This window comes from Pleuronectes platessa, chromosome 17 (genome assembly GCF_947347685.1).
Source record: "Pleuronectes platessa chromosome 17, fPlePla1.1, whole genome shotgun sequence".
Lineage (NCBI taxonomy): Eukaryota > Metazoa > Chordata > Actinopteri > Pleuronectiformes > Pleuronectidae > Pleuronectes > Pleuronectes platessa.
This window is the reverse complement of record NC_070642.1, coordinates 17,890,958-18,008,457: the sequence shown is the minus strand read 5'-3', so window position 1 is coordinate 18,008,457 and position 117,500 is coordinate 17,890,958. Positions and strand designations below refer to the sequence as shown.

Here is a 117,500-nt window from a genome sequence, read left to right as displayed (position 1 = left end):
AATATTGATATAATCAGCTGTAGGATTATAGGATTTCTAAGGACGTGATGAGATCCCCCACTAGACACAGAGAATAAAGTCCCTTCTCTCAGGAAACTCCTCTGGAAATCCAATAAAAAAATGATGATTCATTGGAAATTATGAATTAATGAGCATTTGATGAGGAAAACCTTTGAGTTGTGCTTGAAAGCTCCAGAAAATGACACCAAGTTGAAGTCAAAGACCAAATCAGTCTCTTGGTTACAACTAAAGTTAAGGACTATAACCATAATGTCTTTTAGAGTTATGGACCTCTAGGATCTATAAGGACTTCCTGCTCCAGCGCTGATCATCATCATCATCGTCGTCGGCGAGCGGGTTAACATTCCAGCCCTCCTAAGCTCTCTTTGAGACGGACAGGTTCTTTTGAGGGTACAAACTGCCATGTGGTCAGATTAAAGCTTCTGCGAGGACTGTGGGACAGGACACAGATTATCAAGAGATTCTCTTCACTTTCCCTCTGAGACGAAATAGGTTGGACCTCCCTGTTTGTTAACAGCGTGCTCGTCTAACTCCTGCATCAGATCTCCGTCCTCTGTGTGTAGAACATCGCTGCTGACCAGAAGAAGTGGGAAGGATACTTACCTTACTGCTTTAATTGTGTTTTGCATGTGTTAAAGTAAGAGCAAAACACAATAACGCAATAAGCTACTATGTTATCAGAGTAGTACTCCAGTTATTCTTGTGGAGACACTACACAGATATTTCAAGAGCTATTGGATGCATTATCTTTACATTTTCATTCGTGGCATCATCATTATCTATGGCACCCTAATAAATTTGTCATTTTTGTTTTTTCAAAGGTAACCCAGGAACTAATATATAATGTAACATTTCTAAACCCTTCTATCTGATGTCTTGTTATCGTTGCTCCACCAGGGTCAGTGCTCTTGACTTTATCCGCTCTCAATAATGAAGATACTTCTAACACATTATTTCTATTGGGTTAGGGTAAATGAACCTTTAAACACAGATATAACAGTGAATTAATGCAACCTTTAGGAACTACAGTTAAAGACAAAAGGGAAAGATTAGAAGAGGTGGTTCTAAATGAGCAGAAAAATCCCCCCACAACCCAAATCTGGTAAAGGAAATAAGTGAGACACTGTCAAATAGAGGAAGTAAATCCATCCAACCTGAGTCATCAGTTCGTCTTTTCAGCCGGTGACCGACAAACACAGAACCATGTTGTTCTGTGTCAAATGAGTCGAAGGGCCAAAGTCGCTTTTTGGCCCATGTGTCAGGGTTTCAGTTCCATATTTCTTCACAACTTCACTGATAGAATCTACACATTTATGAAAACAACACCAGAAAGATTTACAAAGATAGAATACAAAACACACAAAATCATCTTTACAGGGGAAATACTAGTGTGGCAAAGAAATGTGGACATATATTAGTATAACAGAAAAAAGAGAAGGAATATGTATCTTATTTACAGTTTAAATAACAGCATATGACTTTTGGCTCATTTCACTTTCAGTTCAATACGTGCACCATCATTAACATCAGGCGCTTTAGAGAATCTTCTTCTGTAAATGTTCAGTTCAGTCCAGCTCCTGAACTGATCGTATTGATTGTATTGACTTTGTATTGACGCCGGCAGCAGTGACGCCCCAGTCTTTGTTCTACAGACGTGAAACACTGAGTCCTTCTGTAAACAGAGCTCAGAGGTCACCGATCGCTTTGAAAGACACTTTCACTGTTACTTTCAATCTCCCTTTTTTCCATGAACAGGACAGAGAGTCTCAAATTGCCTCCTAATCGTCACATGTCTCTATTTCCATACATTTTATTTTGGCGTCAAATATATTGGGACATACCTTCAAATGTCTCTCCAGTGGAACAAAGTATGTTCAGTGCTGAGGCTAATATAAATAAGATTTATGTCTAAATTAAAAAAAAAAAATGTAAAGAAATTAACATCATGTTCTTATGTTTAATTTTAGTGTCGTTTACTCAAATTAACAAATGGCCCAAATGATGTCGGAGATTAATTCTAAATATAAACAAATCTATGAGCTGCCATTTTTTTTCTTATAGCACAATTTTATTTTATCTCTCAAGTTCTCCAATAAATAATTCAACAACAACTTCTAAATCACATTGAGTGTTTAACACTGAAAAAGATGTCCAGCTCTTGTATACCTCAGTATAACGGTGACACGTGAGAGGCCGACTGGGGCTAGAAGGGTTTATCAGGACGCTTCTCATGCTGCATTGTGTTCTTTGTTTTGTGCGACTGCAGAGTTTTAGCTTACGCATGTGGCTGCGCCTGCTGCTAACGCTGTGCTGGCAAAGGTGAATCTATTATAACGCCAGCGTGACCTTTCACCCTCGAGTCCCACACCCAGCCCCACGGCCTGTTCACCCAGAGACAAAGCTAGAGGCAGATGGCCTGCTGCAACCTCACACACACACACAGACACACACACACACACACACACAATATATATATATATATATATACAACTTAGCGTAACACTAACACATCAGCTGGATACAGGACTGTCAGTTATGTGATCTTTTGGTGTTACAGATCATTGTCCTGTATGAATAAACCAGTAATTACACTTTTTTGAATCGCCTTAATTAGCAGTTTGTCAAGTTTGACAAGGTCATAAAGATAGCCAGCGAACTCAAAAGAGTTTATTGGCATTCTGGGAAATCTGTATATTCCCTCTCTGGTGGAGTTTGATAAGAAACTTTATAACACTGATAAAGTTTCTGTAGGTTAACATGAATCTACAGCCAGGAGACAGCTAGCATGAAAAGTGGAAACAGCTAGCTTAGCCTTGTAGAGTCCGATAAGACGCCGTACTACACTGATAGAGTTTCTGTATGTTCATAAAGTACAGCCGGGAGACGATAGCATAAAGTCAAGAAAAGTGGTTTACACTTCTTTCAACGCCTAAATCTAAATCTAAAACTGAACAAACGTCATAGGGATATATCCACATTCTGGGAAATATGCATATTCCTTTCCTGGTAGAGTTTAAAAAGAATAATACACCAATTAAGTTTCTGTAGGTTCTTGAAAGCTAAAGTCGCGAAACAGCTAGCTTAGCATAGCATACGAGAAAAGAGGGAAACATCTCGCTTAGCTCTGTCCACAGGTGAAAACATCAACCTACAAGCATTTCAATTGGGGAAAGTTCACCGAAAAATGAAACGTCACTCATTATCTACACACCACTCTGCTGATGGGGGTTTGTGTGTGTGTGTGTGGGGGGGGGGGGGGGGGGGGGGGGGGGGGGTGCCTGGAGCCATGTTGACGTTCGCACACACACACACACACGCATCGCACACATCGCACACATCGCAAAAGCACATGACTAGCTCAGCAAGAACTCGCAAAGGCTGCAGTAACGTTGACATTTTACTTAAATTTATCCTCATTAAACTTTTAATAGCTTGTCATTATATGCATTTGCCGGGCCATTCACATCACCTGATAATTTGGGGGTTTTACAAGCCTAAAAAAATAAACCAACTTGTATGTAACTTTAATGCTTTTAATAAATAAAGCAAAATATGTCCAGGATAGATTAGACTATTCTAAAAAGGAAATGATGCACTCAGGCATGAGAGCATCATGTCATTAAGCCATAAACATTATTAGTATGAGATGATGTTGATGATAAATGAGGCCCAACCTGGTGCATGAAATGAAGATATGAGCTGTGGTTGCCTACAGACCCATTTCCCTGGTGTTGAAGCTCTCCGTCCCCAATCAGAGGGACATGGGGTGAGCTGACCCGCAGCCCTGAGGAATGCTGGGTAGAGCCCCGTGCTTGTGGTCTTTGGAATGCCCCCGGGCCTCTTACATAAGTCCCCTCAGACTGGCTGCTGCGACATTCTGCAGCCTCACCAGACTTCCACTGGAGCTCAGCCTCAGACCTGAGCCAGCATCCCTGTCCTCACACTGCAGAGAGCAGCTGTGAAATGCTGTTATTATGGATTTATGGAGCTGCTGCTTGAGTCATTCAGGCTTTGTCCCTCAGATTTACTTCAAACCATCATCACTGTTTAGACGGTTTAGAGGTTTTGTAGCTGGACGGACAACAGGAGCCGCAGCAGATATCCTGTACTTTCACACCACATCAACGCCATGAGGCTATTGTGGTTTTCAGTGACACACGATTATCTAAACTCCTAATGCAATTGTATGAGACAGACAATTTATGATATTGGGATTTTAAATGTATCTTTTTTAAAATTTGTATGGATCCTTCTAATTACTTAGTTCTCTCAATACACATTTCTTAACCTCATTTCCCTTTATTTAAAATATAGAAAGAGTGCATTGCGACAGAGTTGTGGAAATATTTCAACTTGTTAAAAACAACAGATAAAACAGTTTGTTTAAACTAAGCTTTAAGTTAAAATATTCTTACTGCACAAGGATTTTAGAACTAATAAGTGATGTAAGTGCAGATATAAAAGCCCAAAACAACTTCTCATACATTGATACTTCAGTGATAATAATCTAATTCAGTGTATAGTAGAAAATATTGCCACTTAAAGTGCATTTTGCTGATAATACATAAGTACATTTATAATTAGAGTATATTTACATAAAGGTAGAACTACTGAATTAAAGGATTTAAATACCGGCTTCGAGTTCTCATACTTTGTGTCTAAAGTTTATATATTCAAACTGTGATGAGTTCAGTCTCTTTAAATAATATATAATAGATGTAGAAATAGTGTAAAATTGACTCATTAACCCACTAAAAAAGTAGATTGTGCTACACGACCATGTACACAGCTCCTTATATCTCCTTTACAGTTCTATGGGTAAAGTGGATTTAATAGGCAAAGGTCACAAACCGAGACGGCTTTGTTGACACAAAGCAGTTTAAGTTCAACTGTAGCTCTGTCCAAATCTGACACGTTCTCCGGAAACCAAGTAGGAATAATACAAATGACATTTTTAGGTTCATAAACTGTACCAAACAGTCATATTTTTTATTTCACAATGACACATTGGACAGGTACTAATATACATATACATGTATATGTATATATATATATATCAAAAACACATCAGCTGATATGTCATATCTAAAATAAAAAACAATTATTTTGTTTTCAATTTGCACATCTTAAAGAGTCTTAAAAGACAAAGAATAAAAGTGAACAAACATTACAAATGAAGAACACATCCAAATACATTTTCCAGCACATATTTCTATATTGCATACACATTTAAATCGGGAGTGGAAATTGGAAATGCATCAATGGATTATCTTTAATGATATCTGTGTAGACGAGGGAAAATTCATACTATGTTAAAGGCCACTAATGGACTTTACTTCAGCAAAAAATAGCCTGCTCCGCTGTTCAACACAGAGGGCAGATAACCAGTATGATGATTCATTCCCTACAGTAATGAATAATGTCGGAGGATACCAGCAGGTACTGGTAAGCAGCCACAGGAGCTCTGAGTGGAGCTCTAAAAAAGTCGAACACCAGGTCCCAGTTTGGTCATGCACACTTAGCAGATCGTTATGGAAATATAAAACGCCCTCAGCGTGGATTGTGACGAGGTGCCGCACACATTCATGAGAATCTTCGAACAACAAAATCAAAAGCCATCATCTGTAAGTGTCCAGTACAGATTCACCCAGAGAGTAGTGTCTCACTAATGGCATACAGTGCTCACGTATTCACAACAGACCCGACCCTCTGGCTTGCAGTACAGCAAATTCACGATTGACCATGTAGTTACGCGACAGTGCCATTGCGAGAAGTTCAGTTACAATGCATCTACTATACTTGATGCTATACCACAGCAGATCTGTATCTAAAAGGCAAGGTGTTGATACGGCTCCTGTATCCAACTCATTACTCTAATTAAATCTCAGTCAAGGCCAGAGAAAAAGTCTGAAAAAACAAGATTATAAAAATGTCATATTTGTAAAACTGACTACAGCATAGATGATCAGTCAAAAACCTGACAGAAAATTAGCTAAAATGTTTCTATCAACCAAACTAAATATTACAAACAGCCTCGACAGAGAGAAATAGATTCTTTCTAATAACTTAAATACTTAAATTATTATGCAATACAATACTCTTCCATTTGGGGCCAGAGGGTAAGAAAATAGATCTACTCAAAGCCGACGCAAAAAACAAGACGATAGGCTCTTTGCTGACAGGTCCATAGGCTAAAAGAAACCACCTAGTGATGTGTGCTCTGACTTGCATGTATTGTGTGGGTCCGTTTGGTGGAGAGGTTGTCTCTCCTTCGGTCCAGCAGTGAGAAGCTTTGGCACAGAAACACCATGAGACGAGGTGACGCATTACAACTAGGTGTTAATGAGGAACACTCATGCAGGACTCGCTCCAGTCCTGGAGGAGATAAGGTCAGTGAACCCCGACATGCATTGCCACCACAGTACCAGGGCGACAGACAACAAGAGTAGGGCCAAGTGGCTGGGAGGGAGGGGAGGGTTTGGACATAAGTGGGAGGAAGAGGATAAAAAGAATGAGGCTGTAATGCATAAACAGAAGGTTTTGGGAGGCTTTTACAAGGAGCGATAACAGAGGATAAAAGGTGATGGAATTTCTTTTCTGTATCAGGGCGACTCTAGAGCAAAGAGATAACCACATCCTGCAAATGACAATGATGATGATATTTGCTCAAAGTGGTCGTTTCACAGCCTTTCCTCCATTTCTCTCTGTCCCCTCCATCTCAAAGAGATGACTCCACCTCTCTGGTGATGATAACCTCGGGCTCTGACAGGGGGCACACCTGAAGGCTTGCAGCCTGCTCTGTGGTCTCACTGATCACCTCCAAGGCAGAAGCAGCACCTGGCTTATAGTCACTGTTGGTCTTCTTGTCAGAGCCTGGGGTCTGTTTGTCGTTAGAGCCGCAGCAAAGCTTGGGAGCACACTGAGTCCGACAGGAGAGCTCACAGAGGGAGTCCCGAGACTCAGAGTTGAACGTGACGAACTCTGGTTGGATGGTGGTAGCGTGGATACCCTCATTGTGAAAGAAGTCCTTGATCCGTTTGGCAACCTCCATGTAAGATGTGGGGTCGTGGCACTTGATGTGCGCTGTGGCGATGATGCGGCTGCCGGCCAGCTGCCAGATGTGCAGCTCGTGGATGGCGAGCACACCATCCAGACCCAGCAGGCGCTCGTTGAGCCGGTGCATGTTGATCTGCTTGGGCACGGTCTGCAGCAGGATGAGGGCCGACTCTTTGAGAAGCGGGAAGGTAGTGTACAGCAGGATGCACACCATGATGATGCAGAGAACGGGATCCAGGTAGAGGACCCAGCAGGGGCCGGCAGTCTTCATGGAGGCCATTGTTTGATTGAAATGGTTGTCGATATGGCGGACACATGGGTTGTAACACTCTACATCATCTTCGCAGGGCTGCCACACAAATATGAAGATTACAGAATTAACAACCACGATGACAGAGCCCAGGGCGTCGCCCAACACGTGCAGGAAGACCCCGCGCATGTTCAGCTGCGATGACGGGACGTGGTCCATGTCCTCGAAGTTGGGGTTGCCATTCATCTGCACATCGGTGTTGTCTTTACAGCTGACTTCTGCAGATATAAAAAGCGGGAGGTTAGCTGAGTTTACGGTGACGGTTAAATAATCAACTGAACTTTGACTCTTAAGATACTAATGAAGCATTCACAATGGATTAACATGCATCACCAGGAGTGTAACATAAACAGATGTGAGATATTAGAGAAAAAACAAACAACAACAATCACTTTGTGGAGCCGAATCAGCCGTCTATGAGGATGATGTCAGCAGCACTGGTCCGTTTGAATCAGCAGAGCCAAAACGCAGCTCGTGGTGTTATCAAGTGACCCATTGAGGAGGCGAGTTACCACAGACTATTTACTAAGAAATACACTCTGTTAAGGTGTGTTTTTCTATTTGCCGATAGTGTTCTAGCTTTTACTGTGGAGCCACAGCCTTGTGACCGATTCTGTGCTGCAACTGCTTGGGGCCACAAACAGGAGAAACATGCCAGGGAGCCACGGAGAACCCCCAACACACGGGATCGTAAATGCTGGACAACAACAACACACTATAATATTTCACATAAAGAAGATTCAGTTATCACTGAGTTAGCACACACAGCCCAGGGGGGGGGGGGGGCACCTGAGCAATGGCCGCTCACTTCCATCCGGGGACTCTACGGGTCATTCATCAGCAGCTAATGGTGCTGCTGGGGCTGTCAGCTCCATGGTTACACAGATGTCTGACCCAGTAACAGTGATCAGTGCATGGGGTGGGGGGTGCAGTCTCCATTTATTGGGTGGGGGTGTTAACCCTTCAGTGAGCGAGGACGATCATGCAGGGATGCTTTTGTGGGGACGGTCTCTCGTTGATGTATTAAACTTTTCCGTCACTGTCACCAGGAAGAGTTGTCTCTGTGCGCTACTGTGGTAACCACATACCACAACACGACTGGGAAACACTGCGTTATAGATATCCAATTCTCTCAGAGTGAGTTCAAGCACAATGTGAGGAGTAACACAAAAAAGAAAACAAGATCCAGGATTAAAACGCTTTCACAAAAACAAGTTTCAACTTGTCAAAAGCTGTTCCTCGGCTGAGTCACACAGGATCCTCTGCATATCTACATTTAGAAAGATAGCTGATCGGTGGTCAGTCTTTACAAAGCCTGAGTCTGCTACAAAGGATAGTGTGACACAACAAATTAATGACAGAAGACAAATGTTGTTTATAGAGTAAACACTAAGGCCTGGACACTGAGGTTGGGTGTCCTGGGGGATACGCAGGGAGATGTCAAGTATCTGTGGACTGTTGTGCAATCTGGACAACCGACAATGGAGATAAAGTCTGGGACATTCTGTCAGAGTCTCTGTGGGACACAATGGACTTCAGGGGATTGGCCTGGGCTGCACATGTGAATCATGATTCAACACAAAGAGGGCAAACACAGCGAATTGACATCATGATTGTAAAACACACAGTGAATTGAAGTGAGCTTTAAAGTTTCCATCCTTACCATTCCTCAGTCGCACGTCCCCAGGGCTGTTGTGGTTTGCCACCAGGTTGTTGGTCTCCTCTCCTGGAGACCCGTTCCCAGCCTTATGGTCACTTTTAACCTTCTTGCTCCCGTGGCTGTGGCCGTGGCCACCACCACCACCGTGGCTGTGGCCGTGGCCTCCGCCGGCGTGTTCGCGGAACAAGCAGAGCCCGAGCAGGTTGACCAGGAGCCCCGCGGCGCCGACCCAGGCGACCACCTCCGGTCTCGTGATCTCGTGGGGCTCGGTGAGGCGCTCGATCACCTCCAGCACGATGGTGAAGCACAGCGCCGTGAGGAAGACGGCGTTCACCAGAGCCCCCATCACCTCCGCCCGGATCCAGCCGAAGGTGTTCTTGTTTGTGGCGTGGGTCTTCTCGGCGAACCGCACCGCGACCAGCGCCACCACCAGCGCGATCACGTCCGACAGCATGTGAAAGGAGTCGGAGAGCATGGACAGGGATGAGGTGAACCGGCTCACCACCACCTCCACGATGAAAAACCCGAAAGTCAGCGAGAGCATGCAGAGCAGCCGGACTCGGTTCGGTTCGCAAGCCATCTTTCGCCCGGTCTGGAGTTCAAGTTTGATACGGTTCCTTTCTTCCGAGAACACCCGGAGCCCAGCTAGCTAGCTATCCGGCTCGACTCCAAGCTAACGGGGGTATGCTAGCTGGCTGCCTGAGACAATACGCTCGGTGTAAACAGGGTCTTCATTCACTGCTGCTCTCCAGCGACGGTAGCATCCCTCGTCCTGTGCCGTGGACAACCTCGGGGGAGGGGGGGCGAATTAATCCGTGAGTCGGTGTTGGGCAGCGGGTCGGTTCACCTCCGTCGTCACCAGCACATTCCAGAAACGTTTTGCCGACGAGCTGGTGTTTGCAGACGGTTGAAACTTTGCACCCGAGCCGGTAAACTTTCCACACGAAACCATAGACTGTATATAAAGATGGACGTAGGGTCCGTGACGTAACACGTACCCATACATAGGCAAAGAGGAGGAGCGAGAGTGGTGTCGATGCCCCGCCCACATAGCTAAACATCAAAGGGTTAGCTCAGGGCTAAGGGGCTAGGCTACATGCTAGTAGCCCCGAGTGGTTCCTATTGGTGGAGAGGTTACGGGCAGGCATCCTGATTGGCGGATTTTTGCAACTCTCGTCAGTGGGCGGGGCAAGCGAGAGAGACAACGGCGGTTGCTAAGTACGCCGACGGCAACTGATCTGTCCTCTATTCTGTAAACTTCGTCTTAATTCGTTTGCACATCTAACAGACACATTTTTATTGTTCTTAAATGTTATATTTAATACATATATATATTTTCTAATAAATTGAATTTGTTTTATTTAGGAAAACATTTCTAATAAGAGTGTCAATGTATCATAAAGTAGCATACATGTATGAATCTGCCAGTTATTGCTGACAACAGTTAGTAAGTACCTTCACCTACTCAGAGGTTATTACTACATATTAGCCCAATATTTTAAATAAAGACAAAACAAATATAAGATAACTTGGCCTTTCATTGTGTGAAACGTCTTTTCTAATGAAGTGTCCTCTCTATTTAATTTTAAACGACATCTTAATACAACAAAGTGTGTTGATCTGTTTTTAATCAAGAACAAATGAGTTGTGAGGTCTGATGGCAGTAATCACACTGTGTGGTAATGACGGTTAAAGACCCAGTAGAGGGGGAAACTGATGACCCCTTGTGGAAACTATCAGATTTGATTAAAGTGTCAGCGTGGTGTGATTGAGATGTAAATTCATTACTTTTTTAAGAGTGAATGTTTTAATACAAGTTTTTTCTTTAAATCCCAACCTCAGTTTAAATAGCTTAATCTTCCTATATTTTATAAATTACATCAGACTGACTCAAAAGCTGCATTTTATAAACTTGTATTTATTATCTATTATTTCACTTTGAACATAGAAAGTATATATCTCTGTAGGACGTCTTAAGTCCTTTTGGGTAATTTGTAGATTTAAATCAGGAAATGCAGCGAAAAACAATTGAATTCACAATCTTTTTTTTTTTCATAGTTCACAGGTTCATTTCTTCAAAGGTTCAATTATTGTTTTCACTTATAAGAAACTTGGTCATAACAAAAAGAAAACTTCACATGTTTAAAAATATACAGCAAGAATAATCTGAACATTTCACAATCCCTATAGCTGCCTATAACATTAAAACACACACACGACAATAAACTGGCTTGAAATGTTGTCATCACTCTTTGCATAGCAACTAAATAATCATAAATAAATATTTATTTACATCCAGTTATCCTGACTCAGAGCCTTCCATCGCACAACAAACAGTGACATCCCATGTGGTCAGCGGAAGCCGAGGATCTGTCGGCTCTTGAACTGACACGCCATCTCCACTTCTTTCAGCGTGAGGCCGCGCACGTTGGCCGCCTGCAGCCTCCTCAGTATCAGCTCCTGGGACGCCGTGCTCCGACGGCCGTGGGGACGCTGGTTCTCTTTGCTCTCACCCGCAAAGTGGACCTTCCTCTTTCCCGGGGAGAGGCCATCCTCATCTAGGACCAAACAGCACGGAGTGACTGATTAATAAAGATTGATTGACTATTGTCAGGCAAAGAGTTTAAAATGCAGGTTCAGTATAATCACTTTTTTATTGGTGTATAAAATTTTTATTAGCAAGATAAAAAAATAAATAATAAATATACATTGATAACAGAAGGACAAACACAAAGCTGCTCAGTTCTTGTCTCGGGTTAGTAAGTCCAGAGCTCTTCTCCTCAGTCCCATACCTATGTCTTTGCCATATAACGGTGAGAGGTCCCTCTGCTGCTGGAGACGGGTATAATTCTTCAGTAAACGCTCGGCCCTGAAACGGTAAATGAGAATAAACCAATTGTACCAGTATGCAGAAAGAAAGATTGAGATGAAAGGGTGAAATGGGGAGATTGTTTCATGAGCAGTGTGTGGCCTTGTTTAAGAAGTTTTACCGTGCAATCTTCTCGTTTGACAGCTGTTCACGAACACACAGCTCCTGCTCCCTTTCTGCCATGAAACATGAGAGGAAAACTTAGCTTTCATGTGTCAATGTTTTACCTGTTTGTTCTTTTTAAACAAATGTGGAGCCAGTGGCTGTTGGTGTTGAAGTTAGTTGGGTAAGGCAAACAGTAGGTCACAGCATTTGTGTTTCAAAAGCAACATGCGTCAACCAGTTCCAAGCGTTTCTACGAGGTCAGGATGACTTACTCTTGCCCATAATTGAAGATAAGGTGAAGTAGTGGAGTAGAGATAACCCTCTACACATCACGTTATCTATCAAACTATCTGTTATCAGTTCCATGTTGGTCTTGTTTGTAGATTTATGACAGCGAGCAAATATCGGTATCGCTGAGCCAGAAGAACACAGAGACATTACAAACTATGTATGACGCCAAAACAATAGCTTTTATCAAACCATATGTCAATAGCTAGGACCAACAAGCGCTTCCATACACAGATATCAATGCACCATTTAAACTGATTGTTCAATGATACAGATACTTCATAGAATCCACAGCTATTTTACTCTTCCATTGTAAGCACCTCTGAATACAGAATAGGAATCAGGCTGTGAAATGTGAGTGCAGCTGCCGGTCATCACACTTTATGCGGTAGTAGAGATCAAATTCTTACGCTCCAGCCTCTCTTCACGTTCCTTCAAAGCCCTCTCTCGGTCCCTCAGCGCCTGTTCCCTGAGCTGGAGCTCAGCAGCGGAGGCGGGAGCTGGTTCCACCGGCTTCGGAAGAGGTCGGTCAGGGTCCGCCGACTTCCTCCGGGCCCGCGCCTCGGCCCTCCTCTGCTCCTCAGCAACCGCATCCGCCAACAGGCTGCTCTGGAGAATGGACTCCACCGAGGGCCTCATGTAGTCCTGGTGACAGAGAGGAGTCACTACGGTTTCCTTTAGTTTTCCTACACTACTGTTCAATTCATTTCTAACCTTTAAGTGGAGCATTTTGCTGAGTAAGCTGTTCAGTTCCTCAGAGTAGCGGTACGGGATTCTCCTGAACTTTCCCTCCCGGATCCTCTCTGCCAGCTCCTTTTGGTTGTACGCAGTGAACGGAGGCCTGAACAGGAGAAATCCTGAGTAAGTTTCAGATTTGTTATGGACAACCAGCTGCTGGAGGAAAAAATTAAAAGCTGGAAAACTTACGATAATGCGCATAGTTCATACAGCAAACACCCCAGTGACCAAATATCCGACTTCTCGTTGTATGACAACTGGTTTATTTGCTCCTGCAAGAAAAAGGATGAGGGATTGTTGCAGGATTAGGCTTCAATCAGGAGGATTAAGAAACACACACAGCGGGATTAGACAACTCACTGGAGACATGTAGTACGGTGTCCCGACAAACGTCTTTGCAAAACTGGTGTCATGATTCAGGATCCTGGCAAGGCCAAAGTCTCCGAGCTTGACGTTCTGCCTGATGTCGAGGAAGATGTTGGCTGGTTTCAGGTCTCGATGAAGAACGGTGGCCCGGCCGTCGCTGCGCCGGTGGCACTCCTTCAGGGCCGACGTGAGCTGCGCCATGACTCGCAGGACGAACTCCTCCTCCAGGTAGCGCCTGCAAAAAGGTCAATGAAAAGATAAAGCAATGCCGATTATGCAGATACTATCAGGAAGCTCAGATTTAATGAGGATGGAATTTTATATAAATGCACATGGTCACCTTTCCTTGATGCAGCGGTCAATGATGCTGGACAGGTCTCCGCCCTCGCAGTACTCCATGATAATATACAGGGTTGTGTTGGTGCGGTCTATGATGCGGTCGTAGTACCTTACAATGTTCGGGTGCTTGAGCTCCCGCAGGAGGTTCACCTCTGACACCAGCATCTGCTTTTCACTCTCCGCCATGGTGCCATAGTCCAGCTCCTTCCACACCAGGATCTTTAACACGAAGAAGAAGAGTTAATTAACGACAAAAGGATGAAGGTGACAATCAAGAACTGGGACTGGGAAGCACAAGACTGAATTTAAAGATGGACGAGGCACATCCGCTTCATCCCACAAGAAATGATACCAAAATAACTTGGATACGAACGCTGCCATAATAATAAGATCTGCCTCCAGTAAAATTACAGAAACCACCTTTGAGAAGCGGGTAACCCCCATATTCAGAAAACACAAGTTAAACATGACACACAGTTCGTTTGGGATCCAGCTCGTTAAACAGATCTTCAGGTGTGGCTCCCCTGGCTCAGTGACATGGCTTCAGATATCAGAGCGACACAGGATATTTACCTGGAACAAGTTAAAATGGCTGCTTTGGCCTGTAGGTAGTGAAAGTGAGCAGGTGTGATGCCATTTTACAAATCACCACTAATCACCACTAAAGTAAAGTACGTTTTAAGTATAACAGCAACAAAGAGGAGAGTCAAGATCGAAAGATTTATACAGATATTTGAAAAAAAACAAAAATATAATATGTGTGATGTGTATTTTATATGTATTACTGTACAAAGTGTGTGCAAATAAACAGTTTAACAATATTGCGCAGTGGACATTGAAGTGCACAGATAGAAACAATGTATAATAATTAAATAATATAATAATGTCTCACAGGGTACGGTTTAAATCCGTATAGTTTGTGTACCTGCAGGTAAACTGCTTGGTTCGTGCACCCAAGGTCAAACTGTGTAGTTTGTGTACATGCAGATAAACCGTGTAGTTTGTGTACCTGCAGGACAACAGCTTGGTTTGTGTAACTGCAGGTAAACTGTGTAGTTTGTGTACATGCAGATAAACGGCTTGGTTCGTGCACCCAAGGTCAAACTGTGTAGTTTGCGTACCTGCAGGTAAACTGTGTAGTTTGTGTACATGCAGATAAACCGTGTAGTTTGTGTACCTGCAGGACAACAGCTTGGTTTGTGTAACTGCAGGTAAACTGTGTAGTTTGTGTATCTGCAGGTATATTGTGTAGTTCACTCACTTTTCCATCGGCTTTCCGGGTGATTTTCTGGCACTTTCCATAAGAACCGGAGCCGATAGTGTTCAACAGCTCGTAGTCGTCCACCCGGGACGGCATGTTTAAACCTCGAGTTACCAGTTCACCAGTCCACCAGGCCGCTAAACCTGCTAACGTCCGGAGGACCTAGTTAAACACGATCTCAAACCAGCGCTGAGTTGACCTTTAGCCTCGACGCAGATGTTTTGAGATGTTTGTTTTCCTTCTCTTCCGGATTTGCTCGCGTGCAGCAACCGTTTCCTCTTCGTTTAAATCGGTGCCCGAATCCTCACCGCCGATTGGCCCCGCGCTCCTGGCATCGTGACTCCTGATTGGTCGGCGGGGAGTCGCGAGTTGTGAGGTTGCTAGGCGCCGCAAGCCCCGCGAGAGTTGCGCGGGTGGAGGAGGCGTGTCCACAAGATGGCGCCAAAAACACACGTTCTACCCAAAAGCCAGTGTGTGTTTGGATGAGAACAAAAAGAAGAGACGCGATAAGATAAGATAATATAAAATAATATAAAATTAGATAAGATAAGATAATATAAAATAATAAAAAATAAGATAATATAAGATAAAATAAAATAAGATAAGATGAGATAACTAAGACAAGATAAGATAACGATGAGACAAAATAAGATTACGTGTTTCAATAAAATGTATCTACGAACATTATTCAAGGTTATATGAACAAACCAACCAGCAAACAAATAGATAATTATTCTATGGTGCGCTCCAGTCTCCAGTCGCCTGAACTCTCTGTGTCCTTGTTTCAGAAATGCTTTGTTAGTCGTCGACTCTTTTCCAATCAACAGCTGCACCATTTGAATCTCCTCCATGTTAACCGTTGTTTCAGTGTTTTACTGCTCATTTATAGCGCCACCTGCTGGAGGTCGTTCATCAGGCTAATTTCACATCTCCCCTGGAAACACAGGAGGACAACAGGACTCTGCAGGAACTATTTGGCTTCATGAATAAAAAGTTCCTGGGACTTAAAGGTTCCAGGTGATTTGGGTGAAGGTCAAGTTATTATACGTGAGATGCAAACTTATAACCTTAAAAAAAAAAGTCTTCTTCTCTGATGATTAAATGCAATTTAAATGACCGTTGGAGAAGACTCCCGCCATTTGTTTTCTCAGGAACAATAAAAGCAGATGTCTAGAAGCAAAGGTGAGAAAAAACTATAAAGCAGTTTTAAACAGGGACACTGTCAAATAAGTGAAGCAGAATGGAAACATTACAGATGCATCTGAAAATATAGCTTTTTAAAATTGGTATTTTCTGTCATTGATTTGGATTGACATGATCCTCAGGCCTCTGTTCAGCTTCCTTGAGGAGTGTCCATCTGAGAGCGGTGACACGCCGCGACCTCTCACTCTGACTCTTATTACTGGGCCTCACACTCAGTAGGACTTCACTATAAACACTCTGATGAAGTTCTCAACTGTTGTAGTCGATTGGTCACTTGATAGAAAATCACTCATGAAAATTTAAAATCTATTTTAAAGGCCTTGTTTGTTCTGACGTCCTCAATGTCAAGATTTGTTGATTCTTTTCATCACATAATTTAATAATTATAATATAAACTTTAATCATATAGCATCTTTCACGTTTAAAGGATCCTCTTCAAGTCTTTAAGAGTTGCATTTCATTGCCACATAAGGATCTTACATTTTAATCACACAGATTTAATCTTGTTATAGGCTGCGGTCATATCTTGCACATGTAATCCCATTTCTGACGCTATGACTCACATCTAAGAAGAGCGGTGGAGCAGTGGTATCAGATTAAGCATTTATAACTAAAGCCTGACTCGGGTAAATCCCACGTGTGACACATAGAAGATTGTTTTCCTCTTTGCAGGTGGACGCTGACGTGTGATTCCCGGAGATAAACGCAGACTCGGGGGTTTCCCGCTCAGCTAACGGGCCTCTGGGCGGGACGGGCCTAAAAACAGTTGAGTTCAAATCCTCCTCTCAGCCAGCGCCACACACTGACACGGCTCACACCACCGAGAGAGAGAGAGCAGCCGAGCCGCTCTGTCAGTCTGCCTCGGCAAAGGTCACTCCTACAAAGAGCTGGAGGAGTTTGGACATCAGCCAGAAACGGTCGGGGGGGCCGAGCGGAAAACTGACAGCTAAAAACAACAGAGACAGTCGGGTGCCCGAGGCCGAGCCGACGTCAGCCGCCCCTGCTTCAAAGGCCAGGAGTTGAGAGGGAGCGACAGGCAGGACAGACAGACAGACAGACAGGTCCCATAGTGACCTCCTCACCTCTGCTGGGGTGCCTGCAGCCCTGTGGTGGGAGGGGCTAGAGGGGGATTGTGGTTCTCACGTCACCACTGACTCCGCCTGTTTTAGGGGTGGAGCATTAATCAAAGACGCCTCTCACACACACAAGGTGACATAAATGAAAAGTGAAGCCATCGACTCTCGACTGCCCCCTGGTGGTGAGCCTCAGTATAGGTCATAAGGATTTAATTAGCTTATTTTATACTTCAAAAATGGGTTGAAATGTCATGATTGACAGCTGAGACCGACTCGTGATTGGTCGAATTGTGTATCTGTGGGACTTTGATACTGCGGTGGCAGCTGTCACTCCCATCATGCTCTCCTGCAAATCACAGGAAGGCCCAACGAGACTCTGCGATGCCGGCGGCCGCTGCAGTGACATTCAACCCCGGCCTCCTCTCCACAGCTGGATGTGATAGTGCTCACGAGGGAGCTGGCATCAACGCGTGACATCGAGGACCTCGGGCGGCGGGCGTGCTGTGATGGAGCTCCTTGCAGATGTCGGTGGAGGAACACTGGGAGGATGAAGTTCCTCTGGAAGCTGATTTGTCTGTGTGATGAGGGCGACACTTGGAGAGAGATTTTGAGCTTGACCGGAGGCGTGAAAGGATTCCCGGTGCTACACCTTCTCCACGTGGACACCAGGCGGAGCTGCAGCCACCCGGTTGGCTCCTGACTGTTTAGCCCTTCGGTGAGCTGGTGACGCTTGGTGCATATTTAATCCCATTTCGCAGCTCACTTCCCACTGTTTCCCCCCCTCGATTCTCATTGGCTGCCTGGAGCGCGTGGCTCTCCTGCAGACCTTGGCCTCCACACATCACTCCGGCTGCTGTAGAAATGGAGTTGATGGCATGCCACGCTGCCCTTTGTCTCCATCCGTCCCGAGAATCCCAAAAATGTCACGGAACATATCAACCGTGACAGCAGCCGATACAGGCGGCGTCATGTGACTCCACCATCTCTCAATCTGCAGCACAGTGATAATCAGTGAATGGGCAGAGGTGTCAGTGGAAGCTCATTGTACTCGTAGTATATGCTACTTTAGTACTTAAATACATTATTGAATATTTAGGGAATTTATCTCCTCTTTTCATAACCTCTAACCACATCTGTCCATTTAGCTTAAAGGGATTGTTCACCCAAAAATAAAAATGCCCTCATTATCTCCTCAGCACTATGCCAAGGGAGGTGGGGGGGTGGGGGGTGAAGTGTTTGAGTCCACTAAACACTTTTGGAGATTCAGGGTCAAACAGCGTTGCAGCCAAATCCAAGTTGATTGGAGTAGAGATGACCAATTTGTCAATTTTGGTAAAGCAACAGAATAAAACATAAAATGCAGACTTCATTCACACCTGAGCTCAGGAACTCTTTCCTCACACATGTAAACCTGTCGGTCTCGGTGACTGACGCAGCCGTTACCTCCAGCTGAAGTAAAGAGATCCGTGCAGTTTTCATCAGCTCGAGATCAGAGCCCCGATGTCATGTGAAATCTGAGCTCTGCAACACAAACCAGGGACTTTCAACAGGCCAGCGACCGACACCACAGTTAAACAACGGGCACAGAACCGAGCAACAGGGTTCAGTTACCTGCAGGTTGTTTCTCAGCACCGGGTCATGAGTGAGGAGAGAAGAGGAGCGGTGGCGGTGACAGGAGCTTAACCTTAAAACCAGAGGGTATCTAGGACTTTATAGAAACGTCTCTGCAGGACATACAGTCTAATCCTCACTAAGACAGTTAGTGTATTACATCTGTGGAATTAATACTAATTAACCTGATAGGAGCATATTCATTTCTTTAAATCTAATATAATCTGTTCATACACTGATCCAGGCCTCTGTCTAATCCACCATGAGTTTGTAACCAGTCTATGGATGCAACATTAACATTTGGTATCTCAGCTGGAAAAACATAAATATTACATACTATGCATTTTATATAAAATGTCACATTAGTTGCCAATTTCCTTTTTAATTGATCAACTAAACGTCCGATGGCCGCAGCTCAAAACCAATCTCGAGGCAAGAACTAGTTTGTGCGATGGAATCCATTCTTATTGACGTGTAAATCTCCATTTAGTAGAACAGACTCGGAAGGTTTGAGCCTTCCTAGTTCATCAATAGAAGCAAAGCTGCCTCAGAGGAAGAAAAAAAAGGTGAGCATAAAACGGACGATAGATTATTGTGTTTAACAAAGTTCTTCAATTTTAAAGACATAAAAGTACAATTTTATTGCAATTGTGAGCTTCAAGCATTTCGATACCTCAAATCCTGATTTTGTTTACAGAGGTAATGAAATCTCTGTGAGGGTCCTGCACCGTGATGCTGCTGTGTCGGACGCAGAAACACATGAAAGAGAAGCAGCACGCGAGTTAGGATCTTTATGATGTTTTATTCCAGCACAAGTTTTTTGTGTTGTAAAATGGCTGTGTAGCTAGGAATTAAAGGAGTACAAAATGGAAAATTACAGACAGTTCTAGTATAATTTGTTTAAATCCCTATTGTGTTTATTTCCTAAAGCCACATCTAGGAAAACATTATTTCCCTGCCTTCTTTGGAAACATGGTCATAAAACAAAATAAAATAAAAATAAAAAAAAAAATTGAGAAAAAAAAAAAGAAAGAAAAAGCAATGAAGCTTCATTTGCAGTCACTCTCACGTTGGAGGGGAATCTGAAAGGGCCGCTGGATGAAACACATCTACAGCCTCTAATTTAAAATGTTATCCACCTACCCGATCAGGTAGCCCTTATGATGAATCTCACACGGTTTCGACCGACAGTGGTGCACGGAGGGAGCAGCAGCTACTGAGATGCACCTTGTTCCTTCTTCTCTCATTTGATCACTGCTGCTGCTCCTCCACACTTTTTCCTCGTTAAAGCAGGCTAAGCAAATTACAGAGTTGACCTCGACACCACAACACAAGTACATTCGAGAGAGAACAGCTGCGTGGTTGCGGGGGCCCTGCCGGAGTTTCCCTTGTAGCCGAGGAGCGACCTCGTCCTCGCTGACCCAGTTTGAGCTCGACTCCTCGAAACTGTCTTTACATCAAACGTTTGTCAGGAGAGAGAGAGAGAGAGAGAGAGAGAGAGAGAGAGGGGAACCGGCTTCTTCTGAGGGATTTGGGGGTCGACCAGGACATCTGGGGGTTAGTCCTGATAGACGCGGCCTTTCCACCGATTTTAAAATGTACAATTGTATAAGTTTGAAGCTGTGCAAACGGCCAGAACATACAGTAGCTGTAATGACTTGAAATTCTACTTCCTACTCAGGAGCATTGGAATTAAAAGAAAGAAAACATACAGGATAACACTGAGAAGTGAAGGGAAAAATCCTTGCTCTCTTCTTCTTCTTCTTCTTCTTCTTCTTCTTCTTTTAAAAACATTCAGGACCATTGAAACTAAAAATTCTCTGAAATTATCGCGGAACCAAAAGAGAGAAAAACGCTGCAGTCATCTTCATCGTCTCAACATGGAAAACTCTTCCTCAGCTTCGTTATGTACAAGATTAGAACATACAGTGACATGAAGACCAAAGTTCATGTAATTTAAAAAGAAATAAAAACTTTTGACCACTTGTGGTGAAGTTGCCGCCGCGCTCTGACGTCACAGAGCGACACGACATAATTCATATATATCAAAAACTGGGGGCGGGGGGGCGGGGGGGGGGGGACAACAACCACACACACTCAGTTAGGCAGGTTATGCTGTAAATTTACAGTAATGACACCTATAGTTCTGTAAGCCAAAAATGTCTATCGTAGAATGCTGAACATTTGGGTAGCTTCCTATAAAAACAAATAATTATATTTTTCTTTCCCCACCCCCCCATGTCTTTTCCCCCCACCTCCAAAAACACTAAGCATATGGCTTAAATATTTGTAAAACTATTCAGTCCAACGGGGGAGTAAGAGTCTTCTCCGTCCTCATCAGTCGGACTCGTTGAGATGATCCTGGACACACACGTCTACTCCGCTGTGTAGACGTGTGTGGTCTGGTCACACACGTGACCAGACCACACACGTCTGACAGGTTGTGAGTCTGACAGTGTGTGTGTGTGTGTGTGTCGGAGAGCAGAGGGTGAAAAAGAGAATCCACCGAAGAGGGAGTTAGTCTGTAGGTGATCAGATCGCAATCCTTGCAACCAGGTTTTTTTTTTTTCTTTGTCTGTTTGTTTTGTTTTCGAGATGGCCTTCCTCATCCTCCCTTCACATACGAAACAGGAAGAAAAGATCCTTAAATCAAGCGCTGCATCATAGCCACCGTCTCTTTAGGCTTTCAGCAGGGCCGCCAGTGTAAACATGATCCCCCCCCCCCTCCCTTTTCTCAGTGAGCTCAGAATACTGCCTCCACAAACAGGCGGACACAGGAAAAAGAAGTCGCGATGACAAAAAAAAAGAGAAAACAAGTAACGATGGCTGTAGCTGTGGTGATATGCGGGTTTTAAAGGGAAGAAAACAAACGACAACAAAACATCCACAGCTACCGTTCAGGAGCGTCTTCCTGGGGCAGGGAGCAGTCAGGGCAGTATGGATTCCTTAGTGCAATGAAGGCCAGAGGAGCGGCCGGCGGCGCAGCCTCAAAGTTCAAACAGCCGCTCGCTCCGGAAAGGTGCGGCAAGAGACGTCCAGTGGGCTTCATCAACTCTTGCCAGGAGGAAGAATAAGGGCAGACATTACGCTTCTAAATCACATGTATTCACTCACACACACGCACGCGTCCATACACACAATTTACACTCTGTAAAACTACCACGGCTAAAGCCTGGGAGGGGGGGGGCTGGAGAGAGAGAGAGAGTCTGGTCCAGAGCGTCTTCTGGAGGAGTCCTGAGCCTCGTTTCGTTAACTCTGAATAAAAAGTCATGTCCGTGTCAGCGTCTACGTGTAAACATCAAAATGTGAGTTGTGACGAGTGTGAGAGATTATTCTGCGAGGCCGCAGGGGCGAGTGTGTGTGTGGCGTTAGGGTTGTGTGTTCGTTAACTATGCCAGTGACCTGTTTCATACTGTATGGGTTTCTTTAATCTGTGTGTGTGTGAGTGTGTGTGTACTTCATATGCTTATTGTTTCCTGGTAAGTCGCTCCGCTGTTGGAAATGTACATTCATCCATCGTAGGGGGCGAGCGCGACGCTGGGCCACACACCAAACGATCCTGAGGCTTTTCCATTGGTCCGATTAAGACTCTCAGCTCATCAGCGCACTCAGAATAAACAGCAGTAGAGGTACAGGAAGACGCTGTACCACATGTAGCCCGAGGCAAACGCAAACGACTGGATGATGCACAGCCACACGGGGTCCAGGGTCATGTCCCGGGAGACTGCCACCTTGTGTCCGTCCAGAGTCGGGAAGGATCCTGTTGAGAGACAAACACAAATCAGTATTTTGCTCTCAGGCCGATTTCTTTGCATTTCTTCAACCGGGATGATCGCGGCTTGGCTGCAGCTCAAAGACACATCTAAGATTTTTATTATCACGTCTATTCCTTTATGTTTTTGGGGCATTTTTCTGCCTTTGTTGACAGACACAAGCGTGAAATAGGGAGACAGTGGAGGAAGAGACGCAGCACTGAATTCACACCGACAATGGGAACGCTGGCTTAAGTGATGCAAGCCCGCCATTGTGTTTGGTAGAGCAACATGACGACATACAGACGTTTATATGACAACAACAACAAGATGGAGGAGTAAGTTGACGAAGCCGTGTCTTTGTCGTCTGTTTCATTTTGACAATCTGAGCCTGCACTTCCCTGTTGGGCCACATGTCCGTGTATTGATCCATTTCTCATGAGGTGAGAGTCTTCATGAGACGTCGTTCTAGACTAACTTCTTACACAGGCGTATATCTAAGTTGCGTCCGGCAGGTGATTCACAGACTCGTGTGTTCACTTGCTTCACTCAAAGTTGCTCTTGTGTTGGGAGGATCTCTGAGCTCCATCACATGAACGACGGCTGTTTTGAGTTCTTACACGATTAAGAAGAAAAACAAACATGTACCGCTGCTTTTGAATGAGCTGAATCAACAGTTCTATCCTGATGTGAAGGTTTATATTGACTCAGACGGATTAAGATGGCTGATTTTAGCTAAACCACCCGAGACGACACCGAGAGACTCAGCAGGTGATGCAACAACAGGACCAGTGGAAGATTCAGTTACTGTTTTTGAGAGACGAATGACGGAGGATTCAACTGTGAGCGGTTTACAGCTAAAACCCACTTCCTGATTGTCTGATTAAACAACCACCATTAAGTTATGCCCAGTGAACGCACCATGGACGTTGACAGCCTGTTTCCTAGGAGCAGCCCCGCTCTAATGTTAGTCAAACATCACCGTAGGAAACAAACGCCCAGAGGCTCGGAGCTCGAACACCGAGTCTGAATCACTCTCTGTTTACTATAGAGTTCAGCTCAGTTACTCTGCGGCTGCAAATCTATCCGAGGCATAATGTGAAAAAAAAAAAAGACACCGGTGCACAACCAGACAGAAAATAATGACGATGATAAATAAGTAATTACTCACTACTGAGTAAAACATCTATTACAGACGTGAAGGGAGCAGCTGGAGTCAGTTATGAATGGAAATGTGTGTTCCACAATCAGTACAGTGAGACTTCAGCAAAGTGACATGGCGAGACAGACCTTTGTCGTAGAAGTAGGTCAGCAACGCTTCTTTCTCCACAAATCTCTGATAGAGCCAGTCAGTCAGGGCCTCTGCCTCCACGGGAACCTCTTTTATCGGGTACATCCTGAAGGAAGAGAGAGAGAGAGAGAGACAGTGGAGATGAGACAGGGTAAAGGACGTCTCTCTCAGCAGAAACTGTCGACATCGATCCGACGAGGAAGCTGTCGTCGAGAACGCAGTGTGTCAGCGGCGGTCCCCCCCCCGAGCAGAGAGAGTCTATTTCAAACCTGGAGTCTATTACAGCAGCGTGTGTGTGTGTGTGTGTGTGTGTTTGTGGCGGCTGCAGCTTGCTTTGGGAGATTCATTAGCTGGCGAAGCTCGTCAGAGTGTCACGGGGAGACAGGAGAGCTGAGGGGGGGGGGGGGCAACAGGAGACACTGTGTAGCTCCACAAAACGGCTGTTAGAGGCGAGTCGGAGAAAAAAATCTGACGGACAAAAAAAGGTGAATTCCGTTTTGCTGTCAGAACTCGGAGGCAGCCGTGTCCTCTGGGAGCAGAGACACCATTAGACCCTGACAAGGGGAGAAGGGTGTTAGCACTTTCTGATGTGTGTTGGGCTGCGGTGGTACAGGTAGTATCTGTACTTTCCTGTTCAACAGAGCGCCAGGAAATAGCAAGAATACCCATCATGACAGAGCTTATAGCGACGTCTTCAAATATTTTGTATTACCTTCCTGAATCCGATATGACTGTGTACGGCTCATACCGACAAACTATATCTAAATAGATATGTGGTAAGTCATGTTTGATATTTACGTCGTCATGTTCCAAATTCCTATTGTCCTACAAAATGTGTGTTTCCAAGTTAAATTAGTCTTTGGTTGGAGAGGACTTTCTGCTTCGGCTTTAAAATGCTGTACAAAGAATTTGTATAATTCTCATTACTTATGGGGTGAGATTAATTGATGATTGCACATATGAATGTGAGCGTGCATGGGTGTATCTGTATGTTGGATCTGCAATAAGCTGATGACCAGGAAGTAGCCGGCCTCTCGTCCAATGTGAGCTGGGATTGGTTCCAGCTCCGACCCTCAAAGGATAAGCGTGTATTTTTATCCACTGAAGGTACTGATCAATGGGGGAAAAGGTATTGTTTAATTAAGACAAGCAGGACGATAAAGATGTTTGGTATACATATATAAATATTACAATGAGAAACAGGAAGACGGCTGCGCTGGTCGACATTGTGAAATCGGCAGGAGGCTGTTAACAGGGTCCCTGCTACAAGCAGAGGAAGTCTTGTTAGTAGCCAGAAGGGGTCTCTAGTAGGCTGCACTCCCACACAGGCAGCCACTGGTCACCTTCAAATAGAGGTTACCGTCTCCTCCCTCAGACAAAGCATTTCCTCTGCACTCAACATTTGCTCAATGTTTCCCGACCGGAAAACATCCAGCAGTAAAAGTACATCTGTGCCTGTGAGGGAGGCTTCTGCAAGAGGGCAGTAATAAGTGATACCGTATTGATTGGTAAATGGTTCGATATGTATTAAAAAGCAATCTCTGGGAAGGCAACAGTTCTGCTGTCAGGATGATGTCTGTACTTTTAGGTGCTGCTTGAAAAGACAGACGTGTTTCCTCTGCTATGCTGCAGGTATGAAGGTTCGGTGACGACTTAAAGCCTCGTGACTGCGGCAGCTACATGAGTCAGTATTTACATGAATCACCCAAATAGGATGTCATTCATACCGGGGTTAGAAGTATTCAGACATTTTAAGTAAGGTTGTGAATGAGTCTAAATGTTGATTCTTAGAGGCAACAAATTGATCTGAAAGAACAAGTTTAAACATAAAATCAATCAACAAATCAAATGTCAATATTTGCCAATTATCCTTGTTGTCATATTTTATTGGTTTGATGATAACTGGATTTCAAAATGTCCACTTGGGCTCTGGAAGAACGTATGAGACTTCTTTTTATGTACAAAATGATTTCAGCTATCCATCAAGATAGTATTTAGCAGGATAATAAATAATTAAGTTTAGAGCTTCAATGATTAGTTGAGAAACAGAAAATCAATTTGCTTTGAGGCAAAAATGGGAAATTTGTTGATGCTTCAAACTTTATGTCTATGTTTATATAAATATAAGCAGAATATTTGGGTTTTGGACGGTTGGCTGAACAAAAGTATGTCCAGGATCCTGTAAATATAATTATCAACATAATGAAAACACTAAAGCACTCACATGGCAAATTTTCTCACCTTTAACCATTTGATAATTAAGATCCATGGAATAAACCGGTGCTTTCTGATTTACAGGTTTACTTGATTCCCGTCACAGAGGACACAGACACTATCTCTATAGTAAAACATTTGCTCTCTGAACTGAAGCGGTCTCTATGACCAAATCAGGAAAAGGCCGGGCCCCCTTGTTCCACCGCCCAGAAGTGAAGGAGCTGATGATTCAACACAAACATCCGCTTGGTTGGAGAATTTGAAGTGCACATCTTCTTTGGAAACTTCTCATTATCCAGCGGTTCTCTGTGTGGGTGTAACTCTACAACAAGGTCCTGTTTAAGTAAAGCAACTTTAATGTCCCCGGTGGCATTTAACTGTTAAATTCAAGATAAAACCAACTAAAATCTGCTGCTTTCATCCGTCAAAGGTTTGAGTTAAGCAGATTTTTCAAGATAAAACAGCTTCTTTTTTTTCTCCACTCGAGTGGCTCAGGCTGCCTGAAAAAACTGGAACCAGTGTTCTGCAGCCACCTGATCAGGTGATTAGAGGTCAAAGCGAGACACTCAACCAAAGCTTCTCCTCATGGGTCTGTGAATATCAGGTTTCTTTTGTGTTACTGTGCCACAGGAACCAACAACCAGCCCTGACGCATCTCTGAGGAAAGAGGAAGTTCAGAGACAGGCTGAGAATAACCGACACATCCGTCACCTCCAGTAATGACACCGATGTTATAACACATGGACAGAAAGACGCAATTAAAGCAAAGGAGAAATAAAGCAAGTCGCCGGTACAGCAATAGAAGCAGTGTTTTCCTGTTAGCTGCTTTCTGGTCGCAGTGACAGGTGGTAATTTGCAGTTTGGGATTTATTTTCAATGTGGAGAATAGAGCCATATTTCTTCCACAGCAGTGATCAGTGACGGTGGTATCCTTTAATATATGACTGATCAAATATAAGATTTACTGTCACAAACCTCCGGAGTGTGTTTCACAGGTGATCTCAGAAAAAGTGAACCGATAGCTCTGTAAAAATGGGCGGAGGGAAACAGGAACTTGCCTTCACCACTTATCTACGTTTTCCTGCAGCTGAAATATTCATGCAGCAATGAGGATGTTCCGGTTTCGACATTCAAGTTTGGATGAGGCAACGCTACATGCAACACGCTAACATGGGAAACAGTATCCTGGCTTGGGTGGTGTCTTTGCTCTGGTTACTCTAGAGCCTCCCACAGTCCCAGCAGGGTTAGGTTGATGGGGAGACTCTAAATTGAGCGTAGGTGTGAATGTGAGAGTGAATACCAGTTTGTGTGTGTGTTGGCCCTGTACGCTGGCGCCTTGGATAAATGGATTGAAAAGTATTTACTTTTTAATATGTTGCCAATTAGCAGAAGCATTAAATCCACAACTAGTACCAGACGACGTTCTGCATTTTTTTAAAATAAATGAATGATCTTAAACATAATTCAAACAATCTTTTTCTCAGTGTACAGTAAATCACATAGTGTAATGAGATTAAATGATTGCAGCATGAATTACTAGCTCGATGGAGACGTTACAGGTGTGACAGGTTGTTCTCCAGTTGATCGGTGATCTTGTTCCGACTCAGAGAAAACAAACGGGCTGATTGATCGACTCGGCAGCGACTTGCAGCAGCATCACAATGAGCGACGCCAGCGAGCCAAACAGCTGCTGGCAGCGCTCCTGCCCTTAGTGGGAAAAATGGAAATGTCGCTCTACAGTGTCCTTATTGTGCTGAGGGAGAATGGATGGTGGCTTGTGTGAGACGGTACAGTAGTGATGGTGCTGGGGAGGAACTGGTGGCGACATGTTGGCGCGGGGCCACGGCAGCGCACTCGTTTCCACCCTACCCCACTTGGCACCGACCTGCTTCTTAACCTGACACCCTGGCGCAGAGACAGACAGCTGGGGGGGGGGGGGGGGGGGGAGAGAGAGAGAGAGAGAGAGAGAGAGAGAGCTGCAGCTTCTCCAGTTGATTCCCAGCATCCAACTTTTACCAAGTCTTCACCGACTTCATCCTGACTGCATCTTCTCTGACTCCTTCCTACAGAGGCAGTGCGAATCAGAAGCTACTTGCGGCCTCATTTGAACCATTCAGCTCCCGGGGACCTTATTCTTGAGATATTGTTTTTCCTCCGAACTGGGCTGACAGGCTAATTGAGTTTGGACTGCGGCTGAGAAAAGTCTGTCCACCCAACAAGCCTCCTTGGAGGGCAGCCAGTCATTGTGCAGCCCTGAAAAACCAAGCAGCGCCCTGGGAGGCCGGCGCTCGTCATCAATCTCCAGTCCGTCTCTTTCTAGTTAAGATAAGGCTCATCGTCCAAATCCCAAACTGATGCCTTTAAGGTCCTTCTCTAGATTTTCCTCAGGACCGAAAACACAGATCAAACAGAGAGTATGTTTTTTAAGTTATACTGACCTTTTATAATCAAACTTTTTTTGGTCAATGGGGATTCTAAGTAAGCCACACACACTGCACATCACTCATAAGGGCTCTTCCTCATGGAGGGCTAAGAAGTGCTTATCTACAGCCGGAGAGAAGTCTAGGGATGGTCGGACTCCACTCGTTAATTGCTCCATTTAGTCCTTAACCTGCTTCCTCTCCGACTAGAGGCCGTCTGTGTTCCAGGAAATGGTTTCCAAGCAGAACGACGGACATGGCAGACTCTCCAACCTAACCAATGTGAAAAAGGCTCAGCCAGACGGAGGAGAGCTGAGAAACCCCCCCGACGTGTTGATTCACAAGACTAATTTCAGTTCAAATTTTAAAAAGGGAAAAAGTATTCAAACCTGAAGCTTCACGGCTAAAACCTTAAGGAGGATTTGCTCCTGTTTTGTCAACACGATCACGGAGCCGCTGCAACTGATGATGTTCTTACATCAGTGACTTATAAATAACTGCACATGCTTTAGACTAGCCAAGTATTAAAGACCATACCAGAGCCAGTTATCACGTTCTTGTTCCAATGAGCAGCCAGATTATCACTCGGTATTATTGTTCAGGGTGAATCCATTAAATGATTTTGTTGATTTAAAATTAGAATTGACTGATAGACGCAGGGAAACATGTGAGATCTTGTCCTGGTAATGATCTGTCTTTTGAGTTATGTTTGTAAACACAATATGGGAAACCTGAGTAAAGGCTTTATTCTGGTTTTATAGCTGGATCTCCTCTGAGGCTACATCCACACTCTTAGATAGGCGGTGGACTAGTGGCAGAAACTTGGACTATGGGCAGAAAAGGTCTCTGGTTCGACTCCACGGAGAACCAACAAAAAGACGAACCTGGATTGATCTGTCCAAGAGGATTCTCCCTACCCTGTCTAGTGCCCCTGAGCAAGGCACCTTACTCCCCCAACATCTGCTCCCCGGGCGCCGTACATGGCTGCTCACTGCTCTGTGTGTCCTGCACCAGATGGGTCAAAAGCAGAGGTTAAAATTCCCTGCAATTGCAAGAGTGTGCCTGTGCGTGTCTGTGCATGTGTTTGGGACAAATAAATTTATCTTAATCTTAACACGTTTTGAGTTTGAACTTTGAACATGACCCTGATGTTGTCCTCTTTGACCCCACATCGATTTGTGTGTGTCTACGTGGCAGCGGTGCACTTTCACCTCGTCACATGACCACATGCCCATGACAGGGTGCTGTAACGAGAGGGATGACGGCTGTGGGCGGAGCCGTTTGGAGGTTATTAACAGACTGGTGCTGGCGTGTCGGCCTGTTATCAGTTCAGAGGTCACAAGGAAGGAGCCATAAAAAAGCACTGTCACTAGTGCGTATGGACGACCGATAGCTCACCCTCATGAAAGTTCATTAATCAATGAAGAAGGAGAATGTTCTGTTCTTACATGTTATCATTTCAATACAAGCAGATATTTCGTATTTGTACATGATACCTTCATGTATCACTGCAAAATTTACAGAACAAACATCTTACATACTTAATTTATACGCTTCATTATAGTTCTATAATGGGATATACCTTTTACTTCACCACATTGACCTGACAGGTTTTATATCTATGATTTTACTTCTCCTTATTCAATTTCATTTGTTGATTTCGATTTTTATATTTTACTGCATTTATTCTATACTTCATTATTGCAATTGGCCAGTTGATAAATCATTCGGACTCTAAACATCTGCAAAGCACTTTACATTCCACCGACCTGTATGAAGGCCGACATTACATACTTGTAATTTCACATTGATGTATTTCTACTTTCAGAGCTGATGATCTGATAACTTCTTCCTTTGCTAATGGGCCTGAGCTTTAACAACTCCTGAGGAGGATTCTCCGTGGAATGAATTCAGTGTGTGGGGGTGATTCCTGTAACGTGTTTCTATGGTGACACATGTACTCTGAAGATCCTGAGCTTCGAAAAAAAAAAAAAAACCTCAACAACCTTCTCCTCATTCATTATCCCCAGGCACCATCTCTAATTACCAAGGCCACTAATTATGCTCAGAGGTAAACACCAGTGTGAGGGATATCGATCCAGGTGACCAGTTGAGGGGACCTCAATAAACACAAATTGGTTTAAGAAAGAAAAAAAAGGCCGTTGGAAATGTAGCGTCTGATTTACAGTAAGAACAGACGCCACTGCTTCTTTAACAAAGTGTTAAGATAAAAAAAATCTCAAAAAACGACATTTACCGCTGTGAGCTCAACAACTGTGTGTGTGTGTGTGTGTGTCCTGTCTCGGAGAGAAAAGCCAGGTGTGCAAACGTGCATGTGACGAACGGGCAAGACGGCGACTCCATTAATCACGTGACCTTTCAGATGATTTCAAACCAGAACACACAGAGCAGCACACGGAAAAAATACAGAGGAGAATGTGCATTATAAAAGAAAAAGATTTCAACATATTTAACACCCACTACTGCCCTCGCTTGGCCTGTGTACACCCACCTAGCTCTCCCATCTGCCATTCACAGAGGGCTTATGATGCTGCAGCCTGGGAGGCTGAGATTATATGGAGAGAGGGCAGGAGACAGTGAGGGAGGAGGGTGGAGCTGAGGGGTGAGAACAAGCGGCAGGGGCAGAAAGGGATTTTTTATGAAAAAGTGCTCCGTGTGGATTCATCCAGAATATTACTCAATACTCAGCTGACTGTTTTGAAACTGAGGCTGAGGAGCGGCAGTGATCTACACAGTCCCATAAAATGTGAGCCGAGGACGAGAATGGCAGTTTGTGATCAAGGGCAGATATAAAACCAGCCGGGCTGAGGCCGTCGCATCGAAGGCTCCAAGGTGACTTATCGAGGACGGATCAAATTGTTCAACAAAACAAAGGCTGCAGATCACGACCAGCTCACATGCACCTATGCTCAACTCCTGTGAGGGATGAAATGAATAACTAGGTCAGCAGTCTGTATTTATAATCCAAAAAATAAAAAACCAGGGTTAGGGTTAGGAAACAAAAACAAACTGTCCGTGCATTTCCCTGCTCAGCTGGTGCTTAGTGGTCTCTGCTCCTGCTTGTAGAAGAAAAAAAATAAGGTGACGCCACACTAAACGGGTGAAATCTGTGATTTGCTAAGCTGAGCAGACGGTCAGAAAGCTCTCTCTCTCTCTCTCGCCCGCTGCCTCCACTGCAGATTCAATATGCTGAATCACCGATAAAGGCCGACAGCTGACACTCTGCTTGATGTCATAGCCATTACACTGCCTGACAGTCCTCTATTCTGACTGTTCTCTGATAACACTATTCATTTCATGACTTTTAGCATAATTATTTTGAACTGTATTCAAACCAATATCAGTCAGGCAGTTTTTTTTTTACTTCACTTTGTGTCTTTCAACACTTTTAGAATGTTAACGTTTCAAATTGACTCTTATTCAAAACAAAGAACATCCTTCCACTTCAATTTTGCACAAGACCACATTGCAACACAGTTGCTAACAACAATCTGATGCAACACACTCAAACCACAGAGTGGGAAAGTCCCTGAACTTTCACATCGAACTTGACCCATGAGATGGTTTCAGTTATATGTACCGGATGGAAAAATGAAAAAACAAACAAAAAAGAGAGCAGATGTCTCCCGGTGAAAAAGCGGCACACACATAGATGCCAAGACAGTTTGTGGTGATAAAAACTGATGATGGTGTCGGGCTGGTGCTAACAGACGTGATCTATGCATTGGAGTTAATAATTCACATCCTGTCTCTGACTTGATGCTGTTGCGAACGCGTCTGTGCAGAAAACCTCCCGCTGCGTTGTGCATGTATACAAGGTGAATTCTGGGTAAACTCTGTAACCAGATTTTCCCGGGAGGTCATGTCTGTAAGCTGTGTTTGTGTGTGTCCTGGACTGACACAGTAGAAACACAGTCGCCTGGTGGCACACTCGTCTAGCCACCTCTCCTATCAGCATCATATCGCTGACTCCCCCACAGTGTTCCCTTGATCAGCGGGCAGAGTAATCCTCTTGTTGACGCTGCACCTGCATCTTACTTCTCTGTGATCTCTGCCGTCGACTCGGTGAGCAGGGAGTGTGCACACGTAGCTGGAACAGCTGTGGCCTCAGCTTGGTCGGGTGCCTCCCCTGCCTGTCCCCAGGAAGCAGCGCTGCTGACCGAGCGAGGGAAGCGGATTGTGTCGATGGCTGATTAGAGAGTCCCCAAGGTGGGAGTGGGACAAGTGCATCCTCTGCTCGTATAATTACAGACTTAATGAGTCCTTTGCTTCAGTCCAAGCGGGCAGAGGAGCCTCTTGAGAGAGGCCCCGGCAAGCCAGGGTTCATAAATCACCTTTTACCTTCCCCTATCCCACCAGTAGAGGAGTGCACAACTACGGGAGCAGTGTCAGGAAGTTGTTGAGGGGTGCAAGGGGACACTAAGGTTCAACATGACTTCTACTTGATGACTCCTGCCTGAGCCTGGATACATCGCTAATGATCTGCCCTGTTGAGACAATGCACAGAGGACCTTGGACTGAGTCTGGTCCTCGTCCACCTCGATCATATCCTCAAGTGGAGGGATTAGCAACAGAGGGGAAGCTGGAAGGCAGTGAGAGCAGGACAGGGGGCAGAGCCTTTACTCTGCAGTAGAGCAGAGATTTGTTTTAGCCACAGAATGTGGGATATTGATTGTAAATACGATAGTTTAGTTTGTATCCTGTCCTGAATTTTCTCTATTGTGTATGAAATGTCCTGTTGTCCATCTACTATGTCAGCATTTCTTTTTAAAGTCATTGATGTTGTGCAGCAATAACATTAACCTGAATATCTTTCTACTAGTACAACAACAGCAGAACTCTAGTCATAGCTAGAAAAACCTCAACTATAGATTATTTTTAATCCACTAAAACATGTGACGTATGAAAAATGGAAATCACAATCTCAAAGGGCCTTCACTTCAACTCTGCTCCTTTTGTACAGCACGAAAAAAAAAAAAAAAATATATATAAAGTGACTAATTTATTTAAAGATAATAAACTAATATTTTGTTAACGCATCATAGCAGGGAATGGAAATCACTGAGGCCTTGTAGATGCTTAAAAATGTCATTATTTTTATGCAGAGTCAGCCCTGAAGTAAACACTCTTTTTCTCTGAATTCTAATTTTTACGAGTTATGTTTTCTAAGCTGCGATAAAAAACCCTCATTGAAAGCGAAGTCCAATCGAGGACACAGACAAGCAAGGCAGCGCGAACAGGGACTGGAATGTTCCACGCATTCAGCAGAAGATGCGTCTCATGTGAAGGTCCATTGTAAGTCCTCGTCCTCGCCCTTGTTCTGCTGAGGTATGCCAGGTGGAATTGGCTGCAGTGAACCTGTGTTATTCGAGGGTGGACTTGGAAATCAGTGATAAGTCAAACCTCTGGAGGTGAGTGCTTGTAAAGTGAGTCACAGGTATGGTATGATGTCTCAAAGTCTGAGCACTAAATATATAAGAGAGGTGTAACTCTATCATTGATCTGTGATGTGACGCCCTGGTAACGAGATTCCTCTCATGAGGTGGATTTCTACTTCTCTCTGGTCGGTGGAGAGGACATAGACATGGACATGGGTGGATGTATGAGAGCCTGAGTGTGACATGAGCAGAGTCACTGGTTGTGTCTGAGACCACACACTCATTCTCCCTGAGCTCCATGAAGAGAACGTTATAGTGCACATGTGAACAAATAGAAAATAGCCTCCAACTTGAGTTATTTTGAAATCAAGACTTTTCTTTTTGCCGCTGTCGTCTATTGAGTAACATCTAAAGCGTTTCATTCAGACACAACACAATTTAGTTTTCATATTATACAATTTGTCCTTACCTGTAATGTACATGTGTGACTGTAGGAGACCTGTAGCCAAAGATCCAGGTCTGGATGTCCATGGGTCTTGCTTTAGGGTACGCTATGGTCACATCTATTACCCACTGCAGGCCTCGACGCTTGTTACCTGTCATGGAAGAAACACAGAAAGTGAGATGGCAGGACGAGAAGACACACAGGGATAAATAACTAAAACATGTCCACACGTCCAGTAGGAACAGTCTCCCTGTTTGTGTCCAATCACATGTCAAGATCGGTATACAGCTCGTACAGATTCAGTGACATTTCACTCCTCCATCTTCAAGACTGAGTATGTAACCATTACATGTCCCTGGAGATTATTATATCACAGCAGTGCAGCCAAATGAAGGCTGGTTATGAGCCAGTGACTGGTGGAAAACCAGCTGAAGCCCCAACCAGACTGAATTTGGCTGGAAGCTACGTCTGTGAGTCACAGCAAAATGGTTCTTTTCCTCTCAAAAGCTTCTTGGCCTACATGGTATTTTACCAATAAATTACTATGAAAACACACATTCTGGTATTTTGTAATTTCCTTACAATCTATAGAAGGATTAGAGGGAGAACGGGTGATGAAAGTATTGAGACAGGAAGGCAAGAGGGAAGGCTGAACTGGTTTGTAGCTGCAGGGTGCAAGTGTACAATTGTTTATGTTCAGTATTTTGGGTCAGCTCTGCTCTTGCCTGTGCATTAACAAAAGATAATAAATGAAAAGAGGCATTAAAAGGCTAATGTTTGTACTCTACTACATAAACTCAGCTATTTATTGGACTATCATGGCCTCAAGCATGATCTGTGGGTTGCTTTTGTAGTGTGTGAAAAGTTGTGGCTGAAATAAATTAGAAGCATGAACATTAAAATGAGTTTCAGGCAGTTTTTTTAAAGATGTCGACAGAAGACTTGTTTATAATAAGAAGCGCGAGAGCATTTTGAATTATGTATTGGAGACTGTAATTACCTCCCTGCCTTGTTAACTTCCTGGACGCACAGAGATGAAACTGATTACAATCATAACATCTGCCCGAGGGTTTTGATAGAAAACAAGCACATTAGCTAAATGTGGAGTGAGTGTTGCTCTAAGCACAAACGTGTCAAAGCAGCAGCAGCCTCGGCCAGTGAGGACAAATGCAAACTGAGGCTGATGTGAAGCTGTGCATCATTTGACTGCTTGACTAATGTCACAGTCCGTACACTCTGAAAATGACTGTGTAGCGAGCACTTCCCCCACAGAGCACACACACACACAGAGACACACACACACAGGCTTCTTCATGCAAAGCAAAAATGCCATGGCTACGTGATGCAGTAGAGAAATGTTTTCCAGCTGATCAGCCCTGTGAGGTTACACCGTGTCGGGGTCGGGAAAACCAGAAATCTTGTTCACGAGACCGAACAGGGGGGGGGCAGTGAGATGGAGATGTCACAAACAATAGTGGAGAACAGACAGCTGTAGCTCGCACACACACACACAGAGAGACACACATCCTTTGATTTAGGTGCACAACATGAACAGCGGTTGGAGCAGATCGCGCCTGACGCCTTGTCAGTTTGAGTTCCTGCCTACAAACAGTGTCACCCATAACAACCAGCAACGCCACAATCCTGCAGACCAGCAGCTATTTATAATACCTTGATTATGGAGGTTGGCAGCCATTATAGATTTATCCGGGCTGTTTATACTGTGATAGATGCCACTGTCTAATGTCTGGGTTCATTAAGCTATCGATGGCGATGCTGCAACGCTTTACTGCTGTATAGATTTGTATATAATGTTTGAGTCAATGTGTTGAAGTACATTAAATTGACAGGTATTTAAAAGGGACATTGAACACTGGTGACATCTCCCACTGCATGACAATATACAACTCTATCAAAATGTAAAGTTATGTGTAGCCGTCTCCCTTATTTGAACCATAATTAACACATAGTATATATGCTGATCCTGTGTTTGCATACCTCCGGTTTAACCAGTACACCAACCTCTTTAAAGGTCATACATGTGAAGCTTGGCCTCTGTTTACAGGCTTTATCTTTCTCAATATTTGTTTTATTATTCAGTAACAGTTAAATATAAAACTTAATCATATCAAGCACAGTAAATATCGTCATTATTAGCTTCCTACCAAGTGTTTTAATGAGCAATTTCACACTTTTAGATTTTAAAAACATCTTTATTTCTGGGCATACAATGAATTGAACAGCAGAGCTGGTAAAATCTTTTCTGTTGGTGTTTATATATATATATATATATATATATATATATATATATATTATTTTTTTAAAGGGAGGAATTGCTGTCTTTATTGCTCCAACACAGTTTTTCTGATCTACTTCAAACTTGGCAGATGGTTTGCTGAGGATCTAAGGAAGCGCATTGGAGAATTTGAACTCATGCAATTTATGTACAATTTTGTATAAACCGGTGAAAAGCTCTTTGTTGCAGCAGAGCTGAGACTAAAAGTACGACTAATTTTTCCCTTCCGTGTTCTGAGTCCAGCTTTGAATAACCAGGTGAACCATAACCACGGGCCAAGTGAATAGCCCAGTCCAACAGGCATGTTTACAACAGATACAGCACTTTAACAAATAGAGGAATATGAGGTGTTTCATAAGGATTATCAGGTGTAATGACTAATCGTTTAATTTACTTTGCGTAATTTATTTGTCTAACTCCATTACCAGGAGACATTTACCTGTGGGTCTTACAAAGCCTCACCCTACCTGACTCACGGCTGTGGCCTTTGCTTACCTGCCAACTGTTTTATAACACACAAACCGTATCGGCCTGAGCTGCAGACTGGGAGCTACAATGGCAACCAGTGACCCCTGTGCTTTGTATCCGCACTGAGCAGTGCATTTAGCTCGGGTGACATTGCATGGCCGACACACTACAGCACACACATTTACATCAAATCCTATTTTCTCCAAGTGGCCCATTTGTCTCCGAGTGAGTCAGCAAGCTCTGAGCACCTCTGCAGAGCATCATGGAGGGTCACAGGGAGACAGAGCTGTGTCTTTGAAAACACACACACTCAGAGTATGTGGTTTTTTTGTCTAGCCCTAGGTTTTAATGCCATTAGCTAGACTCGAGTGGAAGGACAAGCACTACTGCAGCAACCAGATTCCCCTTCTGATGCTGGAACAGAGGAAAGGACACAAGAATGTATAAATAAAAAACAAACTGGAACATGAACTGGAAGTGCAGCACACACACAAACGCAGGGGAAAGCAAAGCGTGCAATTGGATATCACAAAGACTGATGTGTCTAAAAGGTCCCTCTTCCTGCCAGAGGCTACAAACTTAAACTCTGTTGTTATATGTTGACACTGAAGAAAAGGCCAAAGACTGTAAATAAGCAGGAAAAGCTAAAAAACTGCACAAAAGGGCACAAAATCCAGCAAACGATTGACACTGCTCACTGTTGAAAACAGCTAATTAAGAGAACCCCCTTCAGTCCATCCTGCAGAAGGGTAAACAGACAGCATCTTGCCATTAGTGCTGAGGCTGATGAACACAGAGCTGTGTTTGCAAACTCCACGGAGGCTGAGCTCTCTGGACCATGTTCTCAATAACGCTGGCCCAAAGTCTCAGAATTACTATTAACACGCTGCATCATTAAAATGGATTTTGAAGCGGAGCCAGCAGAGTCCGCTGGGTAAACAGAGTACGCAGCGTGCACAGGCATCGGGATCTCAGTGCGTCTGTGTTTATGACGCTGTGCTTTCTGATGAGTTAACTCAGAAAGCATGGGATGGACTAGCAACCATCCCATATATTGTGGTCATGTGATTAACATATTTTGGGCCAATATACAGTTAATCCTGAGCAGCGTTTTAGCATTTGATAGTTTATCCGTACAAACTGGAATTAAATAAACAGGCATAACCAGGGATGTATTTAAGTTTTCAGACCTTTCCCAGAAAATGACAGAAACTGATCAGCTGCACAACCAGACGCAAGCGGGATATCAACACTTGAATCTTGCTAAACTGTTTTCAAAGACATAGACATAAAGACTGTGGATTTAGAAACGTACACCTCACTTGGTTTTCAAGCTTTGTTGATGTTTGTTTTCTGTTGTTGTTGTTAAAAAGTGAAAAAGATGACATTTTCCCTCTCAGAGCTTGTTAATTGCAGAGTTATCTCCCTCCTCAGTGGCTGTATTTAGGACTGGTCCCTAGTCAGGGAAAACAGACTCCTGCAAATCAACACTGAGGGGGCTAGAAAAAAAAGACATGACTATTTAAGTAATTGTGCTGTTTCAACCTTCTCTTAATACGACTGCCCTGCACTCCGACTCCATGATTTGGTTTCTTTGATATTTTACTCATCCATTAATTTTTTATGACTAATATTTTATTGATTCTCCTTTTATAAAAGGCAGAACTAACAAGGGGGGTGGGGGGGGATCTAAGACACAAAAGCTGTATATATTCCTGGAGGAGTGGACTTCCTTGTTCTCCCTTTTTATAAACCGGTTCTTTTTCTTTATTTTTTTTAAACACAGCTTTCAGTGAAATTAAAACCTGGTCTGTTTTCCATCCTTGTCACATACTTAACAATAAGCTGAGCCAAACACAGAGCAGATATATATCTATATAAGAGCAGAACCTCTGGCCACAGTCTTAGGAGAAGAGGGGTTTTCTTTGCGGTGTCACCGTATAAATGTGTTTAACTTTCAATTTTGCCACATTTTAAACTCAATATTGGAAAAATAATACAAATTTGAATGTTAATGTGTTAGTTACCTATCTGGTTGGCGGTCACAGCCTCGATGCCCACGCTGCCATTCTCTTGCTGGGCGGAGAGGGTTTTCAGGATAACCTGCGTGGCCCCGAGGCGAGGCAACGTGACGTGGTTCAGGTGGGGGAGCGAGTGCTTCTTGGCAAATAACTGGCTGGTTTCCCGCCGCTTGCGCAGGAAGCCGCCCTCTGGGAACAGCACTATCCACTTCCTGTCGCGGCTGTGGTAATATTGGTCTAGGTGATCCTTCAGGTAGATCAGCTGCTTGTCTCTGTAGGCTTTACCCTGGAGGAACAACAGAGAAATAACATTCAAACAACATAATCCTCAGAGGTTGTTGGTCGAGTTACAGATGCAAGCTACAATTACTCTTGTAAAAAGGTAAGACAGAACATACAGTGATTATCTTTGAGAGTGGGTGAGCATTTAATTAACAGAAACAGTAGAAGCTAAATTCATCAACTTAATAAGCAAATGAAAAACACTAAACCTATAGTTAGCTGCAGCAACACAGTCAGAGCAGCATTACTGGCACAACCCAAACGGATGCAAAACACGATGGCCTTGACAGCATTAAGAGCATTAGCATGGACGGGACCAGAAGGAGCAGGATTGATTTTTAGTTAGGTCTGGTCAAAAGCCATTTTAAATGCATTAGCAAAGCCGGGCTGGCCTCTGTGTGCGTCATGTGAGCACACGTGGGATTTATCTGCACGGCTGCTGGTAGTAGAACCGCCTGCGACACGACAGAACGTGTGATCATTTTGCCAAAACACAAAAAAAACTACGATGTGCTATTCTTAGCTGCAGCGACACAGTCTGATTCACACATGATAAACGTATTCCTGACCCTGGAACAGTTGCTCTGGTTGGACTGAGGCTTCTGAGAGCCAAGAGTACTGAAGGAAATGTACCCAACACTATTTCTTTACAAATCAATAGAGTCTGGTATTGGGAACTGGGGCTGGATTTGACAGCGTGTGCATTCAGCAGCCACTGGGGTCAAGGGAGTAGCCATACTCTATTAGACACTGGTTGTAAATATAAGGGGTGCCAAGGTGTGGACGTTCTCCCCAGCAGGCAATGACAAAACCAGTGTTACAGATTACACTGGACATTTTAAAAGAAAATAGACTATGTGGAGTCAGTGTTAACCAAGATCTGTAATGTCGCTGCAGGCTACCTCACTCTTCCATTTATTACCCAGACTGCAGCGGTCGACTTCTCATAATAAAACATCTCTAACTTGGTGTGTTGCACTGTTGTGTAGTCCTCTGCATCGCCCTCTCTCTCTCTTTCTTTCTCTCTTACACACTGACCACACTTTGTCGCTGTGTCACCAAAACATCCGCAACGTTTTGAGGATCCTCCGACACCGAATCCTCACCCTCCTCAGGGGCGTTGCAACGGAGGAGGCAAAGCAGGCAGTTGATCCAGAGTTACAACCATTTTGTAAGAACCTCCTAATATCCTATGACAGACTAGGAACAGGACTGTCCAACAACACCGTGTTTGGAAACCCCCCTGATGAGGAAATGAGCTACTGGCTCTCCACCAACAGCCTTGGTTGAAGACTGCTTTGCCCGGGGCTACCAACGTCCCTTGAAACACTTCAGATCATCCTTGTCGGTCAACTCTCCTCTTATCACGTGATCTAATAAAGTCTCCTTTATTTAATCTGTGATGGGCCTCTGCTGCTGCTCAGAACACACACTGTCACTTTCAAACTGCAGCGCCAGACTTAAGTGTCAAAAAGTAGTATTTTTTGTTGTTGAGTTTTTTTCATATGCTGGAGAATACATCAATAATAATCAAATCGTTTTTTACGCCCATAAAAATAATGTAACAGAAAATAATGGTGACTGCCATCACAGTGTGCCGTGTCGTGCTGTCCACAATGAGACATGTCTGCCAGCTTCAGTGGACAGCAGATGCTTTGCAGACCGGGCAGATGTTTGTGCCGTGTGGAAGTGTGAAGTATTCTGGGGATGGGTTTCAGGGATGCACACAACGTGAATGTCAGAGGGGATCACACAGAGGCGAAGAGGACACAGCTGACCGAGCCCGGCCCCGTGGTGAATAACCCTCGGCACAGGGCCTGGTGCGAGTCCATGACCCCGAAAAAATGTAATTCCCTCTTGCCAACAAGTTGTTCTGCAGCTCAGAAAGTCAGACAGGAATGTGTGGGCCATTTCATTTTTCTTCTGACAAAAAAACAAAAGTGGACAAACACAGAAACAACCCATCAGTCACTTAACACGATATGTTCAGGCTGTTGTCCTGGTTCCAGCCCGCCCTGCCTATAGCCCCACAGAGAAAACAAGACCCCGGAGATAACGGATTAGCCCTTCATGACATTTACAGCTTCAAATGATAAAACTGATGTAATCTGTCAGTCACTCGTAAGGATGAGAGATACAGATAATTCAATTTTTTGCTTTGGAACAGGAAATAAAAGGCCAGGATTGTGAAAATGAAGGTTTCTTAACATGCACAAAAGGTTGCCTGTGACATGAATATTCATATATCTGCTCCTGCTGCCTTTTATGGGACTTTAGTGAACTATTACAATTAAAAGACTAGGGAATATAGAAGATACAAATTATCTTATTGTGAGCAACCAGTTCTCTGGTCTTCTGTAAACTATTAGCCAAAAAGGAAGCTCAACCACCAGCATGTAAGTCCAGGCATTCCCCAGCCCTGTAGGCTCCATGTGCAGGCCTGTGAGGGCAGGCTGCTCCGGCCAGCTGCCCTCACAACAAAGGGTCAGTCTGACCCAGCGGGCGGAGCAGCCCTCCCACACTACTGTCCAACACTATTATCCTACTTCAGAGGCCACCATGGCTGTAAGAAGCCTGCTGACATATCTGCTGTCCAGCTGGGACAGCAGATATCGCAGATGGGGAGTGACTCCACGCTTGCAGAGCGCTGTAAAAACAAGCCAACAGTTTCCAGGAGTCAGATTCTGACCTCATGGCTTGTATTTTAATCCTCAGACCTTCAGGGGCAAAACCAAGGTGTTGACACGTGAGGGAAATAGACTTTGTCTTGCGGGGACAACTGGTCATTGTAGCCCTGAGGCTAATTAACCAGCTAAAAAAAGCAGCTCCCCGGACGTAAACACGTGTAGAGCATGCAGCAGTGCCTGTAGCATGTTAGAAAAAGGTTGCTGCAACAACAACAAATGCAAATCAATGCAAAGGATTTAACCTGCTGTGGGAACCGTGGACATCTTACCTGTCTGATGAAGAAGTCCCCATGGATCAAGGAAACCAGGCCAAAGTTGGTGTATTTAAACACATGGTCCATCAACCACATCATTTTTTGTACCACCTGAAACAGAGGGCAGAAACACAATGCACATGTGAAACAAACCCCTTGTAATTCTACTAAAGTCCCACATTCTCCTGTAAGCAATAGCACAGGATTTTGGCTTTGGTACCACTGCCCCCTACCCCCCCCAAAAATGATACAGCCCCTTCCAAAGCACTTGCAGCCTCATGACATGCACCGATGCAGCTTTGGCTTACTGTTCTCTCAGTGCTAAGAGGATAAACTGGGCCAGGGATGCAGTTGTTGAGGCGGATCATGTCATCATGTTTGTGCAGTGTAGGTCGGCAGCTCCAGTGCAGGGCCGGCCCCCAGCCAAAAAAAGAAAACGCACATAATCACAGCTGCTGCCCCCGCCCCCCCCATCCAAAAAACAAAAACAAAAAATCTCACAGCCAATCTCCAGGATGATATGTTCAGGGGAGCAGGACAGCAGGCTGCATGTTCTGGATCCAAGCTACAAGCTCCACTTGTGCACAACCAAATTAATAACATCAGTAATAAAAAGGACTTGTTTCATTCACCAAAGAGGTTTGGTTCTCACCCCTGTTTGTTTGCCTGGTGGTTTATTTGTTAGCAGAATTATGCAAAAACCACTTAAGTGATTTCTTTAAAATTATTTGTTTGAAACTATTGTTAAAAGTTGTTAAACTGGAAACTTTCTAGTTGACATATGTAACATTGGTTTCCATATCCATCGTTTAGCACCATGTTTTGTGACAAATAAATATTTTAAGTTCCTTTTTTCTTTATAATTTGACTGTAAAGACGATTGTGTATAGGATTGTTGGAGGGATGTGCTCTACTAGGGGTCAGTCGAAGTTAACGCTGTTACTTTCCAATCACACTTCAAGTTGAAACTAAAGGACATGACTCAAATGTTACCTATTCTCCCTCATAACAAAACCAAGCTTAACTTTTCAAAATGCCATAAATTTGAGAATGGCCATAGTAGACGGGAATGAGGTAAATGTAATGCATATAAAAACCTTGTGACACCTATGACATATCCCTTCATGGACACAATCAAGTACACTGAAAGCTTTTGCAGCTCCTCTCTCTCATCATCAGTGTCATGTCTAAATATGTCTTGTCTAATCCAGAGGTTATTGTTGATCTATGTTTCTTCAAGTTGCCAGATAACAACACTAAGCATCACACATTTTTTCCCATGTCAACTTGTATCCTGCACTAATACATACTGAGTAAATGAATACCCTGTATAAACAGATTCGGGGGTGTGTGCACTGTTGTGTAGACATGTTTCTCTTCTCTACCTGTTGACAATAAAAAGTGTGAAAGAATGCAAACCAGTCACTGGTTCAGTTTTCGCACATTTGTTGTTGGCTGCCTGACAAACGGGAAACTCACATTTTGTAATTTGAATGCAGCAAACCACAGCTCTGCCTCAGGTCCACGAAAACAAACAGCAAAATAAGATCACACACACATCCAGTGAACAAATAGGATGGCTGCTTTTGAAAAAGTTACCATATGAGCGCCAAACATCACTACGACGAATAAAATCCTTTAATGGGCTTAGTTTGTGGGCTTTACTCCTTTTTCAACTATTCCGTAATTCTGTCTGCTCACTTAGTTGTTGTAAGTAGTTTCACATCAGGATTGTATTGACATCGTGCCGACTGTGGTCACAATGCATCCCTGACCACATGTCCGGAGGTGGTTTGGCTGATCGAATCACAATCTGTCCTCGTGGAGTCTTGTGCATTAACACTTGCACTTCCATGTAGTCAAGCTCTATATCTGAGCCCAGTCTCACAAAAGTTATTGAATGGAGGTGTAACTGGGGTAATATAAACATGCTCAGACGGCAGCCTACACTACCCATGTGTGCAGAAATACGCTGCAGGCCACAAACTTCTCCATGGCTTTTATTTACATTGATACCACATTAACTCTGCTGTATTCTTGGATTGTCCAAAAACAGAACAAGACGATAGAATTACGAATGACAGAGTTCTTCTTCTTACCGTGCCCTTGTCCTGCAGGCACATCATGAGGGTGCACACGTCCCCTGTGGACTGGTGGTTGACGATGACCATAGCTTCCTCTTCTGTAATGGGCCGCACGTCGTCGCCCCACTCTGTTACTGCAAGACAAAATAGAGAATGTGTTGTTTAACAGCCAGTTTAAATAGATTTTTATTAATTTCATTTAAAAGGTGCCTTGTAATGTTTCTTATTTTAAATCATAATTCAAGTCACTAACATCTAAAAGCCCATATTCAACAAGGGATATTTCTGTTAATAAACCAATTTTGTCTTGAATTTTCTCAAAGAAAAGAAACCATTTAATATGGTAAATTATAAAAATACTACTGTTTACATTAAGAATTTACCCCATAGGCAAGTACTGAAAAAAAAACAGGTAAAGTAAACAAGTCCGATATAATGACCATGCACACTTATTTCATTGTATTAGAAATAACAACTTGAGTTTTTAATGCATAGCAATACTACTGGTCAAATACTAGTTGTCCCTCATTCTTAAACGACAAGTATCCTGACACAGAATATCAAGCCCCTACCAACTGTGTGATCCACATGATCTCTCTGCCTGGATCAGAAAGCTAAAAATGATCTCCATGTATACATATCCGACTATTTGTGGGTTGCAAAAACATTTCCACTTTAACACCCTTTCCAAATAAGTGTCATTCTTCCTCCACACATGACTTGGCTGATTCCAAACCTTTTTTAAGAATTATCCAGTACTGAATTAGTCATCACTTAATATGCTTATTAAATTAAGGGAAAAGGAAAGTGAGAAGAAGAAAAAACGCTGGTGATGTTTTGAAGTAAGAAAGGAGAAGCAAGTTTCAGGAAATGGTATCACGATGAGTTTCACTATTGACCACTGAGCAGTGCAGAAGAAACTGTCAAAAAGAAAGCTCTGTAATTTGATTGCATAACAGTTGAATCCCTGCTTCCACTCTCACTGAACTCTCACATGTGGTTTCTGGTGCAGCCCGAAGGTGTAGAAGTGCAAAATGATTTCAAAACAAATGTATGGACTGAATATCTACGATGTACTCGCTACAATTCATATTTCTAATAATTAGGTTTATTATTATTAGCCTTTATCGTACAATGTCAAAGAAATAAAATGCATTCAAACTGTAGCTATTTCCAGGGTCACACTGGTATAATTATTCGACAAGGACTAAGTTGAACGAAAGATGCAAAACATTAGTCAAATCATCTATACCTAGTATCTGACGTTGAACATTTGCATTTGTTTCTTTTCTTAGTTAGTGTATTTTTAGAAGAGGACACAGCAGCTACTTGACAAAGATTAAAGCCAGAAAAGCCTCAGGTAGAAGACGTAATCATCAGGCTGTGTGGCAGCACGTTACCATAACAGAAAGCTTGTTGGTTTGGGAGCTCCCTGGCTGAAATAATACTTTGGATAACATCACGTTAAGTCTACATCCTCTTCCAACAGGAGACCAGGCTCATTTGCATGTCTGCAAACCATTAATAATGCTTCCTTCTTCCTAGTCAAAAAGCACAAGGTGTGGATGTGCGGCTGAGAACAGAACCGGGGCCTTGTTCACTGTCAAAGTGATAGAAATAATACAAAGCTGCAAGCTGGAGTTCTTCAGGCCAAGAAGAGGCACATCACGCACATAGGTACATGGAAGTCTCATCTACCCACAGAAAGGTTCTGATGTTGTGGAGATATGACTCATCTGCTCCGATTGTGACCTTAAAAGGTGGCTTCATGCAAATGTCACACCCGAGCCGTTTAGATTAATATTAAATAATAATTATTGCTCGGTCAACTGTGCTAGTCAAAGCTATAATACAATCTCTGTCCACGGCATAGAGAGGGACGTTAGGGTGAGTCAGGGTAAACAAGCAAAAGCTTCTAATCACTGCTAAGTGGTGGTGGATCTGTTTCAATGGCGTTTTGGTTGCTCCTCAAATGTGAGCATCATTTGTGACAATGACCATGAACAATGTGTAAAGATATCCAATCATTTGAACAGGAAAGATTCACTTGAAGAATGGGGAATATTGAAAAACTGCCTTGCCATGAAAAGCTAATCAGTGAACTCTTGCTTACATTGAAACGCTCTGTGTTTTCTACCCGAAAATGACAAGTGTCCCTATCAGCACCTACATGAGTAGATCGCCAGTGGTCTCCTTACATCGTCAGGCCTCTAAAAGCCCCTTTGACCTCCTGATCAAGGTCGTTATTCTCCCTTGACATTCAGGAGTAGATTGGGGAACTGATGAACCATCTTCAAAATGGCAGATCAGGTAGTGCTCGTGTAAACAGGGAGTATCAACTGGGCAGGACGGATGTTGCCACTGTTGTGTTACAATTCAAGCCTCTGATTCAGGAGTGCCAGTATGCTAAAGATTACACATACAGATGATATCTAACTGGCTTTGGTTCATTGTAAACAAGCGAAGGTGGCATAATGAGGTGGCATAATGAGGTGGCTTCACAACAGCCATAAAGCAGTCCCTCTGTATAATAGGGGCCATTGAGAGCATATAGGCTGCTTTCACGAACCAGTCACTTGCAGCTGATTGTTGAGGGGATACACACAGGCGCTGCAACAAAGGAGCAAATGCATCTGAAGTGAGATAAGGGATGAGCACAGCAGCCCTTCTACAGCTTCCTCTGCGATGTAAATGCACCTTAGCAGCTCTGCATATTAAAGCAACGTCCACACTAATATGTTTTCATCTAAAAACTGTTTTAAAATGAAAAATGTGAGGGGGACGTGCAGGTCTCAGGTCAGCTCCACTGTCGGGACAGGAAGTGCACGCAAAGACGAGCCCTGCGGGGAACCACACTCCTTCTTTCTGGAATCCAACTGACGGAAATCCTTCGCAGCGATGGAGAGCTTCAATCCCCCGAGCTCCATGGGCTTAGAAACAGATGATTTCAACAAAGAGGATTCAAGTCGGACAAGTCATAGGCATGTTCAAGATAAACAAAAGAAACAATCCCTCAGGGGGATGGGTAGAGCCAACTTCTGGAAGTGTGACACCTCTGTGACACACGGTATTCATAACCTGAAGGCAAAGCCATTTCATAAGGAGCATGCCAACATGCCTGCTGAAGTTCTCATTGTTGCGGGAGGCGAGCGTGAATGATATCACAGAGATAGGTCATCCGTCGGATAGAATACATTAGGGAAATTGTCTTTGAGAGATGACACAGTTAGAGCAGCAGGACGACAGCCAAACTGCAGACACCATGTCCAATCCGGTATCACTGGTCAGCTAAACGGTGGACAGCTGACCTTGCCTTCTATCTCTACGCCGGAGAGAGATGAGGCAAGGTATCCAGCTTCTCCCTCACAAATGAGAAAAAGAGAAGAGCACCAAAATACAATGAGGCCTGTGTGGCAAAGCAGGGTAGAAGGGGGAAGTGTCCAGTGATGGTTAAACCTTATTGGCTACTGGGTCGACACAGTGATAAGAGGTAAATTATTGCGAGCTAGTGAGCAGCTAGGAGAGAGGTAGCAAAAGGATAGACAGTGTGTGTGTGTGTGTGTGTGTGTCTGTGTGTGTGTGGGGGGGGTTTGCATCATCGCCACTGTGATGCTTTTGATTTTTCAACAGTAAAATCTTCCAATCTGTACATATCTTATATTTGGTCAATTATTAAAAAAATGTGCCTTATGAATGTTCTGAAAAAGAGTTAAAGTGTTTCATCATGCATGGATATGAAGTAGTAGAAGTATGGCCACTCATGACTTTTTTTCTGTTTGTCTTTCAAACACACACACAGACACACATCATCAATGTCGGACATTTGTCTCCACGTGTTGTTCTTCTTTACGTCCTGGTAACTCATTATAGAAAGAGAAGACTAAAGGCCGGCGCATGCTCCTGCAACTGCGTCGGCGGCTTTTCACGCAGCTGTGTCGCAGGACTCTTTGTCATTCATGCTTCCCCAAGCTTCCCCAAGTGTTGCGCCTCTTACAAAGCAATTCCTCGCCAGGACACTAGGCGGAGTAACGTGTTTTGTCGAAGACGACCTTAGAGACGCCTTCTTTCTTCTTCGTCGATTGTTTATTTACATAGCCACTGCGGCTCCTCGTAGCCTTTTTCTGGCGGACAAATCCTCCAGTCAGTGACGGGTTATACAAGCGATCATACAATCGGATCTCTTCTGCCAAACGCTCTTCTATTTGATCCGTGATTTCTGCCGGTAGTATGGGGCATGATACCGGAAACTAGACTCCGGAGGGGATGTAGTAAGCAGACCAATCACAAGCCTTGCAGGCTGCGTGAGGCTCGCGCCGCTTTGTCGTATAGTTAGAAAAATTGTTCGAGAAAGTCTCGGGCCTTGAATTTTGCTGGGTTCAAGATGAGAGCAAGTGGCTCTGATCAAGTTCTCATTCACAGTGTCCATCTATTCATTAACTATGCTGCTTATCATATGAGGACAGCCGAGGGCTAGAACCACAGAAGCAGGCCGCACCACGGACAGGCTGCCAGTCCATCACAGGGCTGATATACAGACAAACAACCAGTCACACATGCAGGGATTTTGAGTCTCCAGTTGACAAAACTCGTTGTTGAACTGTGGGAGGAAGTAAAACCTACACAGGTTTATAACCAACAAGGGCATCACCGGGCTGCTCCTACTCACAGGGTGTCTGAGGACATTTAAATAGAGTTGACTCCCTTTGTACAAGGCAGGGCTGTGATAACACGATAACATTGATGAGGTAATCTGCAAACTTTGACTGATGACGTGGTAACACACCACCCACCCACACCCACACACACACACAAACACACCTTTAAGTATACAACCAAAGTGAGGTTCCAGAATGGTGCAGCACAATCTCAACTGGGAACACCAAGCATACAGCCATTCAGAAGTGGTGAATTTATGCAATACACTATATACACAAGGACAGTGAGAGGTGGAACATGGGCACTGATGATGTGACCAAATATATATGCAAAGATAAGAGACACCAGTTGGACTTAATCTCGTGTAAATGGTAACAGGTTACTTCCAGGTAGGAGAATGTCCACAGTGTCTCACATCTGGTTATCAAAGCCAGCCCATCGGCCTCCATGTTGGTTCAATGGAACAAATCGGGTTTCATCCTTTAATTCCTTACCCTCATTAAAAGCTAAAAGTCTATTTGACCCCGTCCATTCTTCCTAAAGGTTTGTTGAATCAATTGCATCACAACACATTAACATTAAAATATGGATCTACCACATAATGTGTTGCTCATCCACATCAATACCCCAGCGTCTCCCCACGGGGAGCGAAACATCGGCCTTCTCTTATGCAAACATGTTTCAGAGCCTCAGAACCAAAGTGATGTTAATTTCTATTCATGCTGTTGCCTTCCGAACTGAACTGGAGCAGCAGGGCCATTATTCCAAGCTGGCTCACCTCCCTCACTTGAGCTACAAGGCATGACTGCATGTATCTCTAGACCCACAATATGTTTTCATACATTACACTCATTAAACCTTTATCATAGTCGGCTGGGCAGACACCAGACGTATACTAAATAAAAGCTTAGAAAAGCAGTCAGCAGATTTCACTTTGCACAAGTCGGCACAAAAATAAATTGTAGGTTTTTAACTAATAATTAAGATTTTTGTGTGTGCAAGGCCGGTTAATTGTTGTTTCCAAACTCATGCCCAGATGTTGTAAAGCAGTGAGGTGGAAAAACAGACTGATAAAAATCGTATAAAACCGTCGTAGTTGAATCGGTTGTATGATCTGGAAAATGAGAATATGGTTGAACACAGACTGTCAGAACAGATTGGTGTAGAACCACTTGACCGGAGCTTTACACACCACCAGTCAGCATGGATGTTAACCATGCAGAGGGAGAAGGCTGCTGGGGGCTAGCGCTGCAAACCTTCACGCCACATTCACCACATTTGTGACAACGTTCACCTCAGTGCCCTTTACTGTTGTCAAAGGTTTCCAACCCACAGCACACACGAGAAATATTGGATTTCCTTATACAGGGCCTCTGCAATTTTTGCAGATTAATGTATCTGATTAATTGCAACCTGCTGACGCCTGTGTGGAGAGCAGGCAGAAATCAGAATCAAGAATCTGATTACATTACATATTACAATGTGTGTTTGGGGAAAACCGGTTTGTGATGCACTGCTAGCAGCTAGCAGCAACAGGGAAGCAAATTAGCAATGTCAGTGTAAAGCTGCAGACAGGAGCATCTTCAAATACAATCAATTGTGTTTAGTTGACATTCGGTTAATAAGATAGAACAAAACCATCTGAGCCCACAACAGTTGTTTGCTAAAATGTAGATGCTAAGAGATAGTCGCCTCTGCCGTGATGTTTATACTAATATCACCAGGTCAACTTCTTCTTAAAGCCAGCTGCCAACCCCTGGCAGTGAAACGCAGAGACGTACCAGCTCAGACAAACTCACACAGAGCAAGAACAGGTGTTCAGGGAGAGAGGTGGGAGTGAACGAGGAGCCAGTCTCAGTTTAACAAGTCAGTGTAACGTTAAAATGATTCTGCAGCAGGTTAAGTTGGTTACGTATATAAAAAAAAAAAGCCTCAGTGAGAAGCTTAAGATTAATGTTCGAGTTTAAGGGTCAAAACTTCTCCAGAGTTATTGTCCTTTGTACAAGTTGTCCTAACGATAATGTATATGCAGTACGTGGCTCTGATAACATGATCTACTCTATGTTATCTACAAAGCATCACTGTTCTGCCTCTGCAGTGAAGGTGAGGCAACATTTTCATGTCTGTAGGGTTAGGGCTAGGGTGTGTACTGTAGTTGTGACAGTGAAGTTGTAAAACCAGGGAGAATCGACCCATCCTGGTCCCAGTAGCCTCGAGTGCAGGTCACAGCACAGACACTGGCACATGCACCTGGTCCAGTGCTACTGCCAGCTGACCTGTCCTCGACTTCCTCTAGAGCCTGGCTGGTTTTATGGAGCCGTTGCCGATACTAGGAAGTAAAGCATTTTCGTGGGATATTTATATTTGTTTAAAATGTGAATAACTCTTAAGATATCGTTATCGAACCCTCGTAGAAGAGAAGTTAACTTGAGGCTTGATATCTGAAAGTTGAACCAGCTGAGTTTGCATGTTCCTGCACAGGTATACAGGTTAACTACACTGACTGTACATGTCATGCCATCCGTCTGCTGCAGTGCGTCACACTTTGGCTTATCTCATATTCCTCTTTTAACTCATTGTGAAATGCTTCTTTTATTAGAGTCTATAGCTTCTTGTAAGTTCATTCTAAGGCTCTTATCTTTGCACTCACATTCCCCTGTGGCAGTTCAGTTTTTGTATTCTAATATAAATCACGCGGGGACATCACGTGCACTGAGGTGACATTTAAATGGTTGTGCAGCCTGATACCTTCACTGTTCCTCATTAAACGTCCGATGAGGAACTGTGGCTGCAAAGCTACATTAATTCGGATGCGACTGCTCACACCCAACTTTATTTGAATGAGTGTGAAGCTAATAGGAGAAGTTCCAGACTATGGATTACAGCATGTGCCGCCAGTCAACATTAAACCTAAGTCACCAAGTTGAATGTTTAATTTGGTCGTAGCTCACTTTCAACCTCTGTCACAGGTGTGTAACTCGAATTCCTCGACAGAGCACCAGGTGTTCTATAGGTGGAGGGCTATGCATTATTAATCAGTGCGCCTTGTTGCTCCCCGTGTTCACCACTTAGCAATTTGTAAGCATTTACTCTCTGCTCTGTGCAACCAAACACCACCGACAGCCTGAATCACTTCCACATATTCAACCAGCCAGCTGAGAGGATTTAACAACTGCTTGTGATATCCCGTTGCTCTTCTTATACATGTGTCAGTTTGTATTTTCTCTGTTCTGTTCCAAATAAAATAATCTAGAGTCCAAAACACAAAAGCTAAATCGTTAACCGGAATGCTTCAAATCCTCACATTCGAAAATCTGGAACAACAAAATCATTCTTTTCTCTAGAAATTATTAATATCAACGTTATAACTGACAGTCCTTGTAAGTGGATGCCAAATACTATCAGATGCACCAAAAGTAATTTCCAAATAAAAAAAATGAAAAGACTAGGTTGTCTTTTTGAAGATAATGGATTTCTCATAGGATATAATATCGCTATTAAAGACCTACGTCTTCTTTCTTTGGATGTAAACCCTCTATTGAAAGAGGAGCAAAAAGCAGCTGTGCCACTTAAGAGTCAAAACAAAGGTGAGTATTCTCATTCAGTTTCCTTCTACTGCCTCATCTGTATGCGACCATCTGCCCTTTTGACTGATTTCTACTCAAGGTGAGAAAATAATGTTTGGGTAGAAAATCAACATTGATGTCCACGTTTACTCGGTGACCAGTGGTCATCAACTGGGAAGAAACTAGGAACCACCGCAGTTTATTATGGCAAAAAAGGAATTGGATTATTTGGAAATATATACGTGGAAACATCCCTCAATTTTTTCTTTGGTGCAGAGGTGATAATATTTTATGCAAAAAAGCCATAAACCGAGGCACTAAAATAAAAAAAAGGCTTTATTTAGGCAAATAAACACACACCTACATACTTGTGTGGCATATTTGCTTAGTTTATACAACATGAACAAAATGTAAACATGTTGTGATAACATATATATCACCATATACAGTCTATAACCAGGATTTTGGAAGAGTTGTTCAACAACTTCCTGGGTTCTAAGCAGGTTTATCTCTTCCAATTGAAACAGCCCGTCTCTCACAGGGGTTTGAACAGTTGTGTCCCTGGTGACCCATCAGTGAGCCGCTTTCAAGAAAGGCCCATGTTCACCAAAACGCGGTTCTTACCTGTGTAGCCCGCGATCCAGCCCCACGAGGACACCATGGCCAGCATCCACTTGAACATGAGCCCCTCGATGTGCCAGAACATGGAGCGGTCCCATATTCTGAGCGGCTGGAGCAGCAGCAGGTACAGGCAGTAGGACGGGATGGCCACGCAGTTGTTGAGGACCATGAACACGAACCGGAGCGCAGCCGTGAGGAGAACCCAGCCCAGTTTGCCGGCCCCGTCCAAGAGCTGTGCCATCCTGAAACACACCGTCTGGAGAGAGAGACACAGCGGTGGGTTAGCGTCTCCCCTCGGGGTGTTTTACCTCACACAACCGGGCTCGTGTGTGTTGTGTGCACGACCTCGATGTAAACAAACCCACTTGAGGAAGAGGAGGAGGAGGAGGGGGACACAGATCCGCAGGACAAGCCCCAAATGTTGGAGCTCTCACCCCCGGGGGGAGTCTGTGTGTGTTTGTGTGTGTCTGCGTGGCTGCTTCCCTGCATCTAACAGAAACACGCGTGGAGGATGGTCGCGACGTTCTGCTTTAGATCCAGGAGATTTAACCCGAGCTGGTGCTGCTGGGTCTCCCCCCTGTCTGGTAGCTATTAGCTGGTTAGCCTAGCTGCACCGGCGACACGCGCAGAGACAGCGCCATAAAAGGACGAGTCGCACGGGACGCGGTGGAGCACGAGCTAGCGGCGGGCTGAGTGAGCGGAACCCGGGGCAGGAGCTGGGAGAAACGTGCGGGGAGCGGCGGTGACCCCCCCCCCCCCCCCCGGGCGTTATCAACATTGTGCAACCCCCCGATAGACATGACAGTGGACGCTAATGAGCTCAAGGGCTGCTGTTTGTGTGTGTTTAATGACACGATAACAAATGGATGTGTGGCTGCAAAGCTCAGTGTCCTCCAGATTGTAGACAGACCCCCCCCCCCCACCCCCAATTGGGTTTAAAGTCCGTTATCTCGTGATTACTCACCAGCGTAACGTCACTGAAGCATCCAAGGGCGGCCGGGGATGAAGGTAATTGCCGGAGGGAGCGAGATCAACCGGATCACGTGTGGCTATCCTGGAACGGTTCGGTTAGCGGGTTCTCGCTAGGTCGACATAGTCCCTCTCCTCTCGATCGAACCCGGGGACAGCGCCGGAAAACGTCCGTCGATGTTGCAGCAAACCCCGTACGGCGAGACCGCGGTTGCACCCATTTAGGCTAACGTTATCCGGGGCCGCTGGGGGGGCGAGCACCGTTAGCTCGCTAGCTAGCTAGCAGGCAGCTCCGCTCGGACGTCGCTGGCTCCATCTCAGTCGGAGACACCGGGATAAATCCACTGATGCATCATCATCATCATGGTCGTCGTCGTGGTGGAGTTAGCAGGCTACCGAGCTCCCATTGACGGATGCGCGGGAGGGAGGCGGGTCGGGCCGGGCCTCGGATCAACGCTGCTCGTTGCACGGACGCTGCCTCGCGTTCACACCGCGTTTGCACATCGGCCACCCGGGGGGTAGATGCTGGTTTGTCGGCAGCGGCAGCTTCGTTATCTCCCTCCAGACCCCGAGCCTCAGCCCGTCAACGTACACAAAGAGCAACAGGGTGAGGGCGGAAGCCGCTCCGCCACGCCTTCAAAGTAAACGCCGCGTGGAATCGATGACATAGCTCAAAACTCTGAATGCTTTTGAAAAGGGTTAGTTCACCCAAAAAGGAAACGTCACTCTTTCTCTCCTCAGCACTGTGTCGATGGGGGAGTGGGTGAAGTGTTTGAGTCCACAAACACTTCTGGAGAGTCAGGGGTAAACAGTAAATGGGATCACTTCTTCTAACCTGTATAAAAACACAACAGTAAATTAAAACTTCAAATTGTGTCTTTTGTAGTTTTATTTATGAATAATAATGACAAATTAAATTAAATGAATCCTGTGCAGTCCACTTCTGTGCAGGAGGTAAATAAAAATTAATAAAGTTAATAAATTCCTTCAGAATACGTACATTTTCCCCACTTTCTAACTTTCTGCAAATTTGGGTAAGAATTTGAGCATGTTAAAGCCCTCAAAAAGCCAATTCAATTGCCCTAATAATACCAATTAATTTTATGGCCAAATAAACAACGTGAGAAATTCAGTCTTAATTTAACATTACACAGGATTATAAACTGAATTTCCTTGGTTTAATAAGTAAACTGAATTACTATACATTGATAAGTTTAACTTTTACTTTGAAAAGCAAGTTTTGGAAGTATGGTATTGATCCCTCTCACTTCACTGAGGTTCACCTGGAGCTGGATGCTCTGTGCGCAGACTCCTTGATGTCAGGTGCTGATGGTTTTGGTCTCTACGAACAATTTACTGTTTTTCTAATGTTGTGACTCATTCTCATCACCTCACTTCACAGCCACTGGACTCACTTCCGGGTTCAAATTATTTTCAGATGACATCATCAGCTCGGTTTGTGTGTCAGTGTGATATTAATAATAGCATTAATATCAATTTAAATTAGTAACAGCAACAGTTAGAGTTTGCACCATTATGAAGTTATAAAATATGAAATGTCGAAACTCTGTGCTGTAACGGTTTTTGAAATTAAAGATTTATGATCATTGATCAGCATCATGATGTCAAATTAAAAATTGTAAACACATCTCATGAAAATAGATAGAAGTCTGACTATTTCCCATTGAGAAAGAGAACATTGAAGAATTGACATGAGATTTTTTGGGCGCTTCAGACTCAGGTGTTCACTCACTGACTGTGGCCTGCCTCCCCTTGGCCCTTTATGTTATAACACTTTATGGAGAAATGACGACACTAAACCCAAGGACACCCAGCCCTTAATTGCCCTGTAGATCACTGAATGCATGAAATATGATTGGATTAAAAAATACAGAGAGGGAATTAGAAGCAACTTAGCATTTTATAGGGGCTGATTTCCACCTTCAGAGGCAAAGGACAACGTAATGAGTGGACTTGTCCAAATGACTTCATTATTTTGCCCTTTACACAGTTTAGAAAGATTACACAAAATAAGCAGAAGTAAAATTCACTCTGGTCTTTTAATCAATCAAAAGATATTTACATGAGTTTCTGCACACAAGTATTGTTTGACAGTAAAGAAAGCACCAAGGGCACGTTCACTAGAAGCGGGAGTACGCTGCCCTCTGAGGAGCAGGCGGAGGTGCAATCGGCGGCAGCGGCTGCTGCTGCTGCTGCTGTTGCTGCTGCTGCAGGTGGCGTAGCTGCTGGGAGTAAGGATCCTCCAGGGATTTAACCGACACAGTTGTCTTGGGCCCCGTCTTCCACTCGGTGCCACTCTCATCCACCACGGACGCCTCCACGGTGACGGTGTGGGTGCCCAGGATGGAGAAATTCAGCAAGAACTGGGTGCTGAAGTAATCATTGTGCGGCTCTACCCGCTGCTCGATCTCATTGGTTTTAGTGTCAAGTGCGATCTGAAAGGATAAAATACATGAAAAACAAGGGAACCTGAGCAGTAACACAGCCATGATTCACCAAAAGTTCAACGAGTATTAACGACTTTAGCAGTTTGATGTGTGGATAAATACAGATGCAAGCATTTTCTATGTTTAAAAAAAAAGGAAATTAAATCTATAATCAAACACGAAGTCAAGAAGCTGGTATGCACCTTGTACTCCGGCCCTGTCTTGCTCTGGAGAACTGAAGTGACGTTGAGACAGACAGACTGGATCTTCCTGAAGAGTCCTGGAGTGGAACCGTGCTGCACTACGCCCTCCACTTTAAGAGTCAGCTGCTGGTTGTTCTGCACTGGGATCGGTTCAGTCGGTGTGCGAGGGGATGGAGAGAGAGCAAGCTGCAAAAACAAAAACACACCCAGATTAGTCACAAGAGAGATCGAGAATGTCTTTATGTGGCTACAACTGAACCACAAGTCTACTTGATCACAGCCATTATAAAAGCCTTTGTTTGTGTCCTTGCATGTCAACCTGTCTTGATGCTGATGACACAGAAGTGAACGGAAGGGAGAGTTTAAGGGATTTTGACAATAGGTGGATCTATACAATTTCAAATAAAAAAATCGGAGCAATTAGGGATTGATTCTGTCATTCTTCCTTTTGTTGACATTAACAATACAAGGCATCCCGTACATTTATCTTGTCCTGAGGACATATAAATCTAACCAAACTAAACCTAAGGATATGGATTATGACGTCAATTATGCTTTCATAATTTCCTATGTTTTCATTGCTGTTTGTCTGACAGTCTGTAGCATAATGTAAAAACTACTGAACCTATTTACATGACACTTGGTGGAAGGATGGGACTTGGGCCAAGGAGGAACCCATTACATTTTGGCATATTTACGGACAAAGTAACGGGGATAATTTCTCAGAGAATAATTCATGGATCTAAGGGACTTTAAGGGACAGATACATACCAGTGTGGGCAATCTGGTTGGGCTTGATTCAATCTAAAGGGGATGTCTGGCTTTGGAGGAGTCGTGTGCTCTAAAGAGTGCTAGCGCTAGTTAGCTGTTACCGTACCTTAATGCTTGTTGACTGGAGCTTCTGGAAGAAGTACCTCTGGAAGGACAGCGGGACCTTGAGCAGACCTATGACAGCGTCACAGAGACAACCTGTGTGCTGGAAACAACACAAACAATACATTTACATTTGGCACATTATAAAGCAGTTTATTGCAGCTTATTTCCACTTAATAATTTATTAATTTAACCAGCTCAGTGAAATGAGTGCTCACTGAGTCTATAACAATATTTAATGAGATTATAAAAGAGTATATTGACACAGCTACATATATATTTTATATACAGCAATGAGTTTCTAACGTGGTTAATTAGTTAACAGACTATTTATTACAGACTTTAGACGTCACAAATCTGGAGACTAACTTTATGTTAATTTGTATATAGACCATAATAAAGTTATTGTTACCAGGTATGACACTGGAGGGTGTTTCTTTGTGAGGCCCTCCACTTCCTCCAGCACGTGGTTGAACACCGACATCATCCGTCGCTCGTACTCGCTCTCTGTCTGCACGGACCCCAGGGTGCCGTACTCCTGAAAACTAGAGAATGGAGGCGGAGAGAGACGATCTTCAGGGGACGTGTGCTATAGCTAAGCACTTCTAGCACAAAGTATTCACATCCAATGGTATAGTGAAAACAATAGAACCCTAAAATGGCTAAAAATCCTACACAATTGTCTAGTTATTAAAGTAGAAATATAGAAGAAAAGAGGAAGTCGTTTGATGCAGTTAAAGAAAGTGAAACCTTTTTTACACAAGGAAATTACATGGGGAGAAGTTCTCTCTATAGCAGTTTGGCCTGAAATTAGTAAGTAATAGAATGATTCATAGCTGAATTTGATTTCTTTCCTAAAGCATTACACAAATCCCAGTGCCCCATTCTGCCAACAACACTCACCTGGCTGCCTGTGGGTCCAGAATCAAAGCTTCTATCACGTGTGAAACAAGCAAACAGCTCTGTTGTTGACTGAGTGGAAAGTCAAAGAGAAACAAATGGCAGGAGAGTAAATGGGTTAAACACTCAACGTGACAGTGACGTGGCCGAGGCGTGTTTGAGGATACAGCTCCACATTGCGAAGCGTGGCGTAGTCTGCGTCGAACGAGGACTGGTGTAAGTCAGAATAGCGCGCTGCCAGACTTCTGAACTCGTCCATGCACACTTTCATCTGAAAACAAAAGAAAACAAGTTGGAGAGATCTACACTGGGTCCGTCTGGAAGGCCACGCTGCACAGATCAGACTTCAGCGTCCTACCTGCAGGGAGATGCGGCCGCAGCGCTGCAGGTCGTTGCCTGAGGTTTGAGCGATGGTGGTGGCGATGGCCGGAGGAGGGCTGGTTTTCAGGCTGTTGCACGTGCAGATGAGCTGCGACAGGGCTTGCAGAGTGTCAATCCGCAGCTTAATGAACTCACACTGGAATGTGAGCGGGCTCAGCGGAGTGCTGGCAGCCTGGAGGGAGGTAGATTAATTAGATAGATGTACATGGACACCACAGTGAAATGGTCACATGGGTCTTTTTGAAATGACCGAACAAGAAAAAGTCAGGTACAAGAGGTCAGAGTTGATTCATTAACAGTTTGAGATGCGAAAGAAATTAGCTTCGATGGCAGGAGTTCTCAGACTGAGCATCAGCTGCTCTAGACATCATGACATTAGTGAAGGCAGATCTGCAGGAAGGATTTTGGACAAGCAGATGTGTGGTAGTGAACTGACTGTGAGGGAGGCGATGCCCTTCTGGTAGGAGCGCAGGGCCTCGGCGATGGCGGTCATGGCTCCGCTGTAGTCGCCGTCCTCCACGTGACACAGGCATTGCTCGGCCTGCGAGAACTCCTTCAGGCTGTTCAGCCAAAAGTAGAAGTGCTCCGATGCCACACGGGTCCGCAGACTCTGGTACAGCTCGCTGGAGAACTCATGGCAGCCCTGCGGATCAGCGATAAGAATTTTATAATCCTGTCTCAGGGGGTGGGCGGCTCCTGGTGACACCATTTTAATCTCAAAAGGAGAAGAAAGAAAGATTCGCTGACCATGCGTGAGGCTTGGCGTGCGATGCGGTACACCGTCCAGCCATTAGCCACATTCTCCAGCTGCTGTTTGATGACCGTCTTCACGTCGGCTGATAAAGACGACTGGCTGGCAACAAAAATCACGGTGGCCAAAGAAACCTGCAGCAAACACAGTGTTCCGGTGTTCAAATAAAAAACTGCAGATATTACATTTAAAAGGCAATGACACAATAATTTAATTGAGACAGAAGTGAATGTAATGCCCACTGAGGAATTTGTGAGACTCAATCTCTCACCAGAAGCTCCTGCTGCTTGTCAGTGGAGGAGTGACTGGCCACTCTGTACAGGTCCACCAGATCTCCCAGCATGCCGTCGCCCAGGACCGGCAGGTGGGTGGCGATGGCCGCCAGAGCGTGGCACATGAGGACGCGGGAGGAGTCGCAGGATAAATGGAGCTGCCCAAGCAGAAACTCCACGGCCGACTGGCTGAGATGGGGTCGACTCTTCAGCATCTTGACCAATGAGGTGAGGGCCGTCTAGGGTCAACACAAAAAGGTAAGTGGGCACTTTTTTTCCCCAAGACGCCTGACATGTCTATTCAGTTATCCACACTCTGTAATAAGAAAATAGGTTTTAACAAGGTTTTTAAAATTTCCCCATGTCTTACTTTGAGCGTGGCTTGGGCACTGGGGCTGCTGTCCTGACTGCACAGCATCAGAAGAGACTCCACCCCCAAAACTGTGTCCTGCTCCAGCTGCACTATGTCTTAGAGAGAGAGACACACAGAGAGGCAGTCAATCACAAGAGCCACGTGAGGTGTGAATCCTTTGCATTTTCAACACCGGGCATCACACTCATCCTAAACCATCACTTGTTGTAACTTACCTTTCTCTGGGCAGGAGATGGAGATGTTGGAAAGCACAATGACCCCGTGAGCAGCCACTGCCAGGTTGCTGTGGTAACAGCATTCTTGCGCCAGTTTAACCAGGTCAGTGAGCGATGGGAGAACCGAAGAGCCACCTGAGAGTGGGAAAGGAAAACACGTCAGTCCAGAGAGGCTTTACCTCTGCAATGAATATAACAACAATGACAACATGTATGGCTTTGTTAAAATATGAAGATGATCAACATGATGGATCCCAAAATCATCTGGTCCTGGGCTGGCTGCAATATAAGTCATAAAAACTGCTCCTCCGTGTTAGTGGGTGGGACCAGTATCAAACTATTACGTCTCAAAGATGGTTTCTGTCATTTAAGGAAGTTCTTATCACAGTGAAGTTTGTTCAAGGCTTTCATGTTTCTGATTGGCTCACCAGTATCAAAGATATTTTAGCTTAATTTTTGTAAACAGGAGGAAGTGGAGACACGTCATCCATCTTTAATTACAGTCGATAATTAAAATCAACATTACCCGTCAGGTTACTGAAGTACTGCTTGATTGCGATGGTTCCAGAGAGGGTGGAGAGAACAGACAACATTCCCAGCTTCAAGCTGTCGTAAGGGCTCGTCAGGGCGCACTCGCACAGAGTCTGGAGGTGTAAACACATTCATATAAACCACTGGTTTCAAACCAACATGAAGTTAAGGCTGTGGTACACTTTTAACAACTGAAAATCTACCTGAGTGTTTTCTCTGATCCAAAGATGAGGAGCCTTTTTAGCCAAGAGCTTTAGATCGTTGATCGCGAGTCTCTTCACAGCCATTCTCGGGTCGTCTCTCAGGTATTGTAGGAGGAGCTGTAACTGTGTGGAATCAAAAAAGAAGATTTTAAATACGTCAAGACAAAACGTTATCGCGGGTGCAGTATGGTAGAGCTTCTTTCATGGTCATTACCTGCTTGGGGATATCAAAGAGGGAGAAGGCAGCCAGCTGGGTGAAGGTGTGGAGGGTGACAATGACCATGGGGGTGGAGGGATACGAGTTGACCAGGTTCTGTAGCAGCTCTCTGCTGCTGGACGCCAGGCTGGCATCATGGTGCATGTGCTGCAGCATCGGAATCAACTTCAGCTTCAGCTCCACTGGAGTGTCCAAACCTGGGGTGAACGTGCAGATGGAAGAGGAATGAAACGTCTGGACTTTCTGCTGTCACCTGTTTTTAAGTGTTTTATTTGAATGCTGAATATATGTTTGGAAAATCTAAATCCAAAGCTTGTCTGCAATTGTTTTCCCAAAAGACTTCACCTTGAATCATCTCACTGACTTTGTTGCAAATCCCAGCTGCAAAGTCTCTGAAAATTGGAAACAGAATTAGACAACATTAAATTCAAGCGATCCAAAATGTCAACTCCAGTTCAGCTCAGGTAATGACTCTCCTTACTTTGACTGTGCAGAGAAGCTGGCAGCAGCGTATATGGCCGCCTCCACTTCTACGTTGTCATGAGAGTCCAGACTTTGGCGAATACTGTGGTGGGCGTTCTTCCTCTCTGGGATGATGGAGGCCAAACTACCAAGCATCCTGAACAAACAAGGGAAAGGGGACATTGTTTTGAGTGTCACACAACTGGAAAAAGACACAGGAGGTTGGCAAACATGTTACCACACATGTATTCTAGGGTTGTAAAGTGTTATATACACCGTGATAGAAATCCTGTGCAATGTTTTCATTACCTCAGCGTGATGGCTCTGGCCACGGGGTCATTGCTGTGGATGACGGAAAACACCCGTTTAACAAATTCGTCCACGTTGAGGATCTTCTCCAAGTGTTTCTCACTCTGCTGAGTTACCTTCAGCACACACAGGCGCAGGAAGTTGTTCCTGAAATCAGAGGAGACCACCAAACATGTTTGTGCCACAATAAAAGCTGTCAAATGAAATAAACGATTACTCACTGTTAATGCACTTATTATAAAGAATCTGAGCCTCGACTGATAAATCGGTTGTCAGATAATATAAGCCGGTGTAAGCCTTTCACAAATGTATCTGTATGCGTCTCCGCTTGTCATAATGGAACTTTTATCTTACAAAAAAGAAACAATGTTAATGTCTGTAAGTTATTCAAAAGCAAAGCTGAAGAGATGTGTTCAAATCTAAAGTTGCTTTGAGTTCAAATCAATAACAAACTTGAACCTCTCCCTCCCTGATCCAGCATCAGTCTGAGAAGTGTCAATACCCGAGTCTGAAGATGTCTGCCAGCTTGAGGAAGGCGGAGTTGATGAGGATGGGGAACGGGTACTTCTGGAAGAGTTTGGGGAAGAGGACCACGGCCTCGCACTGCTCCCCCAGCTTCCCTGACCGCAGACCTGGGGGCAGAAGCAGAGATGTCACCGGGGCAATGCACAACACAGACGCCTCTCGTAAGGGGGAGACACAACACAACACACAGAGCCGGGTGCTAGCCCGTTAGCATGCAGGCTAACTACCTTTGTCCAGCTCCATGAGAGCGGAGTTAGCGTCCAGCTCCTGTTCGCCATAGCAGGCCTCGGACAGGAACGAGCGAGCGGTGGAAAGCGACATTGTTAATGAAGTTTATCACATTTAAATCCAAGTATGGCCGCGTCCATGGAGATCAGTGTCCAGCCGAGAGACACACGTTGATGTTACAGCTATTCCTCTTCCGGTCCAGGGCTTGTTTTCACAATAAAGCGACGTTGAAGCTCAAGTCTTTGGTTATTTCCTTTGACCTCAGAGCATTTTTTACATTTTCATCTTTACTTCACTGCTTTAATTTCAGTTGCTAGTAATTATTTATCTTTTTTTATTATATACACAAACATATATGATAAGTTTTCAAAATTCTATGTGTTAAATAAATCAAACTACCCAAAAGTAAATAAAGCAGTTGAAATGATATCTATATCATTCAAATAAAACATACATTACCACATACATGTTCATATATTAGTAACAATAATCAGATAATATAATGTCACTGAAATGGATCATCCTGAGTTCCTTCACTGTCACACATTCAAGTATTTTATTTTATCACATTTATTTGCAAATACATTAGTAATTTACTTAGAATTTGTTTCTATAGAGTGCTTTTACTTTTATTGGATGATCTAAATATCTACAAGAAGAAGAAGAAGAAGAAGAAGGAGAAAAAATATGGTTACAACATGATTTACAGGACCAGATCAAATATAAATTCATAATAAAAGCACAGATATGAACATGGAGAAGAGTAAAACCAATAGAGGTAAATATAGATTAATAGTTGGGTATGTCAATGGGATCATGACAAATTAACAGGGATGGTTCTTTACTTCGAAAGAGCTCTGTCACTGAGGATGTTAAACTTTACACAGCAGCGGCACAAAGGAAGCGGATGTGCACGCGCCGGTACAGCGGAAGCGGCTGTTTCCACCAATGGCAGAGAGCGACGCGAGTTTCGCGGGGGATTCATCTCTGCCTGCACCCGATCCGTTCGCGGGAAACCGGACCAGCAGCCACAAGGCGGAATAAAGACGCCGGACGACTTCTCAAAACCTGAAACACTAACTTCTGATCGTGTGCTCGAGCAGCGCAGCGATGCTTTTCCGCTCGATCGTTGACAGAGGAGTTGGCAGACGAAGGCAGAACGGTGAGATTAGACGTTTGACTGTGTGTTACTGTGAGTTGGACTCAGCTAGAGCCACCGTTAGCTTACGTTAACATGTCATTCAATGTAGATCTGTCTGTTCCAGCGTCGCATGCATTTTTCTCATGCATGTGTCGCTTTAGATCCTCGTGTAGATACTTGTGGAGGAGGTGTGAAGTGACCTGTGCAGAAGACAAACACTTTTTACCTCATGTCCTGGATATCTTAAGCTTTGATCATATAATTCAACTTGTTAATATTAGTGTTTAAATCAGCTGCTTCTGAGGTCACACTGTGAAACCTCATATAGTTTCTGCTTCAGTAGGCTGAGGTGTGGCATGATGACATAACTTACATTTCCAGTCAAGATGTTAGAAAATAGCCTGTTTAAAAGTTCAATGTAAGCCTGGTTATGTCCTACAAAACCCAACACATGCTCAACCAGCTTTGACAGAGTTTCAAGAAACCTGTGACCAGACAGAATTTTCCATTATGGTTAGAAATAGAGGGTTTTGGGGGGGGGGGGGCAGAGGCAGATGCAGATGCAAATCCACATATTAGGAAGAAAAGCTCAGCCGGACAATATATTGGTTGAAATATACATATTTTTTAAGATTGGCAATAATTCTTAAGCTGTCTTTATCCAACCTTTTATGACAATGACATATAATTGAGGCTTGATACTTTACAGTTTAACCATTAACTAAATTTATAGAGCTTGAATTAACATTGCATTGTTTGTACTAGTAAAATAAAAAAAAGTATATCTACACACATAAATGCTGATACTGATATCAAGTTAGAAACGACTATATTGATTAATTGATGATTTGAAATGGTTGCTTATTAATTCAGTTGCAGTATAGCTGAAAACTAAAAACAGATGTGTCCATTCAGAAAACCTCCCTGGAGCAGGAGAACTTCTGCTCATAAGGAATCCAGATGTGGAGATCCTTACCTGCAGAGCATGAAGTCATAACATGCACTGTAGAGATGAAATTAAACTGATAAAGCAGAACAGATGTTGCATTATCTCTGTAATACATCTGACTGAAAGGTTGCTTCTCTCCAGCCGTCCCTGCAGATCCTTGGCCCAGGCTCCCCCTGAGCTCTCTGCTTCAGGGCTTCAAGTGCGTCCGACATGACGAACACATCTCCTATGGAAACCTGGGGGACTCCGTGCCCCCGTTCGGATTAGCTTTCTCCTCTGGTAACCCCCCTGCTTTTTACCGTAAAACAAGACACATCAGAGTTTTGTGGCTGTTGTCATTTAACTTGCTCTGTTAATGTTTTTTCAGCCGGGACGCAGCAGAACATCCTCGCTGCAGCCAACGAGGAAGGCATCGTGAGGATCTACAACACGGAGAGCAGAGAGAATCCACTTCTCAAAGGTACGTGGAGAGACTCGTTTGTCCGCAGTTGTCCTGTCTCTCATCAGAAAATGTCCCAGGCTGATGGTATGTGAACTTTTGCAGAATGGCTGGCTCATGAGAACGCTGTCTTTGACATTGCCTGGGTACCGGGGGAGCCTCAGCTAGTGAGTATGAATCATCAATCATCTGTAATTCAGGTTAAACAAGTGACATTTTAATTACTGTCATTTAAACACTCCTTTTTTTATACATTTATTATATTTCTTATAATGTTTGTTGATTTTATATTATTCTCTGTGTTTGTTTTTCTTTCTGCACATATTAAACTCTTCACTACTCCCCAGGTGACGGCTGCAGGAGATCAGATGGCCCGGCTGTGGGACGTGAAGTCAGGAGACATGTTGGGCAGCTTCAAGGGTCACCTCTGCAGCCTCAAGTCTGTTGCATTCGCACCTCAGGAGAAATGTACGTCTGAACAAACACGTTACCTGAGGGAATAAATGCTCCCAGTCATCTCTTAGCATTCACAGGACAACATGGATTTGATTGTTTCTAGATGACATAATCCAGTTTATTGAATCTAGGTGTCTAGAGCTACGGTAACCTGGTGATTATTGAAATTATTATGTTTACTTCCCCCATATAATTAGTAAGAACATGCAGAAATGTAGATTACATTAGGTTTTGTTTTTTAAATGGAAGTAAATCAACTTTAGTATTAACTTGAGCGAGAGCTTTCATTTAAATGTCATATCTGTCACATTAATACCATTTTTTTGTTCTCTTTTCAACAGCTGTGTTCTGCACTGGAGCCAGAGATGGAAATATTATGGTCTGGGACACGAGGTGCAGCAAAAAAGGTATTTTCATTTGTTTGATTTCAGTTAAGAAGATTTCCTTTTGATATTCAATGATATTTATATTTTTGCCCCACCTGATCTTGTTTTGTAACAATAGATTATTTTGTTTTTGATCACATTGCGTCCTCCCCTCAGATGGTTTCTACAGACAGGTGAAACAGATCAGTGGCGCTCACAACAAAGCAGAGACCAACACCCCCTTGAAAATAAAGAAGAGACGTAGCAGCACTCGGGGCATGGCTCCCAGTGTGGTGAGTGTGTTTTTACAACGGACCCTGTTTGCTTAAATGAAGTGAAATAGAGAGCAGGAAGGTGGCGAGGCTGATCCTCAATATTGTTTCATTTTCCTCAGGACACCCAGCAGAGTGTCACAGTGGTTTTGTTTCGGGATCAGCACACGCTCATTTCCTCCGGGGCCGTCGATGGGTAAGAAACCACTGTTCATTATTAAACATGCAGAACATCGTTGTGAACATTCGATTTGTCATGTTGAATTTTTATATTTTAATTCCACCCATCCAGAGTGATCAAGCAATGGGATCTGAGAAAGAACTACACGGCTCACCGTCAGGATCCGACTCCACTGCAGACGTACCCGTACCCGGGTTCCTGCATGCGCATGCGGCTCGGTTAGTTTTCTACCCAACTGATTTTCATGTTTACACGGAGCTAGATGCAGTAAAACAAATGAGCTGAATATTGTTCTGTGTGTGTGTTGCAGGTTATTCCGGACTTGTTCTGGACTCCACAGGATCCAATGTGATGTGTAACTGCACTGATGACAATATCTACATGTTCAACCTCAGTGGAATAAAGACAAATCCAGGTAAACAAGGGCTTGAGTCATAGGTTCACTTGTGCCAAAATAGGTCTTTTCCTGTTTATCACTGACATAGTACCATTGTAGACCACTAGATGGGACTGCAGTACTAATGTCCTAGGGTTTAACTATCACAAGGAGCAGAATCTTTCTGATACAGAGGAAATGTAGACATTCAGAGACATGGTGTGTTAATTATAATATCTTTCAAATCACAGTTTATGTGTTTTAAGATCTGAGAGATTGGGAGGTGGCTCACTAGAACTGAACCCGCTGAACAATATTCACACCTTCCAGACTAGTCGGCCATCTTGAAACAAAACACATCTGTTCTAGATCGGTTAACCCAATTTATCCTCATCGTGTCTTGTCTATGCTCCTGTAATCTGATTTTAACCTTTGGTTTTACTTAAAATTAAGGATTTCCACAGGATCTTAAAGCCAAAATTAATTGATCTGAATTTTAGGCCTTAAATACATTAAAATAAACATGTTTATGTCGGTCTTTAACGTTACTTCCATGCATTTTTAAACAAACGTCGTTTGTGATGTCTGTCTGTGTGGTGGTTCTTTCTCATTATTATATCATATTATTATATTACATCTTAGCTTGTTCTTCTTCCACAGTGGCTGTTTTCAGTGGCCACCAGAATTCCTCATTTTATATCAAGTCCACTATCAGCCCAGACGACCAGTTCTTGGCCAGTGGCTCAAGTGACAATCACACGTACATCTGGAAGGTAAGGTCGTCCTCATTTCATTTTACCCTCCTGATGATGTTTTCAGTGTTTTGTGTGGCTGACACGTGTTTGTCAATTTTTATATCTCAGATTTCTGAGCCTGAACTTCCTCCCATGACCCTTCAAGGCCACAGTGAGGAAGTGACCTCAGTCGTGTGGTGTCCCACAGATTTCACTAAGGTAGAGCAGAAAACTCTAATAACCCTTTTCACTGTCATAACCACATAATGTTGGTTTAATGAATGCCATCCTGTTTCCTTTGTGCAAAACCTCCAAATGATTCTCAGGACAGGAAACTGGATTGTGTCTCTGTGTAATCCTCACTGCTCTGTTGGCAGATTGCTTCCTGTTCGGACGACCACACTGTCCGGATCTGGAGGCTTCACCGGGAAACAGAGGAGGTGCAGTCTTCAGCGGGAGAAGCAAACCTCGTGGGCTGGGCGCGTCGGAAAAATCCAACAAGTTAGTGTTTCAACTACCATCCTTCAATCCTTGTTAACGACCAACAACTACCATGTAATCATATATACTGTATGTGGTCTTTAACTTAACAGCAACATTTCTGGTTTCATTCCATCACTGAGCTGCTGTCTGACTATGTGAAATATGAAAGAGCTTTTTCATAAATCTCCCTCCTTTCTTCTGTCCTCATGGTGTCACATTAGACTAAAAATGCCTTTTTCTTCTGTTAAGGGCCGTCAGTCAGAGCTGAGACGACTCCCGCCAAAAGCCAGAGGACAGAGAGTCGTCCAGGCCTCGTGTCGCCCCGGCTTGCTGCCTGTGCTCTGAGTGGAGCCGCCCTGCCTCTGTCCTCCAGCACCACTTCACCTGTCCAGACTCCGGATCCAAAGGCTGCTGCTGCTCGCCAGAGAACGCCATCCTCTATCAAACAGTGGTTATCTCCGAGCCGCGGGTCTCCCGGTCAGGCCACCCCTCCTCTCCGCAGGGCTCTGACCCCGTGTCCCCAGAGTCCGGCGAGCAGCACCTCTCCCATCGAGCGACGGGCCAAACGGCGGCTGGAGACCATTGCGTCGGCCGGCTGTGAGGGCGCGGAACAATGCGACTGTGTTACTGAACTTTACCCTGCGCCCAAGAGAGGCCGGACCCTGGCTGGTATCTGCTGCCCTGCTCAAGAGAGCAGGTCACAAACAGACTGTCCCGCAGAGGACAAGCAAAGCTCATCGAGACAGAGTGGCAAAGAGAATTACTCTCCCAGAGGAATGGACTGGCTGTCTGCGATGGCACAAAAGATGAGGAAAGGTCAAGGAAGCCCGAGTAGTCCCAGAAGTCCCAGTGCCTCGAAGAAACAGGAAGGGAAAACACCAGCTTCACCGGTTAGTACCAGATTCAGATTTCAGACATAAATATCTTTTAACAACTTGTACATTCACTCAGTTTCTTTAGTCTTTCTCTCTTGTGCCTTCTTAAATAAAGCTTCCTTCAAGAGTATTTTTTTCTTGTTCTTTCAGGGAGTGAGATTCATTTCACCTATTTACCAGTAGAGCAAGTCAGAGTGAAGACACAAAAACATGTTATCTCTTGCAGCTTGGCACTGTTATCAACGCCTTCCTTCACTTTCAGCTACTTGGAATGTCGCCAATCTGGAAATTCAGGCTTTAAAGCCACTGAATAAGAACTAGAATGACACTCGGTAGAGCAGATACCTCCACCATGGCTAAACAGTGCCCTTCAATTCAATCAAGACGCAGCAAATCAGTCCCCTGTATGTGGCAGATTATGTTTTCATCAAGATCCATTTATCCCCTGTGGAAAATAAAATGTCCCTCTGTATCACTGCTAATATCTGCATGCACGTTTTTGAATAGCTTTAAAAGTGACCATTGCAGTTGAAGTTTTCTGTTTCTTCTCTTTCAGACGAGTCGCTCGCCGCAAAGCATGAAGAAGATCTCCACGTACTTCCGGAGACCGACTCTGGAGTGACCTGCCAGAGCCGCTCACATATTCTGTGCCTCTGTTTGAATGCAATGTTTTTATTTTTGAGTATATCTTTTATATGTGATGGTAAAGCCTCTGAGAACACATGACTTAATTCAGCACATGAACCCGACGGAAACCGAACCTTTGATTCAGGAGTTTTCACATCCACAGAGGCGTTGTTTTTTTGTTTTTTTTAGGTATTTGCATTTGCCTCCTACACACATTTTCTGGTGCTGTGCTGAGAGCCTCTGGTTTGAAATCAGGTAGCATTTCCGAGTAAATCTTTCACTTTACTCAAACCTGAAAACTAAGAGATGATGCACCATTTAATACACAACTCCACGTTTCATCAAGGTGTTCAGGAGGTTAACAAGGTATTAATCTTCAAGCTGAGAGTTGTCCAAGTGTAGATATTTTAAATTCTGCTAAAAAAGTATAAAGATTTTGCTTGACAGCCTTGAGCCCTTTTATGAACTTCAGAGTGTAAGCTGGTCACAGATCAGCTCTGTGACAGCCTGTCATTTATATTTTCAGCTCTGGATTTTGTCACGTCAGTGTTGCGCATATACAAATCGGTTGATTTGTTGTTTATATGTACAAAATAACCAATGATTGTTGCATGGTCCGTTTGTATTTAATTAACATAAGCTTGCTGTGATCTGACCTTTATTAAATGGAAGTCAGTTTCCATGGTGTTTTTTCTGATTTATTTGAACGCTTTGACCCCTACAGCGAAATTTATTCAGTATTTAAAATAGAAGACATTAGATGAAGAAAATCTGCAGTTGAGTTGAAATGTCTCTGATTTTCTGTGCTGTCAAGCAGCTCACAACCTCTGACTAGCATAATGAATATGTTTCTACTTATATCTGCTTAAAGTTAGAATATATATATAAACATCCCCTGTCCCAGAACTTGAATAATTTTTTTACCTACAATCGAGGTTACATGAGACATGCATGATTGGAATTATATCTGATATTGACCGGCTGATTGGGAGACAATGCTTGGGTTCACTTAGATGCAGGATAACATCCCTGAGGGAAGAGCCAGCCCTCCCTGTGAGCCACCAGGGGGCCCCCAAAAACAAACCTCATTCACCAAATGAGGCTTTGCTACTGCTCTCTTATTTATGTGGAGACAATTGTGAATAATATTTGTTTGATCCCAAACTAGCAACAATGATATTTACATTTGTAATGCAGCTTGTAGTTCTCAGGCAGGGCCCCCTCCCTCAGTGAGTGAACATTTTCAGGTTGAACTGTGAAAATGATTGTCAATAAATGTAATTTTTACCAGATGCAGAACGTCTAGCAACAAAAGCTTCAATGGGGTGTGTGTGATGCTGGCCCTCTTCTGTGATAATCCACATTCCCTGTGTGTGCAACAAGGCAAAAATAAACATTTGAAAAAACGTTTAAAACCAATGAACTTCATGTTTAATGTGATTCTTATACTTAAGATTAGTGACTCCCAACTTATTGTTAGTTATTCTTTACATTAGAACTGTTATTTGTATGCACTTATTTCTCAATACAGAGGTAAAGCCAGTGTGAAGCTCAGGTGAAAATGGCTGAAAACAAGGGTTTTGCATGAATAAGAATACAGATCACGCAGATCTCTCGGCCCTTCAGTGTGACACGAGCGGACACAGTTTGAAAACCACTGCTTAAAGATAACAACTTGATAGGAGAGCCTCCAAATGGATCAGGCTGAGTGAAAGGCAGGGCCCCCAATCTTATCGTGCTGAGGGCCCCCGGGTGCAGGAGTCCGGCCCTGCTGGAGAGACGCACCTCTTTGCTCTTCCATGAAATGTACTGACGGATAAAGTATTGACAGATACTACGTTTCTGTAGTGAAACACGTTTCGACGCAGCGGATTTGGAAGTACTTTGTACCGCACGAACTTTCCTCTCTCCTCCAGCTGCCATTCCTCAACGTCGAGCGTTTGTTTTCACGCGTCACGTGTTCAGGAGCCCGCCCTCCCCCCCAGTCGATTGGCCGGAAAAGTTTCCAGCTCCTGATTCTCGTCGCGTGATTGGCCCGTCGCGGCTGTCAGTCCATGACGCAGGCCTGTCAGTGCTCCTGCAGCGCACAGTGGTGTTCTGTGCAGACGGCGGCGGAGCGGAGGAGCTGGAGGTGTTTAATGGCTGAACTCTCGGCCCCACGGCTGCTAACGTGTTATATCTAAGATCGACCTTTGGTTTGTAAGAGGCTGAGGGACCGACGGCGGCTGTAGCGCAGCGAGCAGACCCGCGTGTGGCCGCGGCTAAGTTGCTAACTTTTGAATGCTAAAGGAAGCTAAGCCGTTGAAGCGAGATTGAACTTCATCGATCTGCTGAAAACACCCAGCGGAAGTCGGACACGGATTAAAAAAAAACCACACGGCTCGAAGGCCTTTTCTTTTGACGGAGAATTACCTGAATTCCCTGGGACTATTTTTCCTCTCCTATCTTGCCCCCCCTTTCTCTCGACAGCAAACTGTTGTCGTAGTGGCGTACATTAGCATTAGCTCGTTTTTTAGCTAGGTGCTAGCTTGCAGCCTAGCAGCACGATACTTTGCGTTTGCCCTTTGCCTCGCTGCTCATTCGGACAACTTTCCACGACAATGCCTTGCGTGCGTTTTGCCACAGGCCGACAATTTGTCAAAACGATGCATCATCCAAGGCCAGCATTCGTTTGAAGTGTAGCAGCAATTGTGTCGTTCGTACCGAGGAGTTGTTTGTCGTGTTCCGAGGATCGTCCCCCGTGTTTCAGAAGACTAGTTACCCCAAAATAACGCAGCTCGAGGAGGCAGTCAATCATCTTTAACCCGAGCTAACTTGCTGGATCGTACTCAATATCCTGGAATTGGAGACAAGCTTAAAGTCGTGCAGTCTGCCCCCCATTTTCTATTTTTTTTGTGTGTGTGCGTGCGCGTGCTGATGTGAACGAAGAGGAAACCCTCTCCAGTTTGACCCAGGGGATACAATAGCTCATCTGAAGCAGCTTGTCGGTTGCATGCGTCAAAATGTCGGCCATCTCTGCATCCGAGAAGGTGGACGGGTTCACGCGAAAGTCCGTGAGGAAGGCCCAGAAGCAGAGGAAGTCCCAGGGCTCGTCTCAGTACCGCACCCAGAGCGCCCCGGTCGAGCTCTCCCCGCTGCCGCAGCTGAAAGGTACGGTCAGAGGATGGGGGGGGGGTCTTTGTGTTGTTGTGTTGTGCATGTGTGTGTGTGTTCAGCTGGATTATCAACAATAATGTTCAACACGTGCAAGCAATATGTGCAAATGTTGTGCGCACATCACACACACACACACACACTAATGTGAACAAGACAGCCACCGATTCCAAAGAGTTGTGGACACACCTTGAAACATTCCCCTTCTTGGTTTCTTGCTAATTTCCTCTGCACAAAGAGGTTGGAATGAATCTAAGGGATTTACATTAAACAGACACGATACTGTGCAAAGGTACATGACATTATTTTTGAATTCAGTTTAAGTTTGGGGCTGACACGTAGAGGCACATCAGTGCAGAGATGTGGGAGAATGGATTAACAGGGTTTCTCTAAACCCCTCTTAACCCAATCAGACTGACACCATTTTCCTATTCAAATGGATGGGGGGAAATGGACAGACTATTGTACCGCATTATATCTCCAGGCTTGATTAAAAATGTCTCCACAAAGAGGTGTGTGGAGTCACGTTGTGTACAACACAACACTGCTCCCGTGACTGTTCATATTGCCGCTTGTGTGTGTATGCTGGTATAGAGGCTGTTGAAAGTGAGGACAACCTTGACCAAGTTGAGGAAAGGCTTGGTAATCTTCTCTCTGCAGCTTGACAAGTTTATATGGTGTGATGTTGCAAACCGTTTCCAATGCAAACACGCCGAAGTAGAACTCGAGTTCTGTGCCAGGGACAGAATCACTACAACATCTCATCGAGGACTCATAAAGCTGGCTTAACTCATTCCCATTCATTCCCATTCACTAAGTCCAGCAAGTATAGGAATTTGAACTGCGAGGTTGCTGGTCACAAGCTTCTTGACCCAAGATCTGATGCTTAAGTTTACTCACAGTGCGACAGTTATATACCACAACATTTTATATAACTGAAAAGTACCTGCGAGATGTATAACAATGCTGCAACTGAGGAAATTAGAGCTATTAATTAAAGTTTGCTTTGTTTTCATAGTTTTGGCAGTCACATGGCCATTCTTATGTCACTGGCATGAGTAAGCAGTAAGCCGTAGCACGTTGCAGTAGAAGAAAAACGTGCATCAACCAGTATTCAAGTTTGGAAAGGCTGTTGTCAGTTGATGCAGTTTTCTGTTGTAGGCGCAGGCATGTAGGGTGGAGGTAGGGTTAGTTAGGCATGTGACCTTATCAAGGTGGACGTTCCCTACCTGTCAAGTGTAGTGTTGGTCTGTCCAAAAGGAGAAATGCCTCAGTCAATACCAGCCATGACAGTGTGTGTGTGTGTGAACCTGCAAACACCAGGCATGGATCATGAGCTTCAAAATGGGTGGGGTCCGAGCAAGGGCGCCACAAGTATGGGGGATTGGAAAAAGAAGGCGCAAATGTCTTGCAAATTGTTTTAACATGACAAATTGAAGCACTTACCTGACCAGTTACATGTCGATTGTGTTGCCGTAGCCTGTGGTTAAACGGGATACTGCTGAGCCTCCTTACAACTGTGTGTATTTAAGTTCCATTCAAAACAATGCGTGCATTCCCATTGTGTACTTAGACATGTTTTAACAAGTTATTTCAATGATGTGCAGCAACTAGCACGCATTGTTTATGTTACACTAGCTTAATACAGAGGAATAGAAGTATTGTATAGGAGTTTTGGTTTAATTTTTTTTGACTCATCTGCTATAAAAGGATTACTGTCCTCATCATGATTTATATTCCTCGTTTTATATAAGTGAATGGCAATATTCAATTTGGACTTATGTTTGATATTTGCTTATAAACTAGGCAAGTCTCAACAACTTTTCAGTTGTGTTGATGTTACAGAGAAAAGCAGAGCTTAAGTAAGAAACCTGCCTGGTCTAGTATGTGAAACTTTACTACATGATGCAACTTCTCAAATGTTGAAAGCAAAATCTCTCAAATATTTCTATCAACTGTGACTGTTTCCACCTTTACGAAAGTCTAGACTTTTCATATATTATTGTTATTCTTGTAAAACACAGACGGACAGCACATTGTATAAACAAGGCACATATTTTTCCAGCAGGAATTTGAGATGGTTAGTGTGAAATAGTGAAGTACATGATTTGTCTTTGAGAGCTTTGTACTTCTGATTATGCTTTAATCAGTGTGTTATCGTAAGTGGATGGATTCTTTGATTATAATTCAAGTATTTATATTGTTGTCGCGTATGAAAAGGCTTTTAACAAGCGTATACAACCACAATGTTTTCCATTAAATACCTAGTAGACTGTTGAGACTCACCAATATGTCATATTTCCTGCCACAATCTCGCAATGAACCATCAAGAGTTTTTCACTTATCATAAATATTAACAGATCTTGTATGTAGTGTTTTGTGCCGTTTCTTCATTGTAGAGCTATGAGCAGCTCATTGATCAACCCTTTGTCTTTCTCTATCTCACACACTGGCAACAAACGTGAAACGCATTGTTACCTCCTGTTAAATCAGACCCAAAATTAACGTACTAAAAGTTAGAATTTATGCTTAAATATGATTTGTGTTGCTGTTGTATGTATTGATTTTGTGTATTGAATATTGCGAGTCTATTATTAGGATTGTGAGTTATCTGCTTAGCCATCTATAACCCTACATAACTCTAAGGTACTTTACTTTTCAAAACAGATTAGATTAAAGGTCCACTCATTTGTGTATTGTAGGACTTTTGACTCTTTTTAAATCAATGTAGAATCTCATTTATCATGGCATGATAAAGGCCAAACTTTCCTTTTATTTTGGCAGCTTTAGTGCCTTTCGTGCATGATATAAAGTGGTGTATTTTAAAAGTCATGAATAGTAAATTTTGAGTCTCTGATTAACCTCACTGAGTCTGGGACTGCATGGATGGACTGTGGGAGGAAGCTGGAATATACCCAAAGAAAACCCACGCAGACATGCAGAGAACATGCAATCTCCACACAGAAAGGCACCTGCACAAGCAGTATTAGAACCAAGAACCTTTTTGCTGTGAGGTGACGGTGTTTATCACTGCACCACTGTCCCTAAATTGAAATGCTGACTCTCTGCCAATCTCATCTGGGATTTGCTCCAACCCCCTGCAATCCTTGTTTATATATAATTTATGGATAAAAACCGTACATTCCTATTCGTGCTTACATTTGTACCTTATGTCGCGGATGTTTGCAGGAGCAGCCGCTATCATTCAAGATAGTTTAAATTCATTAATTCCACCATCTGTCATCTGTGTAGCACACTCATAATTCAGATGCAGTACACAAGTCTGTACATGGATAGTCATTTTACAAGGCTACATGCCCAAACATAGCTGTCAGTGTATCTTAAGGTGTAAATATTAAGCTAAAATTAATGGTGGTGTTGTGGTATCAGCTAATGTTAGCCTTAAAGCAAACTAATGCTAGGAGTGAATAGCCTGTAGCACTTTTTCATTAGTGTAAAATGATTTCCAAGTTCAAGCCCATGTTTACGTGGCCCAATTTAAGTGACTTACAATTTTCAAGTTGTCAGTCCTGTTTCTAGTTCATCAAGTAATGTGATTATTAAGGATATTGTCCACAGCCGGTGTGTTTCAGGTTCTGAAAGATGGCAGGCTGCAAAGATGCTCTTTCCCTCCCGCAGTGGAGAGGTTGGAGCGCTTATAGCTCCTGTTGTGTGATAGACGCCGAAAAGATGAGTCACTCAGAGACCCACACCGTTGCCATGGCAGCCAGAAGCCTTGAGAGCAAGCCAGGGAAATGTTTTAGTTTCCAAATACAGACTGCTTCATTTGTGCTTTATTTCTGTCACAGTGGTGATATTTTGAGCTGAGGTAGTAAGTACAGACACAGTGTTGGTCACTAAGTGCATTCGTTTTTATTCCCATGACTTCTTTTGACACAAAAATCAAAAGTAGCTGGTCTGATGTTTATCTTTCTCTCTTTTCTTCCTACTCTTTTGGCTGTACTGAAGACAATCTATCCATCTACTGATGTACCGCTGCTTCATTCTTACTGTCTCACAACCTCGATTTATTATATCTACGATAAGTGTTTTTCACAGATTTGCCATTAATCGCCCATAAAATTGTTTTGAGTCATGTTCAAAATCAATGCAGTTGAACCTGAGATATCTTAATTTTATTCCTTCTTCTTTTCTCAAACCCTTAGACCCACATTACCCACTATACAACTTGACAGCACACACTTTAATTCGAGATTGGGGTGTTGCGCGTGAAGGGGCTCATGTTTCTTGAAGCTGTTTGCCTCAAGTAGAGATGAGGAGCAAGCTGCAGAGGTCTGGTATGCTCACAGTAGAACCATTCATTAGTCCGAACCCATCTGAGAACAAAGAAAACTAACCAAGCCTGACCCGAGCCCCGCAGCCCGATGTTTTCCCTGATTATAGGCATGTGCACTTGTGAAAAACAAAGTTGATTGCCCAGTAAATTTGACCAAACCTTAATAGCAAAATAATTGGCCACATCCCCAATCTTTTTAACATAAAAAAAGAGTCGACAGCCTCTGTTGTGTAGCTTGACGACATTGATCAGAATTGCTTTACATTGGTACTTACAATATATTACTAGTACTAGGAAGACCTCGTAACCGACTTCACTGTGTTAGACTTCCCCTTTAAACCACCCTCTTGGCTTCAACTGTGTGTGTGTGTGTATATATATATATATATATATATATATATATGGCCAAAAACCACAATACAGTAATAATATGTCATGTAAAGATGGTTGGCATTAGCGATTATCTTCTATATCCTTTTGTAAAAGTAGTTGGCAAAAAAAGAATGGTAACCTTCGTGTTTAACAGGTTTTAATATATATATATATAAAATGCCTCTGTGTTATATTAGGTTTTAATATATATATATATATATATATTAAAACCTGTTAAACACGAAGGTTACCATTCTTTTTTTGCCAACTACTTTTACAAAAGGATATAGAAGATAATCGCTAATGCCAACCATCTTTACATGACATATTATTACTGTATTGTGGTTTTTGGCCCTAGCCCCATGTATCCATCCCTAGAGCTAGAGTGATTGTTGGTTTCATCCATGATGAGTCTTTGGCCTTTTAGCCTTTTTACTACCTATGCAATTATTTGTACCTGATACTGTTGAAATAAATTAATTGATGGACAGAAATTAATTGACATTTTTCATCTGCATTTTAAGCAAAAACCTTAGGTTCAGTTGTTTGTCAGACTATATTTATATTAATATTGTGAAGATGTCAATGTGGAAATTGTGATGGACATCGTCCCTGACATTTCATATTTAGTAACTGAGTTTTAGCCTTTTTTTTGCCAGCATCCTTTAGCATGGCTCCTCACTGTCTGTTCATGAAATACACGTCCACTCTTCTGACCTATTGATTGACAAGTGCTTCCCAAACAGTCTGTTTCCATCCTGGTTGCCAACAGATGGCAAATCAATACATAAATTTGTGATGGTGTTTGTGTGCCTTTTTTTGGTCAGGGTCACAACTGTGGCCTCTGGCAGATCAGGATTTGCATTGACCTTTTTGTACTGAAGACGTGGGTTGTGTGATTCTGTGCTGCCATACTAACCCGCTGATACTAGGATATCATCAAAAAGATATGTACCACAGTATTTCAATTTCTCCTTTATACGTTAAATATGTATGGGTAAAATTCATTACATACTAATTTCTACTTTACACTGGTTGTGCATGCAAAACGTCATGCATCCTGAACGTTTCGACCTTAATACTGCATTGACTTTTTGTGTCTTTGTGCGTGTGCAGCTCTTCCACCAATGTCTCGAAGTGATCACTCACAACAATTCAGATATCAACCATGTTTTCACTCAAAAACACAGACGTGCAGGTGTCCTGTCCTTTCACTGCTTCCGTTTCTCGTTATAATGGCAGCTTATTAGTGACTCAGACAACAATGGCCTCTGTGTGATTTTTCTAAAGCTTCTTGTGTCGGAAGCAATGCACATTCTTTGGCATTTATTACAATCATTATTACCTTTTCAATTGTTTTCGTAAACCTTTTCTCTAAAAGATTAACTGTGAACAATGGCCATCACAATATCATATAGCTTAAGGACACGTGTAATCAGGTTACCTTTTTTTAAACCAACATCAAATAGATTTTCATTGGAAATAGAGGTGAAGACAACAACTTCCATGATCACATGCTGCTCCCTGACATCATCACATTATGATTTTTGTTATAGTTTTGATTGAGAAACCCTATAGTGGCCATAGTTGCATATTGTACGTTTAACTGCCATTTTAGCCCATACGAAAAAAAAAAAAGCCAGTGTCAATTGTTCTTCTTCCACCGACCCTGTGGCTGTTCTCCTTTGCCTGCAAATATAACAGTAGCCACTGGCAGCGTGAATAGGAATAGTGTGACCGTGCCCTTACGGGTCCATTTGAGATTGGCTAGCCGGTGACCGAAACAAAGTTCTCGACCTGTAGAAATCTGCTAGCTGAGACAGAAATAGGAATACACCGGGCATCTGGCGTACACAGTTTTTTACACGCTTTCTCCATGCACTGTTCTGACCTCTTGGCCAGATCATTTGACATTTGTCTCTCTCAGCCAACGTAACTCATGCTCAAGTTTCGCAGGAACTCACAGAGGTAATGTGAATAAATCAGCATGAGGAGTATATCAGTGAAGGGCTGTATTCCTGCTTCACAGTTCAACACTATCAAGTCTAAAATAGAAGCAGACCCCTGAGGAGTTTGATTTCTTTCCGAGGAGTCTATTCTCTTTCATGTTTTGCTCACCCAGAGAAAAGATGTGTGGATGACTGACACAGGCTTGTGGTTTCCATCTTTAAATGAACATTGGATACTGTTATATGACCCATGTCCTGACTGATGATTTTTGTCGTCGATTAATTTGTTGATTATTTGCTCGATTCATCGCTTCTCAAAACCTAGGTCGATGTATGCAAATAACTCACTCAAAATGTCGACGACTCCTTTGCCATTGCCAGTCGACAAGTTTACCATGTATGACCCACATACTAGTTATTTCCCACAGTTACTACCCTGCAGACTACTGCAATAGGAAGAGATTCAATTGTCCTAAACGCTATACTACTTTTGCTCAGATTTCATTTGATAATGTGTGCATTAAATTGACCTTAACCTTAATATCTTCTTTACTTCTGATATTTTCAATGTGTAGGGTTAGGGTTAAGCAGTAACTTGGTCAATTCTGTGACATATTAGATTAAAGTTGTGTAGTACCACGTTAGCCAAACAGTTAACTAGCTGCACTATGTCCTATCAACTCATGTCGTGCATTAATGGACAAGTTTGGCCCTACAGCAGGCTGCCACTCCTGTTTTTTTACAACTCACCAGTCATACTCTGCCCGTTGAGGCAACTCAAGTCCTTGAACTATGATTCTAGATTATTATTCATTCATTTTCTGATGTCAGAAGATGTAAGGCTGCATACAGCACAAATATCTCTCTTGCACAACAGGGAAGCTGTTACCTAAAACCCAGTCTTTACTTTAACTTTAAACATCAGTGTTGAGTTGCAGAGTTTACTGTGATCATGGACAAATCCATAAAGCAAGACATCATTTTAGAATAATTTTTTCTGAGGTATGTGCGTCAATTAAAAAATTGTAATCGTTTGATAATTACTGCATCTACACTTTCTTAATTCTCATCCAAGCTTGTTTTTTATTATGTAGATTTAATAGCTAACTCTATCATAGTAGCAGACGTTCTGTTACAGCAAATTTTTTCTTTTCATGTATGAAAAGACGGGTTGTATGAGCACTTTGTAAATATTACCTGAGTGTCTGAAAGTCTAACTAGACTCATAAATGCTTGTTGCTCTTCAGGACTAATCTGTCTCTGTTCAGAGGTAACCTGACCTGCATGGCTTCCCTCAGTTTGTTTTGGTCTCATTCTGCTTGGCTATAATTCTATGAATTGTTGACGGGCAGGAAAAGGGCAAGCATTAGCACTTCAGATTTCTGAGGTGTGATACAAATATGTTTGTTGTATGTTTAACTGGTGTATAGGTCAGAACCAGCAGTGTTTTATCCTGGTGGTTATTGTGCCATGTGCACACTGTACATTTGAACAGATGTATAAGAGGGGAAGACTTATGTAAAAATAAAGTCACACATTTTCACAGTTTGCAAAAACGATTACGAGCAAAGCATTTCTCTGTATCCACATTTTGGACTGAAAAGAGATGTAAAGTGACCGTGCTGTTGCTGCAGAGCAGTGCTAATCAGAATGCAAATGGAGGTCACACAACTGTTGCAACTCTTGTATTCATTAAAACCATCAGACGATGCATGAATGACACCTTCGGTTTTTGTACCAAAACAGAATTAATCCAGGGCACAACACATCAGTCACTAGGAAAATAAAACCTGGGATGTTGAAACGAAAAAATGGTTGCATAACTGCAGCGATCTTTGGATGCCCATATACAGTGTTGTATTCTGTTCACAATCAACATTGTTCAACAATGATGATGCGGATATTATCGTTACTTTATGTTGGGGAGCATGTCCACTGTTGGGAACACAACAATGTGTTGACAAATGTGTATTTTGATTTTGAATGTGCCACCTTCCATGTGTGCATCGATTCATCTTCATGCTTGACTAATGCCCCAAAAAGTCAAACATCATCAATTTCAAATTGATGGATCCTGGAACTTGAGTGCCTCAGGCAAATGTTTTCATACTTTGGTTTGATTTTACTCTGGCATGAGCAATGAACTCTGTCTCGGGCCTTATTTAGACCGGTTTAGTCTCGACATCATGTCCAGTAAAATATGTTCTTCTAAACTCCTATTAGTTTACAGAATTTTTTTTATTTGAATTCATTTAAGTGCTAGGATACAACATGCTTATAGCTTTTATAACTTCTCTTTGGACATTTCACATTTTGACACTTTTGGTCCATCACTTACTGCAATATGTGTACTTTAATGCACAATACTTCCTGTTGAACGCCTCTCACCATAGCTTACTTGCAAAACTGTGATCTGTTGGCTCCTCCTGTTTGTGCACACAAAATGGTTCCCAGTTGTGATCTAGAAAAATAGGTCATATCAAAGCTGAGATACTCAATCTACTTTTGTATGATATATAGCTTTATATAATCCTTTTGTGGTATTATCCATTAAGTAATGCACAAATTATAAAGATAATTATACATTTTACAGCACAACATTGTATAGAATTCAAAACTCAATAAAATAAAGAACTGCTACGACGCTGCTTGTTACACCTTGTATCACGGTCCTCCCTAACTTGCCGTTTTAATAATGGTATTGAACCTGACTATAGTGTATAATTCACCTCATTTTCAAATTCATCAAATCATTCTTGCTCTGTATTGAAGCCTCTGGCTTTTTACATTCATTACTTCTGCCACCAGGTTATGTTTTCATTGCTTTCTGTATTTATACCGAAACTACTGAACCAACTAGGTGGACTGATGGGGTAGGCCAAGGAAGAACAATAACTTTTTATCAATCCATTCTCTCCCCTCCCCCCCACTCTTTTACATTGTGAAATAAGGTGTTAGTCTTGGTGGGTGCTGCTCTGCTTTGAGATTAAATCTTATCATGTACAGTCCTTGTTTTAAACTGCTCTGATTAGTTCAGGCAAATCTTCGCAGTTCAATGTACAACCATGACTGAAGATCCCTCAAATCTGTAATTTCTTATGAGTAATTTCATTGAGAGAAGAGTTAAATGTTAACGCATGAACAAGGATTCGGTAATAACAACAACATTGTTCAGTGTCAATCCTTCCAAACACGAGCAAGGTGCTTCACTGATCCTAACATGGCGTTCGTCTCACAATGACAAACCAGTGTGGTATTCACTGATTTACATTCGGCTGAAAATGTGACGAGCGTTAAATGGATCCTGGAAAACAAAAAATGACCAAAGAGCTTTCGCACTACTTGGATTACATGACGGCATTCGGTAACAGCTAGCTGTTGCTGAGTGGTGTCGTTGCTAAATACAGAGGAGAGGAGTTGTTGCTATTAATTTTGTCCCTCTTTGTTACGATCAATGCGTATTTACTGTGTTTGTGAGACACAAGGCTTCCTGTGTCAGTGGAGGGCTTGACGTCTGCAAGTCATTCAAAAGGTTGGTATTATCGGGACAAACGACTATAACCCAGGTCATAGTGCTTCAGTAATTCTCTCCCCGTCGTAACATTTATACCCAAAAGAGAAACGTTTAACCGTACGACTCTTAATACCTGCAGAGATCAACATCAACACAAGTTATTGTGCGGCTCAAAGGAATAATTATATATCTTGTTGTTTCATCAGTTTCCCCTTTTAGCGGTGCCACTCTCTTACTCATGTCCATGTGTGGTAATGAAATGACATGTGTTGTATCCAGATGATAGTCCGAGTGATTCCTGAAGCTTTGTATGGCGCCGCAGTCAGAATATGTCATTCGTGGAAATGTCATATCTTCCTTCTAATGTCGGCTTCATTGTGATTCTGAGATGAAAGTCCTCATTTTGGAGTGAAGGACTCTTTTTCTCCTTCACATTTACAGGACCATATTTTTCTCTGAACCTGAATCCATGTGAATCTTTGTCAGCTTGATTCATTTGGAATAACTATCAGATCTCCTATTTCGACTCTTTGTTCGCACACACAGCATAATCATCTTGATGGAAATATTTTCCTTCCTTTCTATTCACCCGGAGTAGTAAATGCACTAATGCATCTATATCTCAAAAATAGCTTCTCATTGGGAAAAGCATCTACTTGTCAGAGTGTATTTAACAGGCCTTTCATTCACCGCTGTCTGGAGGATTAAGACAATTCACCATAAAGGAGTTAAATGGTTTTAACAAGAACTTAGAGATGGGTTCGGAATATGTTACTTTTTTATAAAGGAACACTTTAGAGCAAATATCTTTATAACCCTTTAAAAAGATTTTGCATGTTGGGCTTAGACTTATTAGGCTTCAGCAAGGAGACGTTTAGCTTAGCATAAACACTTGAAACACAATAGCTATACGGGCTCGGGCCAAAGAAAACAAACGCCTACCAGTACGTCTTAAGTGGAGCACTACCGATTTGGATTTCTGGGGACTGTTACCGACAGAGTACAACATTTCCGGTACATATGCTGATATATATTAAAAAGAAACACTTGGCAGTGATTCCTATAGATGTTATCAAACCCTTATGACTAACAAAGGGAATAGATGCTTTATATTTTGCAGTAATAAACTGTTATCAGTAGCAACAAAACACAGGTATAATAAAATATATAGAACTTCAGCAATATTTTCCATTAAAGAATATAAACATGAAAAAATGTAGAATTTCTGCATTGTTCTAAGTTTTTATATTGATTAATATACATTATATAACATTCATTTACATTAATATTGATACTGGCATATCTGTGAAAGGCTCATATTGGCCTATATAGGTGAAGCATGTGGCTTCCACTGCCTAGAATACATAGAAGTTTTGAATCCTGCGTGTCTTCCCAAAAATGTCACACTTACTGTACAGCCCTGCACAAATCTGCCACACCACTCATCCTGCCCTTTTCCTTTCTTCTTTCACTTTGTTATTCAGTCTCTCCTTTCATCATTAAATCCTTCGGGACTCAATACTTTGGAAATTTGCCATTAAGGAAAAGTGTTGTTTTAACAAGTCAGCTCCGATATTAGATTCTCTCTGAGCAGCAGCCGGTTGTCTGACCTGTGCAGCTCAGTTGCGTAAGTACTTTGTCAGCTGTCAGCACCACTGGAGTACTTTCACAGCTAGTGACATTTTTTTAGCTGTCGCTGACTGCGATGTCCTGATGCCACATTGTTTCATGAGGTAGTGCCTGTTCAGTTACATAATATTGCTCAATGAGAAACTGATCATGACACTTCTCACCCTCACTCCTCTCGCTGTTGCACACTCTAGTGGAGAGTGAGTGCACAAATTTGTTGTTGCTGTATTACTGCAAGAAGTAATTATTTTCAAGATCAATTAATTTGTTTTTGGTCATTGCAATTTCACAGAGCCAAAAATCTTTGCTGGATAAGAGACACTGTTGTGCTGCAATTAACACTTTTAATACCATCTGCCTTTTTGATTAAAAAGCAGATGGTAAAACTAACATAATCTACCAAAAGTTTGAGTAGAAATATTCTTGCCTACAATAATTTGAGACAATGGGACTTTGGCATTTGTAAATACAATTTCACATAATGGGCATTGTCCTTAGTTCTGATGGACATGGAAGAGAGTAGTTACAACTGGTTACCAGTGTATTAACCGCTACATTGTATTAGCTTTTATATAATTTACACTCCAAAATGTGCTGCTTAGACATACATTTTCATGAGGATCACCAATGTAGTCCAATGTCAACTGGTGTTACGATTGATTTCTGTGTTTTTGTAACCTCCCCACCTCCGGGGTGTTTGGTTCTTGAGGTGTTGTAAATCAGACCTGAACATTGGTTCACATTAGCCACGTCTTGCTGCTACTATTACAGAGCGAGTCCTGTGTATGCAGCAGTGCGCCTCTGCTGTGTAGGAACAGAACATCAGTGTACAGTGTGTCACTGGATTTCTGGATGGCAGCCACATGCTGTATATAGCTGATCTGGGGTCAAGTTTGACAGCTCTAATACACCCTGAACGCACTCACCCTCTAATCCATAAAAGGCTTTACAATCAAAGCCGAGAATGACTGGGCTGCCTGTTGTGGCAAAATACACTGGTATATGGTATGGTGTACTGCAGTTTGACTAAATATGTAATATTTAAAGGTTGCTTTGCCATGTATGTGTACTCCTAGACCTTGAGAATTGGTCTGGAAGTCAAATACCAAAGAAATCCAGACACATGCAAATGCAGTACCTTTCATTTCAAATTGTTACTCTGCACAAGCAAGTCACAACTCCCAGTGCTACATTTCCAGTGGTTATTGTTGCTTGTCTTATCTGTAATCTGTTTCCATAATATCTGTTTTAAATTTATTTTCTTCTTTTGTATGATTCCAGATGCCCCCTCCACAGAGCAGCAGGAACTGTTCACCCAGAAACTCCAGCAGTGTTGCATGCTCTTCGACTTCTTCGACTCTGTGATGGACCTGAAGAGCAAGGAGATAAAGAGGGCGACACTCAACGAGCTTGTGGACTATGTTTCCACCAACAGAGGCGTGCTGGTGGAGTCCACGTACCCAGAGATCACTAATATGGTGAGGAAAATAAACACAGCAACCACAGCAGCAGTTAATTAAGTTTCATTTCATTTGCAAGTATTAAACTGCAAACAGGTTTCCTCTCTGTGTCACTGTAACATCACTGTCCAAGATAAAAAATAAATGGAGGCTGATCATGTGCCTAGACAGGGCCTTCCGTCAGGTTTTAGGTTCACTGCATTAAATGTTTTAAACTCATTACCAAATTCCTTCATTTTGAGATTTAGCCCAAAGTTTGACATTGTTTAAGTCTTAGATCACCTTCACTTATCTAATGCTAGTATCTGTCACACAGGACGTCCTGTGATTATTTCACAACAAAGCCTGAACACGCTGCTTTTTCCAAACCTCTGCAGCAACATTAATATTGCAGTTCATATTTAAAACTTAATGTCATAGATATTCCCTCCACACATCTATTATGCGCAGGCTTCATCAGAAAAGTTTCTCTTTTTCTGTAAACCTTTTAAGGACATGAACTGTAAAAAAAAATTACAAAAAAATTTGAACATTGCTTGAGTGTCATTAAATCTTAAAATGTCAATTTAGATCCAAACTAATAATTAAATCCAATATATAGTCACAATCTCAAGTGTGGCACGATAATGTTTATGGCAGTCATAGTTTCCATTACGACACATGTTACTCTAAGTGATGAAAGCGATTGGATTCATTCCTTTTTAATTCTTGCTGTCATCCCTGATCTATTGTATATGTGACAAATAGTAACTTGGATTAGATTTATATACATATATTATTGAGTTATATATTCTTATTTATCTGAAGATAAACTACATGTATCTCAGTTTGCTGCTGCAGAATTCTTTAACACTCGACTGTCTATTTAACAAACCAACACCCTGCGGTGTGAAGTATCATTGGCCAACATATTATAGATTTGTGTTTGTGTAGTAGGTGCCCTGAGCAGCCTAGCTCCCTCCTACAGCGTAATAATGACTCACGTGTAACATTTACAGCCCAGCAGTCAGTAAATTAATCATTGCTGCAGCGACTCACTCCTCACTGCAGATCATCACAGTGGAGACAATGAGAACGTACGTCCACGGATGAGTCAAGGAGTCCTTAGATTACTATTTGGTATGGCAAAGGTTTTAAAATGACTTAAATTTTGACTTTATCTGTAGAAACCAGTCTTTAAGACTCTAAGGGTCCCCCCCCCCCATGTTGTTTAAATGGCTCCTGGTATAATTTAGACAAGGAGAGAAAAAGTTAATTATTTTGCAGCCTAAATTTTCATTAAATGTACATGTAGCAGCTTTCTTGTATGATTTGCCCTAATCTCTATATATATAGTATATGTATAAGCACCATTCAGTCACATTTAGTGCAAACATCACTTTTATGCAGCTGTCAGGGAGTTAAAATACAAGTTTAATGCATCAATTTGTGTCAGAACTACATGTTGTATTCTGTGTGAAGTATATGTAATTACAGCAGTTCAGAAACGGGTCATTTCCAATTAAAGTTAACACTCATAAACAGCAGCAGTACTTGGATGTAATATAATATCTTGTCCAGAAAAACACAACTATGGCAGTGTAAGCTGTCATCAGGTACGGCTGCCATGGCGGAACCGCTGTTTACATAGGGATAGAGAAGGTAAATAAGACGTTGATGGCCAACTAACAAAGCATTTGGTGTCAATGTTTAAACTGTTGCAGCGTCTGTGTTCAAAGCACAGTGTGTATCAGCAGTACTGTACCTGGTTGCTGTGCCAGTCTCACCCTTAATTCAAACAAACTTACCACTCAGACATAGAGTAATTTTTATTCTCAATAGTTTTGGCAGCAAATGACACAAGAATGTAAATAAATACCATCTTTCTCCCTTGTGTGATCGTAAAGTATAAAAAAAGACAATCAAAAATAGTACACTTGAACAAAAAGAAGCACAAAATGAAAGCCCCATCTCAAACCAGGTTTTCTTTATCCAGTTTTAACCTACATGCTGATTCACCATGATTTAATGCTCATCATTGCTAAAGTCTGGAGAGCAGCAGAGTGGATTTTTCCTTAAGATAAACATTGAAGCTTGTGGTAAATAATTAATGGAAGCTGATGGGACGTTGTGCTCTGTCTGCAACATGGAATGATAATCTTTCCAATGTGCAGACACAGGCAATAAACACTGGAGCAAATCCTTCCATGTCAGCACTCCACAAAGAAATAAAAATGAAATCACACTAATGCAGTTATTCTAGTAAATCTTCATAACCAGAAACAGATTTGTGCTGTAGTGGATTTTCAGTCTAGTCAAGACTACAAAGTAAAATTGTGTGTTTGTTTCTACTGAGTAAAAAAACGTTTTTCACACTTTTTCTTTCATGACGAGGCAGAAATTCTTATTTGATAAATGACCCAAAACTGAATCTCAGACTACTAAATCAGCAGATCAGCGGGTTTGTTACTGAGTGTAGTCTAAATGCATGACCCCAGCTTCTCCACTTGTACAATCGCCCCTTTCTTCATAATCTCACTCATCTATGTCGTCTATATGCTGGAGCGACATGGCTTGAGCCTCAGAGAAAGTCCAGGCTCCTGAATGAGGTTAGACAAACAGCAGCTGCACTTTCAGAAGGCTGGACTGATAATAGCTCTCGTGGACACTCCATGCTTGGCATCACATGATAATGAAGAGGTGAGTGTTTAAAGTACGGCCCATTATTCTGCCGCTGCGAGGCCTGCTTTGATCACTGTGGTATAAACAGCCAGGTTTCCTATCTATGTCAGAGGAGGTTTTGCCAACTCTATAATTAGTGTCACTATATATGCTAGAAAATCACATCTTTCAGGGTAAGGGTTAGGTCAATTTAGATTGAATTCCTCCTCAGTCTGTGATGGCTGTAAAAAGACAGCAGGGTTGGCCAAAAAGAGAATCTCAAAGCTTCAATTCCCCTTTTATGCCATATTTTTCATCCTTTGTGCCAATCGTATTCCTCAGGCTTTATCTCTTTCTATCGTCCCTCCTCCTAGACTTCCTCTCGCCTCGTGTGCGTTGCTAGGTGTTGGTTGTTACTGGCGGCAAACTGACCCCACACAGATTTACAGCCTCCTGTGTCATCATCGAGCCCACGCTGGTTTCACTTACAGCACTGTCACTTAGGAACGGCCCATTTTTGAATCCGCCTACATCATTTACACTCACGCACACAAATCACTGTTTCCTTTTTCCCCCTCAGTGAAAATTTCTCACATGCTTCCCATGTTTGTCATCCACCCACAACATGGTTTCGTGTTTTTTTTTCTCCAACTGTAGTTATTTTTGCGATACTGTGAATTGAGTGGAGGGAATTTAAAGCATGAGGAATGGTTATATGGTTAAATTAAACTGCAAACTATCAAAACACAGTAATACAAATCAAAGGTTATTCATCGGCCTCGTTATTTGCTCCTGCACTCATCTGCATGATCTGCCGATGACATAAAGCCTTGACTGTGGTTTCAGAGGTTAGACAATCTTACCTGAGGAGTGTGCTCCCTGACATCAGCAATAATCACCACTTTATACAATCTAAAGGAAACAAAACCTTAACTTGTGTATGACAGACCCTACAGTCTGCTCAACGTACCTATGCTAATTTTGTGGGGGCTCAGATATAAATAACATCCCAGTATTATTAATAGCGAAAGGAGATATTCATAGGGGATAAACAATGGAGGAGTTGCATTGTGGGAATATCAGAATAATGCAGTTAAAGGTTTATTAAAGCCTAAACTGGGCTTATATTGTACTTAACCTGGATACCATAGCTCTGGAAACTTTCCACTGCAGCAGTGACCGTGTCTTGCATCATAACATAAACAGTAGAAGTACGTTTTTGACGTTACTCTGTTCAAGTAATCTGTCAGAAATGTGTAGTCCCCTTGGGTTGGAAGAGGGTCAGACGATCGTTCATCTGCATCACAGCTTCATCAAGGGACTGGCATAGGCCGGTCACACAGATATTGGACCCAACTGCCCGAGCAGTGTTAGGCCCAGGTCAGACACTGTGGAAGTTATAGAAATTATAATCTGAAGATGTTTGCTTTTAGGTGTACTTTTGGGTTCGTGTGGCAAATGCTTAGTTGTCACAAAGTGCTCTTAAATGCAAACAGCCAGACTCCATGGAGTGAATTACTCTGTGAATAATAAAACAGTAAATCATGCAGGTTCTGTTTCTGTTTGGCTAATGGAGGAGATGCTCGGTGTAAGCGAGTTTGAACATTGCACATGTACTCTTGCCAGATGGAGTTTTCATCAGCTCAGAAACAGCTGCACCACCGTGTCAGACTTCTCTGACATAACAGGAAGCACACAAGCAGGCGGATAAGAGCTAAGCACAATAGCGTCGATGCACAGCCCATTCAGGCTGGAAGGAAATAGGCTGCAGATGATACAAATGCCCGTCCACATACTGTATGCAGGTCTTTTTGGGTAGTATTTCTTCACTCTAGTCTTCCATTTGAGGGAAGAAATATCATGTTTTAATATACAACTAATATTGGAATGATTGACAAGACAAGCTAGCTAGCTATCATTGAATTCAGCAAATAGCAAGATCAGAATTTGATGGTTATGTGAAAATCGAAACTGGAGTAGCTTTTTCATACTTCAGCAAGTTTAGCTCTTTTCAGTGAATACATCCGGCAGGGACATCTCAGCATGGTTCTGGAATATTACACTGTCCTAAGGTTTTGCTAGAGCTTCAGCTAAAACAAGTCATGTAAATATCTGCAGTAAATACGTGGTATGGTGCCATCAAGTCAGAAGAGATATTCTCCCTGTTGGTTTTTATGCCATATTTCGTGCGAATGTCGAGTTTAAAATTCCCCTTCTGCCTTCCTCTCCCATTACTGTCATTTAGATTTTCCAGCTGCCAATAAGTAATTAAATGTTGTCTTTATCACTTCAGCAAGAGTCGGCACTCTATCTCATAATGCCAGCTTTTCCAGCTGTGTGTGTGTGTGTGTGTGTGTGTGTGTGTGTGTGTGTGTGTGTGTGTGTGTGTGTGTGTGTGTGTGTGTGTGTGTGTGTGTGTGTGTGTGTGTGTGTGTGTGTGTGTGTGTGTGTGTGTGTGTGTGTGTGTGTGTGTGTGTGTGTGTGTGTGTGTGTGTGTGTGTGTGTGTGTGTGTGTGTGTGTCACTCTCAAATTTACCCGGGCTAAAAATAACAAGGTGGGACAGAGGCAGCGGTAACCTGTCTGCAGCGATTGTCTTCGGTGCAGAATTTTAATCGAGGGTTGCGGCAGATTCAGAGTCTGTACAGATTTGATCCTGTGCCTCTCCGTGTTTTGGGGACTTTCAAACATCCTCAGTGAAATTTAACATGGTCAGAAATATTCCAGATAAGGTTTCTTTCCCCTCCAGTTATCAAGCTGTGTTAAGTGTATTTGTTGTGTTCTTCTCTTGAGTTGAAGCGGAAGTTTGTGGGAATTCAGAGCAGTGTATCGAGACCATAGTTGACATGATTGCTCCCCGATAGTGAAGCTAAAGATGCTCGATCGCCACCTGCTGGTTGGCTTTAGTATTGGTCATTAATTCCACCTCCTCCATGTTAGTGAATGGCACATGGACCAAACAAATTGACTCTGACTGTATCTTGGGTGTTTTGGGTGAATTTCTGGATAGTGGGTAAAAGTAAAGATGTGTCGGTCGAGCACAGAAGTAGTTTTTGAATAATCTGCAACACCTTTTTTGTATTGAAGGTGAGTGTGGAGGCCCGGAATCCACAGTAGGTTTGATGAAACCTTGCTTGGCTGGGAAAATGGGTCATCTGTAAAACTTCATTAGCTTTCTATTCATCATGTGTCTGCATATTTAAATAAAGGATCACATCTGTGGATAACTCAGGAAAACCTGTTTCCTGACTATATGTCATCTCAAGCGCTGCTGGGATGTTAACCCTTTCTTTGTGTCCTTCCCCTTCTAGATCTGTACCAACATTTTCCGGACTCTTCCCCCAAGTGAAAACCCTGATTTTGACCCAGAAGAGGATGAACCCACTCTAGAGGCTTCATGGCCTCACATACAAGTAAGAATCTGATACATAAGTATGTCTGTAATAGATTTCAACCATTGTGTGTTGGAGCACTTGCGAAGTTCATATTTCTATTTTGTTTTAAATTTCTCTCTGTGTTTTCCAGCTGGTCTACGAATTTCTGCTGCGCTTTCTAGAAAATCCAGACTTCCAGCCCAGCATTGCCAAGCGCTACATTGATCAGAAATTTGTTCTGCAGGTGACTGACTTTCTTTAAAAACATTTTGCATGAACTCAGATGTTACTTGATAATATGTAAATCTGTCGGCAGGTTTCAAAACCTAACCGGCTTTATCGCAATACATTCTACTCATACATCATTATTAGGTTTTCAAACATTTGCCGACAGAACTGGCACAAGTTCTCGGCTCTGTACCCACCTACCTCAGGAATGCTGAACGTCTCGTGTGAAGCTGCAGAAAAGAGCAGCAGCTAACAGGGGCCACAGAGCCCTTGAATGTTGGCTGGGCCACATCCGAGGTGCCTGAACTGACTTTCCATGATGTGAGCGCGTCTTGGGGATGCTTTAAATAGCTGCCTGCTGTTTACTGTTCACGAGGAGAGAAGCTCAACTGCTGCTTGGAGCTTCGAGATGAGGAGGAGGTTTGGGTGGCAGTAAAGGCAGAAGGCCTGTGGTCTTGTTAACTTAAGTCACTGTAATACACACAGTGCAGGAAAGTTTCTGAGATAAACAACGATTTCTACCACAATAGTTAAAGCACAAAGGTAGGAAGGAAAATAAGTAGAGGATCCCCACATTTCACTGTAGGGAATCCTTGTTTTTCATATCCTGGTTTTCACATGTTTTTAGCTTCTTATTTTGCACCATAACAACCTACTAAAGCAAAACCTGTCCTTTACTCATCAAGTATTTAGCATTTGCACTGTACACTATTTGTAAAGGCGTTTCTTTTGTTGTGGTTTTGTGTTGCTGGCCCAGTCTTTGGTAATGGGTGTGAATAGATACAAACATGGAGCAGAGCAATGTTTTGCTGTCAACCTTGATTTTTATCAGCTGTGAACCTGTTCCCCAACTCTTCCACAGACTTTACTACAAACACATTCTTTAAACGTAAGCTGGGAGATGCTGTAAAATGACAAGTAGGCTTAACTGTTGGTATGTGGAAGACTCACTAGGAAGCAATGATTGAAGTAGCAAAAGTATATAAGTAAATCTGTCATATCTGTGGTATTTGACATAGATCTTAAATTTCATTCATATATGGTGTTTAAAAGTCCTAAATATAACTTGTTGAAACCTGCAGAATCCCTGAAATATGCAGTTTAGTCAATAACATATTCCTGATAGTGGCTCTCAGCAGAGCTCCTTAGAACCGAGCTCATGATCCTAATCAGTAGTTGATTGCATATTTTTTTTATATATAAGTTTTATACACAGCACAGCTCTGGTGCTGCTGATCCTGCTGCGGAAAACACTCTTCAACGTGGGAAAACAACCATATGTGGAGCTAAGAGCAGAACGTGTGGTCAGACACATGGGCCTGGTGTATTTAGAGGGTTTTTATTCCCCAGGGAGCACTGATTAAATCATGTGGACTGTATCTGCCCGTTTGTTGGCATGAGGCATCTGTTATTCTCAGTTTATTTAAACCTATAACCAGCAGCCCTGGAAGAAGAGTTTCATTATTCTCCGTTATCAGTTTTTTCCTCAGTTAAATGTTACGGTTGTCTTCATGAGCAGTAACTGAAATGCTCTGGTTAGAAAATGAGATGCTCATAAAAATAAAACATTTACAGTCGATAATTCATTGCAGCGGGTATTCCCAAGCCTGACATACAGAATATGTTGGCTCAGTGGCAACTGAACCGTAAACACACTGTTTTGTATATGCATGATTTCCAAAGCAATGACCTACCCTACATCGGGTGAGTGTGAAGTGAGACTGGTGCCTCGCTTCCTCCACAAACTGTGGGTGGTAGCTTTGTCCTATGTCTGCACAACAGATTTCAAAGAGGTCGGGATCACGGTTTTCCTTCACACATTTGCTTACCCAAATTCTCAGTATATGTGGGAAATTGAAATTATCAGAGTCCTGCATGTTTCCAGCAGTGTGTTTGTCAAACCATCATGGAAAACTGATTTCTACGTGACAACATTTTCATTGTTTCCAACAAGATGTCCACAGATGTAAACAAATTATCTTTTATACTTTATCTCGCAGACAAAGATGTTGCCCGGAAATTATTATTATTGTTTTTTACTCAAAGTAGAAAAGAAATCTTCCCACTGGGTTTTTCAGGGACTTGTTCTTGGCTCAGGAGAAAAAGCTCAAATCACAATGTGACCCATTGTGATTGAATATTGACATCACCTCCGGCTCAAAACGCATCTCTGAATTATACCCTGGCAGCTTTTGTTTTATAACAGTCGGGTCCGTCGTCTATATCCCATTTTGTCATCATTGATTAACTTGTGAGCAGTCACATCTCATCTCGTCAGTCATGTCCATAATGAAGTAAAATTTACCAAAACAACTCCTTTTCCCAGATTCAATGTCTACAAAAAGATTTATATTATAACACCGGTAATAGGCATGTGTTGTGAGGGTAATTAAGGAGGATGCATCTATTGTCTCCATCATTATCGCTTGGATGTGATGGTAGAGACTTGCAGCTCACCACTAGACATCTTGTTTGCGCGATGAACTGAGAAACTTTTAGTGGAGAATGGAAAGAACTTACCATTGTGTTGCCCCAGTTGCTTCACGTGGCGAGAGCTCATTGGTTATGGTGTAAGACAGGTTACACCGTTTAACTATCACGGCTTAAAAGGTTTAATGAAGCTGAATGAATGGGAATTGGCACATTGTAGGAGGACATGTGAGGGTAGCAAAACACGTTTCCTGGATGTACACGGGTTTAAAAATAGACGGACAGCCCCGTCGCCGAGGTGCTGGTGGCAGGTTGGTATCACACCGATCCGAGCCTGAAGATATTCCTTTTGAACTCTGTGGCAGCAACTTGGACCTCAAGTATTACCTTTTATCCCAGATGTTTCTATATTGATTGTACAGGCATAAATACCATATGTTTTTTGTTTTTTTTTTGTTTTTTAATGAGATGCTGATGGCTTGTACAACATGATTGGACAAATTGATTAATTGGTTCGGTCTTGTTTTTGTGGGATCTGTTGGGGTTGTTGTGATCCTGCTGACGGCAAAAAAAAAAAAAATAACTTGGAAGCAGTAACAAACCAGTGAAAATAATATTAATTCTTCTCAAGTAAACCTGGACTGAGAACTTATTGTTTGACGTTTTGTTTGACGTTTGACGTTATATTTAGCTCCTGGAGCTGTTTGACAGTGAGGACCCGAGGGAGAGGGACTTCCTGAAGACCATCCTGCATCGGATCTACGGAAAGTTCCTGGGGTTACGAGCCTTCATCAGAAAGCAGATCAACAATATTTTCTTGAAGTGAGTAAAATCTTTAATGAAGAGGAATGTGCAGCAGCAGCTCTTATGTAACATTTATATATTTAGATTGAAATATGTATTCCAAGAGAATTTAGAGAAACGCACAAGCTCACTGCTAAATATAGCCATATCTGTAAATAAAGAACTTTAAGGATGTTAAAATGAAACTAAGATAGCAAGATTTTACCCAGATAACTCAACCTGTGTTTGCATTAGAGGAACCATGGTCCACAATAAGTAGCTGTATGATAGCACAGGTGCCAAAAAGTCCCTTCTCCGGGTTTAGATGTTCCAAACCCTGAAAACTATGAGAGCCGAGTCTGCTTTTGTTTTCCTGTGTGAAAATTGTTTTAAAAAAAGTATCCCTCGGTTGGTCTCGTTTTTTCTAATCTTAATAGTACTTCACGTAAAAAAAAAAAAAAATCTAACATCTCTAAGGTTTGGGATGAAATATATACTTTTGACACCAACTCATCCCACTTCTCACAAACCGAGGCAGCAGAAAGTGCACATGGAGACACAGGATTCCAATCTGCAGCGCGTTGACTCTTTACTGCTCCTGTTGCTGCGTGACGACGGGCCTCAGATGATTGAAACAGGGGGCACTTGATGTCGTTACCAACAGGCAAGGTGGTAAAACGGGTGCACCCACTTTAACCATCTGCCACTGACGATAAAAATAGTGCCACAGTTGTCAGGCTCTATCTGTACATACCACAGCGACATGGGTTAGCAAACAGAGGCGGTGAATGCCATATGGATCGTTAAGTTACGTAAGAGCAGCGGCAATTTAAGTCGTTTTGTCTACGTCTAAATATGATCCGTTTTCCAAGTAACCATTCGTCCCTATGGGGATGGACACGAGGGGGAAGTGAAGCTATGAGATGTACTGAGGCACAATGACATATATAGGTTTAAAAACATGGAAGGTAACGCAGGGATGCAAGTACAGCTGCAAGATGCTGTTTGGTCTGGTACCAGTCAGCAGCTGCCAACAAGACAGGATGACTGGCTGATGCTCAAATATAGAGCATTACAGTAATTTAGCAGAGGAAATTGAGGCATTTGAGACAATCGGTAGTTCTTGGCAGCTGTGGTCAACAGTGTTCATATTAGGATATAATGCGTATGCATTGTGCAAACACATTGAGAGAGAACATGAAATCAATAGACCTCAGATTTGTCAAATGTTTTGCTGTTTGTCATTATCTGAAGAGGAGTTTAAAACCACAACCTTCACTCGGGAGCAGAAGTAAATTTTTAGACTTAGTAATGCAAACAGCCAAATTTTTTTGAGGGGGAAGGAGTGAAACAGACTAATATTACAGATTTGTGGGCTGCATGTGTGAGAATCATGGGACACCAGTGAAATGTTCTTGTCCAACTCCTACGCGGGGCTGATGATATTTAAAAAACAACACGGTGGTGGCAGCGGCCAGAATCAATTGTTCCCATCAGGGAGCTCTGCTTTTAGAGTTGTGATGCCAGGGTGTGTTTCATGATTTCTGTGGTCAATATGTTTGTGTCTGTTACAGGTTCATCTATGAAACCGACCACTTCAATGGAGTCGCTGAGCTGCTAGAAATCCTGGGAAGGTGAGTGACCATATGTGTTCATGTGACTTAAAGCTGGTCGTGTTGAAAATAGACAGAAAATCTATAATTTGATTTTTGATTTAGTTATTTTTCAAGAGTAGTTTGAGCTTCTTCACTGAGAGGATTTGATATTTCTTTTTGTTATATATAAACCATTGAGTGAATTTGTAACTGTTGGTTGGATTAAAAAAACTATCTGAATTAATTTAATTAGATTTTTAGAAATCATAATGAGCATTGTTCACTTATATTTGGCATTATACAGGCTGAACAATGCAACAAATCAACCAGTCACAATGATATTTAGTTGCAGTCCTAATATAGTCCTAATAATATTATCTATATCTTTGACTACTTAAATATTTTTATATTTCTGATTTCTTTTTTTTCTTAGGGACTTTATTCGTTTTCTTTTTTCCATTATTTGTGTGATTATATCTTTTGAGAAGGTATATTCATTTTCGTTTTTATTTCAATTAATGAAATTTAAGATTACAAAAAATATCTTCATAATGCTTTATAATTGTTTAGGGGTAAACAGGATAGGTTGTTAGGTAGATATAGTATAAGTATTGATACTTCCCTCAGTCACATTTGGCAATTCGGACATTTTATACTATTTGAATAATTTTTTCTCAATAGTCATTTTTTAATCTTCAGTATGAGCAGATCGGTTTTATTCTACCATAGTTTTGCTTTAGACAAAGTCCATGGTTTAAGGTTTTTAATTGTCTTTTGCAGAAAGCTTTCTTTCTGCTGATGTGGAAGACTTTTTGCTCTCTCGCTGTCTCAAACTAAAAGTTGCCTCAGGCCTCTTCTACTTTGAATTCCCTTCATATTTCTTCTCCTCTTCGGAAACTGGAACTATTCACAGCTATGCTCTGGTCTCGACCGGCTGTATTTGTCTCTTTGCTGCTGTAATCTGACATTGTTCTGTTGTCCCTCTGTTGACAGTATCATCAACGGCTTTGCGTTGCCTCTGAAGGCAGAGCACAAACAGTTCCTGATGAAAGTGCTCATCCCATTGCACACAGCTAAAGGACTGGCGCTTTTCCACGCACAGGTAGGAAAAACTCTCTTTAACATTATATCTATTATTCACTTATTTGCTGTAGAAAAAAGATTGGAGAGAATTTATACAAACTGTCTTTAGCAGGATTTAACTGTCTTTAGCAGGATCTCTTTGCAGGATTCAACACTGTCATCTAATCTCTGTAATACAGCACCGTCTAGTGGCTTTGAATGCAATTGCACCGGCTCATTGACTTATTATTTGACGGTGTATTCTCAGTGTAGCACACTGAGAATTCATAAAATGATCAGAGTCCAGATTAAATACATTGGGACGGATAAACATTTTTCACTTCGGGCTCTTTTGCTGTCAATGACTCCTCACAGTCTTTGACCCACAAACATATATCTTTCGTGGCGATGCTCTCCCAGGATTCACTGCAGCGACCTTCAGCTGTGTTTGTTGTGGAGTCTCTCTATCTTAAGTCAGGGGAGCTCCTTATTCTAATTCAGGTGATTAATTCACCACTTCTTCACCCACCTTTACTCTCGGCTCTATTCGGCTTTAAGTTTACGATCCTTATCCTGACGATTTGAAGTGTCTCTCAGAGATTTAGATTTATTTGATTGAATCAGATCACAGATGGCTCCTGTGTACCTCTTTGTCGTCCTGTTGCTTCTATCGGAAGTGAAATCATCAGTTAACTCCAGTGCCTCAGTTCAATTGGCTGTGGTTGCATCTTTTGACTGTCACTGTTTAATGAAGTTAGCAGGTTTTCAGTGTTGTGGGTACAGACTGTACATTAATATGTTTTCTTCTGTATCACTCAGCTGGCCTACTGTGTTGTGCAGTTCCTGGAGAAGGATCCTACCCTCACTGAACCGGTACTTTTTATTGAACTCATTCCTCCCACACAAAGCTCAAAGTCTCAAGCACTAAATTAGTCAACACTGCAGATGAGTTTGTAGCAGGTTCTAGTAACCACCCACTCAAACAGACCGTTTTCTAAAAGAGAACTTCTCTTATCTGTGCAGGTGATCCGTGGCCTGCTGAAGTTTTGGCCTAAAACCTGCAGCCAAAAAGAGGTACTCTGTTTGTCTGTGTAAACACACATTGTTGATAACGTTCTGCTTCATACTCTAAACGTCTTATCACTTCAGGTGATGTATCTCGGTGAAATTGAGGAGATTCTGGACGTCATCGAGCCGACGCAATTCATCAAGATCCAGGAGCCGCTGTTCAAACAGATTTCTAGATGTGTGGCCAATCCACACTTTCAGGTGAGAATGAAAACCCACACACAGACAGAAAATGCAGAGAGTTTGTTTCAGGCTTCAAATCATTGCACATCCATTTGACATCAAGGTCTGAAGAGGCTTTTGTCCTCTCGTCCATTCACACGCTCCTTTGTCATCAGTGAAGCGTATTCAGCCGACGGATGATTATCCAGTTCATTCATTTCTCCATCTTTCTGTCTGTGTCCTCTCAGGTAGCAGAGCGAGCGCTTTACTTCTGGAATAACGAGTACATCCTCAGCCTCATCGAAGAGAACATAGACCGGGTCCTCCCCATCATGTTCGGTAGCCTCTACAGAATCTCCAAAGAGCACTGGAACCCGTATGTATTCAGGCTGATGTCACTATTATTCTCTATTATTAGTTGAACACTGTTACTGATGCCAGCATCTCTCTGCAGGACAATCGTAGCTCTGGTCTATAACGTGCTGAAGACATTGATGGAGATGAACTGTACTCTGTTTGATGAGCTGACGTCCTCCTATAAAGCAGATAGACAACGGTGAGTAACTGACACTTTGTGGTATTTAATTGGTATTTAAAATGGTCTTGAAATGTCTTAAACCACCAATAGAGCTTTTGAATACAAATGTATGCAAAACACCATGTTTCACAGAGCATGTACAACTAGAAGGGGTGCTTATAAAGGAGCGGCCAAAATAAGTTATTTATCCACCCATTTATGGCTCAATTATGTTATTGAAAGCGGGATAAAATACAGAACTTGAATTATGTCCCATTTATACTTCATATTTCAAATGATTTTCTCTCAGGGAGAAGAAGAAGGAGCAGGAGAGGGATGAGCTGTGGAAGAAGCTGGACGAGCTAAGACTCAGCGACAGCGCTCTGGTCCAGAACAACAGCCACGGGCTCCAGAACAACAATAACAACAACAACAACAATAGCAACAGTAGTAATAACGATGACACCGAGGACAAGAGCGCTGATTCCGCTGCTGCCCTCCCCACAGACGACAAAGAGCCCGACGTCAGTGTGGCAGCCAATGAGAGCACTCCACGTGACAAATGACACCGGATGTTTTTTTATTCCGTAGCGGTTTGACACCGTGTGCACGACCGTCAGTGGAGGATTGACGGAGACGGAAAACACAAATTACACCTCAGCAGTATATAACATCTACTTAGAGTGACTTAGAACGCCAGCATTTCTTTGGCAGAAAAAAAATTATATATATTTCAACCTAAGACTATTTTTGGATGTGACAGTGTGGCTACAGTATATTGTTTTGTCTGATCAAAGAGTTATCCTTTCACATTTAGTTTCTCAACTGAAGAGGATTTTATTTGTTCTATTCATTGTATGATACACGGGGGCGGGCCGAAAATAATTATGACTTGAATTCAATGTTTCCGATTGTGCTGCACTTAGACGAGCTGAATAGCTATTTAAAGATGTCTATTTTTTAAATGTGCTTTTCCCACTTGCTGCCAACACATGGATTTCAAAACCTTAAGGAAGAAATGAACTGCAGACTTTGGGAGTACGTGGGGCAAATGGGACCAGACCCATAGTTAAACAGTTAGTGTCCATTAATGTGTAGTAAAGGGCTGTTGTCAGGAGCAGGAGAAGCTAGGAGACGAATTTCTGGGGTTATGGGTGAATGAGGCCAAAGACGCTAAAGAAAAAATTATCCCAGCTATGGTTTGATAAATCAATGAATGACTCTAGTTGAGACTGTGCAGTTGAAACCGGTTCACAATTATTAGAGTAAATGTCATATTTGTTTGTGTTGCAGGTGTTGGTAAATATTTTTGTCTGAGCAAAACAGGAAGCTAATCGCTGTAACACAAGCCCGAGTCTGTGCATCGAGGTCCCAACGTTACCGCACTCGACCAATCGTGAGTCAGGCTCGGCTGTCAATCAAGATGTTTCACTCCGTTTTTATAGTATAAAATAACCAATTAAAACTGAATTTATGGGAAAAAATTGTTCAATTGTGTGATAAGAAATGCATAAAATGACAAATCATCTTTTACAAAATTATATTTCACAAGTATTTTGACTTTCTTGTCCCATCTGCTTACCTGGAGGTGGAGTTTATGAGCTATACTGCAGCCAGCCACTAGGGCGCGATCAAGATGCTCTGGCTTCACTGCGCTGTCATGTCGTCCATCTTTATAAACGTTCTACGATAAAGACGGAAAACTGTCCCAGTCAGGAAATAGTCTGGGTCACGACCCTTCATTATGGTTTTTGTACAGATTAAATAAACATACTAGCTGGACCCCCTCTTCTTCATGCTAAGCTATCTGTAGCTTCATTTTTCCTAAGAGGGATATTTGACCTCATCAAACTCTCGGCAAGAAAGCAACATTTCCCCAAGCAATTGAAGTATTTGTAAATTAAAAAAAACTAACCTGAGACCTACAGTGCTATATTTTTCTAGAGCGTTGACGAGGCAAATATTTTTTCTTTCCGATGCAGGATGTGCTCGAGTGTGTATTAGATGAGTGCGTATTTGTGTATATGTCAGTTTGGAGGCTACTTAAAGGGAAATGCCACTCAGTTTAATATTGTATGTACAGTGTGACGTCTCTGTGGTCTAGGAAAGTGCAGTCAGTGCTTATAGGGGCATAAATGTTAATCTCCATCAAAGCTGTTACCACCACCTAGCTGTTTTTTGTTTTGTTTTTTACAATCCACGCGACTGATTTTGTGTATCTGAGTTTCTATATCCAAACGATATCTAGAAATTCATTTTAACAGCAGGAAATCATACAAGTAATCTTTAATCCTCTAATCATGACTTTATAACCTCGCATTCGCTTTTTACTCTCCGTGTTCTGATGTTGGAGGTGGACTAACGTGCTTATTGATGTAATCTGACTGCCACAGATCATAGGAAAGACCTCAGAGTTTGTTTGTTTAGTAGTTGAATGGTGTTCCCTCTGAGCCTGGGTGTGTCTGCTCTCTTAAGTTCATATTTAAGGTCCAGTCTTCTCTGATGCCTTTCTGTCAGTACAGCATTCCAGCCTCTGTGACGTTGAAAAAGAAGCCTGCGTGACGAACCTGTCTTCTGATCGCAGATCTTATTTAGGTTTCACCATCAAATAAAGTCTATTTTATCTTTGTACTCTAATCGGAACCATCAGCCTGTTCTGTTCTTCTTTTTTTTTCCCTGTGTAAATATTTGTTTAGCTGCAGTACATCATGGAGGTCACTAGGTGGTGCAAGATTATATGTTCTGCCTTTGGTCAGCACAAAGGTCCTGACCAGTGCTTTACATGTTATTCATAAAAAATGCATTCCTTTAAACGATAATCATTTTATCTGTGACATCAATGTTTCTTTTCAAAATAAACCTGATCCAGCGGGAGAAAGAAGAAAAATAAAAACACACAAATGGCAGAAAGAATATAAAAATCACATCTGTTGGAAATTGTGATTCTAAAACGTTAAATTCTACATTTACATTTTACAGATATGCCAGTTTATGTTAATATGCCTCCTGAATAATAGGGTCCAAATTCATAATCCTGCACCTTTAGAGAAACACAAATAACTGATCTAGTGTAGGAATAAATAGTCACTCCATTTAGAGTCTGATCTTGCTCCTGTGTGCAGCAGAGGTGTGTTGAGACTTCTACATGTCTGTGCCCCAAGAGCTATGATTGGTTGAAAATGAAATCGTGTTCAATTCACTCTGGTCACCTAGCGCAGTCTGTTAGATAAAAGCAGTAAAAGCGTCCGGCCTCTCGTGGGAGTCACACGTACAGTTTTGTGCCCCGATTTGCAACGTGTGACTCCACTTCAGGGCCGGCCTGTATATCGGGTGTTTCTCTGGATCACTGAGCGCCACGATAAACACGGCACGTTTTCCAGTATGTGTGACCCATATATTCCACCATTATGTAATTTTGATCTATTCATGCACTCCTGTTGGACGGTTTTGTGTCTCTTCTGCTCGCTGATGAAGAATGAACAATAAAATACTCTTCTGTTTTCTACTTGTGACATAACTGAAGGCCGCGGAGCTGTTACTGAGAACAGACCTGTTTAAATAGAAAGATAGACAGACAGATAGAAGTCAGACAGACAGATTGATAGGTAGGGAGTTAGATAGATATAAAGATTGATAGACAAGATATGACATGACTGTGGTCTTTATTTTTTTATTGCAGTGGTCTGGACATGCACTCAGTGACTACATTCTTTAGAGCATCATTATGCTCATCAACTGTGGCTTTCCAAAGTGGGAGCTGCAGGGCCAGTGCAATAAATGTGGAGTGAAGATAAAGTTGAGTTCGAATAGACCAATCTGAAAAAACGACAGGCAGTGCAAAATGTCCCATTCCATTACACATCCATTATCTACAGTTTATCCTTTGAGGGCCGTGGGGGCAGCTGGAGCCAATCCCAGCTGATAGTGGGTGAGAGCCGGGCTACACCACACAGGGCCGACATATAGACACAAGCAATCGGTCAACCCTATGGGCAATCTAGATTCCCCTATTTACCTAACCCACACTTTGCATGTCTCTGGGGAAGTAATGAATGTGTTCTTTCTTGGCCCACGTCCCATCCCTCCAAAGATTTGTGAAAAATGTGTAATGTGTGTTATCCTGTTGATAAAAGACTACAACTAACAAACTACACAACCAACCAGCCAGCCAACCAGCATCGGACCGAATAAACAGCCGACCAGCTAATCAACCAACCAAATAATCTACAAGACCAGTCAGCCATTCAACCGACAACCGAACAACCAACCAACCAAATAACCAGCCAGCCAACCAGCCAGCCTTACAAATAAACACGGAAATAAACAAACAAACGTAACCTCCTCGGTGGAATATAAATGTTTCCAGTCCTCACACAGGCTGCAGTAACACCTGTTCACCACTAGGTCCCCAACCTCCTGCTGGCAGCGCCCCTCCTCTGATCAGCTGTCACTCAGGGTTACCATGGCGACACTACCGCCTCCATAAAAGAAAGTGAGCCTGCGTCCACACGTGCACACACATGCACGCCCACACTTTCTATCCTTTGGAGAGGAGTCCGGAGTTTTGAGCCGCAACAGCCAATGTCTCTGAATGAAAACATTACCGAGTTCACCTCCAAACTCTCCCCAGCTGCGGACGCATGTGTGGGACTGACCATCCTCTCCGTCGGTATGTACCTCCAGCTTCTCTGTGCACCTCCAGCTTCTCTGTGCACGTCCAGCTTCACTGTGCACGTCCAGCTTCTCTGTGAACATCCAGCTTCTCTGTGCACCTCCAGCTTCTCTTTGCACCTCCAGCTTCTCTATGAACATCCAGCTTCTCTGTGCACCTCCAGCTTCTCTGTGCACCTCCAGCTTCTCTGTGCACGTCCAGCTTCACTTCCACCAGCTCTGGGACAAGCCCCTCGTGGTCTGTTATGTTGTGATCTGTGCTGTTAAAACTGACACTGGAGCGTTTATAATGTAGAGGTTAGAACTTTTAATTGGAGGAAAATGAACATGGCTTCACATTAGTTCTTCCGGCAAAGTGACGCTTGATAAGTTCTAAAAATGTGTTTGACCAACATATTTCGCCCAAAAGATCGCTTCTCCTGTTCAGCGCCTTTAAAAACAATTATTTGAACTAGAATCTAAAATTCAGTTTAGTTATTTTCAATAATGAAATACTGACTGTAGATTAATTGTGTTACTTGTTATTGCCAGTGATCTTTTTATACAGTTGTAAATCATGCTGCATGAATGCTTAATGTGTAAACGTATAAAGTGGTTCAAAGGAAATTGAGCTAAAGTCTGTTTGTGAGGCTTCATGGTCAAACAACCGTAATGAAGGTTTTCCATTGATTTACTTGCTCTTGTTTACTAATTCATCACTCAATGCACTATTTACATGTGTGTGTGTGTGTGTTTCTGTTATGCCCTTTTAACTGTAAATATGTGAAGTGGTTGTTCGGCCGGCTACTGTGACACAGAGCTTAAAAAAGCATTTCAGATTTCAAAATGAAATGTATATATGAATAATATAAATTAAACTAATATCCTGTCGATTTGTGTGCACGGAGCAATTTCAGGTTATATATTCAGGACACATTTGATCTGTGTCAGTTTTCTTTCATCACAAAAGAAACAAACACAATCTCATTATCTCAGTGATGATTTCCTTTTGATGATTTTCTGGATGTTTTTACCGTCCATGTTTGTGCAATTTAATTTGAAAAAAAATATATATTTATGAGCGGAAACTCTGAAAAACGCTGCTATGAATATTTGTACACTTGGCCGAGCTGGGAGCAAACGCCGCCTCTACAACGGCACACTGCCTCAAAGTGCAATGAAGCATGTGACTTCAAAACGTCTACATTGGCTTCTGCTCCACGGATCCATTAGACAAGTATAGAGTGTTTCTGTTGACGACGCATTTATTTAGATAAATAATACACAACAGCAACAGTTGGTTGTTGTCACGAGACAAAGACCTAAGACAAGAGGATGTCAGATCTTGTGACACAGGTACTAAGCCCATATATAGGGAGGAGACCGATGTAGATGGATACACGACAGGATGAGATGCAGGGACCTATATCACTGGTGACCTCCACCACAGGATCACTGGTTTAATAGCCAGCTCCTTCAGTCTCCGAAGTGCCCCTGAATTAGCCCTCGTGGCTGTGCTGTTGTATGTTTGAGGTGTTGTGTGGCGAGTGTGAATGAAGTGTAAAGAGCTTCCAGCAGTCGATAACTCTTGAGAAGTGTTGTATAAACAGACTACACTTACCATTAGATAAAATGATCCTTTATTAGTCTCACATCAGTGTTAGTGACAAAAGATCACAGTTTGTTTCTCATTTCAAAGTCTGAGCAGCTTCGACCACATGTTCAGTATTATCACCGTGAAGGTCCTGTAATCTAGACTAAGAACTCAAACAACATAAAGTGTATTTACTTCTCTGTGAAATTAATTGCAATGTTTGTGACAGTAGCTCAGACTGGACAAACTAAACACCTTTTGAGTTTATTGTGACAACTGAAGGCTCTTTCATGTTCGGTAGGGGAGGGTGAGGTGACGGGGATTAAGCTGCAAACTTCAACTTCACCACTAGATGTCACTAAATTCTACACACTGGACCTTTAAGGGCAATTTAATCCCCCGAATTGGAGGGCACCAAAACAATGCTAAAAGCAGGGACGGAAGCATACAAGCTAATGGGTCTTTGTGGTAGTTGATTGCTAACGTGTTCACCACATTAACGTCCATATGCTCATTTGTTACTTGTTTCCCTCTGGTCTTCTTTGCCCCCCCCCCCCTGTAGTTCTGCTCTCTGTTCTCGGCAATGGGCTGGTCCTGGTCATCTGTTACCGCAGGAGGAAGAAGCTGGTGGGCACGGAGCTGCTGTGCGTCAACCTGGCCTTGGTCGACTTCCTCTGCTGTATCTGCTTCTACCCGCTCTCTGTCGCGTCCTCGTTCCACCACTCGTGGCTGGGGGGGAACGTCACGTGCGTCTACTACGGCTTCGGCTGCTTCATCTTCGGACTGTGCGGCATGTACACCGTCGCCGCCATCAGCGTCACACGCTACCTGAAGACCTGCCACAGCTTGCTTCACAGTGAGCTGCTTTCTATGGGAGCGATTGCTTATAATTAAATATGACCCTATTTATTGCATTTAAATTATTATGAATTGAATTGATTTACTATTATTTAATTTATATAATTATCAATAGTTTTATTCCTGTTCTTCTCCTGTTGCCTTTGCTATTCCTTACAGCATATAAAAGACGTTTTGTTCCCCTTTACAGCCGTGCAGTCGGGTAGAACTAACATCCGCATAGTGTGCTGCGCCGCCTGGGCGGTCGCCATCGTGTGGTCCAGCTTGCCCCTCTTTGGCTGGGGCAAGTACGTCCCCGAGCCGTATGGACTGTCCTGCACCATCGCCTGGAGGGGTTACCACACCTCGGCAAAGGACGCCTTCTACGTTATCTGCACCTTCGCCATCTTCACACTGGTCCCCATTCTCCTCATCGTGGTGTCCCAGTGTCAGATCCTCAACCAGGTGTCCAGCTTCACCGACTCGATGTCTGCCAGAGGCATCCACAACAACCTGCGGCACACTGAAAAACGGCTCTCTATGGTCAGTGACGTGAGAAGAACGTCACTTATTTGCATTGTAGTCCATGTTAGTTATTCCACAAGTATGAGAACCTTTGAATCAAAGAGCAGGACAGAGTAAAACTTTACTCTTTTGACTTGATATGGGACTTGACAGCATCAACAGTATCACGTTTTGACCTGGCATAGGTTTAAGCTGTTTTCAGACATGCGGATAAAGTCCGGAGAGTTTTCCTTGCACACATACACAACACAGTGTTCACAACAGCATCAAATCCTCTGCACTGTTCAGGTGAGAGGTGGAGCCATAGATATATATAAAGTCTAGATGTCTCGGCCAACGGAGTCGAACGTCCGCACATGGCGGCCATCTTGCCACAGGCAGCTCGCCCACCCATAACATTGTGTTGTAGTGGTACGTACTTTTTAAATCACCATAACTTGCTAAATTCTCAACCGATTTTTACACGGTTCGGTTTGTTACAAACGTCAGAGATGTAGTTATGACACTGCATACTTATGAATAATTATCTTATTTTCTAAAAAATAGAATAATGTTCTATATAGGTACAAGATTTCCCTTTACAAATATACATCAAGATTTTTTTTTATTTTTTTTTTATTTAAAAAGTACATGTACCACTACCAACACAATGTTATGGGTGGGCGAGCTGACTGTGGCAAGATGGCCGCCATGTGCGGACGTTCGACTTCGTTGACCGGAAACGCGGATGAGACATCTAGCCTTTATATATATATATAGATAGATAGATAGAATCCTTTAATAGTCCCACAGTGGGGAAATTTGAGGGTTTACAACAGCAGCGCAGGTACAGTGCAACAAGAGCAAAAGAAAGAGCAAAACAATATAGTAAAAAACAAAAACAACAATGAGCAAAAAAAAAAAAGAAAAAAAAGTAAATAGTAAATAAGTAAATAAATTGTAAATAATAGAACAATTAAATAATTAAATAATTAAATTAAATAATTAAATAAATTGCAGAAATTGTGTTGTGTGTTCAAAGGGATCACAGCTGGTTGTACAGTCTGACAGCAGCAGGAAGGAAGGACCTGCGGTACCTCTCCCTCACACACCGGGGGTGAATCAGCCGGTGGCTGAAGGAGCTGTTTAGAGCTGCCAGGGTGTCCCGCATGGGGTGGGAGGAGTTGTCCATCAGGGAGGATAGCTTAGCAACCATCCTCCTGTCTCCTACCACCTCCACCGTATCCAGTGGACACCCCAGCACACTGCTGGCCTTCCTGATGAGCTTGTTAAGTCTCTTCCTGTCCAGATTATTGTTCAGGTGAACACCCAGGTACTTATAAGATCTTACGATGTCAATGTCCGTTCCCTGGATGTTCACTGGTGTCGGAGGAGAGTGTTTACTCCGGTGGAAGTCCACCACCAGCTCCTTGGTTTTTCCAGAGTTGATCTGGAGGCAGTTCCGCTGGCACCATCTTATGAAGTCCTGGTTCAGTTCTCTGTACTCCCTGTCATCACCGGCGGAAATGAGGCCGACGATTGCAGAGTCGTCAGAGTACTTTTGCAGGTGGCAGTTAGTGGAGTTGTATGAGAAGTCCGAGGTGTAGATGGTGAAGAGGAATGGAGCTAGAACGGTATCTTGTGGGGCCCCCGTGCTGCAGGACACCAGGTCAGACTCACACCCCCGTATCCGCACATACTGTGGACGGTTGGTGAGATAGTCCAGGATCCATGCGGTGAGGTGGTGGTCCATTCCGGTCTGCTCCAGCTTGTCCCTCAGAAGTAGAGGCTGGATGCATTTGAAGGCACTGGAGAAATCAAAGAACATGATCCTCACAGTGCTTCCAGCCTTTTCCAGGTGAGAAAGGCATCTGTGTAGCAGGTAGATTACAGCGTCATCCACCCCGATGCCAGACTGGTAGGCGAACTGGAGCGGGTCCAAAGATGAGCTCACCAGTGGGCGGTGATCTACAAGGACCAGCCTCTCTAGAGTCTTCATCAGGTGGGATGTTAACGCCACCGGTCTGAAGCTGCTGAAGTCCTTGGGTCGCGGGGTCTTTGGGACTGGCACCACGCAGGAAGTTTTCCACAGCTGTGGTACTCTCCCCAGCCTCAAGCTCAGGTTGAAGACGTGCATCACTATCCCACACAGCTGGACTGCACTGGACCTGAGGAGCCTTGAGCTGATCCCGTCTGGACCCGTGGCCTTCCTCACCTTCATCCTGCTCAGTTCTTTCCTCACCTGGGCAGTTGTGAGGGACAAGTTGGGGGATGGGGGCTGAGTGCCGTGGGTTATTGGGGGGGGCGCTGATTGTGGACTGTGGTGTATGAGGAGTGGGGGAGGGGAGCCAAGTGTTGTGGGGGAGGGGGCGTGGGAGAGGGGGGGCAGTCCACAGGGGGTTGCAGCAGCAGAGAGGACTGGATGGGGGGAGGGTTGAGTGGCTGATCGAATCTGTTGAAGAACAAGTTCAGGTCATTCACCCACTTCTGGTCCCCCGTAGGCTGTTGGTTGGGCCCCTTGAAACCAGACATGGTCTTCAGGCCCTTCCAGACCCCGCTGATGTTGTTCTGCTGCAGCTGGTCCTCCATCTTCATCATGTAGACTTTCTTCCCATCCCTTATCTTCCTCCTCAGCTCCATCTGCACAGTCTTTAGCTCATCCCTGTTACCTGATCTAAAGACCCTCTTCTTTTCCTTGAGGAGGGCCTTTATTTCAGGGGTGATCCATGGTTTGCTGTTGGAGAAACACCGTACAGTCCTGGTGGGGACGGTGTTCTCCGTACAGAAGTTTATATAGTCCGTTATGCAGGTAGTGAGACTGTCGATGTCCTCCCCATGGTCATCACTGAATACTTCCCACACAGTAAAGTCAAAGCAGTCCTTCAGAGCCTCCTTGGCTTCCTCGGACCATCTTTTTACTGTGCGAGTCACAGCTGGCAGCCTTTGCACAAGAGGTTTGTACACAGGCAGGAGGTGCACCAGGTTGTGGTCAGATCTTCCCAGGGTAGGAAGAGGTGATGAAGAGTATGCCTCCTTGGTGTTGGCATATAAGAGGTCCAGTGTCTTATTGTCTCTGGTGTGGCAGGTGACATACTGGGTGAATGTGGGTAGAGTGGAGGACGGAGAGGCATGATTAACGTCACCAGAGAGAAGGAGGAGTGCATTGGGGTGTTGGGTCAGCCGCCTGCTTGTCGCCGAGTGGATGACGTCACAGACCGCCTCAGCATTAGCAGAGGGGGGAACATACGCAGCCATCACAATAACATGCGAGAATTCCCGTGGTAGGTAGCTTGGCCTCATGCTAACGGCTAACAGCTCAATGTCCTTGGTACAGGTCTGCTCCTTAACAGTGATGTGCCCAGGGTTACACCATCTGTCATTAACAAACACTGCCAGACCTCCTCCCTTTCTCTTCCCGCTCTCCGTTGTCCTGTCCGCCCGTATGATGCGGAACCCGTCCAGTGTAGCATGTGTGTCCGGGGTTAGCTCCGTTAGCCATGTCTCCGTAAACAACATGAGGCTACACTCACGGTAATCCATTTGATGGCGAGTCAGCGCTGATAACTCGTCCATCTTGTTGGGGAGAGACCGTACGTTTCCCATGATGATGGAGGGGAGAACGGGTTTAAAACGTCTCCTCCTGGCGCGACGTTTTGCTCCCGCTCGGCATCCACGTCTCTTCCTCCTTAGCTTGCGGGAGACCTCGGGTCTCTCCCCAGGTAGCAGCGCCGTGTGCCGGTATGCTAACAGCTGTTCCCTGGAGTAAACAATGGGACCGCGGCTGCATGGCTGCATGCTGGATCCCCGGACACGGTGGTGAAAAGTGCAATAAGCAGCAAAAAGACAGCGACAAACTTGACGAGTCTTGTTGCCATAGTGCGCTACAAAAATTACAAATGAAAAAGTAACAAAAATAACACAATAAAACAGAAAATAAACAGAAAAGGCTCAGTGATGAACAAGAGCTGCTGTGTAAAGGCAGCCACTCGTGCGGCGCCAGTTAAACATACATTTTACATAGATATCTATGGGTGGAGCCGCCGTGTGCAGCAGGCATAGGCAGGAAGTGACGTATTGACTCCTCCTCCGAGGTCATGTGATCATGTTTCTAGCAACTCGACACCAGCGTCGGCTCGTATCACCATAAACTTCTTCGTCGGTGTCTTCTACGTGTGTCGCGCTTTTTCACCGGGAGATATTTCTTTTCTTTTCTTTTTCGTCTGTTGCTTGTTAGAAGTATCATCAACCGACTTGACTCAGGGGACTTGCTTGAGGTATGAAAGACTTGACTTGTTGTGAGACCTGAAGCAAAAACTTATTGGGTTCGGACCCGTCGTAAATTAGCTGGTTTTTTGGTTCGAGACCTGCACTGGCGATTGTTGTGGCTTGACTCTGACTCTTTGACAAGACTTGGCTTCCTTCATTTATCCTTCATTTGATCTGTTGCTCAGCGTGTACACGTCTGTTACTGTGTTTTAATTATGATGATGAGTATTTGTGATATTCGTTCTGCATCGTCCATGTGACAAATCCCTGCATTGCTCATTAACAGAGGTGTAAAGTATCGAATTACATTTTCTCACGTTACTGTAATTGAGTAGTTTTTTGTGTACTTTCTACTTTGTAATTTTTTGAGTAGTTTTTGAAATGGGTAATTTCACTTTTACTTAAGTCGATTTTGACTAAAGTATTGTACTTCGCTACATTGGAAATCACATCCGTTACTGAGTAAAAAAAAAAACATAGTTCAGGGCGCAAGGCAATTCTCACTGCAGTGGTAGATGCTGCATAGAGTGGATGCGATTCCCTAACATGCATGTTCAACATATGAAAACTGATCGTAAAGTTCACTGTTCTCGAAAAATATGCGCGACATGCAGAACACTGCACAAGGAGCCACTGCAGAGCGGCTGAAGAGCCGCGGGTTCCGACCCCTGGCTCCGACGAAAGAGCGATTTGTTTACTGCTCCGCCGTTAAAGAGATGCGGACGTCAACACATTAGTTCGGCTATAATATTAGTTCCGCCTCGCATTTTCCCCTCCCGGTCGCGCGCCCCACCTGTTATGCTTCCGCGCAGTTTGAGAATCACTGCATTACACAGGGCCGGCACTAGAACATTAGGCGCTCTATGCAAGCTTCACTCCTGGCCCCCCCTCCCCCCCCCTTTATTTTTTTTTCAAATGATTTTCCACAAAAACGGAATTGTAACTTTCAGACGGTATTTTGCCCTGTAAGACTGCTTAATGTTCAAATAAACACAACAACGATCGCAACGAAATGGTACAAGCGTTCGATTTAGACAGCGTCTCTCCTCAGGAGAAGGAAAACATTCCGTAACGTTTTAGCTAGACAATACCTAAGATAATATGAACATGTTCACTGTTCAAATTCATTATTTGTCATTAAGTTGCGTTCAGTTCAACGTTCTCATAAAAATGAACGTGTTTAATGAACGCGTTCATTTGAACAACACTGCCTGAAGCTCAATAGCCTACTGGCCTACCTGCCTCGGCCGCCTGCGAGCGACTCTTCGGCTGTGCTGGATGCCGTTCACTGCTGTTCAAACTCAACAAGAGTTTGTAGACTACTGCTCTAAAGGTGGACCAAAGTTTAAACAAAAGTTTAAATATACAGTGCGACAGCGGCATTTTAACTTTTTTTAGCTGTCATGTGGTTCATGTCTTGACATGTCCTCCCAGAACTTCTTAAATGTTGTGTTGACAGGTTAAATGTTTAGTGTTTGACATTTTTAATGTCATTGCACTTATATATGTAAAGATTCTCCTTTAATTAAAAATAACTGTTTTTGGATTGGATTTATGACCCCTTGTCCTTTTTTGCACTGTATAGGAGCGCCCCCCATCAAGTTGTTGGAAGTAACTAAGTAACTTTTACTTAAAGTATATTTTAAATTAACTACTTTTTACTTTTACTTGAGTAGATTTTTGGATGGGTACTTTTACTTGTACTTAAGTAAAATTTCATCAAAGTAAAGGTACTTTTACTTGAGTACAATATTTCAGTACTTTTTACACCTCTGCTCATTAAGCATTAATAAAGCTTTAAAAACCCTAAGTAAATGAAGCCTCATTAGTAAGTGGTACCACGTTGTTTCTGCTTTTCTGTACTTTGACCTTGTGACCAATGCTGTCATTTTTCTTGAGACCAGTCATTATTCACATGACTTGCAGAGAAGACTTGACAGGAAAAGATTGACAACGTGATGATTGCTTCTGTTTTTCTAAAGTAGGAAGTCTCGCAGGTCACTGCTGTACGTGACAACCTTTGTATCACCATGAAAAATTATTAGTAGGAAATGAATTTCCACTCCAGTAACTGTCTGTTCTCTCTTGTTTCCTCTTCCAGATGTTTTTCTGCATCAGCCTGGGTTTTGTGATCGCCTGGGCCCCGTATACTGTTGTGTCCTTCCTCTTCATTTTCCACAAGGAGCACAGGTACATGGCTCCCGGTGGCTTCGTTTTCCCGGCCCTCTTCGCCAAAAGCTCCCACATCTGCAACCCTCTCATCTACTTCTACTTCAACAAGACTTTCAAGCGGGAGCTGCGCTATCTGCTCCTCTCGATCTACTCTAAGCTCGGGGTGAACCAAGTGGGGGTCCACATCGGTGCGGGCCACCAGGCCCCGATCCCCATTAACATTCAGCTCCAGGAACGAGGCTTCGTCCAAAAGAGGAACTTTGGCTTGTCTCAGGACAGAACTCACAGTAAGACCAAGAGCAAAGAAAAAGTGGTGAACACCGATGGCAGTCGGCCGGTGTATGTCTGCTGGGGCTCCAAGTACACAGACTCCAACAATAAATTTGCCAAAGACTGCCCACCTGTCTCTATATGACTTGTGAATACATGACAAATTAAGGTTAAATCACAGACAAGCTGGTCCTGTGTTGTGTCAAATAATCAGGCTGCATGATAATCTGGGAGGGAGCATGGCTGGAGCTGTGTGCAGTTCCATTTAGGCGAAGTGCTAGAGAAGTGCTCAGTTTTCATTGTGCGGGATTGTTTTAACCATGTTCTGATATTTTTGAGTAAAGATGATTAATCATTGATAATAAAAGTTGTGAGTTGCATCATCATGTCAATATTTAAGTCATTATTACAACAGAGAAACTCTCACTTGTGTAAAGCTTTGATATGTTTAACTTTGGCTTTAAATAACAGAAATGCTTAAAAAACAAATATTATATGTTATAGTGACATCTCAAATATGACAAAGGTAAATAGTGTAAAAGTTTAATGGACGTGGTTTTATATTGTCGATCCACGGTATTTTGGTGTGAATTTTCACAGGTTGTAAACATGGAAGTCTTGATCGTCTCTACCATCGTACCACATGATGTGAACGTAGTCCAAGAAATGTCTATTTTATCCAGGATTGTGCTTTATTAATGATGTTGTCTATATATTCATGCTGCCATTCAATGTTTCAGCTATTATTGTGTCTTGCACTGCTTGCACAATTGTTTTATTGAAGTATGAGTCACTAAATTGCTTCATGCCTGTTAATGGATGGCTGATTAGTATATTCGTTCTCTTCTCTCTCTCTGTGTGTGTGTGTGTGTGTGTGTGTGTGTGTGTGTGTGTGTGTGTGTGTGTGTGTGTGTGTGTGTGTGTGTGTGTGTGTGTGTGTGTGTGTGTGTGTGTGTGTGTGTGTGTGTGTGTGTGTGTGTGTGTGTGTGTGTGTGTGTTAGAAGTGGTTATCAAAGCCTCATGACGAAGAAATGCAATTAGGGCTTGTTATCTTACAGTATCTTAAAGGGCTCTAATACAAATCTCCATATCCATTGAGGACATCTGAGAACAGGTCATGTTTACACATAGGCTTATTGTGTTACGGGCTTTGAGTTTCACAAAAGGTTCACAGTGATGAATACACAAAACACCTCCAGAAATTAACGATGTGCGAGCACCGTCAGCAGCTAATTTGAAGATGAAGTGGGAAATGACGTCCCTCTCACATTGACAATTTGCACATGTGGAAACGCGGAGGCGCTGCAACACATATCCGTCCACAAATCATCCACACACGGACCTGTGCGCACAAATCAAACGAGCTGATTTGAGAAACCAAACGTGACAGAGATGGTGACATTTCGATTTCACCTGGCACCAGAGGAAAGTCCGGGGAGATACGGTGTCAGACTGTCTGTGTGAAAGGTCTTTACAGATGAGCAGGGAGATGTTGAGCCAGGCTCCGGTGTCTGCTACTGATTATGTAACCTCTCGACAATAGGCCCCATTGATGAGCTGCAAAGCAACACAATGTTTTCTTCCACTGTCCTAATCCGACTTATAATTGCATTTCCCTGTGCAAACCTCCCATAGGGTTTCACAAGGACTTTACCACACGGACATACACTCACCCCAAAATAAAATGGTTTTAAAAGTTAAAGTAAAAGTTAGTTGGTTTTCAGAGGCTGAGCTCAGATTGGTGGATGTGAAAGACTGCGTCAGACAAGCTGTAAATAGAAGCTCATCTGTCTGTGGCAGCCAAAGGTCTTTTAACATCACCCACATCTCCAAAAATGGAAGCCTGTCTCAAAAGCAGATCCATTAAAGTAAAGACGCATGAAAATTACTTAATTGAGGCCATTACAGTAAACGGAAAATACGTCGGTAGAGTAAGTGTAGCAATTACTGCCACTCCGACCAATGGCCACACCAGCAACCTTCTCAGAATTGCCTCCATGCTGAGCGCTTGTCAACTGGAGGGAAACTATTCAATTTATGTATAATGGCACTTCAGGACCGGGGCCAACTCACAACAATAATAACAGAAGGGCAATAGGGCTGCTTGTTTGGTTTGAATGTTCACCTGCTGACAAGTTACCAGTGGAGTTTGCATGTTCTCGTCCAAATGGTCACGTGAAGTGGAGACAAATAGTGATTGATGTTCTGAATCTTTAAAACCAGTGAGTGAGTTTGATATGTGGCTGTTGGCTTTTAGTTTGTTCCGGCAAAATTAACTGAGTTACTTTATGTTAAATTAATGTTAATTCATTACAAGAGGGAAATTCTAGTGAGCAAAACGAAATAGAATTGCAGTCCCCTTAAATTGAATCAAGTAGTAACAAATTTCACATGCTCATAGATATCAGTCCCCCGGCATGTCTGAGAATTTCAAAATTTCAAATGTAAAAGAAAGTAATAAAACATCCTGGACCCTTTTCTTTTTCCAGATCTATGCCAAAATGTGATGGGCTCTTTTTTGACCATTCTTCCAATTTACCAACCAGCCAGTCAACCAGCCAACCATCCAACCAGCCAACCATCCAACCAGCCAACCAACCAACCAACCAACCAGCCAAGCAACCAACCAACCAGCCAAGCAACCAACCAACCAACCAACCAACCAGCCAACCAACCAACCAACCTTCCAACCAGCCAACCAACCAACCAACCATCCAACCAGCCAACCATCCAACCAGCCAACCATCCAACCAGCCAACCATCCAACCAGCCAACCAGCCAACCATCCAACCAGCCAACCAGCCAAGCAACCAAGCAACCAACCAACCAACCAACCAGCCAACCAACCAACCAACCATCC

At 43.0% G+C, this 117,500-nt stretch overlaps 7 protein-coding genes across 7 annotated transcripts; 3 read left to right on the top strand and 4 right to left on the bottom strand.

Moving 5' to 3' along the window:
• Positions 1-4,972: 4,972 nt before the first annotated feature.
• On the bottom strand, positions 4,973-10,038 carry slc30a1a (solute carrier family 30 member 1a). The gene is made up of 2 exons (XM_053445507.1): positions 9,051-10,038; positions 4,973-7,605 (listed from the first exon to the last, which is right to left on the bottom strand). The coding sequence occupies exons 1-2, from the start codon at positions 9,625-9,627 to the stop codon at positions 6,740-6,742; spliced, it is 1,443 nt and encodes a 480-aa protein (XP_053301482.1). The 5' UTR covers positions 9,628-10,038; the 3' UTR covers positions 4,973-6,739.
• Positions 10,039-10,945: 907 nt separating this feature from the next.
• On the bottom strand, positions 10,946-15,285 carry nek2 (NIMA-related kinase 2). Its single transcript, XM_053445270.1, has 9 exons — positions 15,014-15,285; positions 13,754-13,971; positions 13,408-13,648; positions 13,237-13,319; positions 13,024-13,150; positions 12,720-12,954; positions 12,038-12,092; positions 11,840-11,916; positions 10,946-11,605 (listed from the first exon to the last, which is right to left on the bottom strand). The coding sequence occupies exons 1-9, from the start codon at positions 15,107-15,109 to the stop codon at positions 11,400-11,402; spliced, it is 1,338 nt and encodes a 445-aa protein (XP_053301245.1). The 5' UTR covers positions 15,110-15,285; the 3' UTR covers positions 10,946-11,399.
• A 6,064-nt stretch (positions 15,286-21,349) lies between these two features.
• On the bottom strand, positions 21,350-54,882 carry lpgat1 (lysophosphatidylglycerol acyltransferase 1). Its single transcript, XM_053445656.1, has 8 exons — positions 54,324-54,882; positions 53,363-53,615; positions 44,532-44,650; positions 42,448-42,543; positions 39,216-39,495; positions 34,449-34,575; positions 23,946-24,052; positions 21,350-22,663 (listed from the first exon to the last, which is right to left on the bottom strand). The coding sequence occupies exons 2-8, from the start codon at positions 53,598-53,600 to the stop codon at positions 22,512-22,514; spliced, it is 1,119 nt and encodes a 372-aa protein (XP_053301631.1). The 5' UTR covers positions 53,601-53,615; positions 54,324-54,882; the 3' UTR covers positions 21,350-22,511.
• A 1,487-nt stretch (positions 54,883-56,369) lies between these two features.
• Positions 56,370-63,403, bottom strand: ints7 (integrator complex subunit 7). The gene is made up of 20 exons (XM_053445655.1): positions 63,218-63,403; positions 62,968-63,097; positions 62,466-62,612; positions 62,176-62,313; positions 62,040-62,086; positions 61,692-61,891; positions 61,478-61,600; positions 61,270-61,387; positions 60,744-60,878; positions 60,526-60,623; positions 60,155-60,394; positions 59,880-60,017; positions 59,569-59,775; positions 59,110-59,304; positions 58,919-59,022; positions 58,755-58,823; positions 58,264-58,396; positions 57,856-57,954; positions 56,979-57,164; positions 56,370-56,784 (listed from the first exon to the last, which is right to left on the bottom strand). Exons 1-20 carry the CDS (start codon positions 63,309-63,311, stop codon positions 56,470-56,472), a joined length of 2,916 nt encoding a protein of 971 aa, XP_053301630.1. The 5' UTR covers positions 63,312-63,403; the 3' UTR covers positions 56,370-56,469.
• An 829-nt stretch (positions 63,404-64,232) lies between these two features.
• On the top strand, positions 64,233-71,494 carry dtl (denticleless E3 ubiquitin protein ligase homolog (Drosophila)). The gene is made up of 15 exons (XM_053444649.1): positions 64,233-64,380; positions 65,450-65,587; positions 65,676-65,768; positions 65,853-65,914; positions 66,095-66,215; positions 66,545-66,610; positions 66,746-66,861; positions 66,963-67,036; positions 67,133-67,239; positions 67,332-67,436; positions 68,058-68,170; positions 68,261-68,350; positions 68,509-68,632; positions 68,864-69,504; positions 70,046-71,494. Exons 1-15 carry the CDS (start codon positions 64,329-64,331, stop codon positions 70,109-70,111), a joined length of 1,968 nt encoding a protein of 655 aa, XP_053300624.1. The 5' UTR covers positions 64,233-64,328; the 3' UTR covers positions 70,112-71,494.
• A 687-nt stretch (positions 71,495-72,181) lies between these two features.
• ppp2r5a (protein phosphatase 2, regulatory subunit B', alpha isoform) lies at positions 72,182-102,984 on the top strand. Its single transcript, XM_053444646.1, has 13 exons — positions 72,182-73,266; positions 86,312-86,508; positions 92,440-92,541; positions 92,654-92,746; positions 95,852-95,982; positions 97,518-97,577; positions 98,532-98,640; positions 99,420-99,473; positions 99,624-99,674; positions 99,750-99,869; positions 100,079-100,206; positions 100,285-100,386; positions 100,658-102,984. Exons 1-13 carry the CDS (start codon positions 73,119-73,121, stop codon positions 100,911-100,913), a joined length of 1,551 nt encoding a protein of 516 aa, XP_053300621.1. The 5' UTR covers positions 72,182-73,118; the 3' UTR covers positions 100,914-102,984.
• Positions 102,985-104,761: 1,777 nt separating this feature from the next.
• On the top strand, positions 104,762-115,020 carry opn8c (opsin 8, group member c). The gene is made up of 4 exons (XM_053444647.1): positions 104,762-105,016; positions 107,154-107,447; positions 107,640-107,971; positions 114,300-115,020. Exons 1-4 carry the CDS (start codon positions 104,929-104,931, stop codon positions 114,783-114,785), a joined length of 1,200 nt encoding a protein of 399 aa, XP_053300622.1. The 5' UTR covers positions 104,762-104,928; the 3' UTR covers positions 114,786-115,020.
• The last annotated feature ends 2,480 nt before the right edge of the window (positions 115,021-117,500 follow it).

Bases quoted from the DNA above. Each gene is read 5' to 3' on its own strand.
- ppp2r5a (XM_053444646.1), top strand. From the start codon at position 73,119: ATGTCGGCCATCTCTGCATCCGAGAAGGTGGACGGGTTCACGCGAAAG. The intron at 95,983-97,517 runs GTGAGTAAAATC...TGTCTGTTACAG, and splicing joins ATCAACAATATTTTCTTGAA to GTTCATCTATGAAACCGACC. The intron at 99,474-99,623 runs GTACTTTTTATT...TTATCTGTGCAG, and splicing joins ATCCTACCCTCACTGAACCG to GTGATCCGTGGCCTGCTGAA.
- nek2 (XM_053445270.1), bottom strand. From the start codon at position 15,109: ATGCCGTCCCGGGTGGACGACTACGAGCTGTTGAACACTATCGGCTCC. The intron at 13,649-13,753 runs GTGACCATGTGC...ACCTTTTTGCAG, and splicing joins GACCGCTGCATCAAGGAAAG to GCGCTACCTGGAGGAGGAGT. The intron at 12,955-13,023 runs GTTAGAAATGAA...CTCTGTCACCAG, and splicing joins GCAAAATGCTCCACTTAAAG to GACTACATGAGGCCCTCGGT.
- lpgat1 (XM_053445656.1), bottom strand. From the start codon at position 53,600: ATGGCACAGCTCTTGGACGGGGCCGGCAAACTGGGCTGGGTTCTCCTC. The intron at 44,651-53,362 runs GTAAGAACCGCG...TTTGTCTTGCAG, and splicing joins CTGGATCGCGGGCTACACAG to TAACAGAGTGGGGCGACGAC. The intron at 42,544-44,531 runs GTAAGAAGAAGA...CCTCTGTTTCAG, and splicing joins GCCTGCAGGACAAGGGCACG to GTGGTACAAAAAATGATGTG.
- ints7 (XM_053445655.1), bottom strand. From the start codon at position 63,311: ATGTCGCTTTCCACCGCTCGCTCGTTCCTGTCCGAGGCCTGCTATGGC. The intron at 60,879-61,269 runs GTAATGTTGATT...TCCCACTCTCAG, and splicing joins GTACTTCAGTAACCTGACGG to GTGGCTCTTCGGTTCTCCCA. The intron at 59,305-59,568 runs GTCAGTTCACTA...ACCTCCCTCCAG, and splicing joins AGGGCATCGCCTCCCTCACA to GCTGCCAGCACTCCGCTGAG.
- dtl (XM_053444649.1), top strand. From the start codon at position 64,329: ATGCTTTTCCGCTCGATCGTTGACAGAGGAGTTGGCAGACGAAGGCAG. The intron at 66,216-66,544 runs GTACGTCTGAAC...TCTTTTCAACAG, and splicing joins ATTCGCACCTCAGGAGAAAT to CTGTGTTCTGCACTGGAGCC. The intron at 67,037-67,132 runs GTAAGAAACCAC...CCACCCATCCAG, and splicing joins TCCTCCGGGGCCGTCGATGG to AGTGATCAAGCAATGGGATC.
- opn8c (XM_053444647.1), top strand. From the start codon at position 104,929: ATGTCTCTGAATGAAAACATTACCGAGTTCACCTCCAAACTCTCCCCA. The intron at 105,017-107,153 runs GTATGTACCTCC...CCCCCCCTGTAG, and splicing joins ACTGACCATCCTCTCCGTCG to TTCTGCTCTCTGTTCTCGGC. The intron at 107,448-107,639 runs GTGAGCTGCTTT...TCCCCTTTACAG, and splicing joins CTGCCACAGCTTGCTTCACA to CCGTGCAGTCGGGTAGAACT.
- slc30a1a (XM_053445507.1), bottom strand. From the start codon at position 9,627: ATGGCTTGCGAACCGAACCGAGTCCGGCTGCTCTGCATGCTCTCGCTG. The intron at 7,606-9,050 runs GTAAGGATGGAA...TTATATCTGCAG, and splicing joins GGACGTGCGACTGAGGAATG to AAGTCAGCTGTAAAGACAAC.